The 116,797-nt window shown below is 39.1% G+C and overlaps 2 protein-coding genes across 2 annotated transcripts; both read left to right on the top strand.

Moving 5' to 3' along the window:
• The first annotated feature begins 19,341 nt into the window (after positions 1-19,341).
• Positions 19,342-89,411, top strand: LOC140238104 (guanine nucleotide-binding protein G(q) subunit alpha). The gene is made up of 7 exons (XM_072318035.1): positions 19,342-19,742; positions 38,256-38,440; positions 64,655-64,809; positions 77,171-77,299; positions 78,999-79,128; positions 80,491-80,644; positions 83,518-89,411. Exons 1-7 carry the CDS (start codon positions 19,625-19,627, stop codon positions 83,706-83,708), a joined length of 1,062 nt encoding a protein of 353 aa, XP_072174136.1. The 5' UTR covers positions 19,342-19,624; the 3' UTR covers positions 83,709-89,411.
• Positions 89,412-95,223: 5,812 nt separating this feature from the next.
• On the top strand, positions 95,224-116,442 carry LOC140237879 (KIF-binding protein-like). Its single transcript, XM_072317811.1, has 17 exons — positions 95,224-95,322; positions 98,652-98,769; positions 99,483-99,649; positions 100,359-100,415; positions 101,751-101,815; positions 102,984-103,107; positions 103,586-103,727; positions 104,267-104,429; positions 106,032-106,239; positions 106,585-106,683; positions 106,903-107,075; positions 108,868-108,945; positions 109,562-109,599; positions 111,738-111,831; positions 112,749-112,805; positions 113,632-113,698; positions 115,889-116,442. Exons 1-17 carry the CDS (start codon positions 95,254-95,256, stop codon positions 115,967-115,969), a joined length of 1,800 nt encoding a protein of 599 aa, XP_072173912.1. The 5' UTR covers positions 95,224-95,253; the 3' UTR covers positions 115,970-116,442.
• The last annotated feature ends 355 nt before the right edge of the window (positions 116,443-116,797 follow it).

Here is a 116,797-nt window from a genome sequence, read left to right as displayed (position 1 = left end):
CTGAGTCTGGATGAATTTCAACATCTGCACTGCAAATGATAAGAACGGTACATTTCTTTGACATCCATTACCAATCACTACATCAGTGCATGCACAAGCAGGGCTTGACATCAGCAACTGCCCACTTGCTGGGGCAAGTAAAGTTGTATGTCAGGTTTAAAATTACCAAGCTACTCACACATGACTACAAATGACATCAAAATCAGAAGCTCCTCACTAAAGTCAACTAAAGGGGGACATCAACACTACTTTCATGTGTAAAAACTTATTTAAAAAAAAAACAACACTACAATCTGCAATCTGCATCCCGCTCGAGTATGTACGCCCATGATTTTTATCATGGCTACTACTAAAACACTGATCAATTCAGTGCTTATTTACGTCGATACAGGGCAATTTGTCAATCAGTTGCAATGAAAGCATCTTGACGGAAGAATTTCATGAATTTAAATAACACTACAATCTATCCACCTGTCTCTCCATCTTTCTATCTATTATTCTCTTTGTCTATCACCTATCTATCTCACCATTCTATCCATCCATTCATCCAACCTCTGTGCTCGTGCAGATTATCCTCCAAAACACACCATAAACTTGAAGGGGCTAATACCAGGGCAGCGAGGTGGAAGAGAGGGCCATACCTTGTCCATGGAGTATACTGAGTAACAAAGAGAGCATCAAAACCAAAGGCCCAAACTGTACGTGTAGAGTTAGCTGATTCACCTACCGTGTCAGCGATTTTTCTGGTTGATAATAATAAAAAAATAAATTAATTAATCAAAACAAAAAAAAAAACTCACCAAGGCATCAATATCCTCACTCACTGATGAGTTGAAATCTCCGAATTAACCACGTCGCCTCCTTCAACGAGATGACACCAGAATAGGCCCACACGTGACATGTACAATATATCTTTGACTTTAGTTTGTAAACAGCAGTCTGAAATGCCGCCTTACAAAAACAATAGACCTACTAGAACGGTGCACACGATAGCCTTCTGATCTCGTAAAGCGACAAAATTAATCAATACACCACAGGGATTTATGTTTACCAGTATCTTTCCCTCAGCAAAGGTTTGATTAGCGAAAGTATTCAAACGCTTTATCCTCCCTCGTTCAGGCGAGTACGGTGCGACTGCCAGACAGGCAAGCGCTAATTGCGAGATAAGTCCCGGGACGCTGGCCCACTAGACCACGGCATGAACTCGAATGTTTCCGACTGAGAAGTTTACCCGTTGTTTTATCAATGTCCATCAAAGTACAAAGTTCCTTGGTAAACACGCCCCCTTATCTAGGCCGCATTTCAAAGCGAGGACCAGACGCAGCAGGTGCGTGTTTGTGTGTGTGTGTGTGTGTGTGTGTATATATATATAATGTGTGTGTGCTGATTCCCTTATGCTGATAAAGCTGAGATGGGAAGTTACTGGCGCTTGTGATGGTCCGTTCTATTTTTAAGTAGGGGGAGTACCCTTCCTACTCACTGACGACAAAAAGCATAGTGATTGATTGTAGTGATTATACAGTGTTGCAGAAATTTTTAATCATATTTAGATGAGTTTAATGAGATAAAGTGATAAAACATAAAATTTGTGATCACCTCTGCTCACCTGCATTCCGCAGAATTACCTTCCATAAGTTAAGCGTGGATCAATCCAATTCGTGGAAGTGTGACGGTATAATGCTTACCCTGTGAACATCATGAATGAACCAAACGTGAGTGGGAATCAGAACGATACGCTGCAGAAAAATCAATATTTATAATGTCTCTGTACTTTAGGCTTGCTAGTTCTTTCGCCAGAATCAGGGAGGAGGAAATTTCCTCTCACCTCCTTTCCAGAATTAAATGATTTTGTGTTGATATAGTCTTGTTGTTTTCTTGTTGTTCTTCTTGTCCTTGTTGATTATGTGAGTCATTTAGAAATTGATGGGGTACATCAGGGAGGTACATTCAATGGAACCCACATATCATTGGCTGATTTCGGCAGTATACTGTATACGTAGTTGCAATATTATTAGTTGACTAGGCGATCTCGCCTAGTGCCTCCCTTGTTGAGCACATCAGTAAAGTTTGAGGAAATCGGACAATTCGTTCAAAAGTTATGAATTTTAAAGTTTCAGTGCCGACATCTCTGGATGAGAAGACTCCAACAGTTCGGGACGCTATGCATGGGCAATGATAAAAAGACAAGAGAATTCAATTTTTCAATAAGTGTGATGTGAAATCACTAAAACGGATAATACGACATTTGCTGTTCTTTCATCACGATAAGTATACAAGAGGAGATTATCTAGAATATGAAACTGTATGCAAGTGGTGTTTACAGAAACAGACATTTTTCTTTAAAAGTGAATAATCTCATTTGACCATAAAATGTTTGCAGGCTTTGCAGGAAGTGTTGATTTTGTTATGCTTTGTTTTCATTTTGCCTATGCATGATATCAAATTTGGGAATGAGTATTGCAAGTAGTGTCTCTGATTGAGTGATGATACTATATATATATATATATATATATATATATATATATATATATATATATATATATATATATATATATATATATATATAGTTTGATGGGACGTTAAAAATGACCCACAGTAGGATAGACACAAAGTTTATGTATGTGTATGTACGTATGTGTATGTATGTAGGCATATGTATGTATATATGTATGCATGCATGATGTTTTGCACTTCCATGCTCAGACATCAACAGGAAGCACCACCAAGGTTTTCAAGGCTTTTGATCAACAGTCACAAAACTGTATCGGCCTCCGTACAGTGTCGTATGGTGCACAGCGCCATCTTACGTCACGAACAGTACACCCCTTTGTCGGAGAGTGATACAGTGCGCATTTTTTTGCTTTTCCTCGTGTATAGGTGACTCTGCATCACAAAACCAACAAAAAGTCGCCAGACACGGACTTTTAGATAAGGCAATTTCTGAAAGAGTAGACTCTTAACGTTAAAATGATGTATAATTCAATTCAGATGTACTCTCCTGATCGATCTAATCATCGCTAAGAAAGTACACACTCTGGAAAAGTGTGAACTGAGAAAAGAGGCTCTGAAGTACAGGGTCTATTCAACGGCTTAATCGTCACTAATCTGCGCTAGCTGTGCGATGAATGGGACAAAAAATAGGATGTAAACCACCGGTACAACAGCAATGAAGGGATTATCATGCATGCGGTCCACTTTCCACTTTCACACGGAGGTGAGTCTAATTTTGTGTCAACCTTGTCGCATTTTACTCTGAAATAACAGGAGGAGTCGACTAGTTAAGACTTGCTAGAAAGCATTAATCTACCTTCCCCCCCCCCCCCAAAAAAAAAAAAAAAAATCCCAGCATCTTGAAGTACTGTACTCTGTACCTCGAAATGATATCATGCAACTGTGATTTACTTAGCCTGTGCCGCCAAAGAAACTGTGGAAGCATAATGGAGTAAGCAGAAGTTCTTAATCCTTTGATATAAAATTATTTTAAATTATGGATACACGAAGGAAAATATCTGAATATGATAAACATCACTAGGATGTGACAATACTGAAAATAATGATAATAACCATGATATTAAAAATCATTATCATGGTCATCATTATCGATATCATCACTATCTACATAGCGATCGAAATAACAGTATGGAGGCAATGATCATGGTAACAATGATAACTTATTTTTTTTTTTTTTTTGCATGTTTGTATGCGAGTGATAAGATCAACTCTCCTTTTTTTTTAGCAGAACATTATCCTTTGGCAACCATGCAAAGAAACGAGCGGGAAGAGCGGAAGTGATGTTTTCTGTCGGAACGTTACTGTGCAAAACAATGAATGGCCTGTCTCTTGATAACCTGTGTTTTATAATCAATTTAGTTTTGGAAGCAACGCTGTGGCGTTAAGAATTCTTGAGGGCGCCCTCTGTGTCTGGATACTTCCAGTGCTCCCTTTTTTCCTTCTCTCTAGTCTTTAAAATGTCAGCTGCTTGTTGTTTCTTACTGCATGTGACGATGCTATTAGTTTCTTCATTTTTTTTTTTAAGGAATAGGGGGGAATACAGTAATATGATCTAGATGGGTCATTTCAGTTTATGAGGATTAACACTACAGCTTTTTGTTTGGAATACTGACGTTATTGCTTCACGGGAAAAGAGGTTAAAGTTGTCAATTTAAAGAATGATTTTTTTTTTATCATACACTTTTTTTTGGGTACAAATCAATGGAGAGGTGCAAGATATGATCATCATTACCTACTGTAAGTGGTAAATAATCATGTGTGAAAATTAAAAATTTCATTACTTTTTTCCTTTAAGTCTGGTTTGGTACGGTAAAAACCTCTTCTATTCCGTTGTCTGATTTCACTTTTTTTTTATCAATGCCAACTTATCATGGTTTCAACTTCGATGCCTTGAATTTCCCATGCTATTCTTCAATGCACCACTATACCTATTGATTTAAGAGGATTTCATCCACTAAGCATGTTTCATTGAATATCACTTCTTAATCTTATGAGCAGTTGTTTAAGGTCGCAACCTTTAATTTTGATGATAGTTTTGTTTATGAAAATTACACCTCCACTGATCTTCTTCAAAGTGTCTTGCAGAAACGGGAGCGTTTTGGTGACATTGACATAATTGGAATGAGTCATTATTACACTGCATGTTCTTTATCTTCTGCGATTTCCAACGTCTGGTAAGCCGGTTCATCCCCCACTGGAAACCTGTGATGCCACGATACTGTAAATCGCCTTTCACGAGCACACTAAAAGTATTCTTTCATCATACTCCAGCGCAACCCTTTTGATCTTTCGTTCCATTGTCATCCGGCATTAACATGCCCACAACAATAGACGTCTTCTTAGATCTATTAGGGGAGTCCACTCTTCTTATTCAATGTATTCAAGCTCTTATCCCAACTGTTTTCTTTCCCGACCGACTCCCTAATTTTCAATCCGGACAGCTTATTAAGTTGATATTTCCGCACTCTTCTCACTGGCAAACGTTTGTCCGCAAGCCCTCCGATTTTGGGTTGCCAAGCCCCACCAAATTGAATATTATAGACCGTTTTCGTAATGTATTCAAATTGACTGACGCTTCATTCTCGGCAACATTGAGACGAGCTTTTCACAGCTAAACTGCTCTTCTTAAACGAAACTTAATTGCTATAATCCAGTTTGCATATACTTCTTGTTGCTATGTCGGAAAAGCCTCTGACAAGAATGGGTTTTGATTACAAAGTATGCATGAAAAAAGATTATTAAGCTGAGGATTGAAGGTTGATGGGTGAATTTTCTTCAATAATAATATGTCTCCCTTTACAAATGAAATTTGTAAGATCGCAACTGCTAATCTATATCATTTCACATAAATGTCGGGAAAGTTTTAGCTGCCGGCAACCAGGATAGCCTGGTGGTATCGTCGCCCAAGCAGTATAATAGATGACAGGTTCGAGTCCCGTGGTTCCTTTTTTTCCCCCAACATGATTGTTAAATGTAAATCAGCAGTTGCGATCAAACAAATTTTATTATTATAGAGGGAGACTATTATTGAAGAATCACATCTCAAAATTGAATATGTTACGGAAACCGCCTACTGGTATGCAGCCCAATGCCCGTCACATCATCTTGATCTTATCAAGTTGACTGTCATATCATTAAAAAGTATAGTAGAGGTTTCATAAAAATAGGACCAAAATATAAGAAAATTGATGAATTTCAGTGTTTCATACGATTCCATGAAAGTGTGATATTAGTATGACGGCCACATCCTAAGGGTTAAATGAAATGATGACGTCATAGCCTCAGGATTATGTCTCCTTTAATACGTACATAAATGTTCACTAAATTTCAATTTTTAGAAATGAAACAAAAATATAAACGCATATCCCTCGCATGAGATTATCGTTATGTTGCAAAACCCCAGAAACTATGATCATCAAAAGGCAGAGGATGAAGCAACAAAAATTATTTTCTCGATTTGTCTTTTTATTATTGATTAGTTGATTATTATTTTGTGTACATTTTTACCAATAGAACCCTTGTGATGACAATCTCATCGTCACTTTATACCTAATTTTCATGTCAGCTAATACTAATAACACTATTAGGTGAAAACATGGATGAATCTTAAATTTGTAATAATTTTTTTCAATCCAATACTGATACATTTCTGAACAGCATTTACAAATTAGCTGAAATGACAATGCTCATCTGTCGCGTTTTGCTCGCTCTCGGAAATATACAGTGTAGATTATTGATGTCCCTGCCATTTCGTTTTTTCATAGACCTGAACTGTACAAAACTTTGCAATAGAGGGCTCCCTCCGCTGTTTGCTACTTTGCTCAGTGCCACGGACACTGCTTGCTATATACTATATAGTACTCGAAGGGTTGTTACTGTGTTTTTAAAAAAAAAGGAAGAGAAATGTGGCCCTGTGTAAAGATAGTAATTTGTCCGAAACAATACTGACATAAAATCAGACCACTATAAATCTTAAACAAATTAATCAAACATTATTATTTACATTGTTATGAAATAATATAGTCTCCATGAGGGAGCTCATAATGAATATCTCCACAAAGGAACTTATAAAGGTATTATTACGATAATACTCAATTACTGCAATTATACGAGTAAATGTTTCCAAAAAGGAGCTCATAATAATTGAATATTCTTATGACAATATCCACGCTGAGGAATTACCTTACTTCCATCACCCGAACACGACTCTACCCCACGCGCGTGTACCACACACACACACACACACACACACACACACACACACACACACACACACGCACACACACACACACACACACACACACACGCACACACACACGCACACACGCACACACGCACACACACACACACACACACACACACACACACGCGCGCGCGCGCATTATGGAGGATCAACCCAGAGTGTGAATATTATGATGATCAACTTTACCGGACTTGAAAAAAGAAAAATAAACAGTCATAATGTATTGTAAGATAAAGGAAAGAAAATACAATGGATGTCATTGATTTGAGAATAAAACAAACAAAAACATACTCGAAGGGCGCTCTGCTTGCTACGGCACTGCTTGCGACGATATACCTATCAATGATCATAACATAGATGTCTGTCGGTACTCTTCTTCCAACTTCTCCGTGAACACGGTCTTGTAAAATTTGCAAGTATTCTGAGTATTATTGCGTTGTTCACCAATGCTGAATCTCGTACAGTTTTTCAGATTCAGCCGTTGACAAACGTGGTTGTAAATTGTTCTATTTATCTATTCCATAGTGACCACAGTCACAGTATTATATTCTATAATTTATTAATTCCCTAAGAATATATCATTTATTCCTTTCTTGCCGTTTACATCCTCTCCTTTCATTTTCTTTGAATTCACATCCACGAGTATTAAGACTTCAGGAGACGTTTGCGTTGTTAAGTAAACGGGTTCTAAAGCACTTATTGCGTTTTATATACATTATGTATTTTCACTCCAGTAGGCCTACATGTTATTTTCATGTATGGGAGAAATGATAATACTAGTACGCCCTAATCAAATGCAATTAAATAGTGGAGAAATATAACTTTGAGACCAATGTGTCACTGGAAGTGCGTTTAAACATTGTTTTCTGCAAATGCTCAGGTTTATCGAAGAGTATGGACAACAAGCGCTGCTTTGTTCGCTGATTAGCACGGACGCAGGAAGTGTTAAAGGCACCGAGATGGCAATCTGGGTCAATGATAGAGATTACCTAATCTCTACTGTGTTACCATGGCCTTCCTGTATGCCCACCTGAGTGGGCTTGCCAATCTACAACTATACATAGGTCAAGTTTGGATAGATTAGGCCTACTGATTGCTCATGAAAACGCTTGGCCTATGGTTAAGCTAAGTGCCATAACGTGATAGGGTTTAGGCAGCCAGACAATAAGTGGGACTTTCACATCCACTTATTATAACCTAAACCAAGACGTCGGATTAAGACCGTTAAAGTAAATCGTATACGTTTATCTCATCACAGGCATTCATCTTTAACTCATATCCCCCTGCCACTCTGTCACAAGGGCCAAGCGAATCACAACGAACGATATTTTAGTGCCCGCTGTTGTTTGTTTGGTCAGGATTTCATTTTATTCGAATACCAGTATAGCATCAGTCGCAACCACACATGCACAATCTAGTCATTGACAATGTGATGACGTCAGGGGCTGGCAAAACTTCCATTAGTTTGCACATCTACATCAATATGAAGAAAATATTTTTGCTAGTTAATAATTCAGATTCCACATAACCTTTGATGTTACAATTCAGATTATAACCTCTACGTACAACCTCGTAGTTGTAACTATTCTCCCATAGTTACAACTTTACGGAAGAATGTCAAGTGAGGGTTATAGCTTATTCTTCATGCATTCAGTCAACCAGGATATCTATCGGAAATTTGTATGAAAGTATCCCCCGAGAGAATGATTTGGTAGTCCATACATCCACCAGATATATCCACGACAATCATATTCGCCTCATGCGTATAATGTATAGACCAGTGGCGGATTCAGGCAGGGGTGCACCGGGCGCGCTCCCCCTTTATTTTTTGTTAAAGAATTAAGAAAAAAAAATGGGGTGGGGTGGGGTGGGATGGGGTGCGTGCACCCCCTTTAATTTTGTGCAGGCGCCCCCTCTTCACGGAATTCCTGGATCCGCCACTGGAGACTGTTACTCGCGTTAAACTTTGAAATTAATTCGACTTTTAAATGCTTTGTCTGTTTATTGACACGCGTACGCAATCTCCTATACGTTGTTTTAGGGATTGTATAGCTTTGGTTGAGATATAGGCTTTCAGGTTTCTGTGAGATAATGAGAAACCTCTTATGAAATATCAAGGAGGAATTCAACATTATGGTTATGAAATGGCTGAGACAAATGGTAGGAACAAGGAAATGGCAGAAACAAAGAGGTCCTAATAAAAAGGTGGGACCCATGCACATCTATTAGGACCACTTTGTTTTACTCCGTTTTTGGATATCTCAGCCATTTCAAAGCTGATTTTCATGAAATAAAATCTGAATACTTCTTTAGTATGCTCTGTACTATTGCATAAGTCATTGTAAGTGTTTTCTAATCATCTCGCAAAATGTTACAATCTGAATCGTATATAATCCCCATCTCAACCAAAACTATACTATCCCTTAAAGGAATTTAGTATAAAAAAGCACCAGTCGTTTGTGACGAATTCGTCCTGAATTAGAGCTGCCGTAATATTTGCAAAGGAGATGAGAGACGAAATATTTGGAATTGTCTTTGGCGAAAACTAATTTCTATACACCATCACGATATTTGGATGGAGAGTGTCATGCAAAAACAAAGGTTCATGGGAATTTTATTATGAGAATCATGGGTTAGCATATTCATTAATCTTATGAGCATGACGCGAAATTATTTTTAATACTATGTAACGGTAAGTATGACTTCTATTTAGTCTTTTGTTTGGAGGAAATCATCAAGGATGACTGCAGGAGGATTATTTCCATTTTCCAAACTGCGGCTATGGGGTGGCAATTGGGAGAAATTTTGACAAGTTCCATAATAGACAGTAAGTAACACACTGCAAAAAGTCCGGTGTTAAATAGTGAACACCGAGCTGGTGTTAAATTTTCGGTGCTCATTTATGGTGTTAGATTAACACCTACGGGTGTCATTTCCAAATTTTAAACTGTTTTTTGAAGAGTTTCTTAGTAACTGCACTTCTTGTTGATTTTTAATCTAAACAAGACGATCAAGAATTTTACATTAAAATACTAGATTTTTGAAAAAAAAATGAAAATAAATTTACACCAAAGTAACACCAGCTGGTGTGGTCCCTTATTGAAGCTGGACGGGTGTTAAACCATTGATATTAACACCAGCAAATATCAAATTAACACCATGTGGTGTCATTTTTGCATTAACACCAGTACAGTGTCAAAATAACACCAGGTACAGTGTCAAATTAACACCACGAAGTGTCAGGTAAACACTTTTCAACACCATCACAGTGCATTTTTAACACCTGTGGGTGTGGTCCTTTATCGAAGTTTGATCGGTGTTAGATTTAACACCCGTGGTGTTAAATCTAACACCGATGTTTTTACAGTGCATCATCTCTATCCCATCCCTCTCTTTTCTCTCCATTCTTTCTTTCTTCCCTTTCTCTTTCCTTGTCTGTTCTTTCTCTTTTCCTTTTCTCCACGTTTCTCACTGTTTTCATTCCTTCCTCTGCCCTCTGCCATTTTTGTCATGTTAGAAATATGCGGTCATTCTTATTCCATTTTTTCATGAATATAATTGTAAATTATATCAATATACGTGTTCTTTCATGCTATGTTCTATCATTAAACAGCCCTCGTGCAATTCCATTAAATTCTATATACATGAAATAAAACTGCACTTAGGTAATCATGCATTGTTTTGTTTTTCATAATGCACTAATACATTCTATGCTATCATAATGAATCATTAAAAGGTGAAGAAGTTTATGACCAGGAATTGAATACGATGCTACATTTTCCGCACGAGTTTTGACCTTTATAGGCCACAATGAACAATAATATGTTGTTTACACTCCACTCCATACGATTACTTCATTTGGCACACGTGGCCTACCACATGCTTACCATATAAGGATGTGTACTTCATTCGAGGCGAATGCTCTGAGAAAGAAATGCTCGTCTAAATCTGGAAAAAGGAGATTTAATTATCTCCTATAACATTTCGACGAAACTGCCGTTAAATGATATACGCAAATAACAGGATCGCACCCGCTATAGATCATGTTTTCTTTGAGGCAGTTTTTAGTACACATGCTATATGAGTCCTGTGAGTCGGCCTATATCCAGTTGAATACACTGTAATATTTTTGTTCCATTATTACAGGAAACGAAAATTTGCCATAATTATTATGAATATCTATACTATTTGAAAAAAAAGAAGAGAAAAAAAAAGACTCAAATCGAGATGAGGCTCTCTCGTGCCCTTTTATAGATGGAATGCTTTCCAGGGAGAAATGATAGGATTTTTTTGCAAATTTTGATGAATATTTGGCCTGTTGATTTTCAAAAGCGAATAGTGACAAAAAGGAAGATAACTTTATCAGAAAACTGGACAAACATCAGAAAGAAAGTCAAGGCATGCATCAAGATAGCCCCTTCCGGCCAAAAGAAGTTGCCTGCATTATGTTAGCCATGCAGCTCCCCCCCCCCCCAATAAAAATAAGCCAGCATATAAGCGGAGAAGCAAGCATGCAAGCAAACAAACAAGCAAAGAAATGATGGTGGGGAGGGGGGGGGGGGAGGAGGGGACAGACACCATTATTTGAATTGCGGCGGAATGTTGCACTTCACAATGTTCAGAGCCAGCGTGTGTCAAGCACATTTTTATCATGGCAGTATTGGTGTAAACTGAGGAAACTCCACACATTGTAACGGTATTTAATGAGAGATGGGATGGGATATTACAAGTAAATTTCTGCAATCTCGATGTCTCTTCCATGATAGAATATATAAATCAATTTTATATGACATTATACTCTTGTATGAAGATATCGACTTCACGAAATAACTGCAATAACGACTTGAGTTTCCTACCTATTCCGAACAGAAGAAATCATATTGAATCTAAAATGGCGAGAAAAGTCAATTAAGTGTTAAATCCTCCATATACATTACACTACACTCTTGCCAATGCCACAATGATCTCTGTGCTGTGTATGTTGACTCATAATAGTACCGATGCTCGTGCTGTAACTCGTGATATTCTGTTGAGATGTATGTTATGACTCCATGTCAAACAGACTTCTTTGAGAGATGAATATTCGATTGCATGCCATGGAATTGGCTCTTTTTAATTCCGCAGAGATGTTCATACATTGCAGCAGTATATCGAAGACGCAGAACGCATGATTTACCCACATGTATTGCATACACCTGATTAGCGATCGGCTCCACAAGTGTACGAGGATCATTGTTAACCCTGTATATTTGAAAAGATATCGGACTCAACGACAAAATCGCTTGATCCCGACCGAATGTATTGTTAAATCGAGTTTCCCCGTAATTGCGAGCTACTGTTGAAAATTTTGTCACGTTGACATTAGACTGACAAGAGGAACCAGCACGAAAGTGAAATGAAAAAACAAAACAAAAACAAAACAAAACACATACACACACACATACACACGCACACACACAACAAACAAAGCAACAACAAATACAACACAAAAACAAAACGCTATACTATAATAATTCATTAAGTTCGCTTTGTCCACACTGATCTTTTTTTTTTAACATCACTAGCAAAATGTCACAAAAAACCCCACCCAACAAACAAACAACGTGCGAATTGTCTCATAAGATTGAGCAATAACTTTTTTCACCCTAAACAAACCAAGCCGCTCAAACTATAAAAATCACTCAAATACTGGAATTCTGCAATGTGAATGCTAATGAGCTGAAATTAATGTATTTTGTGACAGAACATCTACATTCTACAAGATTATGCATGCGGTATCATTCTCTTCGTTACTAATTTCATAGTGTGTATACTTTTTCACTTCTCTGGGCATATCCCAGTATATATTCCAGCCTTGTTTTACGTTTCATCTTGACACACTACAGTGAGTACAGGTAAATTTTCTTTTCTCATGAATATCAGAAAAGAGCAAATTCGCGAACACAAGGTAGATTGCTTCACTGATGAACGCAAGGAAGAAGATGATGGCACAAGCTTAGGAGCTCATCGTCCACCTTTGGTGGCTGAGGGAGCCCTTTATGTTGCGCAGAGAACACTGCGGGGGGTCAGTGCGGCGCGTGCGACATACAGAGCGACGGCCAGGGCGTAGTTCTTACGTCAGACCCGACACACCAGAATAGGCCCTCCGTCAGCTCGATAAGGAACCATACATACATGCATAGTTCTTATAATGAGACAGAAGAAGATGAAAGAGAGAAAGTGAGACAAAGAAGATATGGGGAGATGGAGAAAGAAAGATGGAGCCAGGGAGAGAGGTTACGGAGGAACTGAGGATGGATGAAGAAAAGGCGGATGCCAGAAAGTGGAGAGTGGGGGAGAGTTTCTACCTCGAACATTTTTGCACTGGCAAGGTTATGGCCTACAATGTGCAGGCGTCCGAGCCCGGTTGCCATGGATCCTTTTATCTAACTCAGATGAGTGAACCAGCTTTGAAATTCCAAACAATGGGAAAGACCTGGGCATCTACTCTACCATTTCTAACGTGTTTTTTTTTCTTCTTCTTCTTCTCCCTTCTCGTTTTTTCATTTTTGCGATAGAAACGTGAATGTCACCCCTAGCTATATTCAGTAAGAGTGCAGATAGAAATCGGTGAAAGGGCAGACTAACATTGACAGTACGTATACAACCGTGAGTCTTTGAGAACATCCATACGTATACGCTCTTATACTCTGCCATTCTGTCTGATTTGCTGAATATTTCAATTCTCCTCTTGCTTTCCTTAAAAAACAAAATCATCATGCATCAATCGAGCTAAGGTCTAAGGTGAAGTGAGGTATTGCAGAACCTATATGAGGCTCTGCGAATCTGTTAATGATGATAAAATTATTTTATACTGGAACTCAAGAGCAGTCAGTTTCAAAATGTATTATATCGTACATAGCATCTGTTAGAAAGCGGTATGCTATCCTAATTCACAAACATTAACGAATGATTCCAGCCCTTAAGTCTAAGAAAAGAAGCGATTCTGCATGATCCATGAAATAACAGGAAAACCCTGCTGTTCTGGGTGCACAGATACCGGGCACATTGTATTGTCAAGAGAGCTGCGGAAATATCAAATTCATGTTATGGTGCACCAAATTCAGGTATAATTTGCCCATCAAATCCCTGTGATCAGATACTCAGTATTATGTGAATCCTATACGTTACCTACAAAATAACATCACTTCAATTTCATAGTAGGCCTATATGAAGGATATCTTTCTGTCTATGGATAAGACATTCACGCAATAGAATGAAAGCATGTCAAAGCCAGACACCGTGTCGAAAGGACTGCCTTCAGTAATCTCTTTTCAGCTGAAAACTGAACAATGAAAATTAAAACATCTCGATAAGTGGCTTTATATCGTCAAAGCAGCTTTACAAAAGATAGCTGTGGAGTGATGAAGGTTGGGGAAATGTGAGAAGACAAAGGGAAAAAAGTGTTGAATTTAGAAAGATAAATAAATAAAGATAAAATAGATTAAGTATACGGTGGGGTACCCATTACTAGTAACCTCCTTCCTCACCCCTCCACTAAACCAATACATACCACCATACCACCATACACCACTGCATACACCACCACCCCCGTCCCCCGCCCTGCCAGACACACATACTATCGTTTTTGTAACCTGAATACTCGGAAGTGTCTGTCCATCAAGACTAGATGCATGTTACCCCTGGCCTGGGCAATGGCTATAAATAACTCGGTTCTGCCTGTCATGTGACACTGGGCGGTGCCTTTGTTTCCATCAAGGAGCGCGTACTGGCAGCGCTGGCATACACCGAGAGCATGCATACCACCAGTTCACGGATTAATCCGATTGTTGGCAGGGTGAGAGGTGTTAATTGGGTTCCGAGAGGGGGTTTAACAAGTGACCTGAGTGAGGACGACTTGGTCCAATGTATACCCTGTTTGACACCAAATAGACAAACAAAAACATGACTGAAACCGATCCCTCATCCGTTTTGAATTCGGTGTTTCATGATATCTGGGTTTCTTGGAGAATGCCCCATACAAGTAGATGTTCCCTTGAATACATACTAGTTGTACGTGTTGTGGAATATTGAGGCGATGGTCTATAATGTACAAGTCTAAAATCAAACTAGATTTAACAACTGGATGCAACGTGTTTTTTTTGCTTTCATGTGGAAATAATGATGTAGAACATGCAGTGGACGATTGTATTCATTTCAGACTGAGTTGAAAGGGTATGAGTTCATTGTGATCATCACAACACCCATTAAAATGTCCTCAATTTGAGAGACCTTTATAATGTAACAAGGACGTCACCGTACCTCTATCACCACCATCATCAGCTCGACTGTAGGTCGTATCCCTTTCAGATCCGAACATTGTCACCATCGCCGTTGCTATATTGCCAATACTAATCCTATACTTCTTCGATACCATTTTGATTACACAAATTCTGCAGCAACTGCTACAACCACTTCCACCTTACCATTTGATTTATTAGCAACACCACCACTAACAAAGCAGCACCATTTACAACCCTTGCCACCTTGCACCACCATGATCACGTCACCGTCCACCAATATCGTAACTACAAGCACCATTAATATAACTACCCCCACTAACACAATATTCATATCTCTCCTATTCAGTTCAATTCAATTCAATACAATACAAGGTGATGCATTTATCAATTCAACTTTTAAGCATTTTGGAAGGACAAGTCATTGAGTATGATAAAGATATATGTACGAATAATATTGTAGCAAAAAAAGAACAGAAGGAATAACGCACACTTTTGCAGTAGTGAAAAAAAAAAGAGAGAGTAGATTTGTGGATGGAAAAAAGAGCTCCACTGAAAAGCAAAGCTTGTAGGACGTTGATCACTCGAAAAAAACAAACAAAAAAAAAAAGAACATAGCAACACCAATATACCAAGATAACGTATTTATGCCAAATTCATCTATGTACCATTGGAGCATTGATGACTTGATGCTAATGATATCAAAACATATCATAAACAGTAATTGTTTTAAAATAGAAATGAAATACAAACTCAAGATAACATAACAACGTTATTGCACAGACACTATTCCCTGGGGCCGTTTGTTATACCAGCAAAATATGGTGACCAAAACAAGAAAAAAAACCCCACAATAACAACAAAAACCCCACAGAAATAAAAAAAAAATGCACGCATGAACAAATTCGCAATAGCAGTTACCGCACAACGAAGAACGAGGAAACGGGAGCAAAGAAGACGGGAAAAGAGGTCTGTGAACATGCTACTCTTTCTCAAGGACATGTGAAATAATGAATGATGTTTACATTAACAATGTAATTATGATACCTATACTGCATTTGCCTCGGTTCGATATCAACTGTCACGACTATCATTATCACCATGCCAACACTCTCCTAAACTTCTTCGCTTTACTCATCCCACCTTTATCTGCTACTACTGTATTATTTCACTTTCACTTTACTTACCGTTACTGCTATTCTCTCCGATGACACCAATTTATACTACACTGATTATAACGGAATCAGCCATCGGCAACAGTTCATCTAAAACAAGAGATACCAACTGGCATCTTCTCGGTAAAACAAAATAAAAAAAAAACATGAAAAGAAGAATTCATGTATCAAAGACTATGTTTATCTTTGCACTTCACTTCATAAATATTATGATATCTAATACTCAAACAAACAAACAAACCGTTCACACATTCATGTCTATCCTGGCAATTTTTGTTTATCATCATCACAAATCTGTTTATGACGATAATTATAAACCTTCATAGGCTGACAGTATACCCCCATGTTTGTGTGTTTGCATGTGTGTGTGTGTGTGGGTGGGGGGGGGGGGGTAGCAGTACTTCCGACTTCGTTTTGTTCTTTTGTGAAAGATTGTCTCTTGGTATATAAACCAGGTCACATAATTATCAATCTTGCAATTTTGGCTAAAAACACAACAAGTAAGCAAACAAACAAACAAACAAACAAACACAATGGTCCAAATTTACATAATAAACTACCAACAATGACATTCTAATCAAATATCGATATAATCAATAAAATGATAAATGGCGGCATCATGGGGGGGGGGGGGGAAGGGGCAAAGCTGTTGACGGTATATAAATGAAAACAAGCCACCCTATATAGTTATATCCCTTTGGGAATCTTTTGCTTTTCTTTTTGTTGTTTGTATCATATTGTATTACTCTCGACAAGTTCACCAGTTTGCTCAACAAAATAAACAGACAACAAAATGATAAAAACTAGAAGTGAAATTCCATATTACGTTCAAGTTGACTTGAATGAATAGAGTGCAGTCAAACCAACATTATAATGGCAGAGGTTTTCATCGAAATCGGAACTAAAATTAGAAAGTCGTGAAATTAGAAAAGGATAATAACAGAGTATAGCAAATATCACACTGGAAAATGTATAGATGATAAAACATGATGATGATGATGATGACGTCATGGCCTCAGAGCCTGGCATCAACCTACGCAAAAATCTTAACAAAAATGTTCTTTATTTGACATGAAAGGCAAAAAGAAAAATGTGTTATCCTTAAATTTTTGCATCTATAACTTTAATAGTGTTTCAATGACCAGGGTATAGCGAAGATGACTTTTTGTGGAGAAAGGGCCGTGGCTGGTCTTTCAGAAAAATATGAAAATGTTTTCCTCTTTATAGGTTGAACTGAAATGCAAATAGAATTCGCGTATTTTTGAAGCGGGTAGTACACGCGGGTAATAATTATATTTGAGAATATAATTATGCAGAGAGAACTGTATATCCATGCCACCCTTTGCAGTTCGGTCAACTTTCGTATATATAAACCATAAGACACCTGCATTTGATTCGAATGTTGAGAGCACGAATTGGATATATTTGGGTAATGAAGAAAGTAACAATATAATCGAAACCAGCGCTTTAGATTCAACGACAATTAGAAACAATTAAAATTACTAACATGTTGAGTGGGATGGTGTGACTCGAAATCCAGTAATGAAGAAAATAAAAATTGAATCGAAACTATCACTTTAGATTCAACGACAGTTAGAAACACTATACAATTCTGACCTGTTGAATTGGATGATGTGACTCGAGGAAAAAAAAAAAGTGGATGAGAAATCGATACCTAAGAAACATTAGATGATAATTAATGTCTATCGTTTTATCGTTATATAGACATTGCTATATCCACAATCGCAAATTAAATGAGCTGATGATTAGAGTTCCAATTGACTTGCTCCCAAATTTTGATTGAACAAAATAAGAAATGTTATTTCCTTCACGTTAAACTAATAATTTATTGAAGAGTTGTGATGAGACTCGAGTGAATAGAACCACTGCAAAGAAGGCTAAATTCGCGTGAACGATTTCTTCCAAAATGTATAAGGCCTATATATTTTTTTTTTCTTTTAGAACTGTAACCATGAAGTAAAATTGTTCAAGTACCAACGGACTGAGACTTTCTGAAAATTTTTGAAATGCCAACACTGTTCAGGGATGCAAAAAAGGAAAAAAATTAAATATAATTTTACCACCTTTTTTTTTGGGGGGGGGGGGGGGGGGTCAGACTCGATCATTGACAAGAAAGCATATATTGTATGGAACTTGAGAATAAATGGCAAAACACCTAATAGATTTATGTAACGTTTCTCATACATTACAGGCAGTCGTCTCATCTCTCGTTTCATGCTTTTTCCAGGATAGTGTTCAGTGTTTTTCGTTTGATCGTATTGTCATCAATTTTTTTATTCTGGACCCAAAAGTCATGAATGTACTCAGCATAATTTCTATTGAGGTCTGATGTGAAAAAAATAACGCAAAAACTACAAGGTTCACTGATTAGGCATAATTAACATCTTCATCCCTGACGCCGACAATTACCCTGTTAAATAATGACATGAAGGTATAAAAACCATAGATAGAGTTGCATGCTACATCTTTTATTGTTTCTGTCCAAGTTGAAATATTCTACAATTCAATGTTTTCTGTCGTATATTCAGTAGGCCTACATGACTATTTTAATCGCTGTTGATAAGAATATCATACTATAGTACAACTGGTATCAAACGGTGTCAAATTCAAAGTTCAAAAGACGCCTCGACAAGGTAATATTTGTGCATTTTTGCGAGATAAAAGACTGTCTGTGGGTTGTCATGGCATGCCGATAATTTCTGATGAAAATTATTTCTACGATAAAAGGAAAGAATCTCTTTTTATTTCGTTTCAAAAGAAAATGAATGGGAAAATCTCAACGACTCCAGCATAGCGCATGCCCGTAGAAAGATCGTACTAGCGTTGAAGGAATTGGCCATCCCATAATACTTCTTTTCAATCCTATTTTGGCTGTTACATCAATGATCCTCTCCACCTGATTACATTACATTTTTCGGTCAATACAACGTAATGTTACATACTAAACACAAAAAATGCAAAGAAAACCCATTAATAATATAATTGTTAACACAAAAGAGGCATTTGCGCGGCTAATATTAGGAATATGAATGAAATCATGTTAATAAGCTCTATTTCCAGAGGGGAATCTATGTTTCTTATCACCACACCCAACGTTGTAGGTACCTTTTGCTTTCTGGCAGCGGATTTGTAAAGGGAATTACCGGGTCATTCAGGGTGCTACATTACGCTTAGGGGGCCCTCGACCGGACACCCCTGCCTTCTTCGTACTCTACGGGATAATTTTAACAAGAATTGGACAATTTGGTGGATGGCTAACCTCTCAGATAACCGCCATAATTGCGTACTTGGTGACGTTCATTTTCAGTTCTAAGCTTGATAGCATAGCTTTGCATAGGCGCTGTGTACTGTGCTGCATACACACCACATAGACTTGCACACATTACACAGCCATCATGGCTTGTTGTTTGAGCGAAGAAGCTAAAGAACAGAAGAGAATCAACCAAGAAATAGAGAAACAGCTACGAAAAGACAAACGAGATGCACGAAGAGAGCTCAAGTTACTGTTGCTTGGTGAGTATATAATGTTAGAACCACATGTATTGACCTAATATCTTCGAAATACGGCTCGGTGTTATTTTATAATCCACATATCATTGCTAAACTACAGTCACCACGGGCCACCATTGGCACACAGTGAATGTAGCGCGACCTATTCACCACACGCCTCACATACACAGCCAATAGTGAGCCAGTGCAGTGCATGCATGGAACTGCATCATCATACCATGTGTACACTGTCACTGATGACATGATTACCATGGCTGTGTTTTACGTGACCAGTCTGTTTTCCATATCGTCTTAGAGATTAATTTTGCCAGACATTTGAAGGATGTACACGTCCTGGATACCAACTGTAAATTAATCTATTTTCTTTTAAAAAAAACCTATTACCTCTCGTTGTACATGGGTAGGCAGTGCAGTGCCATCTGAATATCAATCTGTGAATGTTGTGTGTATGTGGCCAGGGGGGCGAGTTTGCAATACTGCAGTACACAGTGCAGTTGATGGTGCTGCAAACTGTCATGTAACGTCAGATTCAACATGTTGATAGCCAAATTGGCAATCACACCAGGAAAACAATGGAAATGTTAATAAACTCTGAAGCCACACATGTTGGCTTACATTGTGTTGACATTTTGTTGACAATTGTGATTCAGTTGCCAAAGCCAGTAGGTATAGAGGTCTGCAGGTTTTGTAAATTGTATCGCTGCCGAGACAGTAATTTGTAGAAATGAAGTTCACATGAATTGAAGGAGTGATTTGCACTGGTTTACACATTGCTAGCCTCTTTGGCAGAATAATGACAGTGTATTCTGCTTTTCATCTTATTATGTTTGTATTGTATGATTTGACATTGGATATCAATATGTTTTTAATACTCACAAACAGTGGGACTTTTAGCCTCTCATTCAATCGATAGCAATTTCAAGGAAGTCATTTAATACAAACAGGAAGGGGAAAACATTAAAAATATGCTCTTACCTGTCAAACACTGTAGAGACAGACGTACATGTGTACAGGTGAGTAATAGAATACCACTCCAATAATGTAAGTTAAATTTTTAAAGGCCACCAAGATTATACTTTTTGCTTCTGCAACAGTATTAGCTGGAACCAATGTGATTGAATAATCAGCTTGCAGATTATCACTATGATGTAGGTACAAGGTAGTTCCATTTTTCTCTGAAATGAAATGCCCTACTGTAAACTACTGTAAATTCCACTGGTGTTTTCTTTCTATCATTTTTTTTTTTTGATGCACACAGAGTGAAATAAACATGCAAATAAATGTCTGTTTCTTGTGTTTTCATTGCAAAGTGTCTGAAGCATACAAGAGAATACATCTGTAAACAGTTTCAAGTCTAACCTAGAGAGGTTCTAGAGTCAAGACAAGAACAAATACAACCCCTAAGGAATATTTTTTGTCCATGTAATACAATTTCTGCACAGCGCCTAACAAAAAGTAATGACGACACCGAGGGGCAAATAAGTTGTGTTTAACTTTACGCCCACATCCAAGGTATGTAAGAGTTAGAGAAGCCTTCATATTTAATATCTATAGGCCTATTTCCATGTCTGTAATGCAGTATATAGATCGTCAAAGTCTCCGAGTGTTACCCTTCCTGGCAAGAGTGGATGTAATAGATGAATCCGACTTCAGAGCACTGTGAGTTATGGCGGCCATAACTTGGGGGGGGGGGGGGGGTGCTTCCGAAAAAGAAGAAAAGCACTTTCAATGGGTTATGCAATGAACTAGGTGTTTTGCTATGTCAGTGCATGAATTATCTTTTGTTAGGCATACTTGAAGCCCCCAGTTAGAAATTACCATAAAAAACAGTACCCAAACTAAATTTGGTCTATAGAATGGCCAGTGTATTGTGACATTGTTGTCCCCTTTTTTGTTACTACGTATGCACACTTAAAAATGTCAAAAGTAAACTTGGCATGATTCATTACCTCATGTTAAACCCCACTCTGTATTGGCCTAATGGTACAGTGTTTGATCCTTGTAAATGCATGGTGCATGATGGGAGGGAAATTTATAAACAGATACAGGCTAAATATGTAATTTTGTTAGTGGTGTATTGCGCACTTTGCTTATTGCGTAAAACTATTCCAAAACCATTCTTTCCTTCATTTAGCAAAATGTTTAGACAGGGTTGGAAAGGAAGCTTACTGTAAATTTTGAGTTGAAATAAGATGAAATTTCCTCATTCATAAAGGCCATCTCTGCATGGAATCAGATGAGCACTCGGTAATATGAACCAATGTGATGAATACAAAGATGCATCATTTTAAGTCTTATTATAACAAGCATAATGGTACGATCTCTTGAGTTACATGTATAATGATGGGAGGTTCTATGTGGTGATTGTTTTTCTGATAGCACAGTGACTCCAACACTTGTTGCTATTGTTGGGGCTGTTGAATAAATCTCATAAATATTTCTTTTCTCTCTCTCTCTCTCTCTCTCTCTCTCTCTTTTTTTTTGATAAATAAGAGCATGTATGCTGTACAACCAAGCGTCTGATTTAATTGCTTTAATTGCCTCACTGACCCTAATTTGGGTCGATGAGAGTGAACTTACACCCTTGATATGCAAGAGGGACCATCAGTTTACCACATCCTTGAAGAGTATGATGCCAGTAGAAGAGGTACATTGTATATTTGGTGTGGAGCAGTCACAAAGGCATCCCAGGAGAAAGTTCTAACATGTAAAAAATGGTTGAAAGAAAAGCAATGAGGAAACGCTTTTTTTTTTCCCCTGTACATGTACACGTACTAGTAATGTGAAGAATAATTGAGTGTGTGTGTGAAATGTTGATGTATCAAACTTGGGAATAAAACTTGTATGAAAAAGAATGGGCACGTTTGTGTTATCATTCGTACATGCTGTACAATTGTACAACCTGCTATTCAATAGCCAAGTACTGTATATGCCATATATTTCGCGAGTCTAAATTATTTTGAATGGGGAATTCCTGACGATTTCGCGAGTGGTTAAATTTGTGATCGTGGAGTCCTGTACTGAACAGAGAAATGTACACGCGTACGTCACATCCACATCGGGATCAGAGTCAATATTTTCGCATGTCGTTAATTTCGCGAATAGCACCTGTCTCGCGAAATTCGCAAAAATAAAAACCTCGTGAAATATTTGGCGTATGCAGTATTGCATGAGACAACACCAGCTTTGTATAATGTTATGCATGCAGGGCAGATTATTGATTTGCAATTGCTGCAGTGGCTATGCAAAGTTACTTGTTCATGCTGTACTATGTGTGTAAGACATTGTTTAATCTCCCAAGAATTGGCACTGCTGCTTGTGGTGACAAGAGCGAGTAGTAGATAATGACTAAAAAAGAAAAAAAAAAAAAGAAGTCAGTAAGATTGATTCACTGTATAATATTGAGTTGCTCATTGGCATATTGCATGGCCCCATACATGATTACGTGTGTTGGTTAAGTGGGCAATTCACTGGGTTGGACAGATCATGATTTTGTCATTCGGTGTACAGGCTGCACCCGAACTTTACTGCTTTATTTCTGAAAATATTGTGGTCTCATTGTTTTAAAGTGTACCAATACCCTGGAAATCAAATTTTTGTACAGATAGAATACACAAACAATGGCCATAATTCACCTGCGATGGCCCCTGAAAGTATACATATTTCGATAAATCAGATCATGGGGGTGTTTCATCAACGTTAGTCAGCGCTGACAATCACCATAGTAACAGTCAGTGACCAGAGCAACTCATCCAATCAAAACCAAGGATTTTGCTGAAATTGTCAGCACTGACCAACGTTGATGAAACACCCCCCCAGATCTCTATAACAATTTGGCACTTGTGCTCCACATGTTTAAGTTCTGCTCCATAAGTGCTGGTACTGATTTGTGCGCATTTTAGCTACTGGAAGTATACCCGTATGCAGGAAATAATATGAAGATTCTATGTTGATTGGTTAGCTGATCGTGCACATGCATTGCATATCACTACCATTCAAGACATATTTTGAAATAAAATATTGATAGCAGCATCGTTCAATTGAAAGAATCGGGTGATCGACTACTAGTCTCTTCAAGTCGTTTTTGTTTTTGTATACTCTTTAAAATTACATTTAAACCCCAATAAATAAAAATCGGAATGACAAACAATTCTGATCTTTTGCCGAGAGCATGTCTCAAGTATATTCTACAAATATAGCAAACGAATAAATACTCCGGACATTCGTACACTGTAAGTCTTTTTTGTTGTTGATTTTACTTCCAAACTGGTAAATTCCATTTGGATAGTGTGCTGTGTGCTTCTTAGAGTTCTAGTTATGGTCAAGCCTTATGATTATTTAATGATTTACAAGTGCAAATTGAAAATGCTTGAAATTTAAGCCAATTCTACGATATAAAGATAAATTAGGAAAAAATATAGGTCATAGGTAATCCTGGGATGAGACACACACTGTCGGTGTAACTGTATATAAAACATTTGTTACATTTGCGCTATCAAAATTTCTAGCTGCTGAAAGCTGCAATGCATGTGATTTTTTTTTTTTTTTTTTTAGATATACATGTATATCAAAATTCACTGCCATCCAAGGAAAAATGGAATTCTTTCCATGTGTACACCTTATATCAATGTCTTTTGTCAAGGGTACTGTACAGGTGGAGGTGCTTTTGGGCTCAACATTAAGTTGTCAAATAATAGAATACATGTAGGCCTAACTATTTGTGAGTATGTTATCTGCTTGGATAATTGACTACTGAGAGCTGTACTGTATGCAACACCCTGAAATAGTCATTGTGTAAGTATAGAATTAAAATACTTCTGTGTTCAACATGCATGTGTAACCATCAATCTGGCACCAGTACATACACTGGGAAATTATACCTGCGTTCAGACAGAGGCAGTTTTGGTCGGAGTAACTTCGTAGGAAGGGTCGGAGGAAGGTCGGAGGAGTGCCCGTCTGAAGAAGATCGTTGTAATTTCCTCCGGTGGGGGGAACTTACCACGACCTCTTCCTCCAACCAAGATACTCCTGAGTTTTTACAGGAGTATCTCACCACCACGACTAGCCGGTCGGAGTAAATTGCTATGCGGACAAGCCCTCGGAGTATCTATGACCTTACAAACCTTATACGACCTAGGTAAAACTTCCAGAGTCAAATGCGAGTACACATGCGCTTGCAGTACAATTCAACCTAGTCGATTGCGAGGGAGAAGCTATGTAGCGCTCAGAAATTCTCATCAACAAGAATGGAGAAGATAAATGCCGTTGGTAAAAAAAAATGGTATGGTCGACGTGCGCGGCGCTACCACTTCCGGAAGTTACAATGACCCTCCACGGTGATCCCTGCGAAGGCCGTGGTAAATTGGTCGGAGTTTCTTCCCACGACCGTCGTGTGGACATAGGGTCGTGGTAAGATAAGCATAAATTTGAATTCTAATTGCTGCGCGATAAAATTTTAGTCCGACTAGAAATACGTCTGAACATGGCTATAGTTAAACAGCAAATTTGAATATTCAGGAATGCAATAGGGCATAGATCATTGCACATTCCATTGAGCTAATTGCCAATATTACATGCACAAATTCAACAGATATTTGAAGACCTGCCATTAGCCCTCTTCATCATAACGGGTACAATTGTAGGCCTACAGTAAATAACGTGCGACTGCCTCATAGGTTGCATACACACATTAGCATTGTGCATGAAATACCAACAATGTTCAGTCTTAGAATATTTTTCTAATGATATTTCTGCACAAATATGTCATGGTCCATAATGACAGTTGTTTATAGATTTATACATGTGTACACATCCTAAAAGGCAGAGAATCAAATCTGTCTTAAAAATTTGAGAAAGGTGCATTTTACCCATGGCCATTGTATGCACTAAGAATGATGGAAATGGTAAAGGCATTGTCAGTAACATGACTGAAATGACCACATGTACATTGTATTTTCAAGGTGCCCACAGGGTGATGCATCTGCATAGGGTATACAGCTGCAAACCTTCCATCACAAGATCACTCCTTGCATCTTTTTTGTTTCTTCAAAGATTTAAAAGAATTTCGTTATGGTAGTGCTCATCTGATCATCCGGAATGATTTCAGCTTGAACACCACTGAAGTGCAACAAAGTTCAATGCAACATTTTATGTGTTATGATGTTCACTGCATGATTAGAACCACAATCTGCATAATTGGACAAACTGTGGCTGAAACATTTCCATTGCCCCCATTCATGCCTAACAAAAGAAACAAGAGCAATAATCACAGGGATTTCATTTCCCTACCAGAACTTGCTATTTTCCAGCCAATCCCAGATATATTCTGCCTATTGTGCAGCCGAAACTTTTGCAGATCCTGATTGTCAGTAGGACAGAAATTAGTGGGACCATGCAATAGGGTTGCGTTGTGCTTGCAATGCCATTAACTTCTACTCAAATATTAATTAATGCACTTAGATTCATCACCATTTTGTCTCTGGGTGTGTTAGCACGAATGTACATGTTGCCATGGATAATGATGATTGGTATGATCAATTTTTATGGTTTAATTTAATATACATAATGGAATAATGGATTTCATGTGGGTTGATTTGCAGAGGTGTATACCAGCCACCATTTTAGTGGGACTTCCCCTCTTGTTACAGTGTACAGTGTACTTACTGTAAGGTACTGAGAGTGGAACTTACGGAGAGCCCCTCCCTCCATGACAAAAAAAAAAGAAAATAAAGAAGAAGAAGAAGATAAAAATATTAGAGTTAAAAACTACATTGCAAATCTTCCTCAAAAGCTACATTGTAACTGCACCTGCATATTTCAATTGAGGTGCCATTCCTCTGATTGTGGGTACGAAAGATTTACCAATTTCCTTGTATTGCTGGGACACAAAAAGATCTGCACAATGTAACTCTGATATGCATTGACTATTGTGTTCCAGAGTAGTTAGTACAATGTATCTGAATTTACTGCATTCCAACTTCGTTCAGATATACAGAGTTTTGGGTGCGACTGAATACAACAGTTTAACACCCTTGAATGCCTTCTGAGCAGCAACCCTGAAAGCTTTGTGACACTCCTGTGCATTGTCATTGAGAGTGTTGTAAATGGCGCATGCATTTCCTGCAGGCTACAACCACATCCGTGTATGACTTTTGGAGGCGCCATGTTTTATATAAACGTACACATTACAAGAGAAATGTGCACTTCACTATATTTACAGTAGCGCATTATTAGCTGAAATTACAGTTGTGTGTACCGGTCATTCTAAAATCTACGAAGCGTACTGCTATGCATAAAGGTTGTAAATTGAATTGCTTTGATATTGGTTTTTCCTCTGTATATCATCAAATATATTGGTACCCTAAATTTCCTTTGTTCCAAAAACGACTTGATTATGCTACATGTACATAAAAAATGAATAGTAATATGGTACAGAAATGTATGAACTAAGGAAATGATTACTTTAAAACACACCTTAAAAATTGTCATCTTACAATTTCTTAAATTCACTGAACCAGATTTTTTTTCCTACCCTGCCAACTGACTCTAAATTTAATATGACAGATGTATTGTATGTACATTACTATAGGAGGATTAAAAACGGTGTATGTTAGCATTGCGAGATGATTATTCACACATTGATAAATTTTTTCTAACATCATATTCATAGAAAGATAAAGTAGCAGATACAAGGCAAGAGCATAGGGCTCCTTATCAAGGAGGTATACATTTATAATGGACAGAATTCATGAATACATTTACATTCTAATGTGACATATAATGATATGATGCAAATGAGAGATACTAGCATGCAACCAAAGACCCCGTTTACAGTGCGAGGCTCGGCCGCGGCCGAGCCGCGGCCGAAATTGAGGCCGAAATGCGAGGCCAAAATTGGCCTCGCATTTGGCCTCGCTCTGGAGGTGGTCTCGGCCGCGGCCGAGCCCTGCCTCTTCTTGGTGTAAACGCAAACTGGGCCAAATGCGCGGCCAATTGCGTGGCCAATTTTAGTCTGGCTTCCAAACCCTCTGCCTGTATCTTTCGCTATTCAGGATATTAACCCCCTCAACGTCGAAAACTAGTATAGTTTAAGGTGGTTTTGTCCTGCAAAGGAGTTTTTCCTTCGGCAAAGGCCTTTGCCCGAACGGCGTCTTCGGCCGAGCCCAGCAGTGTAAACGGACAAAATTGCGAGGCTCGGCCGCGCAATTGAGGCCGGACTCGGCCGCGGCCGAGCCCGGCCCCGCACTGTAAACGGGGTCAAAGTCTGCAGATTGTTGGGGCAAAATCATCCCACAAAAACACAGATAATTTAAAAAAAAAAATCACACACACATACGCACATAAACAAACACCCGCACGCACACAAAACACACTCTAATGTGAAGCATGTGAAATATTCTTTTTTTTTAACTGCATTTTTATTTCTTACAGCAAACATCTTGAATTTTGAATCACCTATTGCAATATTGGTATCCAAAATCTTATTTCGTCAGAGAGTGACTTCATTTACTCTTGAATGTTTGCTCAGTAGAATGTCCCATTTCTTCTTTGTCGTACGGACTACAGAAGTTACAAAGCATTATGAACATTGGGATACATGGGATCATGTTGATCATTTAAGTCTACAAAATTCAATTTGAAATGTACATGGAAATAAAGGTACTTTATGCTTTCAGCAGATACGCACACTCATGTGAGGTTTTTCCCTCCATCAGCTCCATGTGACTTCAACGTAGAAGTGAATTTTTTTTTTTTTTTTTTTGGTGATTACCCAAAGCTAGATTCATTAGCCAACATTCAGGGCTATAAAGTGATCTTTTTTAGTCCCTATTTCTCTGTCCAAATCTGCAGAAATATTTGTGAATTGGTAATACATGTAAGTGTGATCAGAAATCTGGTATTTTAGACTCTTTGAAATGCAAGTGCCTCTTTACCCAGACCAGGGCAAAAACCACACTGCTTATTTATGGTCTCTGGTATGCAATCAGTTTCCATCCTGTTGGACCCGGCTCTCTCTGGACAAACAGGTTGTCATCTGCCTGTGACAAGTGCATTATTTGCCCATGATAAACTTAACCCTGGCAAATAAATATTGAGTCATTATGCATGTTTGCATGTATAATACCAGAATGGTCTGTGCTGACACGCAATATGATTTAAAATTTCTGCCCCACCCCAAATGATGCATTCAGCAAGTGCTTTTGTGTGTGTTAGTTTTTTGCATGAGGGCACAGTGTGCCCCAACTCTGCTGTCCAGTCTTATTATTATTATTATTTTTTTAAAGTAATGAATGTTACCGTTACCCCATGGGGTTAGATAAAGCCTGTACAGATAATTCAAAGGATTTAAACTTCTATGGTTTGAAGAAATCTGTGCAAACTAATAGCACACACACACAAAAAGTAGCCTGAACAACAGTAATTTGGCAGTGTTGCTGGGTACTGAAATTAGTGGCAATATTTTGGTGTCCACAGTAGCATGTGTTTCAGCTGAAGGAGTGCATCCAAAACCTGCAAGGTGAAATATCAGAACTGAAATTCTGAAGATACTGCTGCAGTTTTGTTTGGCATCCAAACCTAAAGCTTTGTGTAACACATGATGATGATGATACATGATACCCAGAAGTGATAGACAAAAGAAATCATCCTTAAAATCAAATAAGGCTAATATTTCCAGAAAGAAAATGAATGCATTCGACGATATCTGACATGAAAAAAAAGAAAGAAACCAAACACCTTTTGGCTTAGAAAAAGGAGATTTCTCATTCTAGAAACAGATTTAGAACAGTTGAATACGAATATGCAAATGGTGAAGTTATTCCATTTTTTTCAACACTTGCCACATAGGTTGTACATAGATTTTCACATTTCCAGTTCATTATTCAAATGCAATTTCGCCTGGGTGTCAAATCCTGATACAGGTTATGTCTAACTGATCATTTAATTTATTCATCAGGAATAACAACATATTTTACATTTTGATAACAGAAACATTGAATGTTTGTCATTACTTCTGTATACTAGCAATGAAAAATTGAGAGGTGATGACATCATTAAATCATTTGCATATTAATATCAACAATACAAGAACTGTTCTGAAGAAATTAGTGAAACTTTACAATGCCATTATTTCCCTAATTTTTTTTTTTTTTTTGATATTGATCAAGTATTCATTGTTACTTTTGTAAGATCTTAATCTTTCTTATCTGACTAACTTATTATTGTACTTGAATTTTTCGTCTTTAAATCTCAACTACATGTACCCCAGGAATTCTCTTAGCTTTCTACCCTTTTAGAAGGACAAGCAGGTAGGCCTGAACGCTAGCGAGCTTGCCCGGTGTGCGATCGAGGTTAATCTGGGATTGGTCACTGTGTGACCTGATTGCAAGTTAGTGCGTCCCAACTGCAGGTCACAGCATTTTTTTTAATGTATCCCAAACCTTGGGACCTCAAGCGACCTCACCTTTGTGGCGGCAACTGTTGCAATTGGGTGCGAGCTTTGATCATCGCCCACCATTCGACCTCACCGCAGCTCGCAGGAGATCGCTCCAGCTCGCGCCAGATCGCAGGCTTGGTCGCACAGTGGGCATTGAGATCAAGTGTATAGGGCAAAAAACAAATGTGCATGGGCATTACTATGGCTGAAGCTCGAGTGGTATTCCTAACTACAATGTATGTGATGTTTTGTTACAGTGTGAATGGAAAGCTCAAACATTATTTGATTCATTGTCAGTACTTTGTCATGAAAGCAAGGCTACAATGACCCAAGCTTCACTGTACGATTTATCCTAATTACTGGTAATTTCATATAATATGTTTTCCTCGTAGCCTTGAATGCTAAAGAAGTCATGCACTTGTTTAATTGTTGTATGAACATAGAAAGAAGTAGACACTTGCCACATTGCACTCAACATTTTAGAATGTTTATCTTTTTATTTTGTTTGCTGCAAACAAAACTGGGAGAATTTTGTAATTGTGAAGACAAAAAATAATAGTTTAATTATTGGGATTGGGAGGCCTTCTCACTATTGTTACTGTGTAGCTCCATTCTGCAGTTTGACCGGAGGAGCTGAGATTGTAGTTGGTAGTAGTTGGCACGGGCGGGTCCAAGCTACGCATTTCAAAACGACTTTGTGTTTATCAACTCTATTGAAATACATTTCTGGCTCTAACACATTTGCGAGCACACTTTTTTTGTCGTGTCCGAAACTTGTTTCTAACCCCATATTCAAAACAGCTTTGCCTTTATCAATTGCCCAGCGCTCCCTGAAAGTTGTTGGGAAACCTTAATTCCATGCCAGAAGTGAGTTGATAAATGCACCCCAAGTCTGTCCTTTCCAAATTGTGAGGAGTGTTCAGGCACTGACCAGCTCTCTGTTCAAGCTGCTCTGAAAGGTAACTGCACAGTACTGCATGGTAAGACTGGCAAAAGATTGAGAAGTTTGCAAAGTCTGCACGATATTGTGTCGGTCTCACTTTCAGCCAAACTTTTCGATATTTGGATCAAGAAGTTTTGGTCATTCGTGCATGTGCGCAAGGGAGAAGAAAGAGTGCGCCGTCTGATGGCTAGTGATTGTGACGTAACAATGAGCACCTGTACAACAATAGCCGTGTGCTTCGGAGGCACCATCCACAAACAGGTGTTAGGCTGGTCTGCCCCCCCAAGGAAAAACGCAGTATCTACATCCAGCTCCATTTCTAAACAACCGAGATATTCACCATTTTATATTTTTGCCAAAGCCCCTGGAAAATATGCTCTTTTGAAAAATTCCTTCATTGTGGAATTTTAGTCTATCTAGCTACCAATTTTCCTGGAAAATATCATTTTGTGTTTTTGTTTTGTTTTTCAGTTATTGATGAAAATGTAGATACTTTGGGGAAACCCCACGCAATTGACTGATTTCCCCAAGGAAAAACGCAGTATCTACAATGGAACGAATTTCCCCAAGGAAAAACGCAGTATCTACAGCGGAATGGCTAGGATTAATCTTCTGCCATAATTATGTATGCATGTATACATCATTGTTCCTGGGGCCCTGAGGGATGTATCCTCCACCCCCCCCCCCCCATTTATGCCCTAATTACAGAACAGGCTTCATAAGATTATTAAATAACAGATCGTTCTTGGAACGTTTTGCTTAAAAGTGTATCCCAGACCGATCTTGCTGTAGGCCTAACGTTATGTCGATACGTGTTTAATATGAAGCTTGCCAGGGCTGTAATGTGATGCTACATGGCCTAGCCGCTAACTAGCATCTAGAATACTAGATCTAGATCTGTACAGTCTAGGTTACAGTCTGTCTAGACCAAAATAAATCCAAATCGGATGTCTGGACCTAGATCGATCTAGACTAGGTCTAGTTTTTATATTGTTTATTCTAGGCTGGCTACGTAGCAGGCTACACGAGTCTACTGCCTCAGGCTATACATGCACGATGCTCACAGAAAAACAAAAATAGCCTAACGTTAGAACTGCAGAAGGTTTAAGCCCTACACGAGCCAGGACTCTTTGATTAGAAAAAAAAAAAATACATCTAGAACCGGTCTAGAATGAAGTGACATCCGCTCTCTAGGCCTATTCCTTCTGGATTGAACCTAAGTTTAAAGTCATGTAAATTTGTAATGTAACTTTTTTTTTAGTTGTAAGTTATGTAGCATGCAGCATGGGATCATGCATGCATTTTACGCAACCCAGTCTCACTAGGGTCTAGACACTGTCTAGATCCGATAAGAATTAAAATACAACTTATTCTTAACTGTCTCTATTTTGTCCATTTACCGTGGGTACCTATTTTTCACATGGACCCTAATCTATTGTCAACTATGTAATTTTAAGACAGTATGGTATGGAGTAGATAATTGAACATTGACACTTCACTAGACTTAGGTCTAGGATTCTAAAAAGTGGTTAAGTTTTAGACTTCTTACTACAGGCCTGCCCTAGAGTAGGCCTATTCAAGTCCTACACTAGATCTTTCTTTAGGCTTTCGGAATACGGACCCTGAAAGTTCTGATTAACGTTAAGTCTAACATTAGAAAAGAGACGCAAGACTCAAACGTTACTGTCTAGACAAGTCTAAAATAGGCCTAGGCCTACTTAGACTTAGATCTAAGGGAGGGTGTAACATGTTACATAACCTGACGTTTATCCGATACAACACAAATAGATCTAGATCTATTGCCTTTCGACGAAACTTTCGGATTCGGAGCCTGAGGAATTTTGACAAGGGTCTAGGCATAACAAAGTTACTTCACAACAAGTTAATATTGAAATAGTACGGATAATGTTCATCATTGAGGTAGAATATGAAAGAATAAAGCTGATCGTTTATCACACGAAGCGAAGTAAACACAAATGTATGCATTTGTGTTTAGGATACCTAGGCCCTACCTCGCTTCGTGTGACAAACATGCATTTGTGTTTACTTCGCTTCGTGTGACAAACAATCAGCTTTATTCTTTCAATATTGAAATAGTTTTGAATAACTTACTCATTATCTGCAGATAAATTTTTCTTGAGGGCTAGGCTCACGAGCAATTTTCCCCACGACAGCATTTTGTTTTATTCCAAGTACACACTCCCACTGTATGCTGACTAGCCGGGCCCTGTGCTGACTGTACTGCTGCACAGCATCAGTGCAGCTAGCTGCAAGCTGTCAGTGTTGTGTTGTATTGTTTAATGTGCACTCGGTTAGTCTTAATCACACACTGTGTTTTATATTAGGATCACGATCTCATCAAAATATTTACTAATCAGTATTGTTTCGGTTAGATATTTTGAACATTATGTCTTATTATTGAGTAAGTATATCTAAAGAAAGTAATTTACGTTCAAATTACAGAATAACCGGCAAAGTGTTCACATATATACATAACAGTGTCTGGTAATTAAGACTAGCTTTGTAGATACTGCGTTTTTCCTTGGGGAAATATTCATCATGTAGATACTGCGTTTTTCCTTGGGGAAAGTGCAAGTTAAGTGTAGATACTGCGTTTGGCAGTTACGGAAAAGTGGCTTTCTAAACATTTTTTCAAAAATCTGAATATGTCATATGAAGAAGGATTGCCCACTGACTATATTTATGCAAAAAAGTGAAAATCGCCAAAAATGTTAGATACTGCGTTTTTCCTTGGGGGGGCAGTGGTCGTGTGACAAAGATCACAAAGTTTCAGTTTCTAGCGGTCACGATAGCAAAAGATCAAGAAGTTTGGATGGGGGTGGGGGAAATATCCTAAGTTGGAGTAAGAAGTAACACGAAGAGTTTCGCGGGAAGTTTGCAGTCACACTAGCAAAACTTTGAGATCTCAAAGATCGCAGTCTTAAAGCCTTACAATTGTGGCGAGTGGTTTGTGCGGCACGGAGACGAACGCAACACGCTGCCTCCCCCTATTCTGTATCAAATGTCGTGACACCGAATGAGAATAGCGCTGGCTCAATGGGTCAGCGAACACACGCTGGGTCTATGACCCCGTTTACAGTGCGGGGCTGGGCCGAGCCGCGGCCGAGCCCAGCCTCAATTGCGAGGTCGGGCCCCGCAATTTTGTCCGTTTACACTGGCGGGCTCGGCCACGCTTTTAATTCAAACCTTTCAATATTCTGTTTGTAAACAAATGCAATTTGGTATTGTCTGGTTTTCAGACCCTTTGCCAAATGAATTCCGTGGTTCGGGCAAAGGCCTTTGCCGAAGGAAAAAAGATCCTTTGCAGGACAAAACCACCTTAAACTGTACTAGTTTTCGGTGTTGAGGGGGTTAATATCCTGAACAGTGAAGTAGTACAGGGAGAGGGTTTGAAAGCCAGACTAAAATTGGCCGCACATTTGGCCCAGTTTACGTTTACACTGAGAAAAGGCCGGGCTCCACCTCCAGAGTTTGGCCAAATGCGAAGCCAATTTTGGCCTTGCATTTGGCCTTTTGCGCGTTTACACTGAAATGAAGGTGGGCTCGGCCGAGCCTCGCACTGTAAACGGGGTCTAAATCACCTGAGCTGTCCGAGCCACGAGAGCTTCCGATCAGTGCCGAATGAACACACACTCACAGTGCACATGCGCATGAAGAGAGGCCAAAAAAGCCGCGCGTCTTCTGGCATCTCTCCTCCAATCACCGCAGCTTGCGGTCGCAATGTTTGTGTATGATGCGTACACACACACACACGTCTCAGTGGCAGCACTGTCCCACACGTTTATGGATAGCACTGCAGTCTGGCATTGCGCAATTGCATTTGTTCGTTCGGAAGAGTTACACAATAACGTACCATTAGGGGTGACTTTAACCTTCTCAATATTTTGCCAGTCTGACTGCACCTCTAGAGAGCTAGGCAGTGTGGAAAGTGTGTCTCCATTATTTGCAGTCCAGTATGTTGCTACATTCAATACAGTCGTCAGTGTATGTCTTCTGAGATTCATGCATGTTGGACGAATGTGTACAACTGCTTTGAAGATCACAGTGAAGGTCAGATATGATGTTCACATACATGCACATAAAATTTTTTAACGTGATTAGAGCAAAACATGGTTGCGTCCCAACTCACCTTGATATAAACAGCATTTCAAAAGGCGAATTCCAAATGTGCGTTTACATTCAGCATTTTGCTCTAATCATGTTTACATGGGAAGCATTGCAAAACATTTTATAAAGACATTTATAATGCTGTCATCTCAATGCCTTTCTGGGTCATATGAAGTAGACACGCATGCTGAACAGTTTGTTACAATAGGACTTTAAAATGTTTCAACAGTGCACAGTGCATGCTTGGGATATTGGCTTTTTTTTTTTGAGCGTGAAAAAATGGAGCATTAACAGTTCCCCAGAGAACGGCCTTTTGTACAGCATTTGGAATCCGCATTTTGAATCAGCTTTTCAAAACGCTGATTCTGCTTTGGCAAATTGAGCATAAACGCACCCTTAGACTACATAAATGAGAAGGCAGTCTCATAGGGCACAAGCAATTTCATGTTTGTCTTATGGTTGCTTCTGTTCCAAAACTATACCATTTTCCATACAGCTGAAAAGAGCAAATACTGGTATAATACATACTGTATGGTATTTGAACATTTGCACGTCCTTCCAATTGGATAATGTCATCACCACCTAATTCTCCTGCTAATACCAAAACGTCTTTGGGCCATGATGTAACAACAAGCGCGTTTGCCGTTTTGTAATTGTTCTGTCATTAGCAGCAGTTAATAGTAGTGCTTTAGTGCAAAGGAATCAAGTATTTACAGTGTACCTTACATTTCAGGAAAGGAAATTTAGTAATGATGTGTGTGGACACAATAAGAGGCTTGTGCAGCAATGACAAGATAAATGATTGTAGAATTCTCTAACCTTTGTAATTTATGTGTGCAATTTTGATGAAACCGTTTACACCATTCTGTTTGATTTGAATATGTTTGTGTACCCGGAAACTTGAACGTGGAGTGAGATTGTATTGTAACAATTTTACCAGTAGGCAGCTTTTGAATGACGGTGTATCTACAAGTGAAAGGGCAGATGCCAGTATCCTTCATAGGTAGATACTCGAGTGTAGCAGGTGAAATTAGGAATGTTCATCAGTCCTTGATCAGTAGTCGCTTCTTTGACATGATATTGTGCACTTAATGGTACTGCTTGTATAGAATGCGCCAGATTATGACATGATACCAAGTGCAGCAGCATGTACTGGCACTTAATTGCTACCAGCATATCTATACCTGTCATTTGAAATGAGTTTCCTGGTACCTAATGCAAAGTGCTGCCTTGTGAAAAGAATTTTCAGTGGAGATTTCAATGTGTTTTTTTTTTTTTCTTTTTGTGGTATATCATGAGCTATCCAATAAGCTAGTTTTATATGTATGTGTGTGGGTGAACAGAAATGCTGGTGCTGTATTCTTCTCTCTCCCAAAAAAAAACCAAACAAACAACAAAAACCCAACAACAAAAAACCAACAAAGAAAAAACTACTACTACTGGGCCTATCCAAATTAATTAGATTGATACAGAAATTGCATAGGCCAAAGCTGATTATTGGTAGCAGTGTGTTCAAAATGCCACTCCCTATGAATGACCTTCAGCGCTAGTCCTAACGTTGTGTTTGAATAAAGGATGGCAGGTGTATCCATAAAATGCTCACGATGTTGCAAGGCTTGTCTAGTGACAGGAATTGTGGTGGTAATGTAGTGAGCATTACATGTACATGTGAAGGTGGTACCTGGGAAATAGTCCATGCATTGTACAACGTGTCTTTGCTCTATGCCACTTCACTAGTATGTGTTTATGACTGCATGTAGGCTATTAAAAGATCTGTCAGTGTTTTGTGTAGTGTCATGACTCTTTTCATCTACATGTAATATGATTTAATTCTCGGTATCGCCAGTACCTGAGTGCCTTGTGGCAATTATCGTTTTAGATACATTATGGGATAGCTCAAGGGACAAACTTGCCACAGTTTTGGCTGCATATTAATGCACTCCGGTCACATTCCGTCTTTATCCAAGGGTATTTTTTGTTGGAGATTTCTTTGCTTACCATCATGTGACCAGCACATTGAAGCCTTAAAGTAATGAACCATGACTGTAGTGACTGCAAATCAGTAAAATTTAGAAGTTTTAGCTCTTTTTCTACTACTTTTAACTTAATTCTAACTGAAGAAAAAAACAGCAACAAAAGAAAAGCAAACGAAAATTGCATTGAATTGCATGGCAACTGAGACACGCAAACCAACCGGAAGCAACAGTGCCCCCAAGGAATCCCACAGTGCATCTGTGACAGGGCTCTGCAGCATGCGCAGAAGTTTTCTGCGCATTGGCAATACCAAGAAATCTCAGTGCTTTCCTTCCAAATGTAATTATAAACTCCATGTCATAAATTTTTACTGATTGGTGATATCACATCTATTTGATTCTGAAGGGAGCATGTTTATTAATTTGCTGGCTGGAAACACATCCATGAGCTGCTTCCCTGTTGAATATTAGGGCAGTCCCTTCATGTTCTCCTTGACAAAAGCATTGCATCATGGAGTAGATACAGTACAGTCTACTGTAAATGCATAAATTTTTGTGGTACATTAATTTTTGTATATTTCGCACTACATGTACTTCTGGCTTGCGCGAATATCTTCACTATTTTCTCTGCCCACGAATATGTCTGTGAGTCGTTTAGCGCAAAATATTTATCACGGGAAAATATTGACATTTACAGTAGTTTGTTCAGCTTCAGTGTAATATTACCTTTTGCGACAGCAAGAATGGTTGTACATTGTAGCAAACAGGCATGTGGCTTTTGTAGGTACCCTGTACTGTAGTATGAATGAACATGTGACTTTTTTTTAAATCCCTCACTGAGCAACGTTCAATTCGTTTCCTGCATGGACCTTATTGTGGATAGTGGATATGTATAGAGGCGTACAGCTACTCGATTTTGTTCCGTAGAAGTGCTAATGAAACTTGACTGGAAAGACTGGCTTGCCTAATATTAAAAATTTTAAGCTTGTGATGTAACCGTCTGAAAATTTCCCTTTGTTTTTATTTTGTCGTTGCAGGTACTGGAGAGAGTGGTAAAAGCACATTCATCAAACAGATGAGAATTATCCATGGGGCAGGCTACTCAGAAGAGGATAGGAAGACATTCACCAAGCTTGTATACCAAAACATTTTCATGGCCATCAATGCAATGATCAGAGCCATGGACACACTCAAGATCGCCTATGGCGACCCAACAAACGAGGTGAGTTTGTAAGAAAGCAGTGTTTAGAAATGCACCACCCGTACTAACAACCAGACAGTGGTTCATCAACACTTTTAAACGAGTGTGTAATATCTTCCTCCTCATAATCACTACATAGTCTTGCTATTTATTATCTCACGAAGGCATGTGCAAGGCTGATTTCCTTGTACATTGAAACATATGTGACCTGCTACAACATAAGGATCCGAAAGTTGGGGGAAGTTGATTTTCTGTAAATGACATGACATTATTCCCTCACTTTTCTGCTTAAATTTCATATATAACACGACACATAAAAGTACTCGGCTGCGGAGATATTGGTGATTTTTTAAGATTATGTTGAGTGGTCTAAGAAATCAGCGTTTCGAGAAAACCACCTTCAAAGTTTTCCTTCCAAAGCAATCATGATCAAGGGGAGGTGAGACAGTTTTCACCTCTGACAATAGAAGATATGCTCCGAGCAACCTCCATGATGTTCATTCAAGCTTAGTGCCATCCGTCTAGCACGACCAGTCAGTAACCAGGATACCATGCACTGACCAATAAGATTGCTCCCTCATTGCTAGGAGCGGAGTCTATCTGCAGCGCTAAATCCAAATCTTTGGACATGTTTCTGTTCCGCTGAAAGTGAGAAAAATCATGGCCCAGAAAAACGATATTTTCTTGCCTTTCCTTTGGTCGTTTAACTTCAAAATTTTGGCAGAGGATAGACGAAACATTAGCCTACAAAAGTATGTCAAAAACAGAAATTCCAAGGTTCTGACAGATTTTGATGATCTGACTTCGAACTCGGTTTACTCAGCTTGGCCGTCAGCGACTTTCGGATCCTTTTGTTGTGGCGGGTCACATATGTTGTGAGATTGTTGTGTAGAAGGGAGTGGGATGTTCGAACTGATGGCCTTTGTTGAATGAAAGATATTAGCAGGTGCTGCACTAATGAGCAGACAACAGTGCAAGAGTGCAGACAACATCATTATGAAAACATGTTTTCATCTGTATTTTTGTAGAAAATGTTTGCCCTTTGAGATTAATGTATCAACTTCTTTCAGAAAGATCAGTACTCCCAAGTATGCCAATCCTTTAGAGAATACAGCTCAGAAGGCATTTGACCTGCTAACACCAGCCTGTCAACTGTTTGCAGAAGATCTTCTTATACAAATGATGCACAGGATAGAGTGCGTTAGTGGAGGCGTATAGTGCACTCGAGGGTATTTACAATTGTGAAACATGCACGAGGCGAAGCCGAGTGCATGTTGCACTACATTGTAAATACCCGAGAGTGAGCTACGCTTCCACTAACGCCACGAAATAATCCTGTGCATCATTTGTTTTATAAAATGGGTCGAAAATTCGAAAACTAACAGCATTTTCCAGCGTTTTTCACGTACCTTTGTGGGTCAAGACGTCCGAAGATGTTCGTCCCAAACATTTACGCACGTCGCACTCGGAAATTCCGCACATATAGTATAAGTATGATGGGGGGTTGGGTTTCCGGACACTTAAGTTCCCGCATGAAAACTTACTTATTTTACATAGAATATGCACCCTTTACCTTAAAGACTTGATATAGACTCCTCATATAGGCCTACTAGACAACATACTCTGAAAACGGCATGAGAATTAACCTGCTAAATTGTTGGATTTGCCCTTCAAAGTGACTCCATGTACGCGTCCGGTCCCACAACGCTTAGTCTACTGTACTGTACAAAGTGTACGTATTAACCGTATACGTACGCCACACATGTTATGCACAAGGGGAAGAAAGGCCGGCCGGCCGGCAGCCCGAACTAAAAGTAACAGGATTGATAGTGCGTACTGTATGTATGCATGCAATTCAAAGGAGCTGCCGCGCGCACAGACGATTGGCAATAGGATTTAACCACGGTGGATTTAACACGCAGTGCGATGGGACTAGAATAACCAAAGCACACGTGACTCATTTCAGCGCTTCCTGTTGGCTACATTCTTGAACCCATTTTATTGAATAGTTGCTATATCTTCCAGTAGCATTAAGGAGAGAAGTAACAATATGGGATAAATGCTTTATCATTGATCTGTCATAAGTTGAGCATTGTCAAATCTTGATCAGCCGAATGCCTGTTCTTGACAACATTAATCCCATTTTTGTTCTGTATGATAATCCTGCCCTTTGATGATGGTGTAACGTGCATCGACCTAAATTTTTGCTCAAAATACAAAACTTACGAAACTTGGATACTGTAAAGCCAGGAATTTTCACGTGCATGAAAATTTCATGAATTTTGCGAGGAGCCAAGATTCAAAGAAGTAGAGTGCACACACAAATTTTGGTCTACACAGTGCATTCAATGGCAGTGGCAATCACGAAAGTTTCATGCCACAAAAAAAGGCCGTCAGCTCCAGTTTGTCTAAGTTAAATGCTGCGAATGTTTCTGGTTATTCAGTATGTACAATGCGAACTACAAGTTTGAGGGAAATATGATGTGGGTGTGTAATGTCCAAAATTAGTTTTGCTTGGAGTCAATGGTGACATCAGCATCATGATAGTTAATACTGTCGGGGGTTTAAATGCTTAATATCTGTGGCTAAAGCATTTGATTCATTCCAGACTTTGTTAAGAATGAGAATGTGATGTGGCAACCCACCAATTACAATGTATTTTAAAGAATATTATTTCCTAGTTAGCCACATGGTAAATCTCGTTACCGTACGTCAGTTTCATGGGTGTTATCGGACCTGTGGCTGGGGGTGTGTAGGGAGGGTTGTTTCCTCTGGAGCACCTGCGAGGGTTTGCCTGTAGACCTCAGAAGTCCTGTGGCAGGCAGTGTGTTCAACTCTCATGCTAAGAGCTCTCTGATGGATTGGTCCAAATGCTTACGCTACGTTGACATCATGTTCCCAGCGGCCACAGCAATCATGTTTCAGGCCACCATCTGCAAAACGGAATAAATGTGAGACAACGTTGGGGGACAGGATGGGCAAACGTGACATGATGTGATTGCCTTGTCATATTTTTTTTTAACTGTCACAAAATTTGCCATGGCAGTCACAGTGCTGATGAGAAAACTAATAGGCCTTAGTAAAATGAGGTGAACGCAACATATTGTGACGGCACGTAATCTGCCATAACAAAACTTGAAGGCAGTCTGTAGTGGGATGCAATGAGAAATATCTGTAGTCCAGCCTGACCAGGCGCCGTGAGAACGTCGTCTGATAGCTACATGTACACTGGAGCGAGGAATGGAATGAACAAGAGTAGAATACAGAAGGAGAAAAACGGAGAATATTCCATGTATCCACAGGGCACTACAATATGTTTCGGGCAAATGGTTCTAATGTGGCCACCAGGATCAAGGTGTTAACTGAACGTAGCATTACATACGTGCATCTCCAATTACCAAATCCAAATGATCCTCTAGTCTGTGCATTCAAACTTGCAAACAGTATGTCTGTAGCTGTATTAGCAGTTGTTGAGTCAGAAAATGAAGCAGGATCCCATTTATCTTTTATTCGTTTTGAAGAGATTGCAGATAAACTGTAATGTAACAAATTTTAGCGAGCAGGTACCTTATGAAATATCAGTGCAGGCACGTATAAAGGTTGTCCATATTTAGAGGCATAGTAGAACATCACGTGAAGTTAACCTTATTTAGGGCAGGTATGTTGCTACCAGTTGATACATTAGCACAAGAGTTTGTGCATGTGATGACATCAATGGTATCCCGAGTACCAAATGAAAATCAGCCATTTTGTTGAATTATTTATTTTTTGTTAAAAAGGTTGTACCCTGGCTTGCTAAAAAGTGGAAATTATTTTGGTGCTGGAGCTAGTGGCGTTAGCCACTACACTGCAGTGCACTGAAGCACACGCTATTGCTAGCACAGCGTGCCATGCATGCAGGTATAACATGCAGTGGCATGGGAGTGACTATGTACATGCACACACAGTGCATGCATTTTTCTGCGGCTGTCCTCAAGTGGACGTGAGGTTGCGCTACACAACACGGTAACCCAGGGTACTATGGCACCCCGGGGTAACGCGTGATGCATCATGTGCCCATTTGATGAATACAGCTGGGCACTTACAGTTTGAGGGATCAACAATAAATATAAGTTTCTGTTGAATAGGTGAGCACTACTGCTGGCCTCATGGCCACAGGCTAGGTAAAATGACTATAATGACCTGCTTCCAGAGTTCACCATCACCAGAGATGTGCATACAAGTTCAGTTTGAGAATTCGCCTGTAGCCCGCTTTCAAATCACTCTAAATCCAAGCCTTAGGGTGCGTTCGAGCGCTCTCCTAAAGCGAACTGTACCGTACCGTACCCGCGCTAGAGGAGCGCTCGAACGCTCCTTAAGTGTACCGTACCGTACTGTACCGAGCCAAAAGTGGACCACTTCCAGATGTGCTCCAAAAGCGTACCAAAGCTTACCAAAAGTTCGTTGTAAAGCATGCACATACGTCACAATGCAAAGACTTCATTCTCTTTGTTTGGGACAGCTGTAAGTAGTTAAAGCGACAGGTGAATGACATTCTTGTTACAAACAAGCGTGACCTTTTCTAAAAATACCTCATGAGGTACGCTTTCTCCACAGAGTGCTCGAACGCTCCAAAACTGGCACAGTTCGGTACTGTACACTTTGGTTCAGTTCGCTTTTGGTTCGCTTTAGAGCGCTCGAACGCACCCATAGTCCATACTGCACTGCAACTGAAGAAAGGCGTACTGTAAAACCAGAAACATTCACAGCATGAAACTTTTGCGATTTGCCACTAGCATTGCAATACATTGTGTAGACAAATACTTTCACATGCATATAATACTTTTGCAAATCTTGGCTCCTCGTGAAATTCACAAAAGTCTCATGCACGCGAATTTTTTTTTTTTTTTTTTTTTTTGTCTTACAGTTTGGGCAAAATAAGTTTGACAGTAGGATACCGAATTCGCCGGCAATAAGGCCGCAGAGCTGGATAATCTCTATACCCTGACTTTGGTGATGAAAAACTGGAAAAAAAAAATTCGTAAGGGGTTTTGTTCTGATCAAAATTTCATTACTTCTCTTTATTATATTGCTGAGAAATTTTGTTATTTCTCTATCTTTTCATGAATTTTATAACAATTAGTTATGTTTGTTTGATACTATTTTTTTTCCTTTTAATGCGAACTTTGTGTCAGAATTATGAATCAGCACCAGTGACAGTGCAGTGATAAGTAGGAAATGGAAAAAAAAAATGTTGTCATTTGACTGCAGAACATATTGTCTGTAAGATTGATTGATTCAGTGGTTGATATCGCGTTGGTCATTGGCACATTGCATAGTGCCATACATGATTATGCGTATTGGTTAAGCAGGTGATTTTCTGAGTTGGAAAGACAATACTTTGCTTGTGCCGGCGTATAGGCCTGCCTCACCCTGACTTGTGCGGCCTCATCGCCTGTGAATATGGTAAATGTGTTACTATTTTATGCAAAAGTCTAAGACAAGTCCCTAAACATATTCCCCTTCCTGCTTGTACACCTCATTTCATAAGTGGCTACATTTTTTGTGGCCATTTTAGAGAGCTGTTGCCAAATATTAACTCTGAATGGGTACTAGTACCGTACGTTTTTGTCTTGCTGGCATAGCGAAAGCAAGACAGTGTAGGCATAATATTTCCGTTGCCAGCGTTGTCAACAAATTGATGTACTCACTCTAACTTTCTACAGTCTTGAATTATGACCACCAAACTTGCACCACAGGTACATAACCTATCATGTTGATTATGTTTGAATAGTGGTGAAGTCTGGTAAGGTCAAAGGTCAAAAGGTCAATGAACTTGCCCTGATAAGCACTGTTCTCACAGTATTTGGTGTACTCATGCACATCAAGTTAATGACTATTTTTTTAATCAAGTCTGAAAGCAAGGTACGAATCTTGGTTTTTTTCGTACAACTGCATAGCGGAAGTGAGACATATGCATCACTTTTTCATTGTCGTCGTCAGTGTTGTCAACTATTTGGTGTATTCTCAATAACTTTCAACATATTTGAGCTATGACACTTTTAATGGGTGAATTCTGATGAAGTCAAAGGTCAAAAGATCAATGAACTTTTCCAAGATAAGCACTTAATTCACTGTATTGGGATGTACACAATTACTTTTCACAGCTTTGACCTATAACTACCAAACTCACATCACAGGTACATAACCTAAAGATGCTGGTCAAATTTGAAAATGGGTGAAGTCCGACAAGTTCAAAGGTTAAACTGTCAATTAATTTCTTTAATAAGCATTCTACACATAGTATTGTGGTGTACTCTCAATAACTTTCTACATTTTTGAGCTATGCTGACCAAATTCATACCACAGGTACATGTACATAACCTGAAAATGCTGTCAAGTCTGAATATGGGTAAAGCAGGGTTGTACACTAAACACTTCTTTGTCTACTGGTCCGACCTGTCTCTGCTGGACCAGAAGATACCCAAATTTCCATTGTTACTGATCAGAACCTAAAATTTATTGGTCCTTCAAGTTCATAAAATTCTTCCATTGAGACTTTGATTAACATTGATTAATGCGATGCTTATGTAATAGTTTGCAATTTTCATTCACTTGCAATAAAAAGATTTACTAGTCCTGGTCATTTTTTTTTTTTTTTTTTTGACTGGCCCCAACAATGCAGTTTTTAGCTCACCTGAGCCAAAGGCTCAAATGAGCTATTGCGATCACCCTTCGTCCGGCGTTTGTCGTGCGTCGTGCATAAACTTTTTACATTTTCATCTTCTTCTTGAAAACCCCAGGACCGATTTTCATCAAACTTAGCAGGTAGCATCCCTAGGAACTCAATTTGTTAAAATGGGCACCATGCCCCACCCAGGGGGCCCCCAGGGGGGCCCAAACCCCCCAAAATTAAGGAATCTGTAAAAATCTTCTTCTCTAGAACCAGAAGTGATAGAGCTAAGTTACTACTATGAGTTAGTACATTGATGACTGTAGTTTCAAGTTTGTTCGTGGTAGGATCAGGGGTGCCCCCCTTGGGACCCAGGGGAGGGGGGTGAGGAGGGGTCCTAATGGGGCCTAAATTGTACATTTTTATCTTCTTCTTTAGAACCCCATGACCCATTTTCGCCAAACTTGGCAGGTAGCATCCCTAAGGGGTTAGGATCTCAATTTGTTAAAATGGGCACCATGCCCCACCCAGGGGCCCCCGGGGGGGGGGGGCCCAAACCCCCAAAATGAAGGAATCTTTAAAAATCTTCTCTAGAATCAGAAGTTATAGAGCTAAGATAATACTATGAGTGAGTACATTAATGACTGTAGTTTTGAGTTTGTTCATAGAAGATCCAGGGGTGCCCCTCTTGGGGGGCAGGGGTGGGGGGGGGGGGGGTTGGGAAGGTCCAAATGGGGGGCCTGAATTGTACATTTTCATCTTCCTGAAAACCTCATGATGGATTTTCATCAAACTTGGCAGGTAGCATCCCTAGGGGGTCAGGATCTAAATTTATCAAAATGGGCACCATGCCCCACCCAGAGGGCCCCAGGGGGCCCCAAACCGCAATAATTAAGGAATCTTTAAAAATTTGGGCCCTTATTGTACATTTTCATCTTCTACTTGAGAATGCCTGGTCAAATTTTGGTAGAGCTGTGATTAATTTTAATAGATTAGTGACTGCGTGAAAGGTGAACTTGCGATACTCAGGTGAGCGCTAGACCCGCGGGTCTCTTGTTTGTTTTGTTTTGTTTTTACTGGTCATGTTTGACCAGTAAATTTGACATTTCCTGAAAAGTCACTGGCGCGACAATGATTTTTCTAGTCTAGAACCATTGGAACGACATGAGTGTTAAGCGTTGGGTAAAGTCCAACAAGTTCAATGGTCAAATGGTCAATTAACTTTACCAGATGAGCACTGTAAAGATAGTATTGTGGTGTACTCTCAATAACCTTCCAGAGCTTTGAGCTACAATGTATGATCACCAAATTCATACTACAGGCACATCACGTAAGATGCCGGTCAAGTTCAAATATAGGAGAATTTCGACAAGGTCAAAAGGTCAATGAAGTATATCTGATGAGCACTGTACACATTGTATTGTGGTGTACTCTCAACAACTTTCTACAGCTTTGAGCTGTGACCACCAAATTCATACCACAGGTACCTCATGCCAAAATAACAATGAACTATGACCACAAAACTTACACAACAGGTATATCACCTGAAGATGTTGGTCAAGTTTGAATATTGGTGAAGTTGGACACAGTCAAAAGTCAAAAGGTCAATGAACTTATATTGAAAAATTTTGTAATTACAAATTGCGATATGTGGCTGAGACACTGCTTGGCATTTGCCTTTTGGTTTTCATGTTGGGTAGTATGTATCTCGTGATTACACTGCTCCCTAGCTATGATTATGGTAGTGCAGGCCTTGAATTACCCGGGCGGCAAAAGGCAATTTGCCACAATGCCCTATCTACTTGCCACGATGCCTCTCTCAAAATTACCATGCTTACGGCAACTTGTTGCTGACCCCTCTTTTTGGTTTGCCGTGATGCCCTTTCATGCGAAACACAGCTTGTTGATGATGAGCTATGCGTGAGAGAAAAATTTATTACACCATCATTTTTACAATTCTAATTCTGTCGCAACAGTATGAATTCACAGTGGGAAAAAATAATGGGTAAAAAATGACAAATGCACATTGCATTATGTGTCATGTCATCTGTACTCGGCTGGGATATCGATGCAATGCGTACGCACTGTATGTAGAAAGCGCTGAATAGAATAGTGTGCGCACACGCAATTTGCTGCTTGCGTACTGTATACACTGAACGGAAATTCGCGTGCGTGAATCCTGCCGCCTACGGACCGTAGGATGTTTACATTGATCGCCATGGTATCCCCGGTGTGTGGCCGGCCGGCTGGGGAGCGCGAGTAGCTACACACTATAGCCAGTTTCCAGCCACATACTAGAACCCTATTTCGTTTTGAGGCGGGGTAGAAGGCGTTCAGTTGTACAATGTCTGCTTCTTTTTCTCTTCTTCTTCTTCATCCGCTTTTCCCTTGCCTCCCAAGTATGAAATGACTTTTAGAGTGTTGTGTGTTTTTTAAACGTTGTTGCATCATTTTTCTGCAAGTAAGAGGTGAGTTTCTGTTCATGTGTTGATGTGCACTGCAGTACCAGTAGTGCAGGTGAAAAGCGTTCAAACTTTCTTTCCTGTGACTCGATATATTTCTAGGCCTATTAAGGAGATCTCATATAACAGAATACTTATAACAAACTACAGTTATTTTCCCGGTCCAAATGAATTAATTTCCTTTGTTTTGTATCGTTTATTGACTGCTGATCCCAAGGATCTCGTCGCAATACCAAGTTTCTACCATACATTTATTTTCTCATAGCTTTCGGTGCTGCGAACTTCTGCTAGGGCCTACTTATTGTTTTATTTCTGTCATTTCTCATGCCTCGTTTGGTACGATTTCTTCCGTTTAATATCACTTTATCCGTTCCCTTTATACTTTGAAGTATTTAAACTGTTACGACCAAAATCACTCTGAGAATGATCGCACAAAAGAAACAATCAACTAATGTTCAGGCAGTTTATTAACAGTGATATTGTGGGTACAGACTCGTAATCGGTTTTCACATCAGTACAATAATGATCAATAAAACAATTATAAATGGGTAGTGAAATCACTTACAGCCAAATTTGAAAGCAAGTAATCCTTTGACAGTGTCCAGATACGATGTTCGATGCACTGATGAATGATCCTTGACGCACCGATGAATGGTTCCTCCGACGTAACTCCAAAGGCACCGGTTGCAATAATCCACAGTATAAATCCGGGGTAAAATCCACGATAGATGTCCACAGCAAAACGTGTAGAATCCAAACGTTATGACGACCACGTCCAATTGATGCGTTGAATGATGATTCACTTTATAATGTCCAGCAAGGAATCCAGCCCGTCACAGCTTTGCCGTAATAATGTCCGTTGACACTAAAATATGGAGACTCTCTCCAATGTAGGCAAATTAATTCTCTGCAGGCAAAATGTCTCCCAGGCCTTATCTCCACAAACACAGTTTGTATAGCAGGTCAGCAGGTAACACAGGACTGACTATAACAAGTCGCTTCAGAGCCAGAAGTGACGTAACTCTCAGAGCAGAGGTGTTGGATACTCTCCCTATCTCAGAATTTCTCCAGCTTATATACTCTCCATTCACCCCTTTCTAGTACATTCTGTAATTTTCTCCAACCTGGGGCCACATACCTGAACATACTAGCAAGTCCAAATTCCAGGAATCCTGGATGACTCACTGCCTAATATGTGCATAACATCATTGCCAAAATTAACTACCAATCACATCGGGCTACAAGGGCAGTGCCTCACTCAGCCAGCACTTCCTAGAACTTTCTGGAATGGGTGAAATCATTCTAGATTGAATGAGCTATAATGTATTTCCTGTCACATGCATACATGTACTGTAACTACATTGTATACCACATAGAAAATTCTCCACTGATCTGGTCAGCCTGTATGTACTATATCTATATCATATAGAATGTTCTCCATTAATCTGGTCACCCTGTGTACATACACATTAAACAACCATGCATACAGCCTTGATACATGTACATAACTACTTGTGTGTACATTTGTGACACCATCCCCCATGGGAAAAAGAAAGCCTTGCCGTAGCAAGGGTTTCTTTTACCTTCACAATTTCTAATTGTTATTTACAACAAATGTGAGGTACAATCCAAGTCAAGTAACAATAATCACATACTATCACATGCCTTTTGAGTAGCTGCATTCATTCCATGTTCTCTTTTTCATGGATACCATTTACATTGATATTGCTTGGATTCTCGGAGCTTATACAATCATGTCAAACTGTTTTGCATACATTAATGGATATGCTAAACACATACAATGTACACTGTAAATGATATGCGGTGAAAACTTTTCACCTTTGATACTCTCTTCATGTTACACTCTTGACAAAGCGTCAGCAATTACATTATTTTTGCCTGCCACATGTTTGATTTTGAGAGCATATGGCTGCGTCATCATGCTCCATCTGAACAGTCTATTGTTCTTCATTTTGAACCGGTCTAAAAAGACCAAGGGGTTGTGGTCAGTATAGACCGTGATCTCCCCTTTGCTATTTGTCAAGTACACTTCATATTGCTGGAGGGCAAGGATGAGACTGAGAGCCTCCTTCTCGATAGTTGAGTATTTCTTTTGGTATGCGTTCAACTTTTTGGAAAAGTAGCTAACCGGTCGTTCAGTGCCTTCTTCATCTTCTTGGAGCAAAACCGCTCCCACTCCTACATCACTAGCATCGATTGCCACTTTGAATGGCTTTTGGAAGTCAGGAGCTGCCAGAACAGGCTCATTAGCAAGGACTGCTTTTAGTTTCTCGAAGGCCCTTTGACACTCATCAGTCCAGGTGTACTTTGCCTTACCCTTCAGCAGGTTTGTTAGGGGGGTGACTACAGTGCTGAAATTTGGCACAAATTTCCTGTAGAAACCAGCCATGCCCAGGAATCTGAGCAACTCCTTCTTGGATTGGGGGATGGGAAAGCCTAGTATAGCTTCTACCTTGGCTTCTCTTGGCAATACCTGTCCCTGACCGACTACATGCCCGAGATACACCACTTTGGCCTTTGCAAATTCACTCTTTGCCAGATTAATCACCAATCCGGCCTCCCTGAGTCGATCAAAGAGTTGCCACAAGTGTGTAATGTGCTCTTCCCACGTGTCACTATACACTAGGATGTCATCAATGTATACTACACAGTTGTCAAGTCCGGCAATGATTTGGTTTGTCAGCCGTTGGAAGGTGGCCGGAGCATTTTTCATGCCGAATGGCATTACTTTGCATTGGAACAAGCCATCTGGTGTGGCAAAGGCAGAAATCTCCCTGGCTCTGTCGGTCAAGGGCACTTGCCAGTATCCCTTTAGAAGGTCTATTTTACTGACATATGCAGAATTTCCGACCCTGTCAATGCAGTCTTCTAGTCTGGGAATGGGGAAAGAATCTGTTTTCGTCACGGCGTTTACCTTTCGGTAATCTATACAGAATCTTTGAGACCCATCCGGTTTGGGCACCATGACGATTGGGGAGCTCCAACTGCTTTTACTCGGTTCTATTATGTCATTGTCTAACATGTACTGAACCTCTTCCCGTACTTTTTGCAGTTTGCTCGGGTTTAGTCTGTAAGGGTTTTGCTTGATAGGGTCAGCATCTCCTACATCAACATCATGTACAGCCAGAGGGGTGCAGCCTGGTTTATCTTTACACAATTCTTTGTACTCATGTAACAGACTAGTCACATGTTTCCTCTGATCTTCAGGTAGGTAGTTCAGTGCCTCATCTACTTTCCCTAACATCTCTGAGTTAGACAACCTGGCACTAGAGGGCGCACTTCCATTCTCATCTTGGGCTTCTCCCTCTTCATCTACTACTTCTTCTACCACCTGAGCTACACCTACAGGCTGACTAGCCTTTCTCTCATAGTACTCTTTCAGCATGTTTACATGACACACCCTCTGATCTTTTCGTCTGTCTGGCGTACTGATCACATAGTTCACATCATTGAGTTTCTTTTTGACACAGTATGGGCCACTGAACTTGGCTTTCAGTGGTTCACCTTGTATGGGCAGCAGTACAAGAACTTTGTCACCTGGTTTGAAGGTTCGGGCTTTGGCATTTTTGTCTGCCTTTCTCTTCATTGAGTCTTGTGACACTTTCAAGTGTTCCCTAGCTACCTCACAAGCCTTTGAAAGCCTTTCACGAAACTTTGACACATAGTCAAGTAGGTGGACCTCATCATCCTCATTCATGAATTTCTCTTTGATGAGCTTCAGTGGGCCCCTAACTTCATGACCGTACACCAACTCAAATGGGCTGAAACCCGTCGACTCATTTGGGGAGTCCCTCGTTGCGAATAGCAGGAAAGGGATGCCCTTATCCCAATCCTCGGGATACTCCTCACAAAATGCCCTAATCATCGTCTTTAGGGTCTGGTGGTAGCGCTCCAACGCACCTTGGGATTGGGGATGATAAGCTGACGACTTCAGCTGCTTCACACCCAAACGATACATCACCTCTTGAAATATGCCTGACATGAAATTTGACCCTTGGTCAGACTGCACTTCCTTGGGCAACCCATACCTAGTGAAAAACTGCACTAGAGCATCTACCACAGTCTTGGCAGTGATATTTCTCAATGGGATAGCCTCTGGAAACCGTGTAGACATATCCATGATTGTCAAGAGGTACTTATGACCCGACCTAGTCCTAGGCAAAGGTCCAACACAGTCAACTAGAACCCGACTGAATGGTTCTTCAAATGCAGGTATCGGAATCAATGGCGCTGGCTTCACTGAGTGCTGTGGTTTACCAGCCACCTGACATGTGTGACAAGACTTGCAAAAGTCAGCCACATCCACATTCAACCCTGGCCAATAGAAATGCCTCATGATCCGATCCTTTGTCTTTCTGACGCCTAAATGGCCGCCAACAGGTAGCTCGTGAGCAATCCTCAAGATCTCACCGCGGTAACAGGGAGGGACAACAACTTGACGGACCACCGTCCAATCCTCATCAGCTGGCCTATGGGGAGGTCTCCACTTCCTCATCAAAATGCCATCTTTGACATAATAGCACTCAGGGACCTTTTCAGCCTCAGCCTCAGAACACGCCGTCTGAGACAAGCCTTTCAACTCAGAGTCTGCCTGCTGTGCTTCAACCAAGGAAGACTTGCTAAACAGCCCATCACTGTTAGCCTCGGAGCCTAATACAGCAACCCCATCATTCAAATCCTTGAAAAAGGTTTCTGCCAACCAAACACCGGAATTCTCCTCCACATCAACAGAATCCGCATCATCTTGAACAGCTCTCCGAGCCTGAGACCTAGTCACAACACAATCTGGGAAAATCCCAGGAAACTCCTCCTGCAACTGCTCAGTTTCAGCAACCACCACTGGTTTATCCGAAACAACTGGAGACGCAACCACCTTGTCCCCAGCCAAGTCATTCCCCAACAAGAAGTCAATGCCTACCATGGGCAACTCAGGAACAACTCCAACAGTGACAGGACCAGAAACTAGGTCACACTTCAAATCCACTCTATACAGTGGAACTGACATATAACTGCCATCAACAGTCTGAATCAAGACTTTTGCATTCACTGCACTATCTGGTGGAAAAGTCATACCACCATCCACCATCAACGACTGAGAGGCCCCCGTATCCCGCAGGATGACTACTGGTTTACCTGCCTCACCAGAAGTACATGGGGTCACCTCACCATCAAACAAAAAGCTACGATAGCTCTCATCCACCTGCTTCAGCCTATCTTTGAATTTGGGAGATTGACTTTCAATGGCCTGTGTTTCACTGAACGGGACACTATTTTCGGGTAGGACACTTTTTGACATGACAAATCCCATGTCCTTCTTTGTTTTGTTTTGCAACTTCCAACACTGTGACTTTACATGCCCTGTCTTGTTACAGTGAAAACATTTGATAACATTTGCACTTGTACTGGACCCTTTGTCAGATTGCTGCTTTGGTGCCGATGAAGTTTCAGAACTCGTGCCTTTTTCAGAACCAGCATTCTTTGGATTGCTCGACTGATTTTTGTCTCTCTTATTTCCAGAGAAATTCCTGAAAGGTGGTCTGTTGTCATTTCTGTGGGTCAGCTCATACTCATCAGCCATCAAGGCTGCTTTATGCAAACTTGTCACTTTGTGATCATCCAAATGCGACCTAACACTGAAAGCAACACTCTTTTTGAATTCTTCCAAGAGAACAACCTCACGTAGGTTATCAAAATCCTGATCCACTTTCAGGGACCTGTACCACCTATCAAACATCATTTCTTTTTCACGAGCAAACTCAACATGTGTCTGGCCTGGTTTGCGGTACGAATTTCTGAACTTATGTCTGTACGCCTCTGGCACCAACTCATAAGCATTCAACACTGCCTTCTTGACTGTAGCATAGTCACGTGATTGCTCTTCAGAGAGAGATGAGTACACATCGGCAGCTTTGCCGACAAACACACTTTGAAGGAGCAAGGGCCAAAATTCCTGTGGCCAGTTCAAACTGTTAGCCACTTTCTCAAATGACACAAAATATGCATCAACTCTGTTTTCTTCAAACTTTGGCACCAATCGAATGTTCTTGGCCAAATCAAATTCAGAGGGAGCCCTTTCACGATTTCCAATAGTCTGTGCATGAGCCAATTCCATCTCACGCAATTTCAGTTGTTGCTCCATTTCCCTCTCAATTTTCTTCTCTTCAATTTCAAGTTTCTTCATTTCCAGTTCTTTTTGTTCCTTCTCCCTCTCTCTTTCCCTTTCTCTTTCTTTTTCCCTTTCCTTCATTTCCATTTCTCTAGCCCTTTGCTCTCTTTCTATTTCTAATCTCATCTTCTCTTTCTCCAATTCTAATTCCCTTGCTCTTTCTCTCTCCTTCATTTCCAATTTAGCAAGCTCAAGCCGTGTTTGATCTGAAATTTGAGCTTGATCTGAATTGTCAATTTCTTCTTTGAGCTCCATGTGACCAGCTACTAAGTCAAGAATTTCTGCCTTTCTTACACCTTGTGGAACATCAACATTCAAATGCTGTGCAATAGCAGTCAAATCACATTTGCGTAACCTTTGCAAATCTTTGAGGGACAAATCTGTCCTCTGAACAAATGCCTGAACATCCATTGTACTGATTGACATTGTCACAATGTATTACACACAATGTACAATTGAACAATCAACTCACTGGTATTTTGTCTGTACCAATATTCTAGGTTCCGGAACGTTCCAAATTCTAAGTTTGGCTTTGAATTCACCTCCCGGACAAGCCCCCAATTTTGTTACGACCAAAATCACTCTGAGAATGATCGCACAAAAGAAACAATCAACTAATGTTCAGGCAGTTTATTAACAGTGATATTGTGGGTACAGACTCGTAATCGGTTTTCACATCAGTACAATAATGATCAATAAAACAATTATAAATGGGTAGTGAAATCACTTACAGCCAAATTTGAAAGCAAGTAATCCTTTGACAGTGTCCAGATACGATGTTCGATGCACTGATGAATGATCCTTGACGCACCGATGAATGGTTCCTCCGACGTAACTCCAAAGGCACCGGTTGCAATAATCCACAGTATAAATCCGGGGTAAAATCCACGATAGATGTCCACAGCAAAACGTGTAGAATCCAAACGTTATGACGACCACGTCCAATTGATGCGTTGAATGATGATTCACTTTATAATGTCCAGCAAGGAATCCAGCCCGTCACAGCTTTGCCGTAATAATGTCCGTTGACACTAAAATATGGAGACTCTCTCCAATGTAGGCAAATTAATTCTCTGCAGGCAAAATGTCTCCCAGGCCTTATCTCCACAAACACAGTTTGTATAGCAGGTCAGCAGGTAACACAGGACTGACTATAACAAGTCGCTTCAGAGCCAGAAGTGACGTAACTCTCAGAGCAGAGGTGTTGGATACTCTCCCTATCTCAGAATTTCTCCAGCTTATATACTCTCCATTCACCCCTTTCTAGTACATTCTGTAATTTTCTCCAACCTGGGGCCACATACCTGAACATACTAGCAAGTCCAAATTCCAGGAATCCTGGATGACTCACTGCCTAATATGTGCATAACATCATTGCCAAAATTAACTACCAATCACATCGGGCTACAAGGGCAGTGCCTCACTCAGCCAGCACTTCCTAGAACTTTCTGGAATGGGTGAAATCATTCTAGATTGAATGAGCTATAATGTATTTCCTGTCACATGCATACATGTACTGTAACTACATTGTATACCACATAGAAAATTCTCCACTGATCTGGTCAGCCTGTATGTACTATATCTATATCATATAGAATGTTCTCCATTAATCTGGTCACCCTGTGTACATACACATTAAACAACCATGCATACAGCCTTGATACATGTACATAACTACTTGTGTGTACATTTGTGACAAAACATAATTCTTTCATGTGTCTCGCACTGTACATGCATTTTCATAACGGCAATTTCTCTGCTTTGCTGCAATATTTCGAAGCAAGTTTGATCCCAGCCGCTTCGGTGTGCTGTGTGTTATCTTTTGTAATGTTTGTGTTGTTGTTGGGAGGTTGTTGTTACTTTGTATTTGTGATTTATTAGCTCACCTGAGCCAAAGGCTCAAGTGAGCTATTGCGATCGCCCTTCGTCCGGCGTCCGTCTTGCGTCGTCCGTTGTCCGTCGTCCGTCGTGCGTAAACTTTTTACATTTTCATCTTCTTCTTGAAAACCCCAAGACCGATTTTCATCAAACTTGGCAGGTAGCATCCCTAGGGGGTTAGGAACTCAATTTGTTAAAATGGGCACCATGCCCCACCCAGGGGGCCCCAGGGGGGCCCAAACCCCCCAAAATTAAGGAATCTGTAAAAATCTTCTTCTCTAGAACGAGAAGTGATAGAGCTAAGTTAATACTAGGAGTTAGTACATTGATGACTGTAGTTTCAAGTTTGTTCATGGCAGAATCAGGGGTGCCCCCCTTGGGACCCAGGGGAGGGGGGTGGGGAGGGGTCCTAATGGGGCCTAAATTATACATTTTCATCTTCTTCTTGAGAACCCCATGACCAATTTTCACCAAACTTGGCAGGTAGCATCCCTAGGGGGTTAGGATCTCAATTTGTTAAAATGGGCACCATGTCCCACCCAGGGGCCCCAGGGGGGCCCAAACCCCCCTAAATTAAGGAATCTGTAAAAATGTTCTTCTCTAGAACCAGAAGTGATAGAGCTAAGTTGATACTATGAGTGAGTACATTGATGACTGTAGTTTCAAGTTTGTCATGGCAGAATCAGGGGTGCCCCCCTTAGGACCCAGGGGAGAGGGGTCCTAATGGGGCCTAAATTATACATTTTCATCTTCTTCGTGAGAACCCCATGACCAATTTTCATCAAACTTGGCAGGTAGCATCCCTAGGGGGTTAGGATCTCAATTTGTTAAAATGGGCACCATGCCCCACCCAGGGGCCCGGGAAAGGGGGGGGGGGGGAACCCCCCAAAATGAAGGAATCTTTAAAAATCTTCTCTAGAATCAGAAGTTATAGAGCTGAGATAATACTATGAGTGAGTACATTAATGACTGTAGTTTCAAGTTTGTTCATAGCAAATCCAGGGGTGCCCCTCTTGGGGGCAGGGGGGGGGGGGGAGTGGGGAAGGTCCAAATGGGGGCCTGAATTGTACATTTTCATCTTCTTCCTGAAAACCTCATGATGGATTTTCGTCAAACTTGGCAGGTAGCATCCCTAGGGGGTCAGGATCTCAATTTATCAAAATGGGCACCATGCCCCACCCAGAGGGCCCCAGGGGGCCCCCAATCCCCCCAAATTAAGGAATCTTAAAAAATTTGGGCCCGTATTGTACATTTTCATCTTCTACTTGAGAATGCCTAGTCAAATTTTAGTAGAGCTGTGATTAATTTAGATTAGTGACTGCGTGAAAGGTGAACTTGCGATACTCGGGTGAGCGCTAGACCCGCGGGTCTCTTGTTTTCCTATGCATTTATCTCGAGTGATGATGGTGATTGTGTTTCTAAATGTTGATAGGAAAAGGACAAAATGATCAGAGTTTTAACGATGCTGGTGTAAAAGACGGCTTGCTGTGAATGCTGAGTGTACTTGCCCTTCGTTTTATTTCATTTTCCCCTCTTATTCTTCTTTCCCCTCCCAAGAATGATAAAAAAGAAAATACATACACCTCACAACAAAAAGAACCACGTGCTAGCAACCTTCATAAAGTGAAATGTAAATGTTCATTACCAGCAAAGAATAAGGGGAAAACACAAATGACAGTAAATAGAAGCGAAGAGATTGTGTAGGCTTGACACCCCACCCCTCTCCCCATGTGGAAATTTCCACAAAAGCAGGTGCCAGATCCAGGTGCCAGATGAAAGAATGCGCGCACTGGAATAAACTGCGTGTAAATATCACAGAACTAGCTTACTGAATTAAAGGAATCATCGCAAAGATATCATGATTCTATAGCCTTTCTTTTGGCACATAGTAGGAAACATCGAACAGTCGAATATAGTGTACTTGATCAAATATCTTATATGTTCCCTGAACAATAAAAAGAAGCAAAAGAATTGATTAATTATTCGATTAAAAATGCAATCACAGAAATACATGAATACATCCACACACAGCTCGGCATTTTAACGATCATCGTTATGGCAGACTTTCCGATTCCAGTCAGGGGAAAAGAAATGGGAATACTTCGGAAAATGATGAAGTGTGTCGTATTGTTATGTTTAGAGCGTGTAGGCCTCATAAGTCGGTGAGTTTATTTCAAAATAGCAAAAAGAGGGAGATTGAAAAAATGCAAATTCTGATTGAAAAAATTTAATTTTGGAGCTGCTGAATACTAATTTGTGCTTCCAAACGTTGGCAGCTCTGTACTAAATGATCTTCCAGGTTTGATCTCAACCAGTGTTTTCTCTCCACCAACTGAACAGCTGTGCTTCAGTCAGAGTCCACTAAATCTACTGGACATGTACCTGTGAATGAAAACTGGTATTTCTCTCTTCTCTAAATGGACCATTTTTGTCATATTTCTTTCTTTCTTGAAAGACGTAATTAAATGTGGTCTACACTAAACTCAAACTGGGATGAGCCCTTACCATGTAAAGTACAGCAATGAATGATTGGAAATAATGTTCGCTAATGCGAAAGTTTGGAAGCCATTTCATTTTTTTTTTTTGGGGGGGGGGGAGGGGTTTGCCTTGGTGCCCTTTCAAATTTTGGGGTTTTGCCTTGGTGCCCCTCTGACTTGCCTTGTTGCCCTTAAAAAAAATATGGAGAGAGAGTGCCCCCAAAACCAAAAATTGCCTGTCCCTAAAACTGGCCAAATTCGAGGCCTGGTAGTGTATATATGCCATATATTTTGCAGGGTTTCATTTTTATGGATTTTGTGCATTGAGTGCTCTTCGCAAATTTAACTATGTGAGAAAATATCAACTTTGATCCCAACATGAATGCGATATGCACACATGCGTTTCTCTGTTCATTACTGTACTATGATCGTAAAGTTAACCACTAGCAAAATTGTTGGGAAGTCTCAATTTTGTGCAAAATTAGTCTCGCTGAATATATGGCATTGGTCATGGCATGGTCTATAAACTGTTCAGCTATTGAGGTCAGATGAGATTCATCTCAAGCTCGGGTTTAGTGTTAAAGGACAAGTTCACCTTCATTAACATAGGGATTGAGAGAATGTAGCAATTTTGTAGAACGCAGCATTGAAAGTTTGAGGAAAATCGGACAATCCGTTCAAAGTTATGAATTTTTGAAGTTTTTGTGCAGTCACTGCTGGATGAGAAGACTACTGCAGTGTATGATGTCACATGCGTACAACAATATAAGGAAAATAAAAAGTGAAATTCTTTTGAAAAAAGTACACATTCCCTTGACTCGTTACTGACATATGTTACGGGTAATATTATTCTCATTGCCCTTAGAAAGAGGCAAGTCAAGTGCTCTTTTATTATGCAAAAAAAGTGAAAATAATTAAAATATGTTGAATTTTCTTTATGCTCTTGTACTCATATGATATCACGAGTCTTAGTAGTCTCCTCATCCAGCGGTTCCAACAAAATTTTTTTCAAAATTCATAACTTTTGCATCGATTGTCCAATTTTCCTCAAACTTTCACTAATGTGTTCTACTAATATTGCTGCATTCTCTCAATCCTTATGTTTATGAAGGTAAACTTGTCCTTTAAGTATACGTAGTGATTTATTCAAATCCACAACAAACATAGGAAATGTTTATCAATTGCTTGCAAATCAACAAACATAATTGATGATATGTTCAGAAACACATTTCATGCACATTAAATTAGTGACTTTTTCTTTTAAAGTCTGAAAGCAAACACAAATTGCAAGTTTTGTCAGAACCTGCATAGCGAAAGCAGGACATCTAGGCGTCACCTTTTCTTCATCGTCGTCAGCATCAACTATTAGGTGTGCTGTCAATAACTTTGCACAGCCTTGAGCTGTGACCACGGAACTAACACCACTGGTCCTATACCTAAAAATGGCTGTCAAGTTTAAGTCTGACAAAGTCAAAGGTCAAAAAGTCAATGAACTTTCCCAACTAGGTACTTAACTCACTGTGTTGTGACCAGTGTACTCGAATGATTTTTTACAGCTTTGCGCTATGACCATCAAACTCACACCACAGGTAAAACACTCACAGATGCCTGTCAAATTTGTTAATGGGTGAAGTCTGACATGGTTAGAGGTCAAGGGCCAATGAACTTCATACATGATAATCTTTATATTCATAGTATTGTGGTATACTCAATAGTTTTTCACAGCTTTAAGCTCAGACTACCAAATTCACACCACAGGTACACCACATAAAGATACTGATCAAGTTTGAATATTGGTGATGAAGTCCACCAATGTCAAAAAACAAAAGGTCAATGAACTTACATAATGAAATATACTTACAGGTTGTGATGTGCAGGTGAGACATTGCTTGGTATAAATTGCTATCTTTGATACACATTTCTCAAAGTATGTTTGGCCAGTTGTCCTGTGTGTATTCTAATCAAGTTGTGCCTAATTCTGGGTGCACATTATAGGTAATGGGAATGGATTGATGTCAAAATGAAAATAAGGCAAGCAGAGCTTAGCTCGACCTTATAGTCATTTCATTTCCGTCATGGTGCTCGTTCAAAATATTTTTTGCATATAAACTATTTACGTATAAGCGAATTTGAGAGTTGCCTGTTTGATTGACAGACCCTGGGTTTTGTTACACAGCTGTTGTATGGAATATCGATTGCAGTTGTCGAGAAGGAGACTTGTTCATTGTCTGAACACTCAGTTAACATCTGAACAGGTTTATAAACCTGTTTCAGACCCATATGTATAAATTAGTTCTTTCGGAAGTCTGAAATCCCTCAATGTTGAAGCATGAACTTGCAAGGGGAAGGAAAAGTGTAATTTGGATGTCAGATCCAAGAGGTGTTCTGTGACTGCAAGTCTCGTAGTCCAGATGCTTGTGGGTACACTGGAGAATCTTTTAGCAGTTTTGACTTCAAATTGAACATATGAATTCAGACGGATTCAGCATCTAAGTGATTGAGAACATTTAGTTTACTTTTTGTTCTTCCAGCAAGCATTTTAAGGCCATCTAGGTATCACAATATTGAATCTACATTCATTCGATTTCTGGCTTGTGAAGATTTTCTAGGGGGAAGGTATGACATGAGAGAATTAAGTGAGGTAACATAAATCTCACAATCACTGGAACAATGGTTCTGATGGTCAAGAGTAATGAGAAAAAAAAAAGAAGAAGATAGCTGTATTAAAGTTGCCCTTTTGTGGTTAAGAGGACACTCCTGGCCACACTCGCTGAACTTGCCCAAGTTTAAGATTTTTTGTGTGAACCTGATGACTGTTCAGAAAAAAAAAAACCCACAAAAAACAAACAAACAAACAACCTGTAGCAGTTGCCCTTTGGGTCTTTTGCCTGGTGTACAATGCATGCAGTAATACAGACACCACGGACATGCACACATAGTAGACTGGTTTACAAACATAATATATTCAAATTTATGGATGTCTCTTCCATCCTGATGTAGTAACCAGCTATTCCATTAACCTTTCCCTCAAAAGCACTTTTCAATACTTGGGATTCAGTTTGCATACATCGATTTCTGCTATATCAGGCAGACCTCATTTAAGCTTTTAGGTTGTCCAGGAGAATCGTCAGGAAGGCATGCATAGAATTTGAATATACTGAACAAGTGGCACATTCAGGTTGACTTGTGTTCATTGCCTTTGTATAGCAAGTTTTAATGTTATTGCAACTGATTGACACAGTGCCTTACATTTGCGTAAAGTAAGCACCAAATTATTCAGCTTTTAGTTGTAGCCATGATGATTTGAAGCTTTGCTCTTTGCTTTCATCAGTTGGCTGGATGGTGGATTTTTTCTTTTGGTTGTCAAATAATGTGACAGGCACCATGCTTGTCAAGTTGTATGACAGTGTGATTTCAAGAATTTGTTGTACATTCTCATGTATGGACAGATTATGAGGATCCCCCCACTTCATGTAGTGCATTTTGCACGAATGTGGCAGAAAAACAACAACAAAACAGTCCAGAATCTTGACCACAGTTTCATGTGCAACATTTTATATGTAATGTGTGAACCAGTGGGTATACTGCATGGAATGTGTGTACATGTGTAGCACATGCATTGTAATTTTGCCAGGGCAAAGAGTTCTCTTTTCCTGATGTTGGTTCACTATGAAGCCATGCTCTTTATTGATGGCATATTAACAACAAAGTGTGCTATGCATAATGTGGGCAGTTACCTCACATAATTGATGTTTCATTTAGAATGCCAAATATTAATTGTTGTATACACTCAGCAATGACGTGATTCTCACAAGGCATTATAATTTTTTAGTTCGCACTGCTTATAATGAAAGTTATGAGAAGGTCAAACCCATCCTGCAGTGGGAGGAATGGGAAGCAGGGGGAAATTTTTAGAGTTCATTTCCGCCCTTGATTTGTAGTAATCCATTACTGATCCAGAGAAACTGGGCCCAGTGTGACTGAGCTGAAGCTAATTTATCCAAGCCTGTGGCCTTGAGTAGGATCAGGCATTCAGCAGCTTTTCATAATGTATTATTATTCTCATGCTGCGTGCACAGGGAACACTTCACCCATCGTGTAATTAATTGCAGTTTTATTGAAAAACGCTTCATACACATTCCTACACGAGTCTTGCCATAGTTGATCATCATCTCCTTTCACTGCTGTACACTGTTGAATTATTCGAGGATTTTCAACTCTTGCCTTTTTATACAAGTTTATGTGACGATGCGCTACCCCAAAAACATTTTCATAATGTTGTCAAGCCCATGTGCCACTTAGGAGAATGCTACTCAATATGTTAATTTTGATACTACTCTGTTTACCATTGCAACCGGCAATCATAGCACATGTAGATGATTGTAATGAATACTTAGTATCAGGAAGTGCTGTTGGTATTCATTCCCTTGTCCCTTGAGATTCCCTGGGGTAATGTAGCTGCCAAGTGTATAACAGTCAGGAAAGGTGCTTGAAGTTTGAACATCATTTTCAAGAAATGACATATCTGATTGCATGTCAGTAGCTCTTAAAATTGTATCATATATCACAAACTCTCCAGCATGAAGTAACAGATGATTGATGCTGTCACACCTCAGTTAATTTAGAAAACATACACATTACTATCGAATGTGATTTTCCCAAATCCTGTGTGTCAGTAATATCTAATGCTGTATTGGAATGTGATTTAAATTTCACTTTGCATATGATGTCATTTACACTTGTGTAAATTTGTGCACAGTATTAAAAAGCAGGATATTACTATTGCATCCCCCATAGACATTGCAGTTATGAGGATATCGTCTTGCGCATGGCAGAATGTTGTTAACCCTGTAGCAAAATCAAAATCAAAAATCAAACCCTATGCGCTCTCCCACAGCCTAGAAACAATCTGCCATGTGCTGGGAAGCGCATTACGACAATCTGCCATGCGCATGTCAATACTAAGATTTTTTGAATCAAATTGCAGTGTATGCAGCATATAAATCTCAAATATTCTCCCAACTAATTTTCTTTGTCATGCACTATGATACATGTGCATGAGAGTTGTCGGGATGTAGGAAGAAGTTACCATTTTTTAATGCTGGTGAAGTAGTTATGGGAGTTTGTTTTATGAAGATGAAATTATAAAAGTTGATGCAAAAACAGTAACTTGCTTGTACTTATGCACTAGAAATTTTCCCTGTGCTTTGAAGTAAAAAATTGTTGACCTTTACATTTAGAGATTGCAAATCTGGTTCTTGTTTCAGTCAGGCAGAAATTTTAGAAGTGTGTCAGCTCCATTGACATTTATTCATTTTTGGTTCAATTTCCTGGATTATATCACACAGTCCTGTTGCTTTTGTTTTTTTGTTTTTTTTTAAGGGGCATAGTCCCGGTAGTGTAGAGGGCGCTGTTGATGATACTGCCGATCGCCGTTAGCATTGATACGAAGATTACCGAAATTGAGCTGTCATCAAGAGTAAAGTGCGTAGGTGTTGCTAAGTAACGTTGCCTTCGTTGTCTTCTCTGCGCATCGCGCAGTCTGTAGTAATGCCAGGGTGCGTGCATATGTGCTTGTTATTATGACATCACAAAAGAAGTTTGCTAAAGCTGTCATCCCCCTCAGCCGAATCATGAGCCGAACTGGGATTGGACAACTGACTACAGTGGATCGGACTTCTTCGGACTCGGGGCAGTGGGCCAAAGCGTATGCGCTAAAGAGGAGTCGATAGCGTAGGTCTCTGTAGGAAACTTGCGCCGTGCGCCCGCGTACGCATTTGACTAAAACACCGGGACCATGCACATTTAAAGTAGTTTTGAAACATTTAATTTTAGTTTGTATATAAATTTATGTGCTTGTATTTGATTAAGGGTGTGTTTATGCTCAATTTGCAAAGGCAGGATCAGGGTTTTGGAATGCTGATTCAAAGCTCTATTTATGCTTACTTTTTTCAAGCTTGGGAGAGTGTTTGCAATTCTCGGTATCGCCAATATCTAGGTGTGTGCGCAGAGCAGGACTGTAGACAATGACAGGAAATATGAGTATTTATTTTATCTACAAATTGTTGACAAAATCGTATTGTATTGTAGTGAGCTCTTCTTGCATTAATGTGTGTCTGTACACACACTATACAATTCACCAATAGGGAGCTCGAGCTAAAAAACACAGCACCTGCAAATCGCACATTGCACAGTAATCGAAAGGGCGGCAGGCCTGGCTATCACAGGAACCAGAAGAGTGTTGAAATTACTTATTTATTTCACAATGTATGTACAGCTATATGTGATTTTGCGTTTATGCTTCCCCATGAAACATGAAAGGCAGAAATGCTACAACGCACCTTTTTGTGCGTTTTGAAACAACGTTTTAAAACGGCGTTTATCTCACAATGAGCACGGAAGCAATGGCATATTGCACTAATCACATTTCAAAATGCTGATTATTGCCCCCAAAAATTGAGCGTAAATGCACCCTCATATGTGGTTTATGCCTCCACCTACAGATGCAGTGGCTGTTTTCCTGTGAATTTTACTAAGAGATTGCATTGTTTTTCTTTTCTCTTCTCTTCCCATGTGCAGAAAAAAGCTCAGGAGGTCAGATTAATAGACCATGAAACAGTAACAACATTTCAAGAGCCACACATAGCATATGTAGATAGTATATGGAATGATTCAGGAATTCAAGAGTGCTACGACAGGAGGAGAGAATACCAGCTCACAGACTCAGCAAAATAGTAAGTACCTGGTAATTACTTTAATGTTTGCTTTTGACATCTGTAAAGTTTGTAAAACATTTGGACTGTAAAACATCAGGCACAAATACGTTTTTTCAGTTCTTCAGACAGAGATGACAACTGCTACTTTTCTTTGTGTCTGCCAAAAGTACTGCAGGTTTTGTCGAAAATGCTATTTTTCCTAAATTTGATTACTACACTTGTCTGTTGAAGGAAAAGTAATATTACTGTTTTACCACCAAAAATATGCCTTTGATACCTCTTTCCCTAATTTATGTGGTACGGTACTGTGAAAGTGGAAATTTCCGCACATTTCATGCAGCCAGAAACTACTAATAAAAGCGCAGAAATATTTTGGCTTGCTATATGTTCTGGTAATCAATGTGATTCCATGGAATTAAAAACATGCAAAACTCATCTTACCCGGCAGAGTGTGAAAAATTACTAAAGAGAAAATACTGCCTAAAAAGCAGAATGAAGTTACAGGGATGGTAAAGTATTGGTTTAGGTGAAAATTCAGCTTTTAACTTTTTACAGGATACTTAGAAACCACTTTATGAAATGTTATAGAGCACACAATTCTATGAAGAATTCAATGTTTATTTGATGAAAATCGGTTTAGAAATGGCTGAGATATCCAAAACAAAGTAAAACAAAGTCATCCCAATAAAAGATGGGTCCCACCCTTTGTTAGGGTCATTTTGTTTTTGATATCTCAGATATTTCAAAACCAATCTTCCTCAAACAAACATTGAATTCCTCTTAGAATTGTATGCTCATTCATATTTCATAAGAGGTTTCTCATTATCTCAAAAAAGCATCAAAAACTGTTGGAAATCTGAAGCCCCATTTCAACCGAAACTGTACATCCCTTCAACTCTTTGTTGATCCTAAATACCTATCACACTATGACTCGGATGTTCACAATATTATATGGTTTATGTTTACAACCTACTGGTAACTTGATAAAGAATTCCGGAGCAATGTGAACTCATAAGTTACTGAAATGAAATACAAAGTTGTTTTGAGCACAATGGAATAATATGTCGGCTTTATGTCCATGGTGGTGAAAGAATAGTTATTTTAGATTTTGCCAGCATTTAGAAGTTCAAAGACCCAGTAAGATCATGGTTTATAAACCATAATTTAGATATACTGTATGTCAAAAAAAAAAAAAATACAGTCAAACTTTCTGCAATAATAACTTTAAAAATAGTGAATCAATCCAAATGGAATTTCAAGGTATGAAACTATAACTTATTACCTACATTTTACGGAAAATCCCGTCCAATTTGCTTCAGTGGTTAAAGAGAAATTAGGATCTTTTATAGAGCATGTTAGGAATCCCTTCCCTCCCAGTTTTGCCAGTTATGTAAACAGCTTCAAGAGCATCTAAGTGCTGAACATGAAAAAAAACAGACCTATGACATGCTTTACCACGATCCTCATTTCTCTGTGACCACTTAACCAAATTGAATGTGGTTTTCCGCAAGATGTAGGTAAGAAGTTAGTTTCATTCCCTGAAAAAGCATTCAGATTGTTTAATCATTTTGAAAGTTATCAATGCAGAAATTTGCTTGTAATTTTTTTTTTTTTGGGACATGTTGTTTGCTAAATCTTGCTGTAAATAATGTATCATGCAAGCCCATTTATCAGCTCGTGTGGATCCACATGAGTTGAATTGTTTAAGTCCTTTAATGGTTACCATGTTTTCTGAAAAGTAAAAGTGTGCACGTTGTCTTGTGGGACAAGTGTAATCAACTACTATGTGCAGAAACATTTTTGTAATTTCTATACATTTTGGTGAGTAGCAATGGTTTATGTTGTATTCTTACATGTTGACAAGTTGCTCATGATGTTTTTGAAATGGTTTATTAAAAAGAAGCAAATGTATGTCTTCTTTTTTTTTGTGGCAGTCTTGCAAATCTTTTGACTGAGCTGAAAGTTTTAACAATAAATTGCGAGGGGCCTTTGAATATGTAGGAGTATTTTTTTAAAACAATGACCAGTATGATAACATCTGTTGGAACAACCATAACAAACTGGGGTGTATCACACATGCTGACTCAAGAAATGCAGAGGATAAGAAATAACTGTATGTGACTCTGCAACATGTGACATGTTGTGATCAAATTGCACGACGTGTGCAGTATTCACTGTATGGTGTAAAACCAGAAATATTTGCATAATAAAATTTTTGTGAATTGAAGCCGGCAGCCTTTTTAGTGGCATGAAATTTTCGCAGATTACCATTAGCATTCAATGCATACAGTGTAGACAATAACCTTTGCATTTATTTTAATTTCGCAAGTCTTGGTGGCTCACAAAATTCGCGAAAACGTCATGCATGCGAAAATTTCTGGTTTTACAGGTAAGCATGATTGACCCGAGAATGTGTTGCATGATTGCTACACTGACAGTGATGCAGATGTTACTTCATTAAAAAAAAAAAAAAAAAAAAATTATCCTAATATGGATTCAAAGAGTTCTATTGTAGCCCTGGGTCAGGTTACTGGTACATCAAACTCTGTTTTGTTTCTCAAATCTTGCACGACGAAAAATCTTCACACCAAATCTGATTTTAATTTCATAAATATGGCATACTGTAATATCTTCAGTCATTTTTTTCCATGAAATTTTCATATGATTCTAAACTTTTGTACAGAGATGTTTTATCATTTCAACTTTTATGGGATCTCTTGAAAGCTGTTCTGTATTTGAAAATTTTGTCGAAGAATATTTCAATCTTCAATTCTGTCCAGTATCTGTACAAAGTTTTAGAAATGAAAAAGAGGAAAGTTACGGGAAATATCTTTTTAGGTAAAGTTTGTGGAATTGCCAAATCAGATTCTCATTCACTACTAAGTTTTCAAAATCTCAAGGACTTTTTGAATTCAAATTGCTTTTGTAACAAACACTTGCAGCAAGTATTCAGACTTCCTGGAAGTAATTGCTGGATTGTGTTTGCTGAGCTGCGCTCAACAGAAGGGGGTGTGTCATTGTCATGCAGCCCCTGTTTTCTGTGTGTTATGTGTAGGAAGCCTATCAGACTGGGCCAATTTTACTCGAAGCTTGACATTGACCATTTAGCAATAAATTGAATAAAATCATGCAAGTGATCCAGTGTGCCTGCATGTGAAATTCATACGGCGAGAAAGCCTTGTCCCGATAAAACAGTCGCTGAAGCGTATAGGGTAGCAAACACCAAGCACCTATAGACGGAAACATCATATAAGCCCGTTGCAGTTTATGGAACTTTGCATGTCTTTAGTACCACCCACGCATGCTGCAGTGGACCACAAATAGAGGTTGAAACCTTGCCTCGATGTGCCGAGCTACTCCTGTGCGTCACTGCCTGACGTCAGCCCCAGAGTGAGAGAACAGTGTAGTGAATGAGAAAAGACTTCTTTCCTGGAGTTACCCTCTTTTTCTTTTTTCATCATGAAAATGTGCCTGCTAGAGCCATTTCATCAGAGGAAAATAAGACAGAATTTATGGTTTGTTTGTCTGTTTTTTTTTTCATTTCTGAGTCACAGCTTTGTGTAAAACTATCAAATCGCATACAATGTGTGTGTGGGTTGATTTGGGTGTGTATATGCCTCTGGTGTGTTTATGGTAAAATTTCTTAGTGAATTCAAAATGTAATTATTTTGATTTAACAGTTTAGTCAGTGGGGCTCCACTTTGTCTGACAGCAGTGTAGCATAAGTTCCACAAGATGAATTAATAGAGCAGTGCCAAATGCAATCCTTAGTATGTCAGATTATTTATCAAATTCAGATACCCAGGTAGTTAAAAACACAAAAATATTCGCTCTGAGATGTAAACTTTGCAAATTTGGAAACTCAATGATGTATGATTGGAATTTGAAAGAACTACTGCTTGTATTGTTCTAATAGTTTGTGTTTTTATATGGAGTACTTGTTGATAAAATTACGAGCTTTTACTTTTTCTGGCATATGTAGAGCAGATATGGCAAAATGTATTAAAGTTGTGCAGAAATGTCCAGAGCCTACAGCAGAGGCAAACTATTATCCACTACTTTATATATTTTGGGTACTGTACAAGCTGTTTGTTTGTTTTTTTTTTTTCGTGAGGGTATAATTTTCATGAATTTTGCAAATTACTGTTGGACTGCAAATTTAGCAACTCACAAAAATGTCTTATGTGCTAGTGTAACTAGAGAACTACTCAGAGAGCGCAGACCTCTGCCAAGCTAGCAACTCATTTCCACCTATACATACACGAATGCAATATCAAGATAAAGAAGTCTTTTCTTCACATCACCAACTGCTTTAGTGCATGTATGTAAACCTCCAGTATGCGCAGCTAGAACTCCCAAGTTCATTGACGTTATATGCCAAAATATAAAAAAGCCCTCAAAAATTCATAAAATTCCCGGATCACTACCAAAATGTAATCATCTGTTCCTCATGCCATTATTGACTTTTCCTGCAAGTTTCATTCAAGTCCGTTCACAACGTTTCGAGTTATTTTGCAGACAGACAAACCAAAGTCAATGATCACTTCACCTCCTCCATTCTTGGCAGAGGTAATATTGCACTTACAATAGCCTCGGTGTCAATTCGCGAAAACAAACATCTCACGAAAATGTTCTAGACCTCCTCATTTGTTAAAAAAAAGAAACAGCTTACAGTAGTTCATTAATGCAACAGTGTAGGTGTCCACAGGAGCCTGTTGCACAACTAGATGAAACAATGCCTGTTGCACAACTGACAATGCCTTTAGGGCATGCATCCATGTGAGTGACATAAGAACATGTCGGTTCGGGTTGTCACTTGGCAATTGCTTTTCAGTGGCAAATGGAAAGCATGATGTTGGGCAGGTCACTGGTGTTGTATTTGGTTTGTATCATACAATTTTTGTGTGCCTAAATCATGGCAGATTCAAGTTCATAGCAAAACATGGGTTTACATTGCCTATGCATGATACGATTAGTCTGCCTGCTGTCATACTTTATATTTGATATCTGTTGAAAGGTGATTTGTGTGAAATTTGCTAGTGACGTTGAGACTGCTTCGAATGAGGTGTTAAATGAAATGCCACCCTCGTGCTTAGAGGCATGATCAAATGTCTTGATTTCTTGGTCAGTAACAATAAAGAAGCAAACGAGGTAGATTGAAAAAAGCGATTGAAATACATGATGTATATTTTCCTGTGCTTATGAAGACCTGAATCTTCACTCTTTAACAACATGAATTAAATATAGTGAAAATGATTGAAATCATCATTTGAACTCATAATTTTGCTTGTCATTTTCTAACAGCCGAAAATTCCATTCTTCCTGGATTAATTATCAAAGAGAATATCATTTGTGTGTGTGTGTGTGTTAAGAGATGTGACAAACGGATTTCTTTGAAGAGAAGCAAAATGAAATTCATCTGATGAAAAAAAAGAAGGCAAATCAAGAGCAATAATGTGATGACCTCAGTCACGTAACGAAATATTTGATTTTCTCAAGGGTACTGAGTCAGATGACTGGCTGGCTTTTATTCAGTTACCTCTACAATCTTTTGCTCAAATTGACACAAATAGTGTATATTGCATGTTCAGATGCATATTAAAAGAATACTTGCTATAGCTCATAACTTCTGCGCCTGTAGGCACCTGTTTTAGACCAATTGCTTTCATTAGCAATGTCAATGAATTTATTAATGTTTGTTTGTTTGATCACAGTTTATGAGGATTCATGTGCTAACTTTTGGGATATTGTTTTTCATTAAAGTTAGCATTATGTAATGATCTCATCGCTGTGTTGATATACTTGGTCTACACACAAAGTTACAATTACAAATGTCTCATTGTCAGTAAATTATGTTATATGGTGTCCTACAATATGTTTTACATTCACAGTGGTTCTACAGTGTAGTGATGTGAATGTGTTATTTCAGTGAATCAGAAATCATTTGCAATATTTATATCATTTGACTTTACCAAATGTTATCCATTCTGTTACTGTTTATGCAATGTATTTTGCAGTGTTTCCATTTTTGTGAATTTGTTGAGTCAAGGGATATTCGCAAAATTAACAATTCCCCCAATATTGCTTTGTTTTATAGTACATAAACATTAATATTTTCGCACGATTAATTTTTGTGCTGAGTGGGTCAAAAGGCACATCTGCAGGTTCTTGAATAAACCCTGCACAATTGCTTTATACTCACATGTTTTCATCCATTCACAGAAAAGTTGTGGTGCCCTTAACCATTCAAATGTACTGCCTGCACAGAAACTACGAGTGCATTGTACCTGGTAGTGCAGACGCAGATGCTGAAATGAATATTAGGGGTACACATACACACACACAGACACACTCGTACGTTGTACCAGGGAGGTGCCACTGATGAAGCCCACAATTCATCCTGTTCAAAATGTGCAGAGAAAATTGTGAAGATATTTTTGCGCATTCTAAAATTCGTGGTAGCCAAAAGTTGCGCGAAATACTCGAGAATTAATGTACCTCAAAAATTTCTGCATTGACAGTATTCCAGGTGGGAAATCAGTTTTTTATCTCCTAAAGATGGATAATTACCTGTGCTCATCCTGTCACTCTGGTTCTTAGTTGCGAATTGAATCACTCTCGGAATTTTCTAAAGTCCAACTTCTCGAAATATATTGAAGCAAATGTGTTATCAATTCACCCGGAAGGAAAGCAGTTGTACAGCTTGTAAATCAAGTGGTTAGTTTACCCCCTGAATTATTTAGATGAATCTGTATTTGTGATGTACATATAACAGTGAACTGTGTCGTGAAAATTAATACCCATTGCGAGTGTAGTGACATTTTGGAAGTTGAAACTTGCATATCGGGGAACTCGAAGTAAGTGTTATGGGTATATTGACAGTGCATGCAGTCCTTTAACCAGTAACTTGGGATCGTTCATCTCGGCTTTGAGGTATTATGGCAACATGTGCATAGCTTTTTGTTATGATAATGACGAGGGATACGCGTAGTCTGCATGTGCCATATTCACCTCTAATGACAAACGGAGGAACCCTTTACCACACATTCAGGAGATGCAGACAGAATAGGAGAGTGAGAAAAAAAGCGGGAGAGAGAGGGAGAGAGATGGAGAAGGGGCGGTGGAGGGAGAGCATGGAAGAGGAAGAGAAGAGAGAGCAGTGAGAGAACGAACGCTCATTCAGTCAATGGCTCAGTGTGCAGCGGCACCCTGTTGTGTGCTTCTGTGTGTAGGCTGGTCTCTGCTGTCCTGATGGAGAGTGTGCGTGAATAATGCGGCATGCATAGTCAATGAAAAGGGTGCGTGTTTGCCATGGTTTGCTTGTGATGCATAATATATGCCTGCAGAATTTGTGCGCCGTGGATCTGCGGTGGCGGCTGGTCGCCACACAAGCAGGCAGGCACGGCATTGCTGCCGCACTGTTGTCATGTTCACATGTATGCAGCGCTGCATGTATGTGTTACTCCTTCCTATTGATTCGACTCGTGACAGACTACTTGAGATTTCATGGCTAAATGTTTTCAAATGCAGGACACTTGATTTAACACAGCCAATAATCACTTGGAGTGCATAGATATGACTCTCTTAGTGTAAAAAAAGAGAATGAATGATAGAACAGACAATGGCACTTAATCAAGCACATCCAAGTGAATGTAAGAATGTATTGATCTTGGCAGTGAGATATTTTGTAAAATTTTTTTATATTATGTAGAGAGGTTAAAGAATTAAGAATTGGAGATGTTGATCTTTGCTAAGATATATCTCCATTATGATATGGCAATCTAACATTGTTATGTATTCTGTGTGAGAGTGGTATGTGTATGTTTCATACTAGAGAGAATGTTTTATATTTTTTTAAGATGCTTATACTTTGTAAATACTGAATATTTGATATTCATTTCAATTTTTTTATAAAAACGCATGTTTGCTCTTTTATTAATTTGGTAACAGAATACATACCATGAAACAATAACCAAATTGGCTGGCATTGATTTTGAGCTGATGGACAAAAGTTCGTCAGAATGATGTGATCTCATACAAAACTTTAACTCAAGCAATGACTGTGCTGAGAATCAAAGTTCAGTACCAAGCAACTATTGATTTGACCTCCCGTTTGGTAAAAGCAAAGCATCAGTTTTTTATGCCTCCGCCAATGAAGTGGCCGGAGGCATTATGTTTTCGGGTCGTCCGTCCGTCCGTCCGTCCCATTTTGTTTTTGTCAATATCTCAAGAACGGTGTGGTGGTTTTACATCAAACTTGGTATGAGGGTATATCCTGGGGGGATAATACTTTGTTTGGATTTAAGGGTCACGGGGTCAAAGGTCAAGTGAAAATGTTAAAATTTAACTTTTTTCTCCATATCTCACAAATATTTCAAGAGATATCTTCATGGAACTTAATATATATGCATGTACTGACTGACAGTGATCATTTAGGGTATTTATAGGTCATGGGTCAAAGGTCGAGGTCAACTCATCAAATTGTCATTATTTCCCTCTCATCTATGCAATGCCTGTAGAATTTTTCCTTGAAACTTAGTGTATGCATGTATTACCCAATACAGATTCTCTTGGAAGTTTCTTGTCAAAAGGTCAAAGGCCAAAAGGTCAAAGGTCAAGAGAAAGTGCTAAATTTTACTTCTTCTTTAAACTTTTACTTTTACTTCTTTCTTTAAAAAAGGGTCAAGAGTTGGGTACAAATCCCTAAATACCTGCACTCTTATTAGACAGTATAGCCATTCATCCAAATAAACCTAGTTCAAGGAAAGTGAACATTCAATGCATTTGTGACAAACCTGTCATTTTTAATATTTTACCAGTTATGTGAAACTGTCATCACACATTGTCAAGACATTGTGCTATAGGCCTATTCGGAGAACCATGCATTATGGCGGAGGCATACCAGTCGCCATAGTGACATTTCTAGTTTGGCTTTGCTGCTGGAAAAGACCCCAAACAAACCAGAAAATGCGGCAAAAATATGACCCAGAAATCATGAAACCTTCAAGTCCTTTGAAAAGCTAAAATCTCTCACAAGAATGTCTTTGCTATTGAAGATGTGCATTCTAAATGTGTATGAAGAGACAGTGTTTTGAGCATCAGTGCATGGGGAGGGGGGGGGGACAGGAGGAATCTACATGTAGTGCAATGATCAACAACCTATTTCTTATACTGTATACGCTGTTATTTTCGCATACAGATATTTTCGCTAATGACAAGGCCATGGACATTTTCACAAGACATTGTTTTCGCGAATTGATGCCGATGCTTTATACATTAATGCACTATTAACATGGCGTATGGAGACATTTTTGCATGTTGTTAAATTCGCGATCCAACAGTGATACGCGAAATTCACGAAAATTAAACCCTCGTGAAAATAACAGCTTATACAGTATCTGTCACTTCAAGCTTGAGATTACATTAGCTTACGATATCTGCAAGGGGGGGGGGGGGTGGGGGAGGTGGGATACAAGTACTTAAAAGACATGCAGTATAAAGTATGTCATGAAATATTTTCATTGTAGTTTAAAGAGATGGATGTAATTTTGTTTGAGATGAGGCTTCAGTTTCCACCTTTTTTTTGTGAGATAATGAGAAACTCTTAATGAAATATAAAAGAGCATATAATTCTAAGAGAATTCAAAGTTAATTTGATAAAAATTCATTACGATATGGCTGAGACATCTAAAACAAAGCGATCCTAATTAAAGGTTTGACCCAACCTTTATTAGGATCGCTCTGTTTACTTTGTGTTCGGGTATCTCGGCCATTTCAAAACCGATTTTAATCAAATAACTTTGAGTTCCTCTTAGAATTTCATACTCTGTAACATTTAATACATGGTGTCTTAGTATTTCATAAAAGGTTATATTAAAACTCAATCATCTTATCAACCAATACGATGCCATCCCTTTAATGTTTCTTCTTTGTTTACAATGTAAAGTTGCAAGTATGTTTGATACATGTAAACTTTAAAAAAAAGGAATGTTTCTCAGTGAAAAACACTGAATGCATACATTTATGATTGGTTTGCCATTTCTAACTCCTCAGAGGGGTTTATACATGTAGGTGTTTTCACCAGGATTAATATGTTTGAACATGAATGTCTTTTGTGTTTGATACTTGTATTTGAGAATGTGAAGTCTAGAATTAAAGTAAAGATACTACTTGCTTGTGGATCGTAACCGTCCATGTACAGTGTTTGTTTATACAAGATTTATGGCATCACATTCACTAGTCATTTGTACAAATACAGCAAGTATGCTGGAAGTTGCACCAAAAGTATAGAATGTATGCTCGTACTCTGTTTTCTAAGGAGCAACTTGCATTTAAATGTGATTTTGTGCTACTTGTATTTGTATCTTCATCACATATTTACTCCAAATTGTTTCTTTTTCATGGGGGGGGGGGGGGAATAAGGTTTGGTTGGACTAAAGATGAATTATATTCACTGGCACCAGAGGTACAATGTGTATAAGGGGAATTATTTCACTTCAGTGTTTGTTGTTTTTTTTCCCCCAAAGTAATGGGTATGGTGTGCAAGCCTGTATTAAAATGTGCTAATCCATCCAGTTTCTATACTGTCTGTTTTTATAACATTGCAAGAATATTGTGCAAGCAGATTGACCCAAAACACAATCCAGCTAAAAAAATGCTTGTGGGTGTTTTATTTTTTTTTTCCAGGTTTGCTTTTCAGTTTTGCACTAACTTGTCAATGTCCATATCTTTGTAATAGTGTCCTCGTTTGGTTTACAGTAGTGTTAAAAGATTCATTTTGTTGAGATCTACTTGGCTGAATTTCATGCTCAAGTCCATGTAAGTGGGCGTTGCATTGACCTAGTTTGATTGTGACACAACCTCGGCTTATTCATGTTGCCATAGCAACATTTTACTCTTGGCATGATATCCCAATCTCCAGAAAGGCTGCCTGTGTGAAGAAAAAGTAGTGCAGTTCGCCTGCTGCCATGAGTTGCTTGATATGTATTGCTGCCATGCCAGGGTGTATCTGGCTTTCCTCCATCGTCTGTCACATGCAATCATAAGCAATTGCATTTTGTTCTACCAACACGCCCACTCTCACTGATGAAAGTTTAGTTAAAAGATACAAGGATACAATGCATGTTGAAGAATAAAAACATTGGCGTTGGTTTATAGCGCTGGGATATTGTCTCACAAGAAATGACCGGTCTGGTTTACCATCAAGTTTCTACAAATAGCCTTCAGTATCAATGTAAGAGTGATGTCAGCTCAAAACTATTCTTTTGTATGGATATGATATAAGAAAATAACTCATATTCTTTTTGTTTCATATTTTCTGTGAACATTAAAGTTATTATGTTACCCTTGGAGAAAACATTGTTGTTTTTAGTATTAACTTGCCATTATGGCTTGAGATATAGTTTTGAGAATTAATTCTCAAAAGGGCATTGAAATGAAGTGTATTCCCACTTCAGTGTTCAATAAAAAGAATGAAGTGTATAGTGTACAACAAGCTGTAGAGTATGAGGTATAGTGAAAGATACTAAAAGTTTTTTTTTTTTTTTTTTACGGAGTAAACAGAAGGGCATTTGTCACAGAGACAAGTTTGAATTGGTACATAGTCTTTGAAGTTGATTGTGCTTTTGATATGCATGGCATGACTTCCATTTCTGTGAAATGGTATTATTTATGCGCTGATTTTTTTTTTTTTTTTTTTTTTATTCAGGATGATAGGATTCTGAAAATTGTTTTAGTCCTGTCCATCAATTTATCTACCTGTCTCTTTGATACTGTATAGACACTGAGCTGTTCGAAGCTGCATTTCAATTACCTGTATTAAATGCTATTGAAGAGGGAAGGGAGTTGGTTATGATATTATAGGTTGTTATAGGTGAGGACCAAAACTTTTCTGTTATCACAAGACTGTAAGGAATTTAACAAATTTAATGAAATATTGAATCATTCTGTAATATGAAAAGGTAGGAAAAAAAGTAGCAAAATTAAGCTTTATGTGTGTCTCTGTAGCATTTTGGTAGTATTCTTTTTGGGAAGACAAAGTCACATGACTGCATAGACTGCTTACACACAAAGTGAGCAACATGGTTTCTATATTGTACTTTGTAGGTTATGAGAGCCTTTCAGAATTACATACGTGTTTATCATCACAGATATATCGCCTTTACAATAAGAAGTTATTGTGGTCCTGTTTCTTTACTTGCAGTGTTGTAAACAGATGTATGAATATTTGTCGTTATCAGTGATTTTTTTTTTTTTTTTTTTTTGCATTTCAGTGAGAGAAAATTCTTATGAAATAATTTGTGATGCAAATATTTAACATGATGTTGGCATTGAAGGTAACCAGAAGTTTTGTTTCCTTTTCTCTTTTCTCTCTTTACAGCTACCTTAGTGATTTAAAGCGAATTTCAGATCAAAACTATATACCTACGGAACAAGATGTACTCAGAGTACGAGTTCCCACGACAGGAATCATTGAATACCCGTTTGATCTAGATTCAATTATTTTCAGGTGAGTAAGATAAGTGATTTTAATAACTAAATGCCTAATTAATATGACTTGTGTAGAGGTACAGAGCAGTGTCATTTGCTGTTCGAAAGTTTTTGTCAACTAAACATTGTACATGTACTTCTATTGTAGTAGCTGATGTGGGCATCAGTGCATGGAAGTTTAAACAGTGTATTCTTATTTCATATATTTTGCAAAAGTACAATTCTGCCTAAAAATCTTTATGTTGATACTACGTATGACATGATATCAAATTGGTCAGCCACTGTATAAAAGAACTAAAGAGTCCTGACAAAGTGAATATTTGCAACTGCCTGAAATTATGAAATGAATAACCAAAATTCTCTTGAAAATCACTTTAGAAGGATGTTATTCTTAAGTCATTTAATGATTAATCAATAACACATTGCATCATATTTATATCATTTTATTCTTTTCCTATCCATGTTAATTTGGTATTGGTTGAGAAACGTGTCTTCATACGTTGTTTCAAAATAGAAAAGGACTTAATTTCAGGTTGCTGTAGAATGCCCCATATTTCACAAGCAGTATTTTTTTTTTTTTTTAATCAGGACTCCTAAGACAATTTGGTGGGTGGTTTCATTTGAGATATCAGGGCATATAGTGGCAAAATGAAAAATAAACATTGCTGTGTTTTAAGCATTTCTCCAACTTGGAAACTGTACATTGCATTTGTGTTCTGACAGGCAGTCTTTGTGCATATTGTTAAATTTGCCAATATGGATAGTCTCACAAAATGGGGGAAAACCCCTTAACACTGAGATACATGTCGTAAACAACATGAGGAAGAGGTTATCTAAAGATTATGCTCCCGTGCCCTGAAAAATGATCTATAAAGGAGAAATGATTTGGAATTAGTGCAATATGTGAGGAAGTTAGGTGTACACTACCCAGAGAAGCAGTTATTGTAGTACCTTATTTTTACATTTGTTTTTAGTTTTTGATCATGTTCCTGTATTACCCTGATAATTTTGCGAGGTAATGTTCTAACAGAGCTTATGGTTTTGGAAAAATGTTTCCTTCAAAGATTATGTGATGACTGGCTTTGCAACAAAACTGCTGAGCTTGGTTTAGCATCTCTTCAAAAGTGGAAATGATAAACATTGACTGTAACACTGTGTATGTGTTAAAAGAAAAATGTATCTACCATTTTGTAATGAAATCAAAGTCCTGGTAACCTGTGCATACTGACAATATTTGTTGCAACTAGAATGGAGACATTACATACAGTACTTTGATATATCAATTTAGTGAACCTCTTTCTTTGATAAGGTGACATAGGTGATCTTCGCAACGATTCTTTTGATTAAAAATAAAGTTCTTTGGGTCTGAAGCTCTGAAAAACAGATTTTTAAGCTTATTTTTTTTTTTAAGCAACACCTAATGCAAAGTGCTTTTTTTCTTGTGTGCTGTAATTTCCATACAAATGTGAAATTCTGCTAAGAAGCATGCACTAGTATTAAAGTACCGGTATAATAAATCTTTGCTTGTGATGCAATGTTCCAAATAAAGCATGTTACAAATCTGACATTTATTCAGTTAAGATTCTTGGCATTGGTCAGTTTTGTGTGAAGTTTTGCTCACGAGTGTTTTGAAGATGCGTGGCATTATGCCATTAAATAAAGCATTGATAAGGTGTGTTAACAATCTGTGTGTATACATACCACTTTGTGTCTTCCAGGATGGTCGATGTAGGAGGGCAGCGATCAGAACGACGCAAGTGGATTCACTGTTTTGAGAATGTCACATCCATAATGTTTCTAGTCGCCTTAAGTGAATATGACCAAGTGCTCGTCGAGTCGGATAGTGAGGTAAGAAAACTCTTCCAAGTGACGTGCGGTCAATACAGTAAGCGGTTTGTGTGTGACAGACCACATGACATGGAAATGTCTTGTCTGTTTTTAGAACAATCTGTGTATGATACAGTGAAGACATGCAATGGTAGTTATCCATCAGCACTCATGGTGCATATCAACTACCATACTATCAGTGTAAAAGTGCACAGATTTTACCTTTAGTAAGTGCTGTATATGTCCTATGTTTGCTGGGGTTTTATTTTCGCAAATTTCACGAGGCGAGTGCTATCTGTGAATTTAATAACATGATCCCAACAGGAATGCGATGTGCTCATGTACTTGTCTTCATCCATGGCTGTACTCCATGACTGCGAATTTAACCACTTGCTTAAATGTCAGGAAGTGCCGATTCACAAAAAAAATTAGACTAGCTAGATGTATGGCATATACAGTATTTCACTTTTCTTGAATGATCAGTGATGTTCTTTTTCCATTAAAACCAAGTTTGTGTAAACCTGTGCTTCACAACCCTTTTTAACGCGAGGCTCACTTTGGCTCCTAGAATTTTTTTGAGATCCAGTTAGATCGAATTCAAAATTATTTTACTTACTTTTTGGCCAACACAGCGGCCCACTGGTTGAGAAGCGTGGCTGTAAACACTGACTTAAAGGGGCAGGGTCCCGGTAGTGTAGAGGGCGCTGTTGATGATACTGCCGATCAACGTTAGCATTGATACGAAGATTACCGAAGTTGAGCTGTCATCAAGAGTAAAGTGCGTAGGTGTTGCTAAGTAACGTTGCCTTTGTTGTCTTCTCTGCGCATCGCGCCCTCTGTAGTAATGTCAGGGGCCGTGCATATGTGCTTGTTATTATGACATCACAAAAGAAGTTTGCTAAAGCTGTCATCCCCCTCAGCCGAATCATGAGCCGAACTGTGATAGGACCACTGACTACAATGGATCGGACTTCTTCGGACTCAGGGAAGTGGGCCAAAGCGTAAGCGCTAAAGAGGAGTCGATAGCGTAGGTCTCTGTAGGAAACTTGCGCCGTGCGCCCGCGTATGCATTTGACTAAAACACCGGGACCATGCACCTTTAACTGATGCTGGACATATCTCTTGGGACCTTATTCTAGTTGAAGGAAACTTGATTCTTTTAATTTTCTCTTCTGCTGGGGGAGAGTTTTGCCACTATAACTGATGTACAATGTACATCTTGACTGTAAGATGTAGATTTTTGGTTACGTTCTAGTAGTTGTTAATGTCATTTGCTAAAATTAACATCTACACAAATTGGCCCGTAAAGTCTTTTCAACTTCATTCATGGCTATCTGAGTGTGAGATTTTCTGTCACGCATTGTTCCCTGGTCCTTCCCTCAGAACCGAATGGAGGAGAGTAAAGCACTGTTCCGGACCATCATCACGTATCCCTGGTTCCAGAACTCGTCTGTGATCCTATTCCTCAACAAGAAGGACCTGCTGGAGGAGAAGATCATGCACTCACATCTCGTAGACTACTTTCCAGAGTTTGACGGTTAGTATGAGCACTTATGCCCCATTTATACACAGAGTTGGGCCCAGGGCGCTCCTGAAGCGCTTCGACTTACGGCCCTTCTGAGTTTGTTCATACAGAGAATCACTGCTCACCGAGACCGCACGCTGAGTGGCTGAGAGGGACACGAATGTTATGATGTCCTACGGGTGCACTGGAACTTCTAACATGTAAACTGTATGCACAGAGCAGACCACATACCACTCCCGTAGCACTCTGAATGATGGTGGCCATTTAAACAGAGTTTAGAGTGCTCCAGGGCCCGATTGTCTGGTCATACAGAGCTTGGAGGGGTTAAGGAGTGCTCCTGGAGCACTCTGAATGCCCTGTATTATGGTGGAGTATTACTGTAAAAATGGATATTTTCGCGCGAGTAATTTTTCGTCCTCGGCCAGGTGAGATGAATTCCACATGATTTTAATTCCACAGAATCAGTACGTTAACTACTGAAACATACCGCATCGGAAAATATTTGTGTGCTTTCATCTTCACGCTAGCTTCTGGTTGCGTGAAATGTTTGAAAATTTCCACACCGCCAAAATTTACACTTTTACAATAGTCTGCTTTGGCAAAGCTCTGGAGCATGTTTTGAGGAGTGCAGTAATAGGGCTATAAGCATCAACAATTTGAATGCAACCTGGCTGAATTTTTTTTTTTTTTTGTGTGTGTGTGTGTGTACATACATGGGTTTGGAAAAGTAGATACCAGTACAGTATGATCACTAGAATGTGTTCTAGAAATCCTGAGCAATCTCACGAACAAGTCGCTGGAAGGGGAGTTTGCGGATGAGAAGTTCGGTGCTCTCGAACATTATACTTCAAAACTAAAAGACAAGGATCAATACAACATGCTTTCAAATTGGCTATCATGCAGCACCACATATTCGTATATGTGTATCCATTATGTCGACATTTAAATCTTTTGTGTAAGTGCCAAAACAACATTCTGACTTAAATACAGTGCATTGCATCCGAGAAGTGTTGATATCTTTCTACAAATGTGGTGGTCTTAGACTTGTAACATCAGGAATGCCAGTTTTCAGACCCTGGTACTATCAAAAGTTCAGGCACTTTCTTGGACAAAGTAGCTTTATGTAGATCTATGTATTTCAGGCCCTGTCTTTTATTTTAACTGGCATCCGTGTAAGATGCTTAAAGGTAGGGGATACCTTTTACAGACCTCCCAAAATGCAGCAAAACATTAGATATGAACCTCAGGGGACTTGTTTAGGCCACTGCTGAGAAATTTGGAAGTCAACAGTTATCTACAATTTGAATAATGCACAAAACTCAACTACTCAGTAGTTCTGTGTGTCAGCCACACTTAAGCCTTTTTGTTGCAGTCGTCTGTATTTTTTTATCTATAAACACAAAATCAAAATTCAAAATCTAACGGTCAATAAAAATGTACTAAATGTTACCTTCCACTTTCAATACTTTATGAGAGTTTCTAAAATGATACTCTCTTCAACATACCGCTGTATTTATACAACTCTCCATTTAATGCATGCAAATGGGATTCCCTACCTTTAACTTTGACAGAAGGAAATCCATAGAAAGAGCATGTTCAGGCAGGTGTGGCCAGCGTGCTCTATGTTCCTCCATTTTCCAAGTTTTCTTTTGTAATATTTTCAATCCAAATTGAACTGTACAAAATTAATGCATGCCATACTGACATGCCAGGTTTGTTAGCATATATATAAAAAAACTGAAGTATTCAGAAGATGGTCTTTTATTTTTTTTTTCTTCAGATTTTTACAGCCATGTATTTATAAACCTGGTACCTGGTAAATGTGCTCCCATTGTCATTGCGGTTTTCTGGAGGCACAGTTATTTATATGGGCTAGTTGACTGCACTTTGCATTTGTCAGCCAAAATTAGTTGTTTTTGTACACTTTTCAGGAACCGAAGAGACCAGAGAAGGGCTCATTGATGTGATGGGTGTTCTTGCATTTTCGATGACTGCCAGAGAACCAGGAAATTCCTGTTCGGTTAAATGCAAATGCCTGCCACGCTTCAAAAGAGAGAAGCTATGCAATACACTCATTGTTCCTTGTCACGGAATGTTCCTTTGTATCTAGACCATTTTCGGGGGGGGGGGGGGGGGGGGGGGGAACACAGCTCAAAGGGAACATTCATCTAGTGATAACCTGTGTACAGATGGATCGGAGCATATCCCACAGAAGTGCTCGTAGCGGAAATAAATGTTAATGACTTTGGGACGTCATGGGTAAAGTCAGAACAGCAGTGCTCATGCAGCGTAGCAATGGTTGGTTCTAGCTGAAAAAGGCGTATGGTCTGTCAGCATGAAGCATAAGATGGAGTTCTATTTAACAAGTCATTAAACTCTTCATTGCAGGGGTTGAATCAAGTGGCCAGCAAGTTCCTGCATGACTTGTTCTGTGAACCCATGATAGGCCTACCTCATTCCTCTCCCCATTCAAACCTTGACAACCTCCAACTACATAACTGTACTTGCATGAGATGGACCAAATTCTCCTGACCTGAAGTCAATAGCAGTCCAGTCATTAAGTTAATATTTCTAGATTTGTATTGTGGCAGTATTCCATTGCTTTTCACCCAACGTCCGCTTCAGTCGAAAATCTATATGTTATGTAAAGCATTGCAATGGGTTGATTTAAACAAAATATTGAAGAGTGCTCATGATTTCAAAGGGGAATTTTTTGTCATTGTTTGATTTTTTTCTTGCTCTTAAGAAAAAATCTTCAAACCATGTACTGTGTGTGATGAAGAGATTCATCCTTGTGTTACGAAAAGTTGTCCTGCCAATGGTTGTAATTAACCTCTGCTCGATTTCCCTCTTTCTCTTCTCCCATCTCTGCTTCTCTCGGACAGGGCCGCAACGAGACGCGACGGCGGCACGAGAGTTCATCTTGAAGATGTTTGTGGAGCTGAACCCGGACAGTGACAAGATCATCTACTCGCACTTCACGTGTGCTACCGACACGGAGAACATCCGATTTGTGTTCGCTGCCGTCAAGGACACCATTCTCCAACTGAATCTAAAGGAGTACAATTTGGTGTAGCAGCCGGCAGAGAGACTGTCAGTGCTGTGTCCACTCTGCCCGGCTGGCATGGGCTTCTTTTCGGCCTAGCAAGTAATAAATTGACCAGCCCTCTGCTGGCCCGTGTCTCAATGCCCAGTAGTTGTGGTTGATTTACCCTATCAGTACACAGAAATGAAAATGAAAGACAATTTTTTTGTATTGGGGACGTGCACTATCGAGTTGTACCTGAGCAGACAGTGCATATTTTTTTTTCCTTTTTTTGTCATACATGTTTTTGAGCAAGAGCTCAGAAATATAGGAGAGGAAAGAGAAAAAAAAAATCACACTAGGATTTAACTTCATTGTACCAACGCTGAAAGCTGGTGGAGGAGTTGCAAAGGACTTGGTGCATTTGAAGACACCATAGAGCCTCGGATTTGTTTGAAGGAAGCCCATGCAGCTATGCTAGCCTCTGGCTCGTAGCGCAACTCACTGTCACCATAAGCAGCCATTAGAGGATACTTGTCATTTTATTTGTTTGCTTTTCGTGCATCACAAGGATTACCAGCACAGCTGTGGAAGGAGAATAGAATTTCAAGGAGATATTTGCCCCCAATTACAGAATTGCACGCACTCGACGAGAAATTGCAACGCGTCTATACTGGAAAACACATCCAACATCGCTAGCTGAACAGGGCTGCACCACCAGTGTCGCAATAGTTTTTGCTTCTCTTGCCAGGGCGTGGACAAGCTTCAGGAAGAACAGTAACTCCTAGTGTTTGTGGAACAGTTTGTGGCGAGAATTTTTTAAAGAAGGGGGGAATTCCAACCTTTGACAGTGCCAGCAAGTGTGAGATGGATTGATTTGTTTGCGAGGCCCGGGAAGCTGGCCAAGAGTGGAAGCGATGGGCTGAGGAGAGAATGTTTTATTTTAAGCGGCAACTCACTGCCAGGACATGACACCGAAACTGCGCCTCTCACGTATCGTCTCTCGTAACCTGCTGAATATATGTGAAGCAGCATGCCCCTCCTGCGCCGGGCAAAGCCAGCTTTGCCTCTCTTTGGAGTTGGGGGACAGACACCTGCTTAGTAGAGAGTTTTTACGTTGCAATATAGGTTTACTCTGCATATATAGCTTCAGCGAAACACGTGAATAGCAAACATAGTAGAAGGCTCTAGGTGAGTTCTCCACCACTGCGATGCTGTTACGTTTGCGGAGGGAGGTGTAGTTTCTATGTGTCAACTTGTTAGCTGCCACCCTCACACCTTGAATCTGCCCTGGACAGCAGCCCTAGTGGATTCTCATTGATGAGAAAGACAGATGACGAGAGATAGGAAATTGTCAACAAAGTACCATTCTTATCAATCAAAAACACATTCAGTTTGCACAATTTTTAATATTTTTAATTTCTTTTTATATGCATTATGTATCGACTTATTTCTCTGTACCATTGTTGAAAAAATTGAAAAATCTGAAACTATCACCTTTGTATGACCCAGTACATTTAGGATGCACATTTTAGTCTCATTACCGAGAATTCTGAATTACCAGTTATGAGTGTGAATATCTTTGACCGAATACAAATCATAATCAAATGTTTGATAGGATCATCTTTGTCCCAGTCAGATAGTTAGAAAAAAAAAAAATGCTTGGGATTTTGTACAATGGCAGCTGACTGCATTTACACATAATTCTCTTTTCAGTTTGTTTCTAGTCTTGTTTATCCATCATACAGTGACAATTGCGTAGACATCAATAATGTATTGGACTCAAGATTTTTTTTTTCTTCAGTTCTCACTGTTTTCTACATCTAATTTGCAGTCCATTATGTGGCTAGGTAGTTGTGATGAATTGTGTAGCAACTGAAGTAGGAGGTAAAGTCAATACGTCCAATAGTGAGATACTTTGAGATCTGTGCTAGATGAGTCAGGCAGGCATACTACACAAGAGACAAGTTTTGAAAATTGTGACATGTGATTAAGCATAATTTTCATTTGAATGTACAAATTGAGCATTATTTCATCATGTTCGGACAGACATATTCTACTTTTTGCAATCCTTTTTCTTTTCCGTGTTTAACTCACAGAATAGGATATCAGCACCTTATTCGTTATCTGTTTCTTGTTGTGTCTCAAAGCTTGTCATGTCCACATTGAATCTGCACTACGAGGACTTAAAACAAAAAGCTTGACTGTTCAACTAGAAAAAGAATGAAACACAAGTTGATGCTGTGAGGATGCTTGTCTTTGTGTAAGCGTAGGAAATGAGCAGTCGGGGCATAATGATTTTTGTATATCGGTCTGTTTTGAATGCATTCATTCAGTATAAAGCACAAAGACAGAAAAAAAGGACAGCCAAATTATGCAGCAGACTTCATAGTATTTTTTCCCAGTTATCTGTCCTTGTGAGTTGATTTTTGCCAATCATTTTTTTCTTAGTTCCCCCCCCCCCCCAAAAAAAAAAAAAATTATGTGATGGAGCAACATTAGCGGTGCCATTTAGGCAAATTCTAATCACGGCTGTTGAGTGAAGACAAGGTGAATTGGGCAATCACCTAGGTAATTTATTGTTGAAATGTTGATATCCAGTTTTGTTGAGGTAGCATATAACCAATTCCCTCTTCTTCTCTGTTTTTGTCCCCCCTTTATGTGGATTTGGGAGCATCACACGGTGGCTTTCAAACGCTTGGCCCCAATGCCATTTGGTGATGAACCGGTAACTGCCTTGAGGTATTGTGTTTATGTGAGCTCGATGCCAATGAACGATAAACACTGAGATACTTGTACATTAGGATTTCCAAGACTTCAACAAGGTCTACCTCTGTTACTACCAATGGAAAGAAAAGGATTGAATGAAGAATGATTAATTGACATTTGCTGTAGTTACCTTTGTCTCGACCATTGGCTTCAAGATAGAGATGTGGGACCAATATCCTATCGTCCTTTTCTCCTTGTTAAGCATCATCAGCATTGATTTTTTATACCACCTGGTTTTAGGGCAGGGTTGTTCTGATAACAACTTCCCCTCCTTCGGAAGGGGAGAGGAAACTCTTTTTGGATAGTGGCGGTAGTCTGTCCATGTGCGAGGCTTCTGGTCCCCCACGGTCTCCATGAAAAGCTGTTTGTGGCTCAGAGATAGCAAGGAAGCTCCTCCGGAGGGCTCCGGCATTGTTTGTGGGATGACTTTGGAAGCTGAACCAGCAGTCAACGGGAAGGGGGAAATCAGCTTTTATGTTTCCAGCACGAGGAGCATGCAAAATGTTTGACCGTTACATGCTGGTTGGTATGGTGCATTGGCAGAGTCCTCTGCCATCCGTTTCCGAGTCGTGATTCCGAGCCTGGCGTGCACTGGGGATATGTCTTGTTTGCAGACATCTTGTGGCCGACTGTGCTTCATGCCTTGATATGTGGCAGTGAAAAGTGGCACAATATAGACAGACAGGAGACTCTTACTTTGAACAAAGCGTATAGTCTTGTCGATCAACATCTGCATGCGTTTCAGTGAAGTATGTGTGTATTTCATTTTGTGGATATTTCCTTCATCTTGCTGGTTGACATGGCCACGTTCGCAAGGCTGGTTGATGCAGAAATTTTTGTCATACACACTGGCCAGGGGTCTTCGCAAGGAACCACACACCAAAAACCAGACACTATGACATTGTAGTATTGATGTTGGCTTTTTAGCTTTGTGAAAACTGCAAAAAATGAAAAAATAAAAAAAAAATAAAAAAAATGCTTCAATACTACAGGTAGGCCTCAGAATGGTTTGTGAACATAGAGGTTGACGCATTTACGCACACAAAGACATTTGGAAGATTTTAAGTGAATACTGCTGTGTACCACAGTCTGTAGAGTAGATTTCTGCATACAAGCGCTTGTAACAAATGCAAAAAGTACAACATTCATGAATCTCTTTATCAACATAAAGAATGCAATGCTTACTTGTTTGAAAAATGGACCAAAGAAGTCACTAGTTAAAACAATTTGTTTGATATGCTTTGAAATCAAAATGCATAGAGAATGAATTTCCCATGTTGATGTTATAATCTATTTTATTTATTTTCACAGAAATCATTTTTTTTTTTTGTCCCACACATTATTTTGTTTGTATTTTTTTTCAAGGGTTTTTCCTTCCCCACCTAACAACGAACACACACAATTGATGAAATCTGCAGAATTTAGAGCTAGTTAGTTTGTGCATTTACTTGGTTCTGCATTCCTTGACTTGTAAATTGTAAAAAAAAAAAGAAATTTGAAAAAAAAAATCAGTACGTACAAGTGTCCAAAGTGAATTATTTATTAATGACATACTATTTTGTGCTCATATTGTATGCTTTTATTCTCTTTATTCTCCAGGATGTGTTTTGAGTTTTATAAGTACTAAGCACCTGAGATGTATTGAAACAGGAATGAATCAGGCTATGAATGGGCCAACAATTAACCTCAGTTTAGATGGAGTTTATGGGTTGCATATTGCAGAGAGAGAGGAATTTAATGAAAAATCAAATGTGACAAATGAGTATGTGGATGCAAATACATCTTGTGAAACAGAGAGGAACTAAGTTACAAAGTAAAAGACTCAGAGAGTGTTTTTGTACTCTTTTAAAGAACTAATCCCATGTAGAAACATTCTACTCTTTCTCCACCGTTTAAAAGGAAAAGTGATCAGTCTTTATGTAATAAAAAGACAGTGTTTATTGATATTCAGGAGAAAAAAAAACCCCTCTTGTTCTGATGATAAACTATCATAATGCTGGAATTAGATTTAAGCAGGAATGGTCATTTAAACAGATCTCAAGTTAAAAAAAGTGATAAATAGAGTTTTAAATTTGTGTGTCAGATTTGAATTATTCGGATGACTCAATTGTATGTGAGGTATTCTACGTTCTAATTGGATCTTCAGATTTGTGAGCTATATTTCCTGCTGTTGAGTGCATACAAGGAGAGTACACATTTCATCAGTTGTGTAATCATGGAATGTAACGAGAACTTTACTGTACTCAGAGATCGTGTTTCAGAAATGAACAAATTATAATACATCATGCTTTGAGAATATGGATATTCATAGGTCATGGAAATGTTATCAATTTTTCTCTCTTTTTTTGTGATGTTTTCAATTGATTCCATGGGAACAAGATAATAATGAAATGTAGAATCGCTCGTATATGCCAGAAGATTTGATGCACATGAAAACTTTTTTTTTTTTTTTAATCGCTATTGTAATGTTAGATTACACAAGTTTAGATTCTAGATAGATGTATCAATTTTGAGAGAACATTTCATTTGGCACAACTCGACCAAATCTGTGATGCAATGATGTTTTTCCTTCTTTTTTTTTTCTGTACCTGGTACAAGGTTAGCCTCCTCAGAATTTCAGTTGAGTGTTTTCTTCTTGATTCAGGCTTATGTAGAATCCAGTGTATTTCATAGGGAATGTGTACACACACTTGTTACAGAAGTTATATAGATTGTATGATATTTTATTGTGTATTCACCTTCTGAAGCAAGTTTGCTTCATTTTGAATTACAAGTGATAATGTCTACCCGTCTTATTTGCATTACTTTAATCGATTTCACTTAAAAACATCAGAAATATCATGAAATACACTTTTGCATTTGTTCTACTTGTATAACAGACCAACAGGTTCGATGTATAATTTCATTTATGTTGACGTGTACTAGGATGTGGAAAAGGCTATATTGTGTTTTTTTTTTTCAGTTAAGTTGATCTGATCTATTTTATCATCAACTTAAATCATAAATGTGTGTATATTTGCCAAGTTGACTAATGTAGACTGCATTTTAGTGTGCAGGTAAGGATTTAGATAAAACAACATTTGTTATTTATTGAAATACCTTGAGAGAAATGATTGAAGACAAATATTCTACTAACAAACCCCAAACTTCTCAATCTGTTAAAAAAGAAAAATGAAAAAGAAAAGAAGAAATTACTAGACAAACATTTTGATATAGGTAAATATTGATGTGGAAATAAGGGCACGCTCTTTTGCGGCGGTGTAATTATCAGTGTACTATTGTTATACAAGTTTGTGAAGAGTAGAGTTGCCGTGTGAAAGGATCTTCTTATTGATTGTTCTGGCAGGCCAGTTGCTCATTAAGCGGAGGAGGTGCGTTTTCTCGCGCGCCAACCTGCGATGCTTGTTTTTGTTTTATGGGCCTGGTACACTCACGGCCAATCCTGCTTCTGTTCCTTTTTGTTTTGTCTTGTGTGAATCAGTTTCTTCTGGTGTCTACTGTATCCAAAATGTTATGTTTTTTATTTCTTTTCTTTTTCTTTTTTAATTTTTGGAAAAAAAAAAGGAAGGTTGTATGAACCTGTTGAATAGGTTATTTATGTTACTCTTTTCTGTCGTGTTGAGGGGATGTTTATAAGTGTGTGTGAATGCCCTTGCGTTTGCATGTTGGTGGGAAAATGAGTGAATGTGTGTGTCTATGTTTGTATGCGTGTTGTGTGCGTGTGTGTGTGTTGTTCTGTATGTGTATGAGAAACTTTTTTTTGGTCCCAACTGTCTTTTGCATGTGTGAAAAAAAAAAAGAAATAACACAAGATTTGGAAAATTCTGTGTGTGAGGATTCTTTGTGTACAAGGGTGTTGAGTGATTGTCAATGTATCTGTGTGCGATTGAGGGTGCGAGCACTTTAGGGTCAGTAGTAATATTTAATGTACCGTGTGACATTGCTGCACTCTAATTTAAATGTTTTTTCCAATGAAATTTTGGTGTATTTTACTAGGTATTGTGGCTTTTATGTCTTACTACTATTACTACTACTACTACTACTGTTTACAACAACAACAACAACAACTACTACTTCTACAGTTACTGCTTCTACAACTTCTACTTCTGAAACTACAACTTCTACTACTACTACTACTACTACATGATGAAGCTGTGGGGGTCCGTCTCTATCGGTTGTAAGTGGAGACCATACGTCCATGCTTTGTCACACAGCACTTCATCTTTTTGCAAAACACCGAATCGACCCAGTTGGTTTGGTGTCGCCACTTGTGTATATGGCTTTGACTACCAATCAGTTCTCTAATGGCTGGTGCCTGTGTCCTGTGTACAGTAGACTTCCCATGACTTTGAGAAAAAAAAAATATTCAGTGTTGTTTGTCGTTATCATGTCTGTTGCCCTAACTGCAAATTGTTTTTACAAAAAAAAAAAAGTGATAATAATAATATTCAAGCGGTGCTTGTCGGACCGCTAGTTTTACAAACTGTTGTATGGTAGTTGTAATGAATATTGATTAGTAAGATCATTGTACTATGGTAGCCAGAGTCGGGGTATTATGAAAAAAAAAAAATGAGTAACAAAATAACGGAACTGCACAATTGACTGGGAAAGGAGATGGGGAGAAACGTGTTTTTATTGTAAAAGAAGATTAAAGATGAATTGTTTTAAGATCCTGAGAAGAGATGGACATATACTAATTTTTTTGAATGAGGTGCAATTATCCTTTAGAAGAAAAAAAAAAATTGTCAGTTTGCAAGACAAAATACATTTGGAGAGGAGGAAAAAAAAAATTTAAAACAAGCGAAGGATTGTGCCTCATCATGTGGCATAAATTGACTACAGTATGTATACCCACCCCCCTCCTTTTGAGAAAGATTCTGTCTTTTTCCTGTGCAGTGTAACGAAAGCATTCATGTTGCGAGTTGTCTCATGATTAAACTCTTGACCGTTGTGACAAAAAAGTTCCCCATGCATCGTTTCATCAATGTTGTCTACGATTATGTATCTAATGTTTGCTGAGTGACAGAAATTGTAGTGAGTGAAATGTCATTTTATTGGGGATTATCGGATACATGTATTGTATATGCCATATATTTAGTCAATAAGGACTTGTTTTTAATTCTTTCCAGTTTTGCAAGTAGTTTCTTGTATTTCTTTTATTTAGATTCCCAGTAACAGAATGACAAACTAGCATTAGCAGTTTTGTGAGAACCAAAGTGAGTGATTTCCATCCCACGATGGAGACCATACATAAAATTTACATTGAATGAGGCAGCATTTTGGCACACTGGAAAGTTTTCAAATATCGGTGTACTGTAAAATGCGATATTTTCACGGCATGAAATTTTCACGAATTGGAGCCGACAGCCTTTTTCGCGGCAAGAAATTTTTGCAAGTTGCCTCTAACATTCAGTGCATATAGTGTAGACATGAACTTTCGCGTGTATTTTAATTTTGCGAATCTTGGCTCTTGTGAAATTCGCAAACTTAAAATGCAAGCGAACAGTCCTTGTTTTACAGTATGTGTGAAATTTTGTGCAAGGTAGCACTGCTGTAGGAATATATGGCATATACAGTAGTTGGAAAGAGGGACCTGTGAGTTATGAAAAGAGTGACAGATTGAACCAGGAGAGTGCAGATGGAGCAAAGTTGCATTTTGTCTCTTTATCCAGAAGTGTGGGTGTGTCTTTTGGAGTGTTTTGGCATATGGGATATGATGATGTTGTTTTACAGTACCAGGTATTGTAATTTCATAGTTGGGTTTTTCCGTTTTTGGGTTTTTTTTTTTCATGGTGGGGGTGCAAAATGTTGGGAGTTGTAGGGCTTGCAAAACCTAGCTGCAGCCTTTGACAGGCAAAACCTCAACATGGTGAGAATAGCTTAAATATGCACCATGTCAATGCACTGGTGTTGAATGGGTTTGATAACATCATGCACATTGTAATATATGAATGCTGGATAAATGAAGGGAGGGATGTTCTTGTGAAAAGAAAAGAGTCGTACTTAACGGCAAGCTTGAAATAGAAGTTTGTTTCAATTCTGGATACATACTTGTAGCAAGGTGCAGGACCTAACTCTGCACTCTACAACTTTCTTTCCACTGATGATGAACAGAGTACTGTAAAAGTGGATATTTTCGCGCGACTAATTTTTCGCGCTTGGCAGGGTAAGAAGAGTTTCGCGTGTTTTTATCAAGATGTCTAGTACTGGAACATATGGCAAGCAAAAATATTTGCGTGCTTTTATTTTTCGCGCTAGTTTCTGGTTGCGTGAAATGCGCGAAAATTTCAACACCGCGAAGATTTCCACTTTTACAGTAATGTTGATTTTGATGAAGAGTTTAGTGTTGCCACTGAAAGAAAGGAAATTCATTGCTTAGAGACGGGTTTCTGGTTCTCTTTAGTGGGGCGCAACGGGGAATACACTGACAAATTAGTATGGGATGGTGATGAAGCTGTAGATGTTGAAGAGAGAAAGGAAGAGAGATAGAGTAAGAAAGTGAGAGTGAGAGATGAATATGCAGCATTTATTATATTACATTGTAGGGACCAGAATGAAAAGATGGATGTATACTGTAAAAGTAGATGTTTTCGCTTGAGTAATTTTTGGCACTTGTCCAGGTGAGATGAATTTCCCATGTTTATTGCATGGAATTGAGCCATGTATCAGTGGAGCATAATGACACACGAAATGCACAAAAATTCCCACACAGCAAAAATTTCCACTTTTACAGTATAAGTAATTTACTTACTAATACCAATGAAAACCCATAACACACAAAAGCGATGTTTTGAATGAAATCCTTCAATTCAAACAATAACTCAGTGATCAAGGAAGCACAGTCATCGATAGAAATGTTAGATATGCAAAGGTGTTTTGTGACCACTTCAAAACATCCAGCTTAGTCATTCTCTCAACCTTAAGCAAAAATACACTCGCTGAAAGATCATGATTAGCAGTCGTGTTGCTTTAGTCATGCAGATTGAAAAATTTATGATTCCTTCATTTCAAGCACATACCCCCTGAGTAGAGATTTCTTTGCCATTAAGAATCTGCTTGAGCAGAGATCGCCATCCACCATGCCTTTTGCCAGAAACTTGTGCATACTGAACCATGTACGGGTAGTTCATAGGGTCACACTGTTCTCGACAGACCTTATTTATTCCTAGAGGTAGTGGAATAAAAAGTATGTTGCTAGGTTTGAATTCTATTTTACACTACCATCATTTGCAGATTGTAATGCTATATCAGTTCTACTCATGCTAACTATAATACACAACCCTGTCGCTGTACACAAGCGTCACATGCTTTGCACAGCGTCTGGTCGGGCTATACTCATACCTGTTTGATACACATGAAGCATTATAAGCTTGTCCCAAGTCTATGGATCTAAAAAAAAAAAAAAATGAAAATCTCATATTCCATTAAGTACAATATAAATAGGAAATTGTGACAGCACATTGTTAAAAACAATATTTGATAGGCATTACGTAAGTGTCTGGACTGAAATATACAAGTTATTACCAATGGATATCATGGTTGTCTTTTTCTGTCAGTGTTTTTCCATAAGAGTCTACATTATGGTGGAAAGTCATACCCCAAGCAAAAGTTAGAGCGAATAAAGAGACAGTGATATTGAAATCATACATCAATAAAAATTCAAGGGACATAAAGCAAAACAGTGATTGGAGACTTCAGGCATATAAAAGCATCCAGCAAAGCATATGCCGTATAGGCAAAATGAGCCTCTGACAAGACGGCCTGTCAAATACATCTGGCGAAATTCTGAAAGGAGAGCTATACTGACTCTTGTTTCTTGCATTTCTTTGGAACAAATCCTTGTTTATTTTCCTCTCTCTCTCCCTCCCTCGGGGGGGGGGGGGGGGGGGATGGAAGCTATTGTTTTAGTCAATGGGAAATTATTGAAATGATATGTGCAAACATATAAGGTTATACATGTAGTAGCATCTCAGTCCCATCAGAGAGAAGACAAGAATAATGAATAGAGAAAGGAGAAGGAAAATTGAAGAGTGGAAGAAGATGAGGGCAGGATGAAGAAGATGGGAAGAAGGAGGGGAAAATGGAGGAGGGAGAAATGGAGTAATCTCCTGAGGTTTTGCACAATACAGAAAGGAACAGAAGAAAGTTATAGATGGAGGAGAAGAAAATATGAGGAGGAAAGAGAGAGGGAGGAGGAAAAATAGATGGAGGAGATATGAAGTAGCAGGAGCGCACATTGTTGGAATATTTCCCAGTAAAATGATAATGGTGATAAGAATGTTGGGTGAATTAGCTTGTCTCCTCTTTCGAACAGGGTAAATTAGATAAAAGAGATGATAGGTCACATCACACAACCCCGCATCACGCTGCTCTTGGGGTCGAGAGCGAGGAGGTATCACACCTCCGTGGGGAAAGCGACCTCCGAAAAAGGCGGTAGCAGCAAGGATCCCCAGGATGGGTGATGGAAAATGAAGGAATCCATCGTGCATGGGCTGCATCATGCGCACGTACGTCTGAACAGAAATCTCGGGCTAGCGAAGCACGGTCGCTTGGGTGAAATTCGCCTTACCGCCTACCGGCACGCCGGGTACTCCTATTGTACATGCACCCGTACACCGTACTCCCTGTGGAACTGGTCGGTCGGATACGGTATGGTAGCATTGCTTTGCTATTGCATATTGCGCGTTGAATTGCATGCCCGTTAGTTACAGACAAGTTTAGTCAAAAGAATGCCCAATGTACGGCGGATCCAAGCGATCAGTTGGGGCATCACCGTTTCATTCAGAAGACTTTGCTGTATCGGGAACTGAAAGTTCGTGAGTACAGAATGGCTGCATCGAGAGATGTCCAGAACATTGTCGAGAAGTATGCAGAAGCAAGGAAACTTTCAGAGCAGGTGAGGCCGTGATTTCATTATAGACCACTACACGACACCTATTCCTTCAGCCCCACACATTAACTCGCGTGTATGGATTTCTTCTAGAGATTCCTTTGGAATTTTCCATAGGAAATTCTTAAGAAAAATTTTGTTTGTGAACAAATGTACTCCTGATTGTGGTTTATGGTGAAGCTGGACGTGGAGTAATTTTGAACCATACTAAATGTCGAATGATTGGATTCTGGTTGAGATTAGTCAAGGGAAAAGAAACCAAACACTCATGTACAATTTTCAAATTTCTGCTGCATTTACAAGGAGACATATTCTACACTCCCCGTCAAAATCACAATGGTTATTATTTATCGCAAATGTTTTTTTATTATGCAGGGCTAGGGAATGTGTGGTTAGTACAAGGGGGTGGATTTAGTGCTGCATGGATTTCACACACCTCAAAAGTTAGACTTTTTGATATGTTTATTCAAGAGTGGAGAGCAGCAACATGGTCAAATAGAATCTATACAAAATAGAATGTTTAAGGATAACTTAGAGAAGTATTTACAGGTCTTGTGTAAGAAAGATTATATTACGTTAAGTAAATTCAGATGTAGATCTAATGGATTACCTGTTAATAAGGGCAGGTTTGATGCAAGCTTGACAGATGAATTGCATTGTACGTACTATCTCTTCATCCAACGATATAGGGGATGAATTTCATTATATTTTTGTTTGTCCCTTTTTCAACAAAGAGAGATTATTGTATTTACCAAGTAGCTTGACGGCCAGTAGACCAAGTGCATTACATATGGCCAAATTATTCAATTCAACTAATGCTTGCCATTTGAAAAAAACTAGCCAAATTTGTCAGAATTATTATGTTTCAGTTCTCTTCAATACCAAAGAAGAAAGACAGTGTTTTTGTAGAAAGTAAAGTAGATGTGAATGTTTGTACACGTAGTGGTAGAGTAGTTAAACATCCTTTATGCCTTGTTTTGTAAACATATTTATTCATATCTGTTATTTTCACATGTACATCACTCTGTACATTATCACTTATATTTTTGTATTCATATATTGTAAATATGTTTGTACTCTCATACCCCGAGAGGGGGTCGATAGAGTCAATGAAATCTTACAAATCTTACAAATCTTACAAATCTAGAGAACTGTTTGTCATATTCTTATAAAATACCGCTCCTCTCTTTTCCTATTTATTGCCCAGCAAGTGTGTAAATATAGTCTAATGAAGCCTTGGCCCGAAAAAGTAGGGAAGAATTGGTACTGCCAGAAAGAAAAGTCTAGAGTCTAAAAAGTATGTTACCAATTTAGGGTTTTAATGTCTGTTTACCAACACCATTCATTTCAGCATTTGCATTTTGTTGGTGGCATGTTTGGAGATTGGACATTTTGATTTTTGGTAATTTTTTGGTCAACTGGAATCGAGAAAAGATTAGTCAGAATGTTAATGGTCTAGCTGGCCCAATTGGTTAAGATACATAGATGATCTTAATTTAGTCTCTGAGTCTAGCTATGCGACCTACAAATGAATCGTTAATTTACTGCACAGCAGTGTACCTAACTGCGACCAGCCCAAACACAAAGCGTTCAGGCTGTGGATAATAGGATTTTGGGTCACGGACGGGGTAGTATCCGGCTAGATTCCAACTTGAAAACTAAAAATTGCTTCAATTTTAATACATACACATGTAGTAAAGCAAACTGTCCAAGGTTCAACCTCCCGTGCCAAAATTCGACCACACGCATAAGGCATAGATTTTACATGTAGTGGGCGGTCAAATTTTGGACGGCGATACGGTCGAATTATGGGCGCCTTGCTTTAGTCCAATTATTGAAAACAGGATACATTGAACATTTGGTTCCTCCAATAGTCCAATACTGTCCAAATTGATGACTTTAAATGATTCAGTCAAGAGGGATATGTGAGAACGACAACTGCTCCGAACGATGGATTTGAAACCTGTGCACATGCGCTAGCTGGTAGCAGTGTAGCCTTTTGACCATGCACTTTTGCTGCACAATACCGTTGGTATCTTGTTGCACCCGATCGCTCTCTGCTGGTCGCGTTTCACTTGAACCCCTTCGCTTGCCACTACACAGTGAAAGGGCCTTGTCCAAAGGCGAAAAACATTGCGACTTTTGTACATATTCATATCGCCGATGCGCAATGTGCAAGGTTGTTTCGAAAAACGTAGGAATGAACAGAGGGTATGGAGATAAACTTGTAGAAAAATGTCTTTTCAAGACCATGGGATCAATCTGGAAATGAGCAAGTGCACAACCGGTATGAATGAGATGCGGAACATCATAGTTTAAAAGTAAGCCTTTTGCTGGTAAACTAGGACACTTTTAGAGGCACTTATATTTGTGGGGTTTTTTTTTCATCATACAGAGACACCACTCTGTTGACTCGGGGCGCTACCACAGTATAATTTTGTGTGAAAGAGCGCCCCGGGGTTACAATGTACCTAGACACTAATGTTCAGGGCAGGATCCATGGGAGGGCATCGTAATGAATCCCTATCAATCATCAAACCTACACGTGTACTTTGCCTTTTGGGCTTCTTACACACTGTATCTACGCTGACAGTCCCACATTCTTACTATGTAATAGTCAAACATTAGCAAGCTGCCCATAATTCAACCACAATGCTGTCCAAAATTTGACCGCCCCCTACATGTAAAACCTAGGATCTATGCTTTTGCATGCGGTTGAATTTTGCCATGGGAGGTACAGCCTTGGTGAAGGTTTTGTATTGAATTTTACAACATTCACTTCAGCTGCTCTGCTGTTGTATGGATCTAGACATGTATGTAGTGTACAGTCATGTACACATCTCAGGCTTACAGCATACATAAAAATTGCAACTTGACATCAATCATCTGCATGTATTATAGATGTCACTATCTCTATGGTAATTCTATGCATTTATAGTCATTTGTACAATGGTTGAAGGTCTTGCCACGAGGCTTCCTGGCATTAATGTGTTTTCATATCCATCACTATCTCAAATTCTTCACGTCTGAATTGCACCAAAAACACGAGAAATATTTCATGGCTTATTTTCAATCACTCATGTAAATTTGAACCAAATCGTTCGTGGGGAAGCATAGATTTTGACGCCGTCTTTCATATCATTGTTTAAAACAACTCGCTCTTTGCCAACTATCGCGGCATGTACAGTGTTGTTGAAGCAGTCAATACATGTAGGATATACCATTTAATAAGCACATGGTTTATGATATCACTTGCTGTTGTGTATGCGGTGATTGCACCACACAGACTCCTGCTCAAAATGTCACATCAATGACTGACTCCATTTTCTTTGCAGGATTCCAAGAATGACCCTGAGACAGATCCATACAGGTCCAAATACAAGGCAAGAGAGGTGCTCCATGACATACGGAAGGAACTTGAATCATCCGCTGATGGAACAGAGACATCAAAAGGTGAAAGTCAGATCATTTTTATTTCAAACAATACAAAACATTTACAAACACATAATAATACAATATCAATACAATGTAGTAACAAAGAAAAATACTGTGAAATTATCAATACCACGCATCACTTTTAAAGTTGTTTATTGATACCTGGCGTTCAAGCTTACACTTCAAAATGTTGTGCTGTTAAAAAGCTCAGGCAATATCATCAGAACTTGTCAGAGAAAGGCTCTGCTTTGAGGATGAAGCTCTCTTTGCATACATTCACATACAAATACAGACCCATACCACCAATTTTATTCTTGAGAAGAATGGGTTTTGGGCTTAAGTGGGATGCCTGAAGTCTTCATCCAGGCATTGTTTCATGTAGTTGCTGCAAGGAATTACATATGTTCACATTTAGAAAGAGTAATTATCAAGGTTTTATATTATTGGTAGAAAAAGAATAAAAGAAAATATTTTAACTTTAACTATAAATGACTGTATACATAATGTAAAAATAAGAAGAAGATCTGTTATAACCATGTTAGTCATGCCATTGATGCTTTTTATGGGCATATTTTTGAAAACACCTTGGACAATGTATTGTTGTTGTTGTTGTAATTTGTATGATTTCCCAAAGCTTTTATCTTTACATGTATTTTGTTAATCCAGGATGCACAGATAAGCTTACCACTGTCTTCTTTTTTTTTTTTTAAATTGGTTTATGATTTCCACAGAAGTCAAGTTCCGTCTGGCTGTGGTGCAATACCAGCTCGGTGTGAACTTTTTGGAGACGGAGGAGACGTCATCAGGTCATGAGCATCTTGTGAAGGCTAATGACATTCTCAAGGAGTACAGAATGGATGAAAGATGCATCCAGCTAGCCCTTAACATCCTAAATCAGGTACAGTGTGCATTTTAACTGTTGGAGATATCGTATATCGTACACCCATCTCAATTGGATCTAGGAAGCTGCAGTGACAAATTCAGTCATGCTACAGGAGACAATCATGGGTAGCTGTAGACATGACCCTTGTCGCTAGCCCAATAATTGCTTGTTAGGACCAGTGGTATGCCCCCCACCACCTCCCCCTCTCTTCCCCTCATAATGTTGTTAAGAATACCTAATGCCCATTTTCAAAAGCTGGCAATGATTTGGGTTTTTTTTTCTTCTCAGTCAGGCATACTGTTTCAAACAACTGAGAATAGCCAAGGCAACTACACGGCATATAATCTAGCCTGACACATATACATGTACTTACCAATTGTCCCTATTTTCACTCTAGGAACAGAGTGAAAAATTAGCCATTTTATCATGTGTCCCTAATTTTGTGAAAATCTGGGTGTAATAATGTATTGGAAATTTAGGAATACTATTTTTAAAGATATTTCCCTCATTTGTTCCCATTTCTTAGGTTTCAGGGTTGGCAGGTATGCTGACGGCAATTTGTTTGTGTGTTGTGTGTGTGTGTGTGTGTACATGTTTGTGTGTGTTGCGCTGGATGTAGATGCAGGACCTTTGTTTTGGTGCAACGGGTGTCAAAATAGCCATCAAATTAGTTTTTGAAGAAATGACTATTTCATATCATTTGGTATTTCTTGCACTCATGCAGTTGGCAATTCTGTGGTGTACCAGGCGAGATCATGAGAAAGCCAAGGAATTTCTTCTGGTGAGTCCATGCTTGACCAGTCTATGGTTAGGATTTTTTTTTTTTTAAATAAATAATCTGAAGAGCATGTCGGATGAAGACCAGAAGGCCGTTATTGCAATTCTTAGGGGTAGTAAATCATTGGTATCACATTGTAGAGCTTGATCTCCTCTACATTATGATGTCTATTCTACATCATTTCCATTTTCAGTGAAATGTCAAAAAACAAAACCTCAAGGGTGCTATTTTACCCGTTATTTGGAACAGTGCTTATAAATATACTCACTTTTGATTAAATAAACTTTTTTTTTTTTTTTCATAAGTAATGATTGTTTCACTTTTATTTCCCTCAAATCCTAGAACCTGATAGTGCCCTTCTGGTTCTCAGCCGACAATGTGTCCATCCTATACAAAGCATCAATTGAGAGGAAGGGGAACGACAATTCTAAAAACTGAACCTTACTGGAAGAAAGTAGCAAAAGCTGTACCCATGCACACTGATTCATGGTCATGGTTTGTCAAGAGAGGGATACTTCAGGGCTGCCAAGTCTCCTAGATTCTGTAGGAGACTTGCTGAAAGCTTTGATATCTCTTTGTATTTGACAGCATGTCCTGAAAGAAATTACAATGTCAATTGTCATGGGAACAACAAGAATACAGTTTCCTTATTGGCTGTTGCTATTCTAAAAACTGAACCTTACTGGAAGAAAGTAGCAAAAGCTGTACCCATGCAAACTGATTCATGGTCATGGTTTGTCAAGAGAGGGATACTTCAGGGCTGCCAAGTCTCCTAGATTCTGTAGGAGACTTGCTGAAAGCTTTGATATCTCTTTGTATTTGACAGCATGTCCTGAAAGAAATTACAATGACAATTGTCATGGGAACAACAAGAATACAGTTTCCTTATTGGCTGTTGCTATGGGAAGTTGCCATTCCAACAAAAGTTGCCATCGTAACATCTTTTTAGAAATGGGGCCTGGATATGTTAGAATGCTGGCAGCCCTGATACTGGTTAGATAGCCATTCTCCTACATCTCTTGCATTCATTGGAAAGAGCTATGATATGAATTTGCATATTTGGGAGTGTATTACTATCATTACTAGGGAGTCATTGTGGTATGATTATGATGGCCAGTGCCATTTGTAAACAAGACTTTGACTGTATATGAAAATATGTAGTCTTTTACACTTGTTCAAAATGCTCTTGAACTAAAAACTAGAAAGGAAATGGAACATATTAACTTAGGAGAGAAAGACATTGACTCCTCCGGTGCTAATCTTTTGTGTGATATTCTGTGCAATGTAACAATGAGATACTGTAACCGTGGCTTTTGTTGAAATATGTTTGTTGATTAGGAAGCGGAAAGCCTTTTCAAGAGTTTCAAGAAAGAAGTGGGATCCTCGCCATACATTCTACATGAGTAAGTGCTTCATATCTGGAGTTTTTGCTCTGGCATTTCATATCAAAACACGTTCGTAAAAACTGATGGGAGGTCAAACAAGAGGAATTAAGGAATCAAATGGTGCACATGTGCCTCTCTGCTTGATGTTTATCTGATAAGCTGTGGCCACACTTTCCCTGATTTTAATGGCAAGTTTCATGAGAAGTTTTTGGGAAGTTTGCAGTCAAATATGCCAATGGATCCTTACCTGTCTATTGATAGACAGGAGTTCTGGGATTTTACTGCCCTGGATAGTTCATAATTTGTGGTACTTAAGTAATTAATCCACTTTCCAATCATTGTTGTGATAGGACTCTTTGAAAGCTACTGTGGTATATAAATTCTGACTTTCGATGTACCACTTGATAGGCTTTATGCCAAGTTGAAATATGAGTCACACATGTGCAAACTAGAAAGTCAATAAACTAATAGGATTCCCCCTCCCAGTTGTAACTTTCTGTTGTCGTCAGATGGGATGAAGAGAACTCTTGCCTACTTAAGTGACCAGCTGATTTGCAGGGTCAAACTCTGTTGCTTATTCTGTAAAAGTTTCTGCACTTAGCCATTTTCGATAATCTTGCATATTTATGAGAGCATCTCTTTGCAACATTTGATATCACTTAACTTGGTGCCTTATTTTAGCAATGTCACAGTGGAGCACAAAAATTGTCAAATATTTCCCCGCCACAAATGTTTCATATTTTCAGAAAATCCAATGGAACTCTTCTGCCCAGTTTGTACTGATTTTTCTTTAAATGTTGAAAGTGTGTTACAAAATATGTAAGAATGGATAAGATCAATATAATATATAATATAATATACCGATGTGTTGGCTCAGTGAGTAGAGCGGCTGCCCTCACAATCGGGAGGTCGTGGGTTCAAACCCCGGCCTCGTCATACCGAAAGACGTTAAAAGATGGGAGTTGCTGCTACCTTGTTTGCCGTTCAACAGTTGAAAAGGTTAGAGCAACGTCGATCTGGCGCTGCTCAGTGGCTGCCGGGCCCACGATCAATTGGGCAAAAAGAATTTTCATTCTTGGACAATAAACTTTGGAGTTTATATCCAAAACAATAATTATTATTAATTATTATTAAATAACTTCCATCTGTGTAGGCATTACTGTCCGCTTTTTTTTTCTACTTTCAGGTTGTTCCTTGATGAGAGTAACATGCCATCAGACCATGAGAGAGAGAGAGAATTTGAGAAGTGTTACACACTCACCCTCTATTACTTGGCACAGGTGTATGAGAAGCAGGGAGAAAAGACACTGGTAAAGTGCATAGATTTTTTTCTTTTCCATTTCTTCAGAAGTGCTTTTTGTGTAACTGGATCTTGCTATTAAACTTTGTGCTGCCACATTTTGTTGAACAAAGGGATCTACAAGACTACATTACAAGGAAGAAAATGGTTGAATGTCAGGGAGAAACTATGATATGAAACACACATAAGAATATTCCTCAGCAATGAAACATGGATCAGACATTGCTACACATGCGCGTGTGTGTATGTGTGTGTGTGTGTTAGACATGTCGTCGTTTACTCCTGTGGTGCCCAGTGTGTCCAAAATATTAGTGTGTTTAAAATATTACTGTGTGACCTATGAGATTGGTCATATTTACCGGCAATTTCCTGTGTACAGCGTGGAGTGTGCAAGGGGGAACATTTCTTGTAACTCCTGCTAGGTGAGAACTGTTGCAGGTATGTATCCCTGTACCTATTATCACAGTATCAACTCTTTCACGATGCAGGCAGCCAGATACTGTCACACCACCCTGAAGAGGCAGCTTGAGACGGACCAGTACGATCCTGTGGACTGGGCCCTCAACTGCGCCACTCTGTCACAGTACTACATCACCCAGGATGACTACCAGCAGGCACGTCACTGCTTAGGTGAGATCTTTTAGAGAATTCATCAAAATGATACACATTGTAGCCACAGATTTCTGGAGACAACAATGCGAAAATAAATTCTGCACATAAGAAATAAAAACCTGATGGCAGTTATCGTGGAACATGTTTTATTCTGCATGAATTAAATGTCGAAGCTCTTTGAAGCAAAACTAAGTTGTTTACTGAGCGCTAGTCTTTGAGAGTGTTAGGAAAACATTGTTTGTTATGACTTCTGCAAAGTAATCATGAAATGAACTAGATTGTTTCTTATTATAAAGTGACCTCATTGTCAGAAAAAAATGAACAAGGAGCAATTTGGGTCGGTGTTCTGCCCCATACTTTTGATTTGTTGTACAGACAGTGGTATTTTGAAAGGCCTCCTTCAAGATTAAATTTTGTCGATATCTGGACTGATTTGCTACTATTAAGAAGGACAGCTATCTTCAGAAATGAAATTGTGTGGTTGAATGGCTGAACAAACTGTGTGGTGCCTGCCCTTTTTGAATATTTATATTAAAAAATGGAATATTTGTGTTTAGCCAGCGCTACCCGCATCTTCTCTGAGGCAGAGAACAAGCCGATACAAGAGAGTGAGATGGACAGGGATGACATCGAGGCGTGGGAGGAGAACATCAAGAGCCGCAAAGCAGACATCGCACGCTGCTGGGTCAAATACTGCATCTCACTCCTACAATACTCAAAGTAAGACTTATGATACTCATCTCACTCTTACAATCCTCAAAGCAAGACTCATGATACTCCATCTCACTCTTACAATACTCAAAGTAAGACTCATGATAATCCATCTCACTCTTACAATACTCAAAGTAAGACTCATGATAATCCATCTCACTCTTACAATACTCAAAGTAAGACTCATGATACTCCATCTCACTCTTACAATACTCAAAGTAAGACTCATGATAATCCATCTCACTCTTACAATACTCAAAGTAAGACTCATGATAATCCATCTCACTCTTACAATACTCAAAGTAAGACTCATGATACTCCATCTCACTCTTACAATACTCAAAGTAAGACTCATGATAATCCATCTCACTCTTACAGTACTCAAAGTAAGACTCATGATAATCCATCTCACTCTTACAATACTCAAAGTAAGACTCATGATAATCCATCTCACTCTTACAATACTCAAAGTAAGACTCATGATAATCCATCTCACTCTTACAATACTCAAAGTAAGACTCATGATAATCCATCTCACTCTTACAATACTCAAAGATGGAAGATATGTAAATCAAAGCCCTAAATGCACCACCTCACACTTGCAATACTCAAAGCAAATCTACAAGTAGTGCTCTTATGCCAAAAATTGCATGTCACTCTAATTATATAATGCTCAGAGCTGGTCTCCATACTGCCACTAGGTTGTATACTGTATTTTATGCTGTAATCTATGCAGAGTAGGACTCCAGATATTGCTGTTTGGTAAACTGCATGTCGTTCATTTTTTGACTGTATTGGATCAGTGCCGTATATAAAGAGAGTCTGGCCAACTCGGTTTTCGGCTTATGAGTTTTGACGCCTGTGATTGATCAAAACCAGTCCCTTGATCTTTATGGAGCCATGTCATTACCAAAGTGCTCTCATACGCAGTGCCTATTGTTCACTACATCTTATTTGGCTTGCTTTCATTATTATGTATGGGCGTACATGCTAACCCTCTAACACGTAATACGCTGAGTAACGACATGGCGTCCAATTTAGCAGTTGTCCAGACTCTCTTTATATATGGCACTGTATTGGATGTCTTCCCATCATGATAAGAATGGGACTTATGGGGATCTAACATTATCAGGCAAAAATTGTATTATCTATCAGTTCAGGTTTATGATATATATACCGCATCTGTTGCTGTGCTATGGGCCACAAGAGGCCCACTTCTTACAATATCAGCGGGGGGGGGGGGCAAATATATTCTCTTTTTTGCAAATTGTTTACTTTGTTTTAAATTATTTTTTTTGCTTTGTATGGTTCATTTTATGCTGAGTAAAGATGTATATGTGTGCAGTGAAGATAATCATCATACCCTATTTTCATCAAGTAAATGTTACATTATGACTATCAATTCAGATTCATAATATGCATTCTGGAGTTGATGCTATTTTTTACCACAAGAGGCTTATTTCTGACAGTATTGGGAAGAGGGTGCAAACTTCTCTTTTTTTTTTTTTATTACAAATTGTATGCTTTGTATGGTTTCATTTGATCCTGAGTAAAGATGTAGACAGGTCACACGTGTGCAGTGATGAGATTTGCCCCCTCTATTTCTGACAGGGAGCAAGAACTAAGAGGAAGACCAGACAATGCATCCAGTGCTCCCGGTGCTGGGGACAGAAACGTTGAGGAGTGTTCCGCCGATCAGGATCCCCCTGGAGACGATGCGGAAAGTGAAGAGGACAAACTTGCACAGCGATTCGAGTCCCTGGAGTTGACGTCACTAGAAGGTCAGGTGGGAACGGAGGTCGTAAAAACGTTTGATGAGGTGAGTCAGTGAAAAGTCAATAGAAGAAGGAGGTGCTATGGTAAACTGATACAACAAGAATGCCTCTGTACTTTTAAAGATGTGTGGTTAACATGTGTGCATATTCTTCTGTGTTTTGTTTTTTTGTATTAATTTTCAAAATATCTTTTATGCGCATGAAGTTAAATGAGAAACAAGTAAATTTACACGGGATTTAGTTTAAATAATTGGTGATATATATTGATGATATACCGTTATGTATCTGTTTTCAACTTTACATTGCTAGTTTGTGCTACAGTACATTTGTCCATAGATATAAAGAAAACAGCTGATGACATGATGTTTGCTGGTTTTTTAACTTATCAGGCTCGTAGTCTGTTCTTGCCAGCTCAGAGGTGGATCAACTCAGCCAAGGAGTATTACGTCCTGGATGGACATGTGTCGGATCACATAGAGATTGTGCGGGTGAGTGCCTTGATCTGAGACTTATATTGAGGATTGCCCCTATTATTCCACACTGAAGTATAGTTATTGTGACATAGACTAGTTTAAGGGGTTAGGGGAGGAAGAGGATGGGTCATAGGCTACTTTCTTTGAATGGCACGATATGATTTCAGGGTCTGGGCTGCCTTTGAGCATCAATTTTTACATGCCTCCTGATCTTTTATTCTGTAAATTTGACAGGATCACAGTCAGCTCTTCAAACTGATCGCCTTCTTCGAACTGGACTTTGAGCGTCGATGCAAGATGCACAAGCGTCGTATAGACATGTTGACTGACATGCTGGATGGCCTTAACAGGCAACACTTCCTTCTTATCTGTAGGCAACTCATGTATGAACTGGCTGAAACCTACAGGTAAGGACAATGGATGGGACTAATGAAACCTTGCATGATTAAAAGACATTTGTAAACTTACAGTTAGGCTCAATGTGTGGGACTTAAGAAACTATGGATATTGTAGTGTGGAAGACTTGTTTCTTTGTTAGATTCGTAACGACATGAATAGTTTGAGCAGAGAATGCACACTTTCTTTCTTTTTAGCTCACCTGAGCCGAAGGCTCAAGTGAGCTATTGCGATCGCTCTTCGTCCGGCGTCCGTCGTGCGTCGTCCGTCGTGTGTAAACTTTTTACATTTTCATGTTCTTCTTGAGAACCCCTTGACCGATTGGGGAGGGGTCCTAATGGGGCCCAATTTGTACATTTTCATCTTTTTCTTGAAAATGCTATTATGAATTTTCACCAAAGTTGGCAGGTAGCATCCCTAGGGGGAAAGAATCTCATTCCCATCAAATGGGCACCATGCCCCACCTGGGGGCACCAGGGGGCCTAAATTTGGACCGAAATTGTAAGTTTTCATCTTTTTCTTGAAAACCCTTATCACAAATTTTCACCAAACTTGGCAGGTAGCATCCCTAGGGGGATAGAATCTCAATTCCATCAATATACTTGCCAACTAGTAAGATTTTATCAGATTCAGTAAGATTTTTTACATTAAAAATAGCAAAATCAGATTTTCTGTCAGAGAAATCAGATTTTAAAAAAATATTTAGATATACCTTTCATGTGTATTTTCTGAAGATTTGACCGAAAGTAAGATTTTTAACTTCAGTTTGCATATAAAATAAGATTTTTGCAATCCACGAGTAAGATATTTCATCTTGAAATGTTGGCAGGTATGCATCAAAGCACCATGCCCCACCTGGGGACCCCAGGGGTCCCCACCCCCCCACCCCCCCCCCCCCACCCCCGTGAGGAATCTTTACAGATTTTTCTCTGGAACCAAAAGTGATTGAGCTAAGTTGATACAATGAGTCAGTATATTGATGACTGTTGTTTCAAGTTTGTTTATGGGATGTGGAAAAATCAGGAGTACCCACCCCCTTCTTGGACCCAAAGAAGCGGGATGGGATTTGGGGAGGGGGTCCAAATGCGGGCGTAAATTTTCATCTTTTTGCTGAAAACAAGATAATGGATTTTCACCACACTTGGCAAGTAGCATTCCCATTGGGATAAGATTTCAAAGTGTTTGAATGGGCACCATGCTTTCCTTGGGGGCCCCAGGGGGTCCAAACCTCCTCAATCAATGAATATTCAATAATATTTTTCTCTAGTTTTAATCAAAAGTGATAGGGCTTTAAGTCTTTTTTCCCAAGCTACATAATCCAAGATTCTATAAAGTTCAGTGTACTTGGCAGGTATTTTTTACCAGTGTGATGGAATATGTAAATGGACACCATGCCCCCACTCTCAAAGCTACCCCCACCATAAGTTTGCAATGTTCTCAGGTAAGAGTCTGCAAGAATGCAGGGAAGGTGAACTTGCGATACTCAGGTGAGCACGTGACCCCCGGGTCTCTTGTTTTTTTTCTCAAGGTACTCTTCAGGGCCAATAAATTCTCAGCTTGTAGCAAATAGACCTGCGAAGATCAAGAGAAGATATAAAATATTTGGGTTCACTATACTGTTATTACCATGAAATGCATTATGGCAAGGGAAATGTGTTACAATTGTTGCCACTGTTTGGGTAAGATAGACCACAAAGCTGTGCCTTAAGTGATCAGGTTGTTCAGCAGCTGAGAGGACTGTGTTTAATGATGCAATGCTAGCTGGTGCAGGTGACCTTACTTTGTTGAAATCAATCTTTGCAGTGAAATGATGGATCTGAAGATTGCCATACTGGAACAGGCCACCCCGACGGTGAAGGCTGCTACCAAGATCAACTCCCTGTAAGTCAGTGTGGAGTGAGCATTTTGAACTCCCCAGTTCAAAGGAGATTTAGGTGTCTAATATGACGGAATAGTCCTAAGTTTTTTCTATGTTATTTTGATATGGAATTTGAGTGATGGAAAAGTAGTTTTGAAGAGACTAGATATACTGTCCAATAGACAAATTTTATATGTATTCTGTCATCAAATAGTTTGCTAAACTTGTTCAGCTGAGATTAGATTTGTCATCTTTCCAGCAAGGATCAAGTTCCAGTGTGAGAATTAAACTCCATATTTCTACTTTTCCTGCAAATGTTACTGTGTAAGTGAATGCTTTTGTGTGGCAGTGTGCAGTGTTTTTTACAAATTACAGGATCAAAGAATGCTTTGTGTGTGTGTGTGTGTGTGTGGTACTGTTCATGGATAAAGTTGTGTAAATTCCATGCATGTCAACAGCAACATTAGTTGAGAACGATATGTAGTTGCAGTGCTCCCCATTTGACAGAGACATGGCATCTCTGTGACTGGAGCTCTGCAACATTTGTTAAAAAAAAAAAATAGGTACTAAACAAAATAAAGGGAGAGAAATGAGATATATTGTGTACTCATGAAACTTGATTTCTATTTGCTATTGCAGATGCAGTAACAGTCTGAAGTTCTACAAAGAGTTCATTGGTAAGTCTTGAGAAGGAATGGTGGTTGATGTTGACTGTATTTCTGGTTGCAGAAGAGGACTATTAAAGAATAGCATGATGATATGATATTGCATGATAGCAGTTTGTATGAATGCAGGCAAACTGTGTTACATGGAGGAGGAGGGGGGGGGGGTGTCACATGGAAGACAGTTTTCATCATTTCGAGCAGTTGGGCAAATTGATTCAGGCAATAGGCCAATGATCTTATTCTCTCAGTATAAGACTGTAGAAATGGATAGGAAGAAGAAAACATTTCTGGCAGTGAGAACTTCCCTTCACCAGCTACGGTTTGATGAAGCAGTACTGAAACTGATTGCACCATCCATTACCATTTCTCTGTCATTCCTTTCCCATTCCTGCACCATCCCTGTAACATCCTCATACCATCCCTGTGTACTTTCTCTATTCCACCCCATTACCATCCCTATACTACCCCAGTACCATCCCTGTACCATTCCTGCACTATCCCTGTACCATCCCTGCACCATACATGTGCCATCCCTGTACCATCACTGTACCATCTCTGTACCACACCTGTACCATCACTGTACCACCCCTATACCATCCCTATACCATTCCTGTACTCTCCCTCTACCATCTTTATACCATCACTGTACCACTGGTATACTATCCCTATATACCATCCCTGTACTCTCCCTCTACCAACATTATACCATCCCAGTCCCAGCCATATACCATCCCTGTACAATTCCTTCACCAACCTCATACCATCAACTCTCTACCATCCATGTACTATCCCTGTGCCACCCCTGTGCCACCCCTGTGCCAGCCCTGTGCCATTACTTCATTTAATATCTAATATACAAATATTGACTGCGTATTCAGATGGTGGTGGAAATTATCAGCCTCGGGGTGATAAAAGGGTCAGTATGAAAAGCACCTAGGGAATGATAATTTCCACCACCATCCGAATACAGAGCAGTCTATATTTGTTTTATGTTCCTCATCATTTCAGACTTGGTCTACCTACTGTAGTTACTAGCTATGTCTAGATCTGGGGCTAGTCAAATATGAAATAGGCCTAGGCCTAGAACTAGGAGGACTTACATAGGCCACAGCGAATAGCTTGCATCGTTTTCATACTGTAGATTGTAACTCAAACGGCCTTCTTGCGAGCTCCTGCATAAAATCTTGACAGAAGATTATCCAACTCCCCGTCGCTCGTGTTTTTATTCGATATTTCCAACATTGCTTGTTGAGCAATAATTCTCATTAGAGACCGCACACTTGATTTGTCTCAGTTTCCTACAGTAACTGCTCTAAATCCTGCGGCTCCGCATTCAACACTTTAAATCACGGAGGGAGGAGCACTTGCCATGCCATGTTGAAACATTCCCAGCTCCTGTGTGCGCACTGCTTGCTGTGATGTTCATGTTGTACTATGCACGTAACGTAACCATAGGCTAGTAAATGTCCTTGGAAAATCAAAAGCGAATTTGATTGTGCAGGGTGCAGGCACCGTGCTCAAAGTACATGTACATTGTATGTGTGCAAAAGTTGCCGAGGGTTTACGAATGCTATCATGGGGGTTTTGGCTTTCTTTCACTTGACCCTAAGTCAAGTGATAGAAAGACGAAACCTGAGGCAATGATAGACTGCACCATGTCACATGATATACTTTTGACCAATCAGTGATAAGAATCTTAATTATGAGGTACATAGCTGATACCTCACTTTTTATGTCTAGTATATCGTCACTGCGAGTGGTTTCTACTGAATGTGTGCAGCATTCAAATTCCATACCGTAAAAGTGGATATTTTCACGCAACGAATTTTTCGCGCTTGGTCGGGTAACAAGAGTTTCACGTGTTTTTAATTCCGCGGAATCAAGACATCGACTACTGGAACGTATGGCACGCACAAATATTAGCGTGCTTTTATTTTCGCGCTAGCTTCTGGTTGCGTGAAATGCGCGAAAATTTCAACACCGCGAAAATTTCCACTTTTATAGTACTATGCAGTAGATGTTAGCTCTGTTTCCCCCTTCCTTTTCTTTTTCTGTCTTCTTTATCCTCTTCTTCTTCTTCTTCTTCTATTTTCTCTCTCTGTTTTGATTGAACTCTCATCCTTTCTCTGTTGTCCCCTCTTATCATACAGACTCTACCAGGAATATAGAGGGCAACTTACCAGAGAAGTTTGAAGATGATGTTCTCCGCCCAGTCTTGGTAGCATATTTCTGCATGGGCAGATTGTGAGTATAGCATATAATTGATTGGTGGTATGGATCCTAATCAAATGATTGGCTGAGAGCTATCACATGACCAGTCTTTCATTTTGACTAACAAGCCCAGCAGTCTTAATTTTTTTTGCTAGTAAATGACCAGTGCTGAAATATGCGACTTAATTCATTCAGTTGTGCTTACCAAAGTCACCCTTGACGTCACCATTGCATGCTTTACCAGTGCACGCTCAATCAGTTGCAAGCGTGCTCAATCACTGTCAACAGTTTCTAAGTTTGTATTCAGTGTGTTTGAAAAATGTTGGGAAATTTCTTCCAATATCTTGGCATTTGAGCAAGTTTTGTGTGTAGCTGACTGGTATTCACCTATAAAGGTACAGTAAATGAAAAAATCATTCATAAAACCATTTTATAAACCAAATAATGCACAGTTACATAAGTGGAGATGTAATGTATTCTCCAGTATTTACAGTAGTGTGCAGTTGCACCACTGTAAATACCTCATTTTCACTAATGCTCCCCACACCTGTGCATAATTTGTATACTGCCTGTGATATCTAGCCCACCCTTTTTATCTCTTCCCCTCACCCCCTTTCAGTTACTGTTGTAAAGAATATAAATCCTATTGATAATTAACCAGAAAAATTCATGTGGAGATTTTGAGTGTCACCCAGGTAGCTTTCATGAGAGGTGACAGTGCATGTTTTTCTTGTAAAAAGTTCACCTGAGTGACCACATCAAACAAATCATGATTCAAACTAAAAAAATCAATTTGTTGCCAAAGGTGTTGAATACTATTTGATGCTTCAAGTGAAAGCAGAATGTACTCCTTTGGTGAGAGGTGTCCATTTTGTCGGGGATTCACATGTGCATTTATATCATTTTCTCATGTTTTTTTTTTTTTTTCCCACCAAATTTTCTCCATTTAGATATTCCAAATTCATCACTCCACATACCCAGCAGCGGTTGGACAACCTGCAACAAAGGTGAGTGAATATCCTGTCACATTTTGGTCTTTAGTTGCTTCTTATAGGCAAGTCTGCACAGACCTGCACTACAACTGATTGACAAATTGCCCTACATCGACGTAAATAAGCACTGAATTGATCAGTGTTTTAGTAGTAGCCATGATAAAAAATCATGGGCGTACATACTCGAGCAGGATTCGAATGTATGTACGCCCATGATTTTTTATCATGGCTACTACTAAAACACTGATCAATTCAGTGCTTATTTACGTCGATGTAGGGCAATTTGTCAATCAGTTGCAATGAAAACATCTCGACGGAAGAATTTCATGAATTTGAAGACCTGCACTAATTGCCCATTGAATTTTTCCTTTCTCCACACAATGTATGTGAAGACAGACACTCTATTAGATATTGTCTTGAACTTCTGTTGTTTTAACCCTATTTCAACTGGGTCTATTTGAGACAAAGTTTTTACTGGGGGCGGTCAGTAGATAGGGTTATGTCACTGAATCTAGAGGCAAACTTTTCATATTCTTTAGGATAACGTAGAACTGTTGAACTTGTTTGGCTTCCTACAGTAAGGATAAGGCTCTGATGTATTTTTACATGCTCTTGGCTCTAATGCAGTTTGAACATGTTTGAGTCTTAAGTTTTCTTTCAAATGTCATAGTGTACGCATGGTTTCACTGTCATGCTATTTTCAACCTCAATTCATTTGTTTGTGAGAAGCCAATGATACCCATTTAATTTTGTCGTAAATGTACTCGTACTTGTCGGGTCAATTGCCGAAAGGGGACAAACAAGATTTTGATGTGGTATTTGTCTTTCTTTTGCCCCACAGTCTGAATCACTACAAAGCAGTGGTGGATTACTGCAGCAAGCATCCAGACTGCGTGGAGAGGGTGAAGGTAAGTCAATGCGTCATGCATCACGGACCGAACAGCGTCTGTCTCTTACAGCCAATCATTTGAATTTCTGCACCCTAACCCTTCGTCACACAGCCTGATTCTTCTCGATTTCTGCAAGAAGTCTCCAGTTGATTCAAAGGGAAGAATCTCCCTAAAAATCACTTTCGTGAATAGATGCAGAAAATGAGAGGATCAGGGCAGTGAAAATTTGCGCAAATTCTGATTGAAAAGAAAAAAAAAAAATCAAGAAATTAAGATTTGTTGAAGTTGTGATGAATCAAGCACAAGATGGCAATTCCTTGATGGAGCATTTGAGCTTTCACTCCATTTGCTGTATGCATAGAAATTCCACAGAATCTCTCTCATTTTTCTTTTTTCATTGCTGGTGACTGAGTATATAAATTTGTGGGCAAGGGTTGTATGGGAAAATATTTACGATGATTGCATTAACAATGTATGTACAATTGGGAATTTACGTGATGGGAAAATGAAAATTCCTTATTTTATAGTACAGAGCAAAGTGGGGTAGGAGCAGGTATCTAACATCACACCAATTCAAGTTTTTATCAGAATTTGCTCAAACTTCCACTGTCCTGTTCCTCTAATTATTCTGCTGCTATTCTCATAAACTGATTATTATTATTGTTTTTTTTTTAGGGTGGCTTTCCCTTTCAAGGGAAAAATCCCTTGATTTCTCTTTAAGGGGGAAATCCATCCTCCACGTTCAAGTTGCCTCTGATAAGCAGAGTAGTAATCAACCCACAACGTAACAACAGTTACAGGCTCACTTTAACTTACAGAAAAGTTACTGAATGCCAAAGTTGCATGTGTTCCCATACTGCAGAGATATTGCTCACAACTATGTATGCAGAGTACTGTATACGCCAAATATTTCACTAGGTGTTCATATTTCATGAATCTCGCAAGTCGGGTTCTATTCATGAATTTAAAGACATGCAAAAATATTGAGTGTGATCCGTGAATGTGACATGCACTGCATACATTTTTCCATTCAGTACTGCATGCCACAATCACAAATTTAACCACTCGCGAAATTGTTGGTAGTCCCGATTCGCGAAAAATTAGATTCGCTAAATATATGACGCATACAGTAGATGAGGGGATAATGCCATTGCTGTATAAATTTCTCTCTTTTTTTTCAGAGGGAATATTTTGAATTATTTTTTCTCTTATAAGCAAGTTAGCATCTGCAGTTCTCATTTTTACAGTTATCAGCGTCAAAGAAAAATAGAAATCTAGTGAATGTTTGTGTGCAAGTCCGTCATCTGTATCATCCATGAAAGAAAGACATCATGTAGTGTAGGCCCCTCAAATTTGCACCAGATTTCACCCCATGAGGAGGTAATGGGGGGGGGGGTATTGCTTGAGACAACATTTCTGACATGCATACATTTTCGAAAGGAAATAAAACTTATGTTCAAATTTCACTCTTTGTGTACATGCCAGTGGAGGTTTCCTCCGGACCAGATGGTTGCACCTTTGCCCTTTTCAGCATCTGTCTTGGAAGTCCTTAAAGGGATGGTAGAGCTTTGGTTGAGGTGTAGATTGAGATTGTAACTTTTTGTGAGATAAATAGAAACCTTTTCTGAAATATGAAAGTGCATACAATTCTAAGAGGAATTCAAAGTTTAGTTGATCAAAATCGGTTTTGAAATGGCTGAGATATCAAGAAACAAAGTAAAACAAAGTGGTCCTGATAAAACAGGGTCCCACCTTTTACTATCACTTCTTTGTTTTGGGATATCTCAGCTGTTTCAAAGTCGATTTTAATCATATAAAGTTTGATTTCCTCTTTGAATTGTATGCGATTTCATATTTCATAAGAGAATTCTCATTATCTCGGAAAACGGTTTCAAAACCTGAAGCCCCATCTCGACTAAAACTATACAGTCATCCTTGCATAAGTCGAATCTATTTGGACTGAAGATATAGCTTCGACTTTGAGAAAATTCAACTTATGAGGGGTTAAAATCAATAGAATATAAAGAGAATAGGACTTGAAAAGACCTCCAACTTAAGCGATTATTCTACTTATGTGAGGTCAACTTAAGCAAGGTTGACTGTACCATCCCTTTTAATAAAGATTTTATCAAGTCAAAGCCTGATTCAATTTTCTAAAGGCATCCATTCTCAGTGTCTTCTTGTTTTTTATGTTTTTCATCCTACCAGGAGGAGGTGGATTTGTGTAAGGAAATGGTGGAGCTCATTCCTCTGAGGATCCTCAACATCCGGGGTGAGGTGCAGCTGTGATCGCCATGGCAACAGCGAGCACTATTCCGTCTGAAGATTTTTAGATTTTGTTTAAAATTATTTATTTCAAATCACGCCCCTTCAACGAGTGTGGGAAAGGTTTTAAGAAAGTGCTCAGAATTAGTGTGATAGAGAACAGTGAAATGAATAGAAGTAAAGAGAGGTGTACATACACGCACAGTTTGTATACCTGCATGAGTGAATGTGGTTTTTGTGAAAGATTTGAACTGTGAAACAAATTAATAAAAAAGATGATATTAGTGCTTAAAAAGCCAAAATATGAAGCATAGGAGATGATTCTCTCAGCCTTGTTTTCACTTTTTGCTGGCAGGCAAGGCAGCCACAAATTACATTATGATGTATGAGATGCATTGATCAAGTCAATTTCCATCATTACCGGTAGATGTATTGTATGTAGACTGTATAGATACAACACAAATGACCCACAGAAGCCAGTTTTCATTCCTCCTTGTCCGCTTTCCCCAAATGTTCCTCCAGTTTTTAGCTCACCTGAGCCAAAGGCTCAAGTGAGCTATTGCGATCGCCCTTCGTCCGGCGTCCGTCGTGCGTTGTCTGTCGTGCGTCGTGCGTAAACTTTTTACATTTTCATCTTCTTCTTGAAAATCCCAAGACCGATTTTCATCAAACTTGGCAGGTAGCATCCCTAGGGGGTTAGGAACTCAATTTGTTAAAATGGGCACCATGCTCCACCCAGGGGGCCCCCAAGGGGGCCCAAACCCCCCAAAATTAAGGAATCTGTAAAAATCTTCTTCTCTAGAACCAGAAGTGATAGAGCTAAGTTAATACTATGAGTTAGTACATTGATGA

This window comes from Diadema setosum, chromosome 14, assembly GCF_964275005.1.
Source record: "Diadema setosum chromosome 14, eeDiaSeto1, whole genome shotgun sequence".
Classification (NCBI taxonomy): domain Eukaryota; kingdom Metazoa; phylum Echinodermata; class Echinoidea; order Diadematoida; family Diadematidae; genus Diadema; species Diadema setosum.
Note: the sequence above shows the minus strand (reverse complement) of the source record. Positions and strands in the feature narration are given on the sequence as shown.

What these genes read in the sequence shown, in the direction of transcription:
- LOC140237879 (XM_072317811.1), top strand. Translation starts at nt 95,254, where the DNA reads ATGGCTGCATCGAGAGATGTCCAGAACATTGTCGAGAAGTATGCAGAA. An exon ending in TCACTCCTACAATACTCAAA is followed by an intron (nt 104,430 to 106,031) that starts GTAAGACTTATG and finishes TATTTCTGACAG; the next exon opens with GGAGCAAGAACTAAGAGGAA. An exon ending in GTTCTACAAAGAGTTCATTG is followed by an intron (nt 109,600 to 111,737) that starts GTAAGTCTTGAG and finishes CTTATCATACAG; the next exon opens with ACTCTACCAGGAATATAGAG.
- LOC140238104 (XM_072318035.1), top strand. Translation starts at nt 19,625, where the DNA reads ATGGCTTGTTGTTTGAGCGAAGAAGCTAAAGAACAGAAGAGAATCAAC. An exon ending in GCTCAAGTTACTGTTGCTTG is followed by an intron (nt 19,743 to 38,255) that starts GTGAGTATATAA and finishes TTGTCGTTGCAG; the next exon opens with GTACTGGAGAGAGTGGTAAA. An exon ending in ATGGCGACCCAACAAACGAG is followed by an intron (nt 38,441 to 64,654) that starts GTGAGTTTGTAA and finishes TCCCATGTGCAG; the next exon opens with AAAAAAGCTCAGGAGGTCAG.